At 37.7% G+C, this 134,577-nt stretch overlaps 1 protein-coding gene and 1 pseudogene across 2 annotated transcripts; both read right to left on the reverse strand.

The window, feature by feature from the left end:
• LOC135407389 (ralA-binding protein 1-like) overlaps positions 1-952 on the reverse strand; it is a 3,499-nt pseudogene extending 2,547 nt beyond the window's left edge.
• Positions 953-42,119: 41,167 nt separating this feature from the next.
• KCNN2 (potassium calcium-activated channel subfamily N member 2) lies at positions 42,120-116,403 on the reverse strand. 2 transcript variants are annotated; one of them, XM_064641760.1, is made up of 8 exons: positions 115,223-116,403; positions 114,970-115,065; positions 94,305-94,723; positions 68,754-68,895; positions 55,278-55,388; positions 52,686-52,803; positions 48,080-48,168; positions 42,120-46,342 (listed from the first exon to the last, which is right to left on the reverse strand). In XM_064641760.1, exons 1-8 carry the CDS (start codon positions 116,393-116,395, stop codon positions 46,055-46,057), a joined length of 2,436 nt encoding a protein of 811 aa, XP_064497830.1. In that variant the 5' UTR covers positions 116,396-116,403; the 3' UTR covers positions 42,120-46,054. The 2 variants fall into 2 exon arrangements, with proteins under 2 accessions (XP_064497830.1, XP_064497831.1); XM_064641761.1 differs by having other exon boundaries at positions 48,080-48,149; positions 52,676-52,803.
• Between the last annotated feature and the right edge of the window lie 18,174 nt (positions 116,404-134,577).

Genomic DNA, 134,577 nt, shown 5'->3' on the forward strand with positions numbered 1-134,577 from the left:
TCATGCAGTTGTCATAGGTACTGTTTTAGCAAGCTGGCTACTGTAGTGGACTTGTATTCTTCCAGTTTAGGAGACTCTTCTGTCTTAAGCTGCTTTTAGCTGAACAACTTTTGATTTTTTTCATGAAACTCTGTAGATGCCTTCACATTTCATGCCATACTTCTCTATGAAACCTATACATTATGGAAAACTGCTGGCAGGAGGGTGCCATTATACACCATGGTCCTGTTTACCGCATCAGATGAATGCCAAACACATATCTATAACTTGGAACATCCACTTGAGATATTTCTGTCTTTTGAATTAACTTTTTCTTTTTCTTCTTCTCTGTCCACTGTTTTACGATATCTGTTGCAGTTAAGTCTTTTGACTTCTTTTCTCTATGTTTATCTACCTTATGCTTGTCTTCCTTGTGGTTTTCATCTTTGGGTTTCTCTTTTGTTTCAAAATTATTTTCTTTTTTTTTTTTCAACAGCTGGGTTTCTGAAAGACATTTATTATCTCGCACTGCTTCAACTCTGCAGGACTTTCAGCATCATCACTGGAACTGTCCAGTGAAATCCTTCTATTTTTTTCTTTCTTAAATTTTCCTTTCTTCTTCCCATGCTCCTTTTCATCATTAGATACTATATCTGGAGGGTCATGCAAGGTATCATGAGGTGGTAAAGGCTCACTGATGCAGTACCATCCAGGGAATTTTGAAGGAATGATTTCTTCAGAACTGGGAGCATGAGCAAGACACCCAGTGTGTTCTACTTGATGGTGTTCACTGGGGCTGCCAGTGGGAAGCAGGAAGCACTTGGTCATTCTGGTTCCCTGATATCAAAGTGAAATCTTCTACTACCTGTCAATGACACTGTCAGGGACCTTCCCTCTTGGACAGCAGCTCTGCTTCAGCTTCACAAGCAGGGCCTTGCCTCGCTCTCCGTTCTAGCTCCCTGTTCTGCCTCTGTTGTCAGGCTACAAAGATGGTGAAGGGCCCTGAGGGGAAGCTGTACAACGAGTGGCTAAGATCACCTGGTCTATTCAGCCTGGAGAGGAGGAGGCTGAGGAGAGATTTCACTGCAGTCTTCAACATTCTTAGGAAGGGATGTGAAGGGGCAGGCACTGATCTCTTCCCTCTATTGACCAGTGACAGGACCCAAAGGAATGAATGGCATGAAGCTGTGCTAGGGGAGGTTTAGACATTAGGAAAAAGAGGGTGGTTGGGCACTGGAACAGGCTCCTCAGGGAAGTGGTCACAGCACCAAGCCTGACAGAGTTCAAGAGGCATTTGGATGATACTCTCAAAGACATGGTGTGACTCGGGGTTGGTCCTATGCAGGGCCAGGAGCTGGACTTTGATGATCCTCGTGGGCCCTTCCAACACTGTTTCTGTGATTCTGTGATAATTTCTGCCAATCTCACCTCCTTGTTTTCTCTTTGCTTACAAGGCACCTATCCATACTGAGTGTGATAATCCCACTGAAAGCGTGGATCATACTTTCTAAATGTTCTGTAACAGCTTGAAGCCACCATCAGCTGAAAGGAGCTGAAAGGCAATTTACAATAATTTGGTGTAGCATTACGGAGCAAACCTTCTGTGTGTGCAGCCAGTAGAGACAGGTTCTGGACAGGTCTGACTTCATTCATTTAAAGCATCATATATCCTGCAAAGAAATTTGTGAACACATTAACCATTGTTTCTGGTAAAATTTTTTTCAGATGCATTAAATGTTAGAAATTAACATTTTCCCATCAGCTCTCTAAATTGCCCGCTTCTTCACAAAATACAGATTATGGTTTTACAAAACTATCAATAAAATCAAATTTTTGTTTACACAAATTGTTTGGTTGAATTGGACACTCGGTACTCTGCGTTGCCAAAAAGATGCAGGTTCACTTCTTATACCCAGCCCTCCGAATGAAATATAGGCCTATGCACAAAACAATCATTTAATTTTTACATTCTGAACACCATAGCATTCTTTCCCCCCTCCCTTTTTTTCCCTGTACTATCATTATTTTGCATGGTTAGATAATAACTCAATCTCAAATTTTGAATCTTAAAGTTAACCATCATCTTTTGGTGGAATATTATCATGAATGATAAATACGAAAAACCTATTTTACTTTGAAAATCACTATAAATGTTCATTTATATTTTATATTTGAAATTAAGAGTAAGTAAAGATTGATTTTGAGGGAAAGGAATAGAAAAAGGAACTGCAGAAAGTGGCAAAAACGTTCAAAGCACCTATAATTTAAAACAAAAAGTAGACCAAGACAAGCAATTTTTGTCTAAATCAGGAAGAAAATAGTATTCTGAGATATTTTATATGCCTGTCGGAGAACAGAAGATATGTATTGTGGAATCCTTTTCTCTCGTAAACTTCCTTGAAAAATTATGTATTTCCCATATTTCATCACTGATGTTATATTGACCATAAACACTCCTGCACACCTGGAAAACAAGACACATATTTTTCATTTTAGTCTGCCAATGGGTTCTATTTCCATCAGAGGAAAGCCATCAAAGAACAAATATCTGCTTTCCATCACAATTCTTCAGCAATTCTTTATTCTTCAGCAATCTGACTGCACCTAAATCCTCTCGATATAAAGGAGCTGTTTTGGAGAAATAGGTGGACATTTGCTTTTGGTTATACAACTACTTCAATAGCAGTAAAAATGCCTGCAATTTACAGAGCCAAAGTGAAGATAAAATTTCTGAGATAGGCTTTAAAAAAACCAGGAGTTATACCATAGTCACAGATGTTAGTAGTAAATATTTAATTAGGGAAAAAATATTTTCTGTTCTCTGCCTTTTATTAAATGACTTTAGTCTAACGACAATACCAAGCCAACTCTGAATAAACACTAAAAGAGAAAATTTTTAAAGAATTAAGGAAGATATTAGCAGATTGATACAATTGTTTTCCTGTTATATAGTGCTGCCATTAGTTTGCAAAAGCAGCAGCCTAGATGAACAAGCTGTGCAATATGACTGTGCCCAGAGACTGAAATTGGTCCCCGGAAAAGTTCAAAATGATATGTAGGCCTGCGGCATCCCCAGACAACACCCTCATTACTGAGCAACTAAGCTTAGCCAGCTGTAAGATAAATATAATATTATCTAGTATATCAGACTACCTTTGATATTTTCTTGAGAACTCTATAAAATGTAATTTAAACCTAAGGTTGTGTCACAGTGCTTCACAAATGTGAAATCTGAAACAAAATTTTCTCTGGGAGCTATCGGCATAATGTTGGTTGCTACCAAGTTACTTCACCATTTTGAAGCCTTAAGAGAATTATTGCAAATTTTGTGGAGGCTGGAAGGCAAGCATCTCACAACACAGAACATCCTTTCTAGTAGGAGTCATGACCTCAATAACATTCATAAGAATAGATTTAGACTGGACTAAAGTGTAGATGTTATGACATAAACATTGCTGTCCTTATTTCTATCTCTTTTTCAGGTAATCTCCAAGGTGTAAAATATGGACAATACTTCGGATCAAAAAATATGATAAAGTCTTGCTAAAGAATCCATTATAAAAAAAAGCCAAACTAAAGTCTGGCAGCTAGACATTGATAATGTTTAGGTTGTTAAATGCCAGATTTTTCAGCTTAAACTCATTTCTATTTTTAATGTAATCTAGTGGCTTCATGCTTAATGTAGTTCCACTTCTTTTATAAGTATTATACAAGAATACTGCTAATACTAATAAATATTGCATTTGGCTACAACAATAAATGCATCTCAGTGCACTAATTTACTCTCTATTGGGATATTTCCAATTTGAAGATTCTTACTAACTAATGTTAATGAAATGGCTAGATGGTATCCAGTGCAGAAGAGGCCTTGGCAAAAATGACAGACTGAAGTAGTGTACCCTTCGTCATGTAAGTATGTTGTTAAATTTGAAAACAAAGCTCAAAGAGCTAAGTTAATTATGATATTTGCAAAATTCTGAAGTTCTATGAGCCTCTTGGATTCTTTGCTACGTGGTCACCACACAAAACTCAGCTCTGTTGTTTTTCTTTGTTCGTCATGTTTTTTCCTAATAAGTTGTATGAAATGAATCTGCCTCTAGTTGCTAAACACAAATTTTAGCGATTGCGAAGTGCACAGAATAGTCATCTGTATGAAGATAACATATAATGAGTATGTATGTAGGCATTAATGCATGAGATTTCTCAAAGAATTATGTATAAGTTAGCAATACATTTTTTTGCTATGTATCATTGTGCTGCTAGGGTTTGGGGGTTTTAATTTCTCAGTCCTCTGTCATCCAAATCTGGCACATAAACCCCATAAATGTCACAATAGAACTACACTCAGATCAGCAGAATGGTCTGTGTAAGGTAGGTGTTCTGTGAATCTAAACATTTCCTTCAATAATGTTTTGCTCCTGTATCACCACCTGTAATTTACAGAAGTTCTAGCCTTTCCCAGAGTGGTCTGGGAGTAGCGGTCCCTTACTTTATACTGAATTTTTGGATGCCTTCAGTTGCATTGTTTATGAAGGTACTTCTATCTGTTGAATGAAATGCCTATGGAAATAATATAAGAGTCATGACAAAGACAATATATAAAACACTAATGAGCTAATAGTCATTATTTTTCCAACAGTAAAAAAAGAACAATCTTTAATTTCTAAATACTTTTCATAGCTAAACAGAAGTATCTGCAGAAAGGCTTTGACCTGACAATCCTTGTTCTCATTGTACTTCTGTGAGAACTAGTGTCTGACACATTCAAGAAATGATCGTGCCCTGACATTTGAGTACAGTCTCTGAGCTTCAAGCTACACCTCTGAAATCCTTAATTTTCTTTAAGCGACATCTTAGTTGCATGACTTATCACTACACACATTTTAGAGCTGGTATATATTCTATATATTGTTGTTTAGTTGTGGGATGTATAAGCATTTATATGTAGTTTCTCTACAATATTGCTATCTTTCTTTGGAAAGAGAACACAGAAGTCTCACAGTTTCTCTGTGGGTAAAAGTAGGGCTTTGAAATTTACTGGCTAATGTGCACTGCCTATTTTTGTTAACTAATTGAAATGTATTACAATAAATAAAAAAAATCAGAGAGTCTAGAGATGGAAATTACCTATAATATCAGAAAATACCTTTTGCATCTATATCTGTGAAATACCTGCCTCTGCACAGTTTGTTATCTAGTATTCTAGGGGTTTTTTTCGGTTGGTTGATTGGTTGGTTAGTTTTGTGGGGGATTTTTGGTTTTGTTTTTTTTTGTTTCTGAAGATCTACCATTTTTCTTGGGACCATGTTCCACATGCAAGGTAGTGAATTGTCGTGAGCAATCCTTTGTATGTCTCATATCCATATTCCCTTTTCATCTGAGCTACTATTTTGTAATTGCATTCCTCTATACTGTTCTAATTTCATGTCAATTTTTGCAGGCTAAACAATTCTCAGATAAGTAGATTTGAAGAATAACTGGCAACTTTACCCATGAGATAGTGAAAAAAGCTTATCTTTAAAATTCCTTAGGGCAGAAGTTCTTTTTTCATCTATGGTTTTCAGTGGCAAGTATGGTAGAATCTAATCCAAATCTGAGGTCCTATACAATGATGCAGTGAAAATTAAAAATTATTTAATAATAGTAGCAGTGGGTAAGAACAACTTTCAAAGTGAATAGTTGTGTTACATAAGGTAGAAATTTTCCACCAAAATGTTTTTTTCATTGCTCTGAGGAAGTTTGATCAGAGAATCACAGAATATGTTGAGATGGAAGGGAACCACCAAGGATCATCAAAGCCCAGCTCCTAACCCTGCACAAGACCATCCCCAAGAGTCACACCATGTGCCTGAGAGTATTGTCCAAAGGTTTCTTGAGCTCTGGGAGGCTTGGGGCCATGATCATTTCCCTAGGGAGTCTGTTCCAGCACCCAACTACCCTCTGGGTGAAGAACCTCTTTATAATATCTGACCTAAAACTATCTTGACACAACTTCAGGCCATTCCCTTGGGTCCTGTCACTGGTCACCACAGAGAAGAGATCAGTTCCTGCTCATCCTCTTCCCCTCATGAGGAAGTTGTAGACTGCAATGAGATTTTCCCTCAGTCTCCTCTTCTCCAGGCTGAACACACCAAGTGACCTCAGCTGTTCCTCATGCAGCTTCCCCTCGAGGCCATTCACCTCCTTCATTGCCCTTTGGATGCTCTCTAATAGCTTAATACCTTTCTTAAATTGTGGTGCCCAAAACTGTACACAATATCCAAGGTGAGGCCACCCCAGTGCAGAGCAGGACAATCCCCTCCCTTGACTGGCTGGCGATGCTTTGCCTGATGCCCCCCAGGACACAGTTGTCCCTCCTGGCTGCCAGAGCACTGCTGACTCATGTTCAACTTGCCATCAGCCAGGATTCCCCTGGTCCCTTTCCATGGCACTGCTTTCCAGCCTCTCATTCCCCAGTCTGTACATCCAGGGTTGCTCCATCCCACGTGCAGAGTCCAGCACTTTCCCCTCTTTTACTTTATACGGTTGGTTATTGCCCAGTCCTCTTGATTTGTTGAGGTCTCTCTGCAGGGCTTCCCTACCTTCAAGGGAGTCAACAGCTCCTCCCAGTTCTGTATCGTCCTCAGACTTGCTTATTATCCCTTCCAATTCTGCATCCAAGCCATTTATGAAGGTGTTGAAGAGCACAGGGCCCAAAATAGAGCCCTGTGGAACCCCACTAGTGACAGGTCTCCAGTCTGATGTCACCCCACTCACTATCACCCTCTGTGCTCGACCCGTGAGCCAATTTCTCACCCAGCCCATGATGTGTTTATCCAGCTGTGTGCTGGACAGTTTGTACAGAAGGATCCTGTGAGAGACAGTATTGAAAGCTTTACTGAAATATAAAAAGATTACATCAGATGTAATGATCCCTTGATCATTTAGGTGGGTGACTTTATCATAAAAGGAAATCAGTGAGTGGTACTCAACCTACAGTATGCATAGCAGGATTATAGCAGAGGCTTTGCATGTGTTGGTGTTATTATCCTGAGTGTTCAGCTGCAGTGCACAGAAGCCTACTCAGTGATGTTTGATTGGTGAAGCACAAAAATAGGCATGGAGAGTTACCAAAGTTCTAAATTCTTACTTACAAAACCTGTAACTCAAAGTTAAGAGATATACTTTGACTCAGCAGTGACTCAACTGAATGATTCCTTTGAAGCAATAATGAACACATATATTTAGCATTTATGATACACTTATATTTAAAAAAATGAAAACACAACCATATCTTGTGGATAAATGTTTTGCATTCTATCATTTGTGGATAAGATGAAATATTATTACTATTTGACCTCTCAGAAAAGTTACAGACCGTAATTCTTTTGTAATTGCTCTCGCTATTCACACCCAGAAAAGCATGTAGTTATGCAATAGCAGCCAACTATTCATATTGCAAAGCAGATTTACTGCAAAATTTCTACAGTAGTTGCAGTGTAACTGTGGTTGGATAGAATCAAATCCTAAATTATAAGATAAAACATATGAATAATCCGTCTGTCTATGTATCTTCTTAGGAGCTTATACCATGCGAATTCAAATGATACCTGAGCACTTACAAAAGGTAAAATATCTCAAAGGCAAAATATCACAAAACACCAGTGGAAATGTGCCAGAGGCATCCATAACCAGGAGGACTCAGACTAATTTCAGGCATGATTTCTTAATCATATAAAGAGACCAAAATGAGTCAGGCACGAGAAGCCTCTTCCACAATACTGGCCTAAGAAAAGGCTATCTGGTGCAAGAAAGAGAATCCTCTGACAGTGCTGACCAGCATTGTTCGAGAGGTGACCAGTCTAATGTTCACTCATGTCATCTGATGACCTAGATAATATGACCTGTATAATATGATTTGCTACAATTGTAGCAGCTACAGGCAAAGAGAATTCCTTTCTTTTAAGAGAAGTAAAGTGGTATGTATCTTTGTCAAGTTTTTGCCTTTCATTTAATGGGATTGCAGGTCTGGTTTAGGTACCCTGCACAATGCAAAGGAGATGTTATATCTTCCTTTCAGCTCAGGTCTGGCTTGCTGCAGATACTGCTGCTCTGCCCCTTCTTGGCAGCACAGTCTCCATCCAGGCTGGGAATGCAACTGATGCCAACAGTGGGTTTCGGTGTCCCCTAGAAAGGAAGGCTTAACTTTTGTGATTATACTGGAAGGGCCTGAGGAGAGGAACATCGACCTGTTTTGTGCCAGAAAGAAGTTATTAGGGTCTCTAGGATGAGAAAGAGAGATAGAGAAATAAATGGAAAAAGATGAAAGTCAGATGTCTTGCAGTCACTACATGTAGAATAATTCACTTCCTTCAGGTGAAAAATAGTGATGTGAGACTTAGGGCATCCAAAATCCAATGAACAAGTGAATCAATGAACAAGTGAAGCATTGTAAACCTTATCTCCCTCAAAGAAACTGTCTACATCTGAAAGCTCCGTCCTTTTAACTCCCCTCAACTTAGTTTTTTAAAGCAAATGACCAGTGGTTCTATGAAGAACAGTAGGATATGTCCCCATGACAGAATTATAACCTTTTAAATAAGATTCATTCATGAATACCTTGAAGCCTTTCTCCTTTGGGAACAAATAGGGCAAAATCAGAGTATGATGTCCTGCAGATATTGGCTGTCTAACGGGAACCATTCAGTAACATCACCAAGGACGGTATTGCACAGGCTGCAGGCTCTTTCTCACTTCTCATTCAGACAAGGAGAATGCTACCTGCTCACACTGCAGCGTATCTCTGGCACAGCAGAGAGGAGCACCGTACCTCTCTGCTGCAAGCTATGACTTGGCAGGATACAGGCATACATTAAAGTGCTTCCTCTCATCAAGTGCATACCTCAGGTGAAATTACATTTTTTAATAATATAAAAAGAAAGTCTTTGAAAAGGAAGACTTTGAGAATATCTGGCTCATTCATTATTTCTTCTCCCCCCTCAATGATAAATGAAGGATGCCAGGGCTTTTTCTGCACTAAGTAGTTTTTAATGTTCAGGTGACGTTTAAAGAAAGCTTTTGTTTTTAAGATAGCACTTTTGGACAATCACGTATTTTCTTTAAAACTGAATCTGACTATCATCCACAATATTGGTTTTTAAATTTGCTGAACATACAGTAATAGGAATAATATAAAGATTTTTTTAATTACAATGAATTAGTGGTTAGAGTGTTCTAAAAGCTATTTTAGAAATTAATTCTGAATACAAAATGTGCATTTGCATTTCAGTTTCTGCATGTACAATACAATATTTGAATTTATTTACAGTGTCAGGTCAGTGTTTGTTTTTCAGGAAATTTAGAATATACGTTCTTATCAGCTTCTACATGGACGTTTGTACATTTTGAATACCTATAATATTACCAGAACTACATCACCTGATGTACTCTGCTTTGATAAATAGGTGCCAAGAAATTCTTCCAATTTATCTTACTTCATCTTATCCTATCTTATCTATGTATTTATCTATCAATACCTATATATGGACTCTCTCACTGCTATCTTAATGGCAAGAATATTCTTTGGTAAGAGGGATGATGGTCAAGCACCTATGGATTCTAGTAATTGCTTGCAATCAGAAGAGGCTGAAAAGGCCATTTGAGCTGCATTTGAGTGAAAACAGTGCTGAATATGCTCTAACTAATCACAGAGACTAGACTTTGCTTTGTTTCTTATCCCATACCTGTGAGGCAAAATTGGGGTATATGCAAGGATTAGTCTGTGACATCAATTTTCAGCAATGCATGAATATCTAGAATACTATCAAAGTACAAACACATTTCTGTTCAAGTGAATGGCTAGAAATTATAATTAATGATATTTATTTTACCACTATAAATGAAAAGCACATTTTTACAGTTAGAGATATAGAATTGTTCAATATAGCTGTATCACACTGAAGTCTTCTGTATGAGAAGCTGATGTCATACCATTTTGTTATTTTACTTCTAGGCCTCTACTATGATGTTGGGGGAAGGGGAAAGAAAGATTTTTCCTCCCTTATGGAAATGATGCAAATTTGAGCTTCAGAAGCTTACCTGGGTTATGTCTATTTAAAATAATTCTGAACTGCAGGCAGTTGTGGTTAATGGATCTACTCAATACTACAAGCAACTCGTTAAATATGATTAACCTCCACAGCTGTCAGTTGTCAGTGTCTAAATTAAATACTTCTGAAACATTCATAAAATTTTTGGTTTTTTTTCTCAGGTGTGAAAAAAAAATTTATTCTCAGTCTAAAATAGCTTTATAATGCTGTTCTCTTGATGTGTTGAGTTATTGTTTGCATCCTAAGAAGCAAAATTCTGACAGATGAGAACTTGATTTACAGTCATACCTTTTGAAAATAAAGTAGTAGAGAAAAAGATGCCTTATCCTCCCTTTATTTCAGGTTTAGAAGATTTTAAATACCTAATTTATCAATTTTAATTGTCTGAGTTGGAGGTTATGGTTTACTCCAGGAATAAAAGCATAAATGAAGATTTTTAAAAAAATATATTTTTCTGACCTGGTAGAGAATAGAATAAAGACTTTTTGCTTTTCCTAGCTACTAACCTAGTAGGGTAGATAGGATAATATGTGTTGTAAGGACAGGAGAGGCTTAATGTCTGTCTGCAGAAAAAATTCTTTTAAGAGGACGTTTGACAATTGAGGCTTCTTGAGTTCCCATATCTGTCCTTCAATCTGCTATAAGAAGACTGTGTGACTTAAGCTTAGAAAATTTGGCTTTGATTTGATTTCTTTTCACTAAGAACTCCTAAAGAAATTCTTTTCCTTACATTTATTTCAGTCTAGACATTTCTGAAACTTATGTTTAAATTGCCTACTAACTTATTTTACTCCCTTCTGATTTGTAATAAGAAAACTAAGTATAACTAAACACAGGATGTTATAAAATGAAACTATTCCTTCACTGTTCTTCAACAGTCATGAAACAGAAACGACCATTTGAAGAGAAAATTTGATGAACATGTACTTGATTTGGTTCTTCAACTGTTTAGTTTATTGCTCACTCATGTTCAACTTCATGTCCACCAGGATGCCCAGGTCTTTTACTGGGATTAGTTCTCCTCATGTGCAGGACTTCACACTTCTCCAGTCAGCTAATTTGTCCAGCTTGTTGAGATATCTCTTAATTCTTACTTGCTCTGCTAATGGTTCAGGTCTTGCTTGTGAAGGTCTGTTTGAATTCCTGTTTAGAGTAACTATATCCTGGTAGTTGACTTACTTTTAAAGTCATTTATGTATGCTGCTACATTTTAGTGGATCTTCAAAGGAGAATTAAAAACACAAAAGGACTAAGAGATCACTTTAAATACAGTGAGTTGATATCAAGAGTGTTGAACTTGCTCCAAAAGGAGGAATACAAGCAGTGAAGTGCATGACTGACCAGTGTTTTAAAAATTTTAAAAGCCTACTCTTCCTTCTCTATTCCTTCCCCTGTTCAGCACATATTTAAACTTTTTTTCTTATGTGGGTGTCCATTTGACATCCTGCTAAATTATGTCAAACTGGTATGTGTTAACTACAGAAAGCTTGTGATGTTATTTCTAGTATTTAGAAGTCATACCACTCAATCGTTACAACAATTATCTCGTGTAATCTATATACAGGTTGGAAGTCTGTGGGCTTCTTATCTGAATGCAGAGAATTCCGGATCAGGAACAAACATTGTCCATAGACAATCATCTGAACAACTTGAGGGACTGTGGTTGCAGGCATGACCCTGCGGTCCAAGTGTTCTGTACTGCTGTGCAGTGCCAGCCTGTGCCCCACAGTCTGCTGAGATAAGCTCACCACAAGACACAGAGCACAGCTGGCAGGCTTTCCTTTAAATAATAAGTAACTATGGCTATGTACTAGAAATTGTTCTTAAATGCTGTAAACACAAGATTTTTCAGTTTTCTTTCCAAAAATAGCCATAGATGTGATATAGTCTTACAGGAAGAGAAAATGAAGAACCTATACTGTGAACGCCTGTTAAGTACGAAGATAAGCATTCAGGGCAGATTGCTAAAATGCTCCTGACACAAAGGTTTCCAGCATGGAAGTGGCATAGTTATTTTCTCAGTAGAAAATACCTCAGAAACATAATGCTGAAAGATTACTAATGGCAGCTAGTCTGCTGTGGAAAATGTATGTGAAATATATGTTTTACTACCATGCTTGCAAGACAAGTCCTATTGGCTACCCAGGAGGGTGTCACACACACATTGACTCCTCGGATAACCATCTACCCCTCAGTCTTTTCTTTAAAAATGTTCAGGGCATTGTTCCCGGCTTTAACTGGAGTTTAGTTGACAATACACTATTATATATTTTCTTTCTATAATACAAAACTAAAGCTTCAAATTCACTTATTTACTTCAGGATGTTACATTTTTTAAAAAATTGTTGGCTTCTGGCTGTTTTGTCATGTAACTTAGAATAAAAAATATAATGACAGTTGAATTTTCCTCTAATGACTTCCTCCTGTGATAAGGATTTCCTTGAATTCCCTGGTGACATGAAGCACAACAAACCAGCAACAGGAGACTGGTTATGTAGCAACAGGTTTGCTAAACCTATTCAATTTTTCCAGCTTGTTGAATAGCCTGTGGAGCATACCAAGGACTAGGTCCTTGAAAAAAGACCAAAAGATCCCAGCAACTTCAGGAAAAAACTGTAGAAGTAGGTTATTTTATTACAAAGGTTTTTTTACAAAGTGTATAAGTAGTGCTCTGTGCAACCTAATTTTAAATGCCCAAGCACAGGATCCCACATTCCTGTTTTAGTGCCGTGTGACTCGTGATACGCACATCCCTGCTTTTCACTCTTGTGGTCCAATGCTTCACTGTACAAATAAAAATAACAAACAAGGGAAACTTCCTCCATTCAATCATATGTAGGAGCATGCTAATTTTTACATAGATCACTTTGTTCTAGAAGTCAGCTATAGTTTTACCAGTTTCTCAAAATTAGTAATAGTAACAAGGTGTATCCTGAGGAAGAGGCACAGTAGTGAATGATGCAGGCTGTCGTTTGGGCCATCCTTTCAGAGACGCTGGAGCCTTGGAGCAGCACAGGACTCTGCTCCATCCTGGATCTTGGATTCTGTGCAGTTTCCAGACCTCTTCTGATGTTTCTATATGTGCCTTTCCACAGGTTCTCTACTCCAAGGAGCTGGATGCTAATCTTGGCCCTCAGCTCCAGCCCAGTTCATCCCAGACTTGAGCTCTGCCTTGCTGCTGCCACTGGAGAGGCCCAGTCATTTTGCTGTTCTTGCATTGCAGACAACTGGCATGAAGGTACAGGAAGAAGCAAGTTATTTTGTGGACAACTTCACCATTTCTAGTCAAAAAGGGAAGCAAGAGAAGGAGATGAAAGGTGTTAGCCATATATGGGTGTTTGATACACAGGACTATCTGAATATGAGAAGTAGGATGAAAACTCAAATGCTGAGGAAGATGCTGACAGTAGCTAGATTTGTGAGAAGGAGGAGTCTGCATGAATAAGAAAGGATACGGAGGAGGAGAGAGCAGAAGAATAGATGACTCAGGCCTAAACATGTGACTGAATCTGTGGAACAAGAGGGACAAGGCTTGTGTGTTTCCTCCTTTTTGCCTTTCTCTCTGAGCACCCACTCCTAAAGTCCCCACTGCATCAGCTGCTACAGAAATGACAGTGCAGACCTGAAACCTGGATGCTTCTTAGTATTCCTAACAAAGGAATTGAAGGAAGGGGGTAGAGAAATGTACTTTTTTAGCAGTGTGGCTCCTGCACCCTGCCTCAATATCTATATTATGAGACATACATATTTCTGGGCCAGCAGTTCTTATTTTCTGTTAGGTCATCTTCCCCCAAAGTTCTTTTAAACCTGTGATTTTAGTTTTCTTTCTTAATTACTCATCTTTGCCTCTATTTCCCTACAAGGGAATATCCTAGAAATAAATGTTTTATTTTGCATATGACCATAGTAAAGCTGCTTAGACAGAATTTGCCTCTGTGTAGAAACTGAAACTATACTACTCATTAGTCTTGCATATGCATGCATTGGCAATTTACCTTTGCTGCCATAATAAATCTTTTAGCTGCTTTAGTACCCAGGTTCTCTGACTTTTCAACTTCTTCTTCCTGAATCTTAACAACAAAAGTGTTCTTCTTGTGAATAGCAAGCAAAATAATTTCATGCCTGTACTCCTTTTAAATTGTAACATTTCTTCTTCTTCCCTTCTTTCTTTGGTGTAAGCTTGTTAAGTCTTTCAGAAATAGCTAGAAATAGCATTACTATTTTGAAATTCAGAATTTTCTGATTTTTCCAGCTTTTCCAGATTTGTGATTCAGCTAAATACATTAAAAAATTTATACAAATATATGAACATTTACTTTATTGAGCACGTCTCTAGAACTTCCAGTAGTCTTTATATGGGAATGACTGCCCTACTGATTTTAAAAAGTAAATAAAATGCCTTTATGTCTCATTCTCCTTTGTACTTCTTGTTTCTATGTGGTGAAGACCTCCTAACCCAGTAATTTTTGTGCATTCCTCTTTTCTTAGATGTTTGTATGTTCTCAGAGTTTAATATTCTTTTGATGTAGCAAAAGGTAAGAATCCTGAAGATCTTCAAGGATATTCATGAGCATTTTGTATTGCTTATGGATTTAAGCAAACCCTTAAAAAAATCTCCTCCTACAGTAATATCAACAATTTGATTTTTTTTTTTTTTTTTGTTGCATCAGGGATCTGTTTTACTACAATGTCGTGAGGAAAAGGGAAAGAATCATGCTATGTTCTATGTGAGCACTTTGAACTGCAAGAACAACTTTTTCCTGAGATTTGTGAAATCCATGACACAAAGTGGTGGCATGAATAGGGTGAAAAGAATCATATATGAATAAAAGTATGGCCTTAAAGTAATCAGTTCAACCAGGCAACATACCAGGGCAGAGAAAACCATTTTACATCACATATCAAATATCACACTCCTAAAACAGCATATTTAAAATTAAGTAAAATTTAAGTTAGCCTGTTATTCAACTAGACAATGTCAGGGATAGGATTTTGTTGGTGTATGGGACAGAAGAGAAACCAGGCAAAGAAGAAAGTGACTGGGCATCAGCAGCAGCTTGAGGAACTCTCATTTCCAGCTGGCTGCAGCTTATGGCCAATACGAGTCCTCTCAGGCAAGTGTTCAATGCGAAGGGAAGGACAAGGCCCTGCAAGAACACCTAGGAGCAGTTTGCACAAGTGAAGATCTGAATGAGAGTTGAAGACCCTAAGGGCTACAAGAGTAGGTGCCAGTATACCTATAAAATAAGCAGCATGGTCTGTGGGAAGATCTGGCTCCTTCTGTATGTCCCTTGCACCTTTGAAGATGTGAATGGAAAAAGGAATATATTTTCATTTTGGGTTGGCATGTTTCTGATATGTTCATTTTATTTTTATGGCAAACGTCAAGATGGCATTTCTCAAATCTTCCTACAATCCCTGTATGACTGTTGTGCTATGAGGATGAACTGTGCACTTTCAGCACTTAAATGCTGGGTCCTAAATTTCAGTGTTGTTTCTTACTCTGGGAATTTCTGGTGAGCTTAAAAGAACTTCAGCTCTCATGTGGACAAAACCACTATTTTGGTACAAGACCAAAAAAATGAAAAAGGAAGAATGTCTTTTGCTCTACAGAGTTCTGCATCGTGCATCTAGCTCCTGCCTTCCCAAAGGGAGAGGTAAGAAAGCTAATATGCTTTACTTCATGTTCATTGCAGTATCAAATGCTATTGTATCATAGCCATTTCTCCAAAAATAATGCCTAATAATTTTAATAAATTACTGAATAAACAAAAATAAAATCTGGCTCATAGAACTATTCAAGAGAAGAATTTACCTAATAGAGTTATTATTGTGATAAAAAGATGAATAGAAGTCATAGAGCTGTAACCAATTCTGTACTGAATTCTTTTAAAAAAGCTGCTTAGTATCACATTCTGCAGCCCTTTGCTCTTTCTTCAAACACAGACTAGTCTTGAGGCTGCTGGGTACTCTAGAAGATAAGATCAATGGTAGTGGTGACTTGCTTACCATGGAATGAAGAATATCCCTGTAAAGGATGCTAATAAAACGTTAGAGAACAGCAAAAAAAATGTTTAAGCATTGTGAGTAAATTTCTAGAAGAACTAAATGAACATTTACAACTGAAGAGACCTACTTAATGCTGAATTATGCTGTGGGATTTGTATGGTGCTCATTGTGAGGCTATAGCATTGTAAAAACAAAAGACACTTCAGATATGTGAGACTAATATTTGCTTTCATGGTATCAAGAGTTACAATATGCTAAGGCAAAGGCAAATTCTCATCAGAGAACTGTCACAAATCACTCTGTGTGATGCAGGAGAAATCGAGAAATCTAGTGTCCACTATGAACAAAATTAACTGGGGAGCATGTGTTTTTCTTGTCTCTAGGTGACTGTCAGTGTTCAACTAGAGGGTAAAAAGTTTTAATGCAAAAATATTTGGTTACCTCACCTCCCTAAATAGGAAGAATTAACTTCACAAACTCTACTACTACTGTTGTAAGTAGTGTAAAATCCTAATTTACTGAGAACTTGTAATAAAAAGAAACAACCTCCCCTAAGACTCCTGAAACATAGATTAAAAAGGGCAACAGAAGAACACAGTCTAAAAGCTGAAAATAGCTAAAATAAAACCAGAAACACTGGCTAACTCTGGGGTAGATGACGAGATTGACAAGGCTAGGATATTGTCAAAGCTGAGGATGGTAAGGAAGTTGGCAGGATTATGCCCACATCAGCCCATATACAGACCCACCACATCCCAACAAACAGAGCAGCGTAGGGCTGGAACAGTAATCAGGGTGGCCAAGGGGTATGTGGCCACTAAGCAGCTTCACTGACGAGAAAAGTCCAGGGGCAGCCAGGAAGTCAAGACAACATGTCAGGGATGACAAAGGGTTGCCTGAGCTGACATGCAGCTCCCAAGCCAGGGAGGGAGAGGTGATCAGCAAGTCATCACACAGCTCACTCTTCTTTCTTCCTGGGAAAACACAGCTGTGTTCCCAGCAGTTCCACTCAAGGTTGTACCTTTGCAGAGCTGGCCTTCAATACCGGCAGCTAAACACTTGTGGCAGAAGGGGACAGCATGTGAGACACTGACTTTTAAAACGCCAGGACATGGAGCTGTTGTCGGTTTTCCTCAAGTACAAATAAGACAGTCTCGTGTTAACTAATGTTAATGCAGAAGACCCAAGAGAAAAGAACTGCTATAGTTACAAAACCAAAAGCTGTGGAAAGATATTTAATGAAGATGATGGAATTGTTTATGTCCCAATAGCTTTGCATGTGCTATACATGGAACAGAATTTACTCAGGAATGTAAGGTTGGCTGTCTTATAAACATTTTTTTCTGTTTTCAGCTCCTGCTTCTACAATCATAAAACAGGATCGGCACAGTACCAAGTCACTCTTGGATGAAAATCTGACCTGAAATACACATGGCATGTGATCACACTTCTGTAGAACTTGCCAAATGATGTGGCAAAGAAAACAGAAAAGTCAAAATCTTGTCTTTCTTTTATTAGCCAGCACAAAACTAGGCTGAAGCTTGCTTAAGCAAAACTGATCTTTTTGTGAGAATGTGTTCTCCCCAGAGTGGTTTATACCACGACAGGACTACACTACATGTCTGCAATGTCTTTGGACCCAACACTGTGAGTTCAAGAGCTAAAGGCACTGTGTTTCTTACACTGCTATCCATGGATTCAATGCCACCAGAATCACATCTAGGTCTTCTCACTCAAACCTAATGTTTACACATTAACTTTACCCTGCCTTGAAAGAGATAGTTATTCTTGTGCAAATGTCAAATGTATTTGAAAAGAGGTAGAATTTTTTTCTTTCATGGGATTAGATAGTGGTCTGCCTCTAGTTCACTAGTGTGAATTTGTTGTTAAAGACTGCATTGCTCTCATTCTTCATTTTTATTTTAAAATATTATCTGAATTGTGTAAGATTTCAACACTCTTTGAAACCCTTAATCCAAAAGGATGATGCAGGATGATTTCCTGCTGTAATCCATTAACCTAACACAACCTGTGGTCTCTGCAATGATGACTGCATCTCAGTGTAAAAAATACCTTGTATTTGAGCTATTCTTACATTTTATGTAGGCTGAAAGCAGTGTAGCATGCAATACTAAAGATATCTTTCAGAGGAAAGCTGTGCTCATAATCTAAGTGGCCTTCAAGAACAGCAGAAGCCCAGGTCCAGAGAAAACTTGGTGATGTTCATACCTCAGAAGGTATGGAACAGGAAATATCCTGAAATGCTGAGTTCTTCTATGTAGGCATTTATATTTCAAAGCCTAATTCTGGATATATGCAGTCTAGTATGAGAAAAAGGTTTCGATATCAAGTCACCTCAGTTTTAACATCTGGGAGGGCTATGAGCAATTCTAAACAATTTTTCTGCACAGACTAGAAACTGAAGCGGGAAAAGATCAGTGTTAATTTCTGCAAAGGGTGAATCTGTACCAGACAGCGCATACCAAGAAGCTGTGTATGTAGAGGTGTATGATAAGGACCCAAGACTTGAGGTTGTTTCCTGCTAAGTTCATGAAACTCAGAATGGGGCTCGCTTTTACCAAGTGTTAAGGACAAATGGCCTTTTTGAGGCATAAGCCTGTGCATTTCTGCAAAGAAATCCAAAAAACTGAAATGAATTCTATGAGCATACACAGACTCAGGTCTTTGTGCTCCTCCAGTGGCTTTCTACTACTGACTTGCTGTTGTATTGAATTCAGTGCCCATATGCTATTTCTTCTACCGGTGTCAAGTGTTGAAGTACAGAGGCAGATTTATTCTTGCACAGCCAGGTAATTGGAGGTAAACACAAGTAGAATAAAGCCACCCTTATTTGCTGGTGAGTAGGAAGAAAGTAAGAAGGTCCTTACTGTCAAAGTTATGAAGAAAAATTGCCTTGGTTGAAATATAGGTAAAGTTCCTCAAACAGTAACAGAATTTTGAATGCTTCCTTGTATAATGTGATAATAGGTGTTAACTGCACCTTCCCATTCAGCTGTATGCCTTGCTTGTAACTGCGTGGAGGACTGGAGACAGACAGATCACAAATTATTAAGTGAAAATCATCAGCTAACCATTGTTTTGCCTCCTTTATTGACTGAATCTCTTCAAGCCTTCCTTCTTCCGAGTCTTTCTTATCTTTTTGGTAATGTCAAGAAGAGATGAAACACTCTAGTAGCACAACCAGAAAAGAAAATTAATGTGGAATCACACTGATGCACCTCAGACTTCTGGCACTTTCAGAACTGCATTATCTTTATTCATTCTATCCCACGGCTTTAATAATCAAATGTTCAATTCTCAAAAAATAAATGTTAAGGGCATGAAAAATGTATTTGGTAACTTTTTGAATTAAATAGTGGAGACAAATGGTGCCTGAGTAATTTCCTGTTGCAGGTTTTTTCATGTCCTGGAAAATAAAAAGTCCTCCATTCTTAGTAGTAAAGTTTGCCACTGTATCAGACAATTGCTCTTCTTCCCTTTTTCCCATTCCCTGTCTCCTCAGGAATTTTGTTCCCAAAAGGCAATAATAGCTTCTGATAGAAATTACTAGTAGTATATTATAATTATAAAGGAAAAGAATAGTGAATATTTCAAACAACAAGCAGAAACTATATATATAGCTGTGGAGAAAGGTGCTTTTATGTTGTTTTTTGGTTTTCTTTTTTGTTGGTTATTTTTTTTGTAGTTTGTATCGTTTGCTCTGGTTTGATTTTTCTTTCTGCTGGGGAAGAAGTTTGATCCTGGCAGATTTCAAAGTTAAAGGATATATCTTCAAGGAACAAGACATATATCTACCTTATTTGCAGGTAGGAATCCATTCCTGACAAGCTTACAGCTGCCTGGCTTCTTTTGGCATGTATGCCACAGAGAGTCTGACCAGAAACATAGACTCTCAGTGGTTCTGAGGCTCTGCATAATCAGGGGAAAATGTAGAAAGGTCTGAAAAAAATGTCCCACTGTTTGGGGAGGCAGTAGTTTGTGCTCTGCATTTTAAAGCACAGGTTGAGGAAAGGAAGAGAAGAGCCTTCCTTAAATGCTTGTTCCCTTTACATCTTTTGTGCTATATTCAACTCTATTTGTGTGTTGAATAAACTTGGTCAGTATTTTTAATTCTATATGCTATTTATCCTGCCTTACTCTGCAAGTTCTGTGGCTAATTAAAATGAGAAAAGGCAATGCTTTAATGTAATAGAGGGGTAACATTTGGTTTAGTTCTGCAGCCACTCAACTTTAGATGGCAACAGAGGTTTTCAGAATGGGTTTGGGAAGACTATATAATAACTGTGCTCAGCAATATTAACAAACATGAAAATTTTCTGGCTTTGCTGTCTTGGACATCTGGGTTTTTTTTTTTTTTTTTTTTTGGTGGATCTGATCTTGTGCTTCTTAATTTTCATGAGACTGAAATGTGCAGTCTTGAAATATCCTCATGAGGACTTGGAGACTTTGTCAAGAAGCTAATTTTTCAGCTGCCAAGTTTTGGGACAGGAGCAATGCTGAAGTCACTTGCTCTGTAATGACAACTTAAAAACACCTGGAGAGTAACCCTTGCTTGTCCTGGTAGGTAATCCAATGAAGAAAAATTAATCACTAGTAGGCAGTCTGTGGTCAATGCAGCACGTGTAAGACTTGGTGACAGTGGTGAGGAAAGGCACTTTTTGTTAATTTTTGCAGTAGTGTGGTGGGTGCTTTCCAGAGTAATTTGCTGAGAATGCACATAAGTTGGGACAGAGTAGGGTATGAGAGCAGACAAGATGATTTTGTTAAATGAAAATCAATATGATGGGGTGGAAAAGAACAGAGAGATTATCAAAGAACTGCTTTCAATACCACTGAGTGACTTCTGGATAAGGAGCAGTAGTGGCAGGCCTTACAGTCCAGTGCTGCTGCCAGATGGACTACTGTCTGCATACATCAGTTTTTGAAAATGGAATCTTGCCCAAAACACTGATAAATACTGAAAAAGCTGATATATATGACAGAAGAGCATTGTAACCTGTGTACTATTAAACTAGCGTAATTTTACCAATTACATTGCTAAACATCTCAAACACTTTTCTTTTGGAATGCAAGTATGAGTGGTATGTGGACAAATCAATGCTTAAATATAATACAATATATAATACAATAATACAATACATAAAGAACTGCACTGTCTGAAAATTTAGTATTGTATGATAAAAATATCTATTCCTGAAGGAAATTAGAGTAAAAAAGAAGGTTTAATTTGAAAGATGAAATAGCTCAAAGTAGCTGTATATATATGCGAGCAGCTTGCAGAAATTTGTGTGGTTATGGAATGTCACATTTTTAAAAAGCAAAAAACTACACGCTTGCTATAAAAACCTTTTTGCTGCATAGTTTTCATGCTAAAAAGATACGCAGCAATTTGCTCAAGAAAATCGTATGCAATTGGCAATGTGATATTAGGTATTTGCAAAGATTATGTGGGGATTGTTTAAAGAAACAATTCCCCATATCTAAATACAGCTGTTGGGTGAGAGAAGAGGATTGAAAGTATTTTCTACTCCTCCTGTTCAGTGAGAAATTATTTCTTAGTACCACAAAAACAAGTAAAGATTCTGTGACCCAGACAACATTTGATTTTTTTCTTGTGCTGTATGAAAGTGAACAGCAAAGTAACAAGCGCCTGATAAAAATCAACAGCACTTTGAAAGTGCTCTGTGTTAGCCTGACTCTCCTGCATAGACAATCCTCACAAGCTGAAGAAATGAAAGTCTCTGAATGGGCACTTAATTCACCAGAATGATTGAAACCATTTCTCAGTGAGCATTTTCAGAGATTTCTGACATGTTCTGGAAACAGAACTGAAATGACAATAGTTTGATGCCTAGGGGTTGCAGTGCAGCAGAGCAGAACAAATATGTGAGGAAGGAATATCCCTCCCCAGAAGCAGATATAATTTGAGAATTATACATCCTCCAATACATCCTGATTTCTGTTTTTGTGTACCCTGGGATCCCATGCATACTGCACAGGCTGATTGGCATGCAGTTTTACAGGATGGGTGAGAAGAAAGATCTGCTTTCATGGATTTCCCCACCTTTACCCCCACTTAAACATGAACAAATCCTGGAGGAACCCACCAGGCTGTCCTGATTTCTGACCCTGGCACGCTGCCTTCTTGTTAGCCTTGTGAAAGAAAGTAGTCAAGGGAGGACACAAGAGCAGCTGCTCAGAACATTTCAGGGAGGCCATCCCTGAAAGAAAGTGCAAAATCAACTGCAGAAGGGGTAGCCTAGTGCATCCTCCAGATAAGCTTGTGTTGCTGATACTTGATATGTCTCTGGTTGAAAAGTTGGTGGGTTTTTTTTAAGACAATCTTTGTCAGGGACCAGCTGCTCCACAAGCCCTGAGGGCCAAGGGTGACAGAGAGGCGGGCAGAGAGAAGCGCGTGTCTGCAAGAGGCTCAAGCAATGACCAAGGAGTGAGAGCCTAAGCTTTAATGTATCTCCTGAGCCAAGAGATGACATGAGTCATCACACAGCTCTTTCTCACAGCATAGCTGTTTACAGGGAAGTTTCATCCAAGGTTGTGTGGCTGCACTATGGCAGACCCAACCTTGAACACAGGCAGCTAAACCCTGAGAAGCAGGGTGGAAGATTGCATTCACACAGGGCCCTGACATCCTAAAGCATTTTGAAAAAACTTCCTCTCACTTAATTTTTAAATTTAAATAGCTTCAGGCTCATGGTAATATGATAATTTATGGGTTCTCTTTCAGACTCATCTTTCAACAAATTGTGCTATATATAGGTTATGAACCTGGAAAACATACTGCAAATAGCAACTTATCAAGCAGGCTATTAAAGTTGATTTCTTTCAAATGCTCAGTTAGAAGTAAGCAGAATAAGAATGTGTTATGAAATTATATTCTCAAAGGAGGATTGTAATGCAGAAAGTATTAGAAATGGAAAACCCTTAACCTTGTCTTGGTTGACTGCCTTGATTCCAGTACAACATGCCACCAAATGGAGATCTGTGATTCCCTGTTCCCACTCCTACTGAGTCTGCTCTCCAGTTCCAAAAATGAAAGTGGCAGTCACATAGTCTTCCTCTGAACCCTTCCCTTTCATTCCTCCTTCTGGCACTACTTCTTCTAGCAAAACAAATATCAGAAAGGAATGGAACGGAACAGCTGCAGTAATGGGGGTGGAGGTTTTATGTGGGCATTTGAAAAGAGGCAATGCTTTGCCTTGATCATAATGCTGTGCTATCATGTTAACTCTGTTTGGTATCATGTGAGTTTGAGACATCCACACTGGCAGATATGTGCAATGTTGTGAGAACAGAGTGCGAAAGGCTGTGAATTGTTCAGATGGGACATCTTATACATGGGGAAAACACCTCCTATATTATACTCAAATAATATTGACAGTTCCCAAGAGTGAATTCCCATCTTTCAGTTTCCTCTCTCCTTTTTGACCTGATATAGTACCAAAATGACCAAGAAAGTAGAAAGGTCAGCATATTACACTGACAGCTCTCTGTGTGTAAGGGTGAAATCAGATTTGTTTTAAATTGGTTAAGAAAAAATATCTATCTTCTTTTCCTTTGTCAGTGTGCTACCTCTTATCATTCAATAGTGAATTTTTTAGCTTTGAGTACTGTGATGAACCAAGGCTGGGTACTGACAGACCTGTCTAAATGACATCTTCCTATAAATCCAACCAGGAGCAGATGCAGCCCTCATGTTAGTGAGCCAACTCTTGTCCTGTTATATGGCAAATGACAGGTGTGAGACTGGCAACAGGGCTGCAGACAGCACGCCAGTCTCTTCTCTGAGGAGTGCTGAGGAACTTAGGTTCAACTGAGTGCCCTCTTTCTGGCTGGTGGGATGAGAGGGTTGGGGAGCTTACCACAGATATAGGGAGAGAGCTAAGCACCCTCACTCTGTTTCTTTGCTGCCTCTATCCAAACAAGAGCTGCTGTTTGAGTGGAGAGCTGGAAAAGGGCAGAGGGAGGACTAATACTAGAGTCTTGGGGGCTGTGCAGACCTGCAAGGTTTGTTCATATCCCTTTTAAGTGCCGTGCTTCTTGAACACACTGAATCGAGGTTGGGCCCAAAAGTGCCGGTTTATAGCTAACCCCACTTGTTCAAATATGGCAAAATTTGTGCAACCCTTGTATACACACATGGTATTATTTGGCTGCGCAAAAATTTGTTGTTTGGGCACTAAATGGCTTTATATTCTCTGTGGGCTTTTTTAAAATTGGTTATGCATCTCCACTTGCCCTATATGTGCCAGCAGTTACAGAAGAGAGAAGCTATGTCAGATGAGCTAGTTACTGTTCAGAGTGCAACAGCTGCTCTTGGGTGGCTCTTCCTGGGATCTGGGTGCATTTTGTCCCTGCAGATGTCCCATTAAGAAGTTCTGTGGGCCTTTCCCCAGTTGCCCACTTTAGATTTTGCACATTTTTTTACAGAAGTTAATTTCTTGCCAGTACTAAAAAGCTAATATTATGGTCTATGAGTCAAAAAGCTTCCTATTTGTATTAGTTGCATATCTGGAAACTTCTGTAAAGTAATGTGTGCTGTGATTCTGTGTGAATATGTAGTGGCAGCACACACAAAAAAATGGCTCAGAATTTGGCAATCCTTTGCAATATAGTCGTCTATTTTTCACCTCATTAGGGAAAAGCAACATTTAGACAACTTCTTGATTCTGTCCTCTGTAGCAGAGGGAAGGGAACATAAGGTGGTTTAACTTGCATTGTAAGCAATCCTAGACTTTTAAAAATAGATTAAGTGTTGTCTCCCTGATAGTGAGTTGGCTGCTTCAATCACTTACCAGTGAGAGGGTGGCTATCAGTGCTTGAAAGTCTGGTGCCTTAGCAAGAAATCAAAACAGATAAATAAGCCCTCTGGCCCAGGGAATCTTTAAAAATTCCTCTGACCCTGGTATTGAAAGAATTCTTTCCTGAGGCCGGAAAAAGCTCTCTGTGAGGAGCTTGCAGTTTAAAAGCACTGAAGCTGAACTCCTCAGACACAGCTGCTCATTACAGGTTATTTTGTTTCACAGTCTTCCCTCCAATACAGTTCAAATTTCATGGTAATTTCAATAAGCCCTTACAAACAGCTGCTGCATTTTACCAGAAAAGACTCCTGTATTCTGACACTGCTGAGCTTCCCCTCAGAGTTACTGACAGGATGGCAAATTTAGAAAAAAAAATAATGTGTTTCATCATTATCTCATTTTCAAATTATGATTTTGTGACCAGTCTGAGCTAATTGAACTTCCTATTATGACACCGGTATTGACAGTATTTATAGCAATCTAATTTAAGTTTTCCCTTCCCCAAATGGATATGCTGTTAATACTTAGTTTAAAGAAGTAGTTGCATCTCCAGCCAGGCTGTTTTCTGGTCTAGAAGGCTGTTGTAAGTGGTAGTCAGGCAGCTGGTGGAAGACAGCCTTGTGCTTTCAACAGTAAGTTTGCCCATGATAAACTGCTCTGGAATTTCAGTCTATTGGTAGAAATGAATGTGTGCTACAGGGCTATGAATTTGTAAATTTAAAAAGATTTTTAGGTACTATAATATTTAAATTGCAGTATTCTTTTCATGGGTATGGTCACTCAGGGAAAGTTTTTACACCTCATGATTATGAACATCCCCCTCACTGCCCATATCCACACATCTCCTCCCCAGTCTTTTTAAAAATGAGTTAAGTTTCCTTGGGATAGATGCTGATTTCAGATACCATGTTTGTGTTCTCATATCTTTCATTGTATCCAACACAACTACTTGCCTGTAGGTAAAAGAAAAGATAAAGCAATACTTGGTCAAAAGGATACCCTGTCATAGACTGAAGACAGTTTAGAAACTGGTCACAGTATTAACATCTGCATATTGTTAATGAGCTTTTAATCTTCTTTATGTGACAGCTTGTCTTTTCAACAACCCTTTACCTTCTAGTTGTGACCTTAGTTTCAGAAAAGTAAGTCCTGTTGACATTTGATGACCTCAATCATAAACCAGACTCTTCACAAACCTGTAAAAGATCTTTCAGGTGGTAAAACAAAATAATTCAGATTGTTCAGTATTTTGGTGCAGAAAGACAGACTTTTATTTAAAAAAACCCAACTTTTCAACTCTTCAGTGTTATCTATCCTAAAGCAGCAGTCATGCTATTTCATTCAATCTTCTTGAGTGCTTCCCCATTCTTAAAGGAGAGTGAAATGGCCATTATCAATGGTTTAATGGTTGCCACCAAAATCACAACACTCTTTAGAAATTTTCCACTAACATTCAGCCTTAGTCCTTAGTCCTAGATCTGCGGCTTTTGAGAGAAATGATGCTGAGGGCTGTAGCCAAACCAAAACTTATGGGTTTTGCCTGAGATTCATAGCATGGCCAGAGGTAAAGGATCAAGACATATTGCTCACTCATGAGGTCTGTTATTTAGCTGACTTCCTCGTTGTTGATGTGCAATCTACAGTTTACACAAGTACAAGGCAGTTAACCCATGTGGAAGCCATTTTGATGAGGTAACCCCAGCACCAGAAGCTGTATTGCTCAGCAGGGGTATCCACCGAAGTCCCACATCTGTGGAGAACTGCTGTGTCTTCCTGTGAGGATGCAGATCATGACAGAAACACTGCTATTGTCCAAGACAGCCAAACCCAGTTATATATTTTGTTCATCCCTACCACTCATCCAGTTATTGTTGGGTACACAACTGTGGAAGGCTTAACTCTTCACAGGGACCCTCTACTGTTTAGTGGTACTGGTAAAAAAAAAAGTCTAGTTTCTGCTAGAAGGCAGTCTCCAAAGGAATTCACTGCCAATGTAGCCAGAATTGAATTATTATTCCCGTGTAATCATGGCCAGAAATGTCATCACATAAACAAGTTTAGACTAAGGTAGTTATGCATTTAGGAAGACAGAACTGCGTTCAGTAATAAGTATATCTTTTAAAATTGTGATTTCTGCACCTTTGTAAGAAATACATATTTCTGACCTACACTTCTTGACATGCAATTTTGGAAGTGCAGTGTTTTGGTTTTGCCCTCTTTATTTTTTGTCCCTCCCCATTCACAAAGGTCTCATGCCTGAAAGCACTCTGTTACATTTTTCTTCATTACCTCATATAGGGAGCATAAAGGAAAAGGAAGACCTGGATAAAGATTTTGGTTCATATTTATTTCTTCTGAAGCGGACTGTTTAGAAACTAAAAATAAGCTGCTTTTCATCCTAAATGGGATTTCCCTAAATTTAAAGGAAATTATTGCTTGAATTCGTAACATTTTGAAAGAAACCTGTCTGGGATTCCATATTCTGTACTGGTGCCAGACACTAAAGAGCACAAGCTGAGTGTCTTTGGATATATGTGATACTGAGTGAGGTTGTCTTTGACAGTAATGTATTAGGGGGACGAGAGGCTTCATGAGAAAAAAGCACAGTTGTTCCCTATTTTGTTTGCCATCACGAGACCTTCACATTAATTCCTGGTTGTAGCCAGCCTCGTATCCTGCTCTCCATCTGCCAAGGTAATGCTTCACTTGAGAAGAAGTGCTCCCTTGCTCTTTAAAAGGGAGACTGTAGTTAAGATTTATTTTGCAGTATATTACTTAAATTTGCTTTACAATAGTATAGTCAACATTCTTACTTAATATATTCCTAATATGAACTACCTATTTTCCTTTTAGCATTAGCTTACTCAAGAAAACCAGTTCTGCATCAATTCAAGACCTGATTATTTTTTCTTTTTGTTTTCTCTTACTGTCCACTCAGCCATTTACCTCCAGGATTCACTGAAGTGTCTGGAGGGACAGTTGGTCTTTCCTCTTTCTGCAACTAATTTTGTTAGCAGACAACAGAAACCTCTCATTTCAAGAGATCATGCAGAAGATGTCTGTCTTCTTTATGTGCTGCAGTGCTAAACAACCCTGCCTCTTGCCTTCTGGTTGTCCTGGATTTGCTTTGGAGAAAAAAATAACAAACTACCATTTCCCCTAGCTCTTCCTATTTTATTTTGTAAATCTCTAAAGAATGAGATGGATATAGGGTCTCAAATAACATACAACCAATTTAAGAGAATGGGCACTCAGTATCTGCAACAACAGCAGCAGATGATTCAAATACAGTTCAACTTTAGTTTTTTGGAGAGTGCAGTCAAATATGTTGAAGATGGCTGATCAAACTAGACAATAGTGTTTTCATTTACAGCACAGGCAGCAGTTTCACTTGTTCACAGAACACATAAAATATCTAGTTTAAACAGATAGAATGCTCAAAATTCAGGAGGGTAACTGTTGTTTAGGGATGCAAAGTATTATCCAAATATTACAATATGTGAAGTATCAGGAAATTTCATAGAAGGCAATACATTCTCCAAGCTCTAAAAGTAAGCTACCTATTTATGTACTGGCGTATGAATTTATGTAGAGTCTTTTAAGGCCAACATGAAGAAGTCAATATTTCTCCACAAACTTACATGTAGAAATGTATGACTATTTCACTGTGTACAAAGTCCTGCTAACAGCATGAAAACTTTGAAGTTTATTTATTGTGTTTAGGAAAATCAGGGTGTACCTTATATTCACCAAGAACTTGGTTTCTTTATTGGCATCTCTTTTCTCTGCAATTATTTTTCACATAGCATCATCCTGTCAATTTCTTTTTCTTTCAATCCATGGCACATAAAAGGTAGACAGGTGTTCAGATTTAATGGACTGGGCTCTTTAGTAAAAGCTTTTAAGCAAAAACAGTCCTAAAAAGGAAACTTGATAACTGATATGCCAAAGTAATATTTGCAAGATTTTTATTTCCAGTGAAAAGCTAATGCTAACTGATTTTGGGGAGAAGAATTTTGGTCTGTTTTAGATCTTGCATGTACAAATGCAATGTACAACCTCTGCATTGGAGTAACACCTGATTAGTGTCTTCAGAGCTGTAGACTTACTCTGCAAAGTAGTCATGGACAGGGCTGCCCAGATGTGCACAAAAGGTTGAGAATTAGCAGTAACACCTGTAAATTTTTTCCAGTTGTGTGTGTGGAGTGATGCACATCACAAAGATGAAGACAAAGTTATTGAAGACATTTATTGAATATAATCGTCTAGGAGAGCACTACATGGTGGGCTTTCTTCTCCTATGAAAGCACATGTTTGGGGTATCTGGTAGAGTGTAGATGAGGGAGAAAGGAATGAAAATCTTTGATTTTGTTGTCAGACTAAAGACAACTGCATAAATACCTCTCCTTCATGTTTTCTGTGATTCTGTGATCTTTAGCAGGCATGGGGTGAGGTGTCCTACCATAACAGTGAACATACCAACCTTATAAAACAGAATTTATAGCTAATATTACATTATACTGAGATGAAATCAAAACATCAGTGGTAAATGTGGGTTGACAGCAGAAAGTAGACTTCTTTATCTGTACATGAGAAAATGCTGGTGTGCTTCAGCATTTATTTGGCTTAGAAAACTCTGACCTGAAAAGCTGTATTATAAGCTAGTGAGAGTCTGATGTATTCCAGATCCCATGGACTCCAGCTCCCAAGGAACTGACAGTACTAAGTAGTCCTGTAGTTTATGCATGAAGCATATGTTAGAAGTCAATAGGCAAAAATTCCTTTTTTTATTTCTATACAGGCACCCCCTAGCTGTGTCTGAAAGGTGAAAAGTGCATCATTGCCACAGGTCAGCCAGCAGATTTAAGTAACAAATGTCTGCATAGGAAAGGAACTTTGCAGAGACATCCATTTTAGAATTCTTTGTTGTTGTAAGGAAACCAGATTCTGTTACTCAGGCAGTGATTCACAGTCCTGTCCTACCAACTGTGCAGTAGCTAACTGGTTAGCTAGTTTTAGTAAAGATTAGTATCTTTGTGGATAGTATATGAAGTGTTTTGACCTGGCTTCCTAAAGCAGTGAGGCATGCAGGATTATACAATTAATCAGTCCCTCCTTTCCTCTTAAAAAGTGTTGGCTAATTTCAGAGAAAAATTAATCTTCTAGTACAAAAGTAAAACTAAACATTTTAACAAAACTTCTAGGACCTTAGCAGCAGGACAAAGAGACAATCCATTATTATACCTCTTATGGGAGCACTGTGGCATGGAGAAACCCTTGCAAGAGCTGGATCTTCAGATTTCTTTGGGCAACCAATTTTTGTGGTCCCTCCACTCATGGAGATTCTTATTGGTCAGTCCTCGTGAATTGTGTTGAGGGTTTTCCAACATTACTCTTGTCTAACTGGCAACATTCTTTTAATTAACGTGGACTCCCCTCTTTCCTTTTCCAGCTTCATCTGTTGCTACAAGCACTTTTGTTTTAGACTCTGCTAAATTCTCCAGAAAAGTCTGAAGCTTGTTTGGTCTCTGGTTGCCTTCCCTCAGAGGGAAGTAACTGTACAAGACTGTAAGGATTGAAGTTCTTGGGCAAGAGTTCCAAAGCAAAGAGAGAAATTCCAGAAAGGGACAGAAATTAAAGAACAGAAGAAAACCAGCAAAGATGAAATATTCAGGTAAATTAGTTTTAGAAATACATTTTCTTTCAGCTTAAGTCTTGCAAACAAGTTGTCTACATTCTTAGCTTTTTATTTACCTTTCTTAATTATAGAAAGACAGCAGGCTTCAAATTCTTACGTATTTGGTATCCTTCCAGTTCAGTTGCCATGGCCAAGGATATTACAGTGGCTTTGTAGAGAGACCTCAAACTGTGAAACCAACATAATATGAAAAGTGAAAGGAGAATTCCGTAAACAGGGGTATAAAAATCCAAAGCCTTAGTAGAAGTGTTTAGATTTTTTCACAATAACTTACTAGGGTCAAAGAGGTTACTTTGGACAAAAAATGTCTTGGGCTGAAGACGCTATCTCAATATAGTGCAAAAATGGTACTAATAAAATTGATGCACTGATATATTGGCTCTTTTAAAAAAAAAAAAAAAGAAAAAGGCAGAATCTGTCATGGCAAAATCTTTGGTTATGTGAGAGTTCTGCATTTCCTTGTTTATCCTGTGTGAACCTGACTGCCAAAGCTAGGTGTCAAGGATTTGCAGGCAATCTGTTTGAAAGGTTATGTCTCTGAAATATGATATGCAGATTCCATGTGCTTAGCAAAGAACTGCCAAGAGATTGCTGGCAGAAATACTGGTAACGCAGCAGGTGGCCTACGAGCTTAAGGGTCCAGTCTTGGCTGAGACCTCGAAATTCTGTCATAGGTTCATGTGGCAAATTTGATGGATGAGTTTCTCCCATGCTTTTAAACTTGTATAGACTGAAACTCATTTGTGAGAGAGTGGGGATTGTGTCGCTGTGTTCAGTTACACCATAAACACAAGACAACCCCAATCCTTATTTTATCCTATTGCAAATAAATATCATCCACAGTACTAGTAATAAGGAAAAGAAAACAGACAAAAGTGAAGATGAATTGCATCTGATGGTCACACTTATTAATTCCAGGAGCATGTTGCTTTATTATCCTGCTTTCTGTGTAGTGCTCTGGTAGATGTCAAGTAGTTTGAAGCAGAGCGAATAAGGTAACTGCAAAGATGAACAGATTTGTGCAAACAAATGCGTATTTGTACACCTCAAACAACAACAACAGAAGTACTCTGCTGTTACTGAAGTGAAGGAAAAAACCTGAACAATGTATAAATACCTCCATTAGGTGAAAAAAAGTACCTTAAGGGGAAAAAAGTACTATAAGCCGTACTAAACCGTAAATTAAAAAGCTCTGGGCTTTTGAACAATGACATAACTGACAGAGTAAGGTGGTAACTGTTCTAGGGGGTGAGGAAAATAATGCTAAGCATAGTTGCATCCTGTGATCTGTGGTTTCATTTCCTCACTAACAAAATTTGCTGATTTGAGTAGTATTGCCACTTTCTTCACTTCTCAAAAAAAATGTAATATGTGTCACAACTTATCTATAGCTAAGAGCAAATGAGTTATAATTTTAAGTTTGTATTATGGGTCTGACTATGTCAACAGATGCTAGGAGTCTATAGTGCCCTGCCTTTCTAACTCAGTCTGTCTATAAATAAATACTGCTCCAAAATGGTTTGATTAAATTTGGTGCAGGAAGGGATACATGCTCTCTAGGGGGAAGTTGGCCAAATATGTTTTCAGGGAAATTATTTTTTTCATTGAGGACAAAGTATTTAATTAAAAACTCTTGTTCTCCTTCATGACTTATAAAAAGTGAGATAGACTTCTGCTGAATTGTGAGTATGTGGCTGAAATATGTCCAACACAAGTATAAACTACCATTGTCTGATTTGTAGGAGAATGCTAGTCTTATTTGCACTGCAAAGCAGGGACTGAGCCACATGGTAAATTGTCAGACTTGAAATGGAGTTGCTTTAAGTTGGTGAAGAGCTGATGAGTCTGGTTAAGAAAAAGAAGAGCTGGCTTCTCACTTGTCCTGCACTGGGCTTTGGGAAGACTGAACAACTGAATGATGTTTGGGTGAAATGGAGGCGTCACAGCCCAATGTTGTTTCAGTGAGACATAGAAGAGCACCACGCCTCTGTAGCAGCCAATAGCCACACTCTTCCTTAATCACGCAAAAGAAATCTTGTTGTAAATCTCATCCACTGACGCTGATAAGATCAGGATAAGCACAAAAACCCTCTGATGAAGGTCGGAGAGCCGCCACTGCTGCCTCAGTGGGTGGAGGAGTGCCAGAGTATTTATTTTACCTTTTGCCACTCTGTGATTGTGCAAGTTCTTATTGAGCTCAACCAGGCTGATAATGCTGAGTTGGGTATAATCAGAAATTGAAGCCCAGCAGCACCAGCCCCTCTGATCTCTGAGGACCAGCTAAAACACAAGGGATTTTATTTTCTGCCAAATTTCTATGCCCTTAATGCAACAAGCCAGCATCTCCAGCAACAATCCAATCCTGTGCCCTTACCAGCATACTCTTGAACCACTGTATTTTCCATGAATACATTGGAAAGGCTCCACTTATTTTTGTTTTGTCTTTCTGCCCATACAGAATGAAATGTAGTGTTAGAAGCTGATGTGATGTTGAACTATTTCTCCCATCCTCCAGACCTCTGCAGTTAGATGACTGTGCAGCTTCTGGGAACTCTGTGCCACAAAACAGACAAAGATTTGATTTGCTTTTCCTTAATGGCTGTTATTCACCAGAAGCTGCAATAGTGGGGTACTTCCATTTGGTCCTCCTGGGGAACAAACATGGAGCAAAACAGCTTCATTCCTTTTGAAGACATAACGTGTCATGAACATCTAGTGTGAAAATATGCAAAATTTTTATGGGACTTAAGAAACTGTTAATGCAAACCAAGAAGATGAATTTATATAGTAACAGTGGTGTGTTATCTGTCAACAATGACAGGTGTTTTAGAAAGATCAATATTCAATTTAAATTATTTATTCCTTTAAGTAATAATTCTTTACTGATTTAGATTGAGAGTGTGCATATATGTATATGTATGTGTGTATATATATATAAAATATAAATAGAAGATTGGGTTCACTGTTTTCTTTTAATTTTTACTCGTTTTCTCTCCATTACTGTCAGGGAATGGCTGCATTGTCTTTGTCTATAATACAGTAAGGCCCACAGTTGAACCTACTTATATAGGGTGTTACTTGAGGTTCCAGTATTCTCCTCCAGGCATTACCTGACTTTCTCAGAGCTCAATAACAACCGGTTGAAAATCCACTGGGAGTATTTCTAGTTAGCAAGTGGGCAGCTGCTACTAAATTTAACCCTTTCCAACATGTGGAAATAAGAGAGACCCTCGAGAGAAGAGTAAAGGACGAGTTCAGTTGTAGAGTGCTGACAGTACTTGTGTTAACTAGGCCCTCAGCAGAGCTGAGAGTGGATGCTGTTGTTCAATAAAAACTGGAAGGATTATTTCACAGAAACCAATAAATATACTCAGAGTTGGAAAGCTGTAGCTGCTACAGGTAAAACAGCACTGGGTCTCGCAGCTGACCAAGAGGTGAGATGCAGTATTTTCTCTTTCTGATCCTGTTAAATCATTAGGAGTTTTGCCTATAGCTTGTTGAAATCTGTTTAAAAGACTATAATTAACCTAGACTGATTTTGATTCCAAAATATTTCTGTTGGATTTTTTGTGGTTTTGCTTTAAATGAATAACTTGTAAAATCTTTCCGTAATTCTACCCCTACCACTCTGTGTTACAGGAATACTAGACTTTTTTTTTTTTTTGTTATCTTTGTTATAGAACTGATAAGGAACATCTGAAGTTACATGTACGTAAATTTTCTGTAGTCCAATGAATTTTTAGTTTTCTCATCTGGGAGGAAAAGTTAGGTGGTGAGTAACCAAATCATGACTCCAGATCAGCTGATGTGCCACTGGTACTGGTGCTAGATTTCTATGTGTTTGTCACTGCTTAAAGAAAATACAACTGACAAGTGTGTGGAAGTCCAAAAGAAAGCAGGTCATCAACAGTGCAGCAGGATGTTTAAAAGGACAATCCATATTTTAAGCATGGACTATTTTTTCTTCAAACCACCATACTCATCTCTCACCAGTAATTAAAGGAATATTGAAATAATGCAAATCTGAAAAAAGGGAGAAGCATAACATATCAACTTCTCCCATGTACTTCTTTTAGAGTTTAGTACAGTTGAAAACAATAATGTTGCATAAATATTTCACCAGCAAATCCCATGTGATGCTTTTTAAGTGACTGGTTAATGCCCCAAAAGGTTAGATCTTACAGATTACCTCTAAAATTGTTGAACCTCTTGTAAAAGAAATCACTCGCAGCATTTTACATATCATTAAATTCTTGCAATGTTTTAAGAGAGATGTAAACAGCAATAACAGTGTTGGTTTATCATTTCCCCCTTGTTTTAGTGTATAATCAAGTATTCTTCTAGCATTTTTGTTTGTGTGTCTACTGCAAAAATTCCTGTATTATACCCCTATGTTATGCCTTGGAAGTTGAGAGACCCCATTTAACTGAGGAAAAATGAGGTTTAAAAAATAATTTTAAAAATATTTTGGAACCAGGCCTCTCGAAGACATTTGGGTGCCACTCAACTTGTAGTTTTTATACCTTCTCCCAGGTTAGTCAAGCCATCTAGTGGAATACTCAGACCTTGATTTGGCATTCAAAGTATCTTGGAAAATAACAACAAGAACTAAACCATTGTACAAAGACGGTGCTTTGGGGGACCAAGCTGGAAAGATGGTTGGAAGAAATTGTCCAGATACACAAAGATGAGGAGGTAAACTGGGGAGGTGGGAAAGGATTTAGGTATTTAGCAAGCAGAACTACTCTGGGTGCACCGGGTACATCACTCCACTCCTCACAGCTGAATAGGAGGCTCTTTATATGCCAGTTCATCACTCGTAGGAATACAGGCACTCAAATCCTTCTGTGAGAAACCAGAACTAAAATGGGAGTTAATGTCTTTAGTGTCTTGAGTTTAGTGACTCAGTTGTTCTAACTGTTCTGTCCAAGCAATTTTAACCTTAATCAGACTAACCTTTCCTGTAACCATTACCTAAATAGCATATGATCTAACTTTAACCAGCTTGCTGGGTTTTGCCCATGTGGCATCAAGAGTGTAGTAAAAAACAACTTTAACATTTCTATATGTGGAACATTACATAAAAAAAAACAAAAACCAAAATCACATCCTTTATTGTTAAAGTCAATGCTCCATAGTGGAATTTTTAGCAGCCATCTCTGTGACCTTTTAAGCCAATCTACTTTCCTAGAGCAACAAAAATGTAGAGTATGGCACATTCTCTTTGCTGATTCATGTAAATGCCTCTATTTCTTTACTGTAGGAAGGTTTCACAAAATTTCTAATTACCGTATTGATATCTGGAATTTAGGGACTGGTTTATGTTAATAACATCTTAACTCAATATCTAATACTGTAGTGGAAAAGTGGTTAAAAAACCCTGATGGGCCTGATTCTAAGATGGACCATCTTAGTGTCTCCAAGGGCTGCAGTGCTGTTATGAGAAGCATGAGTGGGCAGGCCAGCAGGATGGCCAGGTTCTGCCAGCTATAGTCAAGAAGCAGCATCATGTGTCCAGGCACCATACAAACACCAGGCAGAAGTTTCTGCTTCGATGATCTGCACGCTGATGGGATACATTTTGGTAGTGTTGATTTGTGGGATATTGCTGTGCTCAGGTATAGTGCTTGGACAGGTAAACAGCAATTTAACTGTATGTTGGCCCAGGTCAGTGTTTATTTTCCTCATAAAGACACAAGTATTGGCAACCTCTTGTGTTGGAAACATTGTAAGTGTTTCTGAATGCCAATGGGGCACTGCAGCTATCATAAGTAAAAGCACCAAAGTTCATAGGGTCACTGGTGAAACTGCCCATCTTCAGTGGTGGATCCCAATTGGATTAGTCTCCAAAGTACAGAATCATTGCACTGTTTGTGGGGGGAAAAAGAAATATTCATTCTTTCTGTTATGGAAGAACTTTTAAAGCAATTATCTTTCTGCTTCCTCTTTTAAAAATGCTATAGGTTCTTTTCTTTTTTTCAACCCCCCTTTCTCTCCCACAAAACTAAGTTAGGGATAGAAAAAGCCTAGGACTACCTTCTTGTGAAGCATTTAACAATGGCATTAGTACTCAAACTGTTCCTGGCACTTGCATCATTGAGCTGTTCTCTATCTTTTTTGCTTTCAAATCCCACCAGAGACAGCTTCGTTTTTTAATAAGGTTACACTTGCATGGGATTGCTTGATGCAAATTTCAGACTACCTCTAACTCACAGAGGTAGGAGCAAAGCATCAAGTTGCCAGGGCTTCTTCCCAGCCAGTAAGACAAGAAAAGGCTGTAGGGAAATATGTACTTACTACTTTCTACAGGGATATAAGCCCAGCTTTCCTGCTTTCTAGGGGAGAGCATACTGGCACCGGAAGAATGAAGCTGATGAATGGGTGGCCATTACAGAACGGTCCAGAAAGGAGTAGGAGAAGAAATCCGCTTGTCAGTGTTTGCTCTAAGTACCTTTATATTTGAATCATTTGAGCATATAGCAAAAATTAGGCAGCTAAACCTTACAGAAATGAAAAATCTTTTTTTCCCATGATTGTCATTGCTACCCTGCTTTGGGGTTAATTTAAATGTTTGCCTCCCCCCTGCCCCAGAAAAAAAAGGAAACGTCTATTTACAGATGCAGGTGATGTACATCCATCCCTGAGGGTTTAGAAAGAAAATCTCAGTGAAGAGTGGTATTTCCAATAGATTACTTCAGATAAATAACTTCATTGTTACCAGAGACTTCTCTTCTGTGGGAGTCACGTTGCAGAAATGACAGGGCTTGAAACATAAATGAATTTATTGCCATCAAGATGTTCTGACAGTCACCTTGCAAAATACTTGGAGGAATAATACATATGCAGCTTCAGGAAAGCTTCTGGCTCTGTTTAAGTGAATTAAACAGAGTAGTGTGAAAATGCTTCTTCATTCATAAGATCAAATCACCACATTCTTTGCTCCTTTGTGCAGCTGCCTTGTACCCAGCCTTACTGCTCAGCCTATTTATCTTGCACTCAGCCTATTTATCATGCACTCAGCTGAACTCAGCCAGAACTGTTCAAACGACTGTGAAACAACTTGTGAAGTGTGAGGTGTGCTATTCTGTAGCTCCTTGGAGGGCAAATAGAATGAGTCATGGCAGGGAAAACTTCATATCCTGAATCATGCATTCAAATGTCACCAGCTAGTATCTTGCTGTTTCATTCACACAAGAGGTGTTTTCTCCACCAACTTAGAAGGTCACAAGAGGCCTCTGCATCTGACAAGGTCTTCTTTACATCCACTAAACAAAGATCAAAGGCGGGGAGAGGGTGTAAACAGCTTGAAAAAAAAGACTTTGCCAATCTGCTTGTCAGTTAGAAAAAGCTTAATATATAAATGTCATGGAAATAAGCTCTTTCTACTGAAAAAAAACAATACTGTTCTTCATATTTCTTCTTTCTCAATCTTTTTAATACAGAGGAAAAAGAAGGTAAATGTTAAACAGCTAAAACAAATATTTTCTATGGTAACAGTCTAGCTACCCATTTTTTTTTGTCTAGTCCTCTTTGAATATTGTATGTTACAGCTGCAGGTCTGCAGGAGAAGGATGACAGGGGAAGTAGATGTTCACAAGGGTGAAGTGTGACAACAAACAGATGCCCTTGTGCTGCTACCAGACACCAGACACTGTTGCATCATCTGCAGGTATGGCCCACTTCTTCTCCATGGCAGATGTGAACATGGCCTCCAAAGGAAAACTCAGTTGTACCCATAGACCACTAATAATAGAGTGTTTGTAGGCTCTGCCTGCTGAGTATCAAACCCTCTCAGTCCTATTTTTATGTCTCTGAAATTCATTGCAAAAATTATTTGGAAAGCCTACCTGCTTCTTGCCCATCTCTCTTCTGATTCCCTTCAACTGAAGAGAGTATCTGAAATTCTGAAAATCCACATATTTCATGCTGCTGTATTACAGCAATTGCTTCAAATTGAAAATAACTGAATTACTAAATACATTTTATGTGCTGGAGAAAACAGGGCAGGAAATACAACCCCAAATATAGAAGTTCTGTAAAAGCAGTCTATTTCTTATGTACCTAAATTCTTACCACTGTGCTTTCGTTAACTGAACAGCTTCCTCTGTGTGTAGATGTAACTCAAAAGTCTGAAAGAGCAGAAACTCTTCCAGCTACTCTTCCATCATCTTCCAAAGCAGCTTGGGAAATCATGGGAAAGCTTCTTCTCTCCAGACCTGACTGGGGTTGATGTACTGAGCTGCCAGCAAAAGGTGTTACAGCACCTGCTGACCAGGTGAAATCAATGGACATAGATGTTTTCTGGCATGGCTGTTGGTGCCAGCTGAGCAGCCTAAAGTCAATGCATTCCTCCAAGGCTACTGAGCCCTGCAGCAGGAAGTGCTTTCAAACAAGTTGAAACCACTGAACTTGTAATGTGTTTGATCCACCATTACTAGACACACTGACTGAATGCTCTGTTGCAAAGGAAGCCAGTGGTTTCCATAGATGGTTTGCTAGCACATTTTAGCCTCAGGACTGTCTTCTGATCTCGTGTGGTAAGAAGAGAATCTGCATATTTTGAGCCACCATCATGCAACACAAGTGAGACTCTGAACTCCAACCAACACAAATTGACCCAACTGACATCCCTCCTTGCACCATTTCCTGCCCCTCCTGCCCCCTTCCGCTCACTTTTAATTTTTTGGAAGTAGATTTAATGTTTAGCCACTTAGAAGACAAGTTCCTAAATCTCATTGCCAAGCCAGAACACCCTTCTTAGTTTATTCTCCTTGAATCCTGATAGCTACTGCTAGTGGAGTGCTGTTGGTTTTGATCTTGAAAGCACATCATTGTCTGAGAGAGGCCTGATAAGTGGCACAGCATTGTTCTGTGCTCACAATGGAGCAGCAGACCTCATGCTTTCTTCACAGTGGTAGCACAGCCTGTCACAAGTGAGGCCTTACCGTGCTCAAGTTGTGATAGGAAAAGCTTTTTTCAGTCTGTAATACCATTTAAGACATAGAAGAATGTCGTGATACAGTGATGTGGGAGGAAGAACAGGGGTTACATGTTGATGTCCTGCTGAGGGGCCACGACCACCTTCAGGTTGGGTCTTGCTACCTGCTCTCTCCAGCTCAGGGCCACCTCGCCTTTCGGATCAGCACTGGCAGCTGTGTACCAGGGGTGCAGAGGCAGTAATGGTCACCAGCCTTCAGGAGCTGCTGGAGGAAAATGCATAAAGTGAAGGGTTGAAGGTGGGCTGGAGCAATGGAGGGAGTAGCATGAACAATCGAGAGGCCTCTTAATCAAAGCACATGCATGTGTGCTAAGTCATGTTTGCAACAATAAAATCTTGGAGCTCTGATTGCTACTACAATCTTATCTAGCATGCCACGCTATTTAAAACTGCAGGATAAGTTTAGGAGTGATTCTAAGATAGACTTCTTGTTCTCCTACACACGTCAGGTGCAAGTGCGTATCACTGGACAGTTCTGACTTCTCCATCAGGAGTCTGGACTCAGTAGCAGAGCACTGCCACACTTCATTTTGTGCAGATTTGTGCTTCCCAGTGCATTGTATATTGAAGTTCTGTAAGTTCCAAACTGCTCCCGAGGTACACTTTTTGTTTGATTGTTGCTTGAGACCACTTGAAACCTCATCTCTTGCAACTTATCTGGAGGGTAGGTGCCTGTCTTTTGAGATAATAATCCAGCACAGTCTCTTTCAGGTTTTCTTCCTATTTCTGTAAGAGTTTGGAGTTCTTTGTTAAAAAAAAGACTTGCTTTATACCTGTGTGATGAGCAGCCCTCATATTTCTCTAATAGTTTGACAGCTTCTCCATATAAGGTGATAGATAGTATTAAACACATACAATGTGTCCCTATTATTCATTGTCAGGAAATATAATTGCACAGTCTCTTACTTTTCATTGATTCGCATGAATTTCAGACCTGGAGTGAGGCTTCACTTAAACCTCTTCTAAGTGCTGACACCTCTAGCTGGACAATTCACCTACTCAAACTTATTACCTTCATTATTGTTGCCAGTGCTACATGGTGTTTAGTCATTTATCTGGACTGGAGATGCTCTTTTGTTCAGAGACTTGCTTTGTTGTAATCCACATAAGAGAACATACATCTCCTCTTTAGATTCAAGCTACTTGGAAATTCAGGTTAGAAAGGCAACAATAGGTCAGAATAGGCACAGTTTTAAAGTAGAACCTTTTAATCTAACTAAATGCTTGCAGCTTGTTTCATGTATAATTGAAAACAGTATAGATTCTCCACAATATTTGAATATACTAATGGGTTTAAGTGAATTTAAAAGAAAGGGAAGTCAGCCTAAAGCTTTTTAAGTTTCATCTGATTGTTAGATTGCAACAGGTTTGAGACTGTGATTTATATTTTTTCTTTCACTGGAGCTGTGTTGCATATCCTCCAGTAAGCAGAAAGGATTTGCAGTCCTCTGTACGAGAATCTTCTTCATGTAAAGGGCTGAATATTATTGATCCAATAGAGCCTCAACTATATCACTGTAATAAAGGGATATAGTACCCAGCAGTATGATGATGCTAATTCTGGGAACTGCCTCCATTTTAGCATGTCTACATACCCTAGTCCAGACTATGCTGCACCTGCTCCATCCATGTGCTGTACTGTCCAGCTGCAAGCAATTCTTGGCAGGGAGTCAAGTGTCTGCATTGGGCTTGGTGCTATGCTTAAGCCATGGGTCTTGAGCAGAGTGACATAAATTAACACAATTCTCCTATTTATTGTGATCATCTTGCACACCAGGCTGCTCTTGAGAGATGGGACTTACTTGCTCAGTGCTGTGCTTACTCACATTATAGTGAGAGAAACCTGTTCTTTCTGGAATGAGTAAAACCCTGTGGTTTCTAGATTAGAGCTGATGTGCAGTGAGGCACTCAGGCAGGTCAGAACCATACCTATGTACACCTGACTGCAAAGTATCTCCTAAGCATCTCTTTTTCTTTATTCTCTCAGTCATGGAAAGATCCTTACAGATACTCCTTAAAAGGTTTAGGGCAAAAAGGCTAATACACATTACAGCTCAGTCTTCTCTGCATTTATGCTAGCAGATATAAGACCAGATTCATAAGCCCTAATTGACAGATGCAGGTTAATTTTATCATGCATATATAAAGTTCCTTATACATAAATTTCCACATAAAAAAATGGTTGGCTCTGAATGTGTGTAAGCCCCATCTCAGGACTGTACTGATATGGCACTGCTCTTCCCAGGCTAGGAGTGGCTAAAATTTGTGTACGTTTCTATCGAAGCCGTTAGATATGCTGATGCAGAGGTGGGTTTCTGAAAATGAGGCACAGCAGTGTTAGCTCTTTCCTACCTTCCCCATTTAAATTTGTTGCTTCTCACCTCTTAATAAGTATTTTGAATGTGGATTAAATAGGCAGAAAGACTTCAAGGACATTAATAATTAACGAAGGGGTATGAACAACAGAAAGTTTGGCAGACGGAGAGAACACACTAATCAGAAAAATCTTCCTTACGTTCATAAAATTTATTAAAATTTTTCATAACTTTTAGTTAGGGGAAAAGAGCTTTCAGACAATTTTCGTTTTTAGTATTGATATGGGTAATAAGTTTTATTCTGAATTTTAGACATATTTAAACCTTTTATTCTTTTATGCTTCGATATGCTTTTAAAGTGTGTGGCATATCAGTTCGAATGTTCACATATGATCTGACATGGAAAGAGTTTTACAATCTGTAAAACAGTATGCCTGTCACCTATTTTTGACCTCTAATGATGACAGTGATTCAGACTCAGTCTGGGGAGCCCTGGTTTTTAAATAGCTCACAAGGAAAGGTATGGACTTCCAGAAGGCATTTAGAGCTCCTAACCTGGATGCTTAACTTTTAGATAGTGAACCTCTCTCCATATCAGATCCTTCCTTACCGAGCAGCAGGAAGAAAAGAAAGGCTGAGTTGCACAAGTCTATCTGGAAAGGTCTGCAGGCTTACAATAGCTAATGATTCGCATTATTAAGAACTGCAGAGCATTTGCAAGCATAATACATATGAATGTGTTATTCTGATCCTGCAAAAACCCTAAATGTAACTAAAAAGCACTGTTTAAATCAATGCACTGAGTTTTAAGCATAGTGAATAGGCCTATTTGTGATCTTGCATTTCAGTCCTTACAAGCAAGGTATCTTTGCTCAGTCTCTGTCAGACTCCAAAGAAACTGATAAATGGAATCAGTGTCTGGAATGCAGTGAAAAGGAGGAGTATAATAGCAACTGAAAGCTGAATTTTCCTATTGGTGAAACTAAGGCAAGAGGTGCATGAAGCTTTACAACTGTAACATGGTAAATATGCCATATGCTTTGAAAAAGAGTCCTTGTCATTTATAAACAATCTTTCAGAGAAAAATCAACATTTAACTATACAGCCGTTTCCAAGATCTGTCATAATGCTATGCTTTCCTTTTAGTGAGCTCATACGCTAACAACAGTAAAGGAGTAGGTTTTGGAAATAAAAAATCAGCAATGGAATTTGTGGTACTACAAAAGTCAAACAAGGAAAGATGAAAAGGAATTTTGTGACAGGAGTAAGAAAATCAAACCAAATTGCTTTGTGCTTTTCATAATAGAAGTTTATATCTGTCTTTTCAGGTACCGGATTCACATGTACCACTTAAGCATTTTCTAAAACCAGGTAGTACAAGAAAAGAATCACCTGTACTGCAAACACAGATAAAATACTTGTAGTGAGTTTTAAGGTAAATTAAGACGTGGAACTGGAGTATTCCATTGCGTCATCACTTCTTGTTTGCTCTAAAAACAAAGACAGAAATCCAAAATAATCTGGCAGGTTGTTACAGAACACCACTGATGCGGATAGTCCTGATGCATCTCACGGGTGCATAAAGCTGTTGCAAGAATTTAGTAAGTTCAGGCTCCTGAGTCCTAGTGTGTAAAAGAAATTGAGAGGTCAAAGATGACAATTGGTCTTTCACAACAGAAATAGCCAGCTCAATACTTATAGCTGGAACTTAATTCAAATTGAAAGACTGACATGAATTTTCAAAGTGGGCCTTTGAAAATTCTTAAAAAAGTTCTTAAAAAATCCTGTTGTGCAATTCAGAGGAGAAAAAAAAATGGGTCCTACAAAAGATGTTGTAAACAATGATAGAGCTAGTTCAAGCTGACAGGACAAATGGGAATGTATTCAAGCTACAGCAAGTGTATTTCACATTCAATGCCAGGAAAAGTATTCTAAATTAAACACACACAAAAAAAGAGAGAAAAAAGAAGACTAAAACTTTAGTATTAAAATTTCAATATTATTAATCACTACTTCTAAACCTGCCAGCAGTGTAAAGCAAGTGGCCACATGACCATTCACAATCTCATCTAGTTAAGGACTGGACGAGAAAAGTATTAGCACTATATAATATCCAACTTTTCTTCTGGAAATGAACTTCATAAAAACAAAAGCAGAACAGCAAATACTATGCATACTGCATGTTATTTCCAGTCACAAAATACCACAGTCTGTAAATAAGGCACACCAAAGACATGCAACTGTCCTGCTCTACGTGGGAAAATACTGCAAAGTCATAATCTTTCTGAAGGACATAACAAGTGTTGGAGAAATTCTTGTCCTTTTCATAAACATTCAATGCCTCTGGATGTCACTTACATTCATCAGTTATACATTTATAGCACCAGAAAAAGGAGATCCTTTAATTTAAACGGACATAAAGTGTTTGCTGTTTTTCAGATTATGTATTTGGTTTGGGAAATTACAGTTGCTGGAGAGAACAGCTCTTCTGTCTTGTCCGGCAAGGCTCTGGCATGACTTCCTGCATTACTTTTGGCATCTCTCCTGCCTGTTCTTACTGACCAGAACTCACAGTGTCTCATAGAGCAATTTGCAATTCCTTCAACGTGCAAGTTAGTTACTTCTAGGTAGACACAGTATTCCTTGGAAACAGTCAGACAAGTCTACTTGTTTAGGTACAGTGTCACCCTTGTCTGTAAATTGGGGGAGGGGCAGACTGGACTAGCATATTTCATAAATAGCAAGTACTAAAAAATATTTCATAAAGTCAAATAATTTCCTAACTAGGAATTGTGAATGCAAGTTGCATACGCTGGGCATTTAAGCTTACCTAGTTTTGCTACTCTGGATATAAACCAGAAGATAAATCAGTCAGAGCCTTTTCACAAGTGCCTACACTATGCTTCGTGGTTAGTTTGTGTTTTAATTTGTTTGTGTTTTTTTTTCCTAATAAAAGTAGGAGACCTTATTTTTTGTTCATGAAAGTAAAGTACTACAGATACCAGAGCGCCATAACTCCCATCTACTGCTGGCTTTTTACAAGAATTTTTGGAAATATTGCTAAAAGTGTTTTGCTAAGCTTGACTGCATAGCAAGAACCATGGGAATTACCCAAATATAATGTATACAGAACACTGTGCTGCTATCACACAATTGTGTATACTGCAAGTCTGTGTCAATAATTCACTCCAGAAACATTAAACACAAAGAAGGGAGTGAAGAAAGTAGCAACCTAACACTTTCAAAACCCAAAGAGCATTATTAGGAGACTTCAGGCTTGAAAGTGATGCTTTTGATCTGGACATACTTACCTGGCATAATTGTGAGACTCTGAATAGATAAGCAGGAATTTTGCCTGTGCTTCTTGCATGCCAGTAGCTTTACAAATAGTCAGTTTAAAAGATCATTGCCACAGGCATTGCTTAAATAATTTTATATACATAAGTATATATGTATAATCTATGTCTGTGTGTGCGTAACAATGCATGGTAAACAAAAGCCCTAAGATTAAAAATCCCCATAGATCACTTCATGATTTATTTTCTAGGATAAATTATATCTTTAATTAATCACTTCAGAAATCGAAGCTGTCAGTGACCTTTTAAAATTACTATACAGATACAGCACACTTTTAGATTAATATTGATTTTTTTCCCCCTCCACTGCAAGCAAAGTTTAGACAATTAGCTTTCATACTAAGAAATAATTATTAAGCTTCACTTTTTTTTTTCCTTAAAAGTTCATAATTAAGCCTTTTGATTGTGAGCTTTTTTTTTTGGTTGTTAAGTCCAAGTAACCAAGCAACTATGTGCAGAAATTAACCTTTTTATTATATTATGTACTTTAGTAGTAAAGCTTGTTTGAAGTGCATAAATAAAAAGTTAGTGAAATTACAGGAAGAACAATCTAATATAGCGATAATAGGTGCATTCACTGTGCATCTGAGAGGAGGAGGGGGAAAAAAGAAGAGTTTTCACTCATTTTGGCCTAAAATGTATTCAGGTTTCCAGGATTCTGACATCAGAACCCAGATAACACTGGCTAGAACCATAGGGCTTTACAATAAAAGCTAAAATATTGACCATATGATGGCAAAAAGTCTTTATTTGCAGTTAACTTATTCTCTTCTAGCTACTCTCTGATGAAGTTGGTGGTGCTGTGGAGGATGATCTCCTTCTTCTTGACAAAGATCGTGATCGTTCAGCACTGTAGGCAACATGCTTATCATAATTTTGTATTTGAGCCTCGAGGAATTCCCTCTGTTGCTGGCTGATTGTCTGGCTAATCAGTCCAGGGAGAGCTTGAATGCTACCAATTAAAGTTTCCAGTTTAGTTTCCAGAGTAACAATTCTCTTCTCAAAATCTTCGCTTCTTTCATTTAAGTCAGAAATCATGTCATACATGATGTTTTGAGTCTGAAAGTAGAAGGATGTAAATAAAAGTAGATTAAACTACAGTAGAATAAACTTTCCACTAAATCTGTTGAGCATAAAAGCAATAAATTTTGAGTAGCATTCTAGATGTCAAAGTCTAAATGCAATAAAGGAAAGACCAAACACTTTTTTGAAAGTCAGGTGCTTGGCAGTGCACCAGGCTAAGCTTTCTGAGCAGTCAGTTATGTAAGCCACCAGCAGACTGATAGCTCCAAAGCTGTGCTTCATCTTTGACTGTTCTTGACTCGGGTTTTAAACACATTCTTCTAAGTAGAACACAAATGTTATTTATTTACTCTCTCCTCAAACTGTGCAGGTTTTCTTGAATTGGCAGCAGGAGTAGCTGAGTGGATTGTTTTTGAAAGGTAGCACAAGGAGTAAAAACTCAATTATATGCTTCTTTTTTCTGCATTCCTCAATCTATCTTCCCTCCAAAAAACACTGTTTGGTTACAGCAAGTATATAGAGTGCATTTTAAAAAGCCATAGTAGTCAGTAAAAACATAATCTGAAATGTATTATTTCACAGAGAGTTGTAGTTGCTTAAAAGTAATGACTGAATTTCTGCCTCATAGACTGAGACTTCAGCTTAATTAAACTAGAATTAAAACTGGATGTAATTCAGTAGTCAAACTGGTTGAAGTTTATAAACCATCCAAAGGGAAGGAAAATTAATTGAATGACTGACTGCCTGAAGTGTAAAGCACTTCACTATCACAGGAGTGTTGATAACCCATTTCTCTGCCTTCTGTTTCAGGATGCTAGTACAACTCTTGAAAGAGAAACAGTCTACAATAAATAGTACCTTAAAAGTCCTTATTAGTTTCCAGAAGCATTAGACTGAATTATATTTTCACAAACTGAATTGTCAGGTGGTTCTGCATAGCAAGAGAGTAATGAAAACTGAGAGTTTAATCTCTGCTTTGATGCACTTTGAGTCAAGGAGGATTTCGATGTAAATGAAAAGGTGTACGAGAAACTCTTAGGAAGAGCTTGTTAATGACTCATATTAAGATCACAGTAACCATTAAATATTGAGCTCTAATGAGAAATCTGAAAAGCTATCAGCTCAGACCTCTAGCTGTCTAGTTATTATTTTATATTAATGACAAATCCCGGCAACGATAAACAAGCAGCCTGCAACTGAATAGCCTCTTTTACCTCAGATCAAATGGTTTAAAAAAATTAATAAAGTCTTATGATGGATTGGCAAAGTAGGCAGCTATTACTCATTATAAAAACTTAAATAAATGCAGGCTTAAACTTATCGAAAGTCACTGCTACCTAAGACAACAGGAATAGAAAAGCTCTAATTCCAGGCTAGGTGGGGGCTATATACCACAGTCGCTCACAGCACAGTCACTATCACCAGATGGCAAATCTCTTTACTACACAGCACTACACTACTACAGCCCACTCACAGTTCAGCATTTACCATGACCACTGCAGTCACTTCAGGAGCTCTTACGATCAGCCTCTCAATTGTGAAGTCTTTTTCAAATGTACAAAAAAATAAATAAATACAGTGTATTCACCATAAATTAACCACAAATAAGATATTTCATTCAGTAGGTGCTATCACAAAACACACACATATTTTCATTTGCTACAAATAACAACCTTGTTAACAATATTTGTATGTAAAATGCATAACATTTTCACTTACAAACTCTTAATTTTGAAAGGATGAGTGTTAAAACAACAGTAACTGCCTACTAACCTTTGCCAGGTCCACCAAAGTGTTGGCTTGATCGTTCAGTTTCCTTTGTTCCATTTTTACACTTCTTAATCTAAAAGGTAGAATTTTAAGTCAGATATTTTTTGTATGTTGCCATGCTAGGATTTCTAAAGAGCATGCACAAACTTACAGGAGCAAATAATTGCACGGACAATGCCTTGACTACTTTGTGTAGAGTCAGAATTGGTCATGTGCCTGCTACAATGAGAAGCATGCTTCTTCAACACCGCAAAAAAGGAAAGAGCAAGGAAATGTGATGTCCTTGAGAATACCATTTGCCATGGTCAAAGTTGAATTCAAAAAAGGAGATAACAGTTTATCCAGACTACATGAAAGAAAGCCAAAACATTCCCCAAAGCCTCAGTATCGTGACAAGTAGATATAGGAAGAAACATAGAACAACTGTTTTTTTCTCATTATTGTTGTAGCAATCAAGAATCTTCCCATGCCTACATGACTAGATACAGGTATTAGCCCTGTTCTGTCGGAAATGGATTGGGTTAGCAGGTGTTTGAACCTGATGGAAATACAGTGATAAGTGAGTTTCTCCTTACTTTAAATAGAACTTCCATCTTACCAGCAGCTAAATAACCAACATACTTGCCAATACATTTGATTTTCTTAGATAATTTGTGAATCTAAATATGATTACATTTTCAATTTACATCAGACTTCCTTTGCAATGCACAATTTAAACTACAACACTGAAAACTATGAAAGAAGCAGCAAGGGTATATTTTTTTCTTTGATGAGTACCCATCTGCATTATTATTAGTTATGCACATTCTTTGAAAGACATCAACACATGACCTTTCTCATGTGTTCCCTGATACAAAGCCCATAGTCTCCAAATTAACTACCACAGGAGTGGTTTGTAGATGTGATTTCCACAAATAAGCAATTTCTGCCTTAAGTACGAGTCATTTGTTCAGCATTTCAGAACAGACAAATACTTGGACTTTCAATGACTTTTCTGGTGGCTGTTCTAAGCAGAAAATACCATTTTTCAAAAACAACATATAATTTTATAAACAATGTGTGATAAGATACCATTTCAGTCAACTAGGATGTCAAAGGCCAACCAAGATAACAATTTCGTTAGCTGTCAAATGGAAGTAAGTTTGGCAGCAGGTGGGTTGCCAATTCATTCTCTGCCCATTTCTCAGTGATGGTATTACTTTGAAAGCTAGTTTAAAGAAAGCTTTATTGAAGATATTCCAAAATTAGAAAGTTTCTGTTCATATCTTTAGTTTACAAGCATTTCCTTTCATATCTAGTCTAACCGCCATGAGAAAATAAGTTGTGGAAAGAGAAATATAATTTAAAAATATATTTTTTAAATAAATGGAAATAACTCTGTTAAGGTAGAAATGAACTGTTCATGTAAAACTGGCATTTCAATGGCTTGTTACTTGGATGTCATATGCTCTTCCTCCCCTGGAAGCTTCTTTCAGAGCACAACATAAATGTAAACTGTAGGAATGGTGCTTTCAGAGGCCATAAAATGGAGTTTTTCTAAAGCAAAATTATGGAGGAGTCTCCAAGGCATGGAATTATATCATTACAGTCTCAGAACAGAATAATTACTCAAAGGTGAGCACAAAAGGATTTGACTGGAGAATGACAACCCCAGTGTTTTGGTGAGCATCTCTCAAATAATTTGCAGAACATGTGTTTTCCGCTTTTCTTAAGATTCATTGACTCATTTGACATTTTAATTTTCAAATTCCAGGAAATCCACTGTTATTGTGGTAATACACGTACCAGTTGACAACAACATGATAATTCTCCATGGTAACAAACCCAACACCTACCACAGGCTGTAAGAACTTATAGGTAATGGCAAGTCTTTAGCTGCAGCAGCCGGATTTAAAGAAAACCATCAGACTTTCACTCTTAAATTCATTACGAGAAAATTTAGATTTGATGAACATCACTTATCACAGAAAAAGATCATGATTCTGGATCGCATTTCCATGGTAGCAATCAGACCACTGAAGTTCACAAATAAAAACTCTATTTTTTGCATGCAGACAGTGGTAAATTCTGCAAATTTAGAAAGGAACAGCTTATACAACTTACTTCCGAGCTCTATTTTCATTTTGTTGAAAAAAAAAAGACAAAACAAAAGAAAACAAAGTGTAAAATATACTAAAACAACCAGATGAGCACAGTGGGCTCGATTCAGCAGGAGGAAAGCCCTAGAGGGTCCTACTTCTTTCAGTCAGCTGTCTGAAGAGTCTAACTCACTTGCATTCATGATGAAGGAACTTGCAATATTTTCAAACCTTCCCATTAATTATCATCTGCAGATTTTCTTATTCATACATTACATAACATGCCTTTTAATGTTACCATTTAGATGATTACACCTTCATGTTATCTAGTGTGCATGAGAAGCAAAAAAGACTCAGACCAGCTGAAGGCATTTTAGAGCTGTGACCATGACTTTGAGACTGTTACCATGATCTGTTCTGCTTTCTTTTATAAAACTGGCCCTGCAGTGTCACTCTTTTTATTTCTGTCTCCAGTAAAATGGTTGGAAAGATGATGGAGAGGGACCAAACAAAACTTAAGAATCCAGATAGAAAGACAGAAAATCATAAGTCAAAATGTTCAGAGATGCAAAGGGATAAAATATTAATTTGCATCCATCTACTCAGCTACATCAGGAAGAAAACAAACTGCTAGAGCAATGTTTTCATCCATGGTGCATCCTTCAGCATATTGAGAAAATTCTCTTTTGTTAATTTGTTCTCTTAAATACAAAAGTTTTGGGGCTAGCATCCAAAGTGCTAAAGGAAAGAGGGAAGTGATTAACACAGCTGTTCAAAGTCTAGCTGTCACAGACAGGAAAAATTACTGCTGCCACCTTCTTCACCCCACCTAACCAATTAATTTTTAAGGGAGGTGCAGAACAACACTTTACATCCTGCAGAGCTCTTGAATGATATATAAAGCTGGAGATCAAGCCTGCTGTGCTTTTTAGATTCTTCTCCGAACATATGTATGCATACACACACAGACACACAGGCAGACACACGTACAGACAAAATAAATAGCCAAGTTAGAATGTTAAGAAATAACCTTTGCAATCAAGGATTCAAGTCCAGCAAAGGATGCACAGGACATGCCATCCTCTCTCCCAGAACCCCTGCCACTCCACTCCGCTTCCTTATAAGCTAAGCAGGATGACCAAACTGGGAAAATATACCTTTTACATCCACATAAAAATGCCTCAACTTTTTTTGCATTTTTATTTCTTGAAGTATTTCCACTATAGCACAGTGGCATCTAATCCTGCAAGTTTGCTAAATATAACAGTAATCAAGGTTTATAGAATACTTCACACTTTAAGCTGAGCTACCCTTTGCTTTAAAAGATTGCTATGAAACAGAGAAAGAAAGAGTTACCCTAAATATACTAATATGAAATGTGTTAACGTGGCCTTTCCTTCCTGTTTTCCCTGCAAGATGACACATAGATGTTCATTTCATGATGGATGCTTGCTTCCACCTCTTCACTAGTTGGCTTAGACACAGACTGATACTTAAAAGTTATCAAACCATGAGTTTGAAATTAAATTTACTTAATTTATCTACATCTCCCTGTATTTCATGGGAACTAATTTCATAGGCTGTACAAATGGCTGTCACAGATGGGGACAACAGAACAGACAAATAGGTCCTGACCATTCCTCAAGAATCCTGGTTCCTGGAGATGGAAGTCTCTTTTTTTTGTTTATCTTTTCCTCCTACGTAGTTCAAGGAAGAGTAATTGAACCATTGTGCAATTCTGATGATTTTGATGTGCTTTATGACAAATATGTACAACAATGTTAGATAAATACTTATAGTCTGGCAATACCATGGTACAGCTTAATCCTACTGGTTTTAGGTCTCAGGCTTGTTTTCACTCCCTCAAGTAGAGGGAAGAACTCATTTCAATAATGCCAGAGGTGCTGAAAGGTCACATGACTGTTGGCATACACTCCCATTTTCTAGAACAGATGACAGGAGTCATAGCTGACATACCAACATCTGATCTCATGCACTGAGAATACATAGTGGAGAGATGGAGAGACAGAACTAAATTCTATTAGGCTGTGCAATGATGCTGGGCTCATGGACTCTCCTCTATCACATAATTCTGGTTTTAAAATACGAAAACACCTACTACAAAGAAAATGGTTTTAATTTTCTTCTGTCTATTGTAGCTTGCATCTTACTACCTGTAACCAAATGAATAACAAAAAAGGATAGTTTTAGTGGCAAAGAATAAAAAAAGTCTTAGATAATTCAAGAAGCATGGGAAACTTCTTAAAAAACATTAACAAGTTTATATGGAGATAAACAGCCAGCATACCTTTTATTCACTGTAGGCAGGTAATATAGTAAAACCTTATCTTTGCCTTATTCTTAACAGAAAAATCAACAATCTTCGACAAAGGGAAGGGAATGGTGGAGGGAGAGAAAAGAGGGGCAGGATGGGACATGGGGACTAAGAGTGACTATGAGGGAAAAGGAAACTAACAGAGAAAACACCTTGACAGGAGAATGAAAGCAAAATAGTACTTACTGATGAATAGCTTGCAAGAATTTGCGTTGATGTTTCCTTACTTTTGCATGGTCTATCTTTTTAACCAGCTTTGTGTTTTTATAAATTAACCATGTTTCCCTGAGTACATTGGCCGCTGCATTTTTCACCTGTTTAATAAAAGAAAAACACCAAGCTGACAAAAGTAGTATTGTGTTATGTTTCCACTTTTCTGTTATAACCTCTTTCTAAAGCTCTTAACATGCTGCCTTAACTGTGGGAAGTAGGTACATCAAGAAGCTGCAGCAGTGAGGGGAGCAAGCAATAACTGGATTAAGGGGACTGCTGAGTGATTGCCTTATTACTTATAGATGTGATATTGGGATCAAATTTTTTTGCATCCCAGAATAATTTTTCCCTCTTCAGAGACTTAGCACTGTTTGGTGTTTATGGCAATATAAATTACAGTGAAGAAATACTAATGCATTATCTGTATGGTAAATAACTGTATTTAATAGGACCATAACATTTCTCTCTTTCTTATTCTGTGGTTAGTACCTCTTAATTCTTTTAGGAATACAATAGTCTTTTAAGCTTCCAGAGCTGTTTAAACAGGTTAGGGGTTTTTTTTGTTTGTTTGTTTGGTTGGTTGGTTTTTTATCTTTATCTCGTTTCTTTTTTATTATTCTCTGAGAAGATGAAAAAATATCTTGTCAATTAATGTGGACAGAGTTATATTTCATAAGTGATTTCTTTTTTTTTTTTTTAAATGTGGCTTTCCATAAAATGTTAAAGGTAAGAGTACCTACATTTCCTTTTTAGGCCCTCCAAAAATTTCAGTAATGCTTGAAAACAACAGACAAATAATTTCAATGAAATGTTGATTAATGGCAGAATGACTAGGTAACTTGCAAAGCAAAAATGTTTTTATTATTCATCTTTATTTTCTCTGTCTCTAGCTTTACATCATTCCAGTCACTGCAGTGTCAGAGCTAAGTCAGCATCTAAGTAAAGGCACTGCAGGAATGTCATGTAATAGCTCTTCCCAGCAAGAGGTCCCCACCTGTAAGTGGGTTCCTGTAAGTGCTGGAGAACCTTGGTCCTCTCTTTAGTGGGAGCACACTCATGTTTTAGAGAGCTCCTCACAATCTCTAACAAGCCCTTGCACTTCCATAAGGTATGGCTGTCTCCAGGCCGTGAAGAAAGCTCTCTAGCACCTGCACAACTACTCGTGACCCAATGCGCCTCTCAGATTTGTTTACTTGGTTTGTTTTCTATGTGCTTCAAGTTTCATGAGTTTGAAGCTACCAAAGCACCACTTGGATAACACATTAGACTGATATTTAGATTTTTATGAAGAACAGTCGAATAAAATAAACTTCAAAAGTCACAAATGAACACCAGACTCAAGATATGGCCAATCTCTACAAAATCTTCTTTTCTTCTGAAAGACATTTTGAGCTCAGCTGCCAGATTACACTAGAAAAATGACTGTTAGGAAGGGACAAATTGTGTTCTGCAGTCTAATATCTGCAGTCTTAACCAACTGTAGTAGGAGTGTAACTCAACAAGATCAGAAGAACACCTCATGTCAGACACCCTTTATATCTATACAACTGCCTTCCCACTCATCCTTAGTCTTTCCCCACTGTCACTGCTAAGAGATCCAGGCTGCTAGCAGTAACCAGCACAGAAATGAGAGAGCCAGCACAACCAGAGCAGTGTGCTGAGAAACAGAGCATGTTAGAAGCATGACACAGCTCTCCACAGCACTGAAGGAGCTGTGCTGAGGAGGCAGCCACCCTCCTCACCTGGAGCAGAACTGTTGTCTCCATCTCAGGCACTGACATCCCTCTGCACCCATCAGTAAGAAGAAACTCTGCTGAGTTACCATTGTGGGTATACTGACCTTTGCCTCCACATTGGCTCTTCTCAATAATGAAGATTAAACACGTTGAGTGGACAGTGCAGTCACTATTCATTTTCTTGTTCTCTCAACACTAACCTGTCTTATTTAAGTAAATAAGGATTCCTACTACCTTTTTTGCTGCATTCTTTTTAATTTAAAATATTTTTATAAATACTAATGATTTCTATTTTTTAAAAAATAATCTCTTCTAAAAATATTATATACAAACATCTTTCAGGGCCCTCTAGTACTATATGCTGCTAAATAAACCTGTGTTGAATGCAAAAAATTAATAGGAAAGATTATCTTCCTCACAAACCCTGAATGTATTGTTTCCTTAGAACATCTCTCATAGCTTGAAATTCTTGGATGTATTGGACATTTCATCTACTTTAGCTAAAAAAAAAGTTATATTCTTCTCATATGCCACACAAAAGGTTTTAGTTTAATATAATAGCCTAGTTTCACTGCACTTAACTGATGGTTACACCAATTATCTTCTAGCTATAAGGAACCTCTAAAGAATATTCAAATCCTCTAAAGTTTCTGAGAACTCAGTTTTCTCTGAGTTGTCCTCAATTCAGAGAAAAACTCAAGGCATTCAATTTCTACTCTTTCAAAATCCCACTCATGAAAAGTTCATCAGGAGAATTGAGCAGGAGACTACTTAAAACAAATGCAGAAATAAATTAATACACATTTCCTTTTCAGTTGTGAATATAAAGTGTGACTTACTCTTTTAGTTAGCTGGGTGTCCATCATGAAATTATGCACATGTTTTTCAGCTTTGGTAAGTTCTAACTTCCTTGCCACCACAGCTACCACCAGTGCAGTGCACCCAGCACCCTGGAAACAATAAAACAAACCCCCAAGGTGTTACTACTGTATTTTGCAGAGTTTTGAGAGCAAGTTTCTCCTTTGCTGTAGAAGTATGGCAGGCATCAGGTGATTCATCTCTGGTAAATACAGTGAACATGCTACAGCTATTTCATTTCAGAGTAATATGAAAAGTCAGTAATTACAGGCTGGTAAACTGTCAAAGCACCAAAATAATTAGGGAGCAACACCATTTGAAAGTTCTACTTTTTTTTTTTTTTTCTGCAGGGGTTGAAAATTTGAACACGTCCCATTTCTAATGCATAAACAAAGGGGGTGATCAAAACAACTTTTAAACCCCAGAATATTAGTAAATAAATGCTGTTCTTAAAAATTTCCTCAAGGTTACAGCAATTGCTAATGAAGAAGTAAGATTAGATTAGTATTTAGCACACATAAACAAAAAGAAAAGTTTTCATAGGATTTTAGGTCCTAAAAATAATATTAAAATTACTATTTAATCACCTTAGTGTGTTTTCCTGCTGTTCTATGAGTCCTTCAGCAATCTTTTCCTATACTATTTCTGCTTATCTTATTACCATTTAAAATAGCACACATACATGAGACCATTTCTTCAAAACTTGGATGGAGAAAATACCATTTTTTTAATTTATGCTGTCTATATGTATGCACATTCATGTATATACATGGACATGCATGTTCCCAACAGGACAATGCCAGTAGGTTCCTGTCCCTTTGAAATGACAGTTGTCTTTATCAGCATCAAAAATTTACTTTTTTTTTTTTTTTGGAGTGGTGAAAAGGAAAGGAAGCTGAAATGAGCCAGGTAGTAAGAAGCAGTGTATATTATACACATCTAGAGGCATAATTTTCTTTCAATTACTTATAAATTCTGCTGCCTGAGTATTTATTTTTTTAAAAACAAATTTTTACAAGTTTATTTTAAAAAGGCATAAAAATCTTATTGAATATATAAGGCTGTGTTTAACCTGCAGATTCAGTCCAATCTAGTTGTCATTGCACTTGTGTTAGTTACAGTTCAATATAAAGCAATCTCTCACTGCACATTGAGGTCTACCACATTTTCATTCACAGAGCTTTCTTCTACTCATTCTGTATTTCTCCCAAAAATCTATTTTCTCTCTGTCTCCCACCTCTATAATTGCCTTACTATCTCCAGAAAATACAGAAGAAATCTCTTAATCTAGCTTCCAAAATACAAAATCCATTAACAAACACATAAAGACTGCAAAATAATTAACTCATTGAAACCCTTATTCACATAGTGTCCTCAAAAAAATGAATCTTGTCTCTCTGTGCACTTACTGAGGCACACAATGAATTTCGTGAAAGCCTCCAATTAATTATTTCTCCATTCCCCTGGTAGATTGTTCCAAGAAATCCATCTGCTCCCTCACAAGCACCTAATCCTCTGCAATTAGTTGTCACCTACCAAGGCTTCTTGCTGCAAGAGCTCTCAGCATTCCCTCAAATGAGTCCCTTGTAATTTTGCTGCATTTCCTGCTTCTCTCCTGTCCTCAATACTAAGCCTTCTAGCTTAGCAGTTCTCTCTCCCTCTCTTCTCCAATCCTGTGTAAATAGAATTTCATGGCAAGTTACTTGAAGTCTTGCTCGCTCCATGAGACAAGTCATAATGGGGCTAAAAGTTCTTTTGCTTCTCCAGTTCCCATTAACAGTTAAAAAGGAAGAAGACAGCCCAAGTGGCTCAAGGCTAAGCACTGCAGGAATCCACTGAGCCTTCTGGGAACAGGACTGGGCAGGACATGCTCTAACATATGCGCTACCTCCCCAGGAAACAGACAGCACTCTTCAGGTCTTCTTCCTGTCACGGGAAATGCTAATGTGCAGAAGACTTCTTTGTGTGCAAATAAATGAATAAATTATCCCATAAAACACCAAGAAAATGAAGATAAAAGCAGATACCTTTTGGTCCAGTATGCCAGGAGAATCAGGGCCAGATGCTGATTTAATGACATAACTGGAGTTCTGCATGCTTACAGCAAGAGCACTAAAATGGCACGGCTTATTAATACAGACCCCACTGGCACAAAACAGCTGTTTATGCAAATTAACTGGGGGAGAGAAATACTAGAGCACCCTTTCCTAGTCCCCCTCAAAAAGGCTAGAGGAATGGCGACCGGCAAAAGGAGTTTGGTTTGAGGTGAAAGTGTTCCAGATTTTGTGATTAACCCTTCTCCTTTTTCAGAGTGACACAGTTGTAAGGGCCCAACGCTGTTAAAAAGAGTAGCTTTATGTCTCGTGAAATATACTGCCTGCAGCAGCACAACACTGTCATGGATAAGCTATGACAACCACCTTTATGGTGTACATGCACTCCTATCTTCCTCATCTCCAGAACAGCTTATTGCGATGGCAAGGTATTCTAGATTCAGGTTAAACCTCTCGGCTTTGTGGTACATGATGGGATCTCAGGATATGCAAATGAGCTCTCTTTGTATTTCTGTAAAAGTAGGAAGTATTATACTATCTGCATGTTTACATTTTGCAGTACCTTGAAGGAAAAAAAATTAATCTCATAACAGGATACAAAATTATGGAAATTCCACTTAAACTACATAATAGTAGTTAATACTTTATGTTACAGTGCTCTTTCATATTATATGCCTCTTCCTCAGGAGCTCAGCATTGTTAAAAATACTAAGACAGTAAGAATGACTCAAAATTGCAGAAACTAAATAAAAGTGATACAGTTACTTTAAAATGGTAGCACTGTAAGAAAAATACTTTCCAAGTTTTTTGAATATCCTGATTCACGTGAAAATCAGTAGTTCAGCTCATACGCTCAGGTTTTTTCTTGTATCCATACTATGTAGTGCACCAGCTAATTATTTATTAAAATTATTTAGTGTAAGTAAAAGCACCATAATAATTATTTCAACTACAAGAAGGATTTTTTAGAGAATAAAATTCCACAAAGTCTTATATCTGATTACTGCATTTTATAATTTCCAACATAATTTCTTTTATCCTGTTTTGAAGTAAATAATACAGTAAATCACTGCATTAAGCTCTTGCTTAACTTTCAGGGGAATTATATATAATATGAAGAAAATAAAAAAGGCAGGAATGCGTATATTTTTGAGTATCAAAGCAGCAATTAAGTCTATTTGAAATTTGCAGTCCTTAGTCAGTCCCCTGTCCACCTCTTGCATGACAGAGTTATTGTAGTGCATTTTGACTTGGTAAGCTGCCTGATTTTAAGGGCACTTAGGACAGAAATTATTCCAATACATGCAATGTAAATAAATTGGTCAAACCAAAGTTAAGGTTTGATTATATTGCTCATTTGCTCCATTTAATGGAAACAGGCAATAAAAGAATTGTCTGTCCATTAATCTGACGACCATCAAGTACTCTATGGTCAAGTGTTTGCCAGCAATCATCAGTTTTAAAAGCTGATGTACCTGAATTTTTCTATTTTTCCGAAATCATGCACAAGCTGAACCAACTTATCTACTAATGCAAGAGAAGCCCTTAAAGATTATTAAAAATAGGCTTCCTAAAAACAACAAGATCAGGACTCCACTGATGAGTTGAGCAATGCTTATTTTCCTATTTGCAAGGATTGGAACATGAAGCACATGAATCTCACCCTGAATGCATAGTATTTCTTGCTTGATGGGAAATGTTGCATATTAGTATACAGGAAAAGCAAGAAGTCTGAAAATAAACATATTATACATCCTCAGTCTTCCAGCTGAGCAAAGCAACAAACTCTGGACTGCACAGTGGCACCATAACTCTGATGGTGACATAAAACTTGCATCTGTGAGCAGTACAATCTTGTAGCATAAAGTTTACAATCATTTAAACAGGACAAAACTCCCCTCGACTGTCAGTCTGTTCAGCTGTTTTCCTTTATAAAAACACTTTGAGGTGTCTGCAAACAATCTGAGGACATTATTTGCATCTTTAAGTCTAAATATGTTGTTCCTGTTCAGGACAAATGATGCCTAAAGTTCAAATGCTCATGCAGGCAAGCAATAGTCTGTGAAAGCCATCCTTCAGTACCCTCTTTAATGCCTATAATGCAAAGCAAGTTTACCTGATAGAAGTGTAAGTAGAAGTATATGTGGACATCTGACTCACATACATACTGAGGTACTTGTTAAACAGTAGTAGGCTAATCATTTTCCTTAAAAAAAATGAATGGAAGGATGGACTAAATTGAGGGGAAAGAAAATGACATCATCAGACATCAGCTTCTTGGTATCAAGTCCATGCTATTTGTAAAGGGAAAGAGAAGAAAGGTGAAATTAATTGTATTTAAGTTATACTTTAAATTTAGCAAAATTTGAACAAAATGCTTAAACATGCTCCTCATAAAAAAGCACAACTATTACTTGGTGTTATCTTTCACTTTACTCTCCAGCATCATGAACTACAACTTTCCCTATCTATCCGTACAGTGTCTCCTCTTGGCACTTAGTTCTGAATTATGCAACTCTCAGTTGTTTTAAAAAAGCAAATTATCTCTTAGATACATCAGAAATTGCTACAATGATTATTTCCTTTGCCTGTCATTTTTACTATGTTACTCTGCACTGTGTTCATCTATTCCCTTCTCTATGGCATCACATACAGAACATTTGCCCTCAGTTGCAATATCTTATGGCTCCTCACGGATTTGAGCTTTAATAAGCTCTTTCAAACAAAGTCCTATTTACTCAGGAAAAGCTCCCTAGAAACATAAACAAATATAATATATAGTTTTCTTTCAAATTCCTGCCCTTCTTTTCTAGGATATTACTTACTACAAGGCCTTGCACAGCCACTGAAGGTACATCAGATTCTGTTATGCCAAGATCACTTATTCTGATTCTACATGAACCCTCCTTGTTCCCCACTCTACCCGCTCTATGGGGATAGTAAACTGTTCAGGAATTTGGACTATGCATTTCTGCTGTCTTTATACAGTACTGGTGAAAAGACAATGCAGAAAGAACTGTGTCTTGCAGAATACACCACCTAAGGAGTCTTTCTGCTGTGCCTTTTGCAATCGGACATGTCTGTCTCATATTGGCCTCATAAGCCACCAGTGTGCCTGTAACAAATGTGGATAGAGCCTTCCTAAATCTTCGTTCACGAAGCCTAGCCATGATGATACAGTACTGGTGTCAGTTGGATCAAGTCTTAAGAGTCCTGAAGTGCTACAAGAACATAAATAACAATAAATAAAGATGGTAGATCTATATTATCAAATTGCAGTGTATACATCATACTAGACCTGACATTGTGGTTTTTTTCTCCTTCAGATCTTGCTGTTGATTGCCAAAATTATGTATCAGTATCAGCTGAGATGCCTTTTGCAGTCCAATCACAGTCCTCTGTTCTCTTCACTCATGCAGCCCACCCTGAGCTTTCTGCTGCTATCAGCAGAATCATCACACCAAAGCTTACTAATGTAGAGCTGCTAAAGAGAATTTTACACTATGGTAAACCACAGTAGACACAGCCACGGCAGACAGAAGGAAAAAGCTGGTATTTCCAAAGTACAGGATGAGAGTGAGGCTACAAAATCTGGATCAAGATCACGCCTTTACTACCACTCACAACTGCCAAGACTGAGGGTACACACTGGTGCAATACAGTGATTGCAGAACTGCAGGGTTCAGACTTAAGCGAAGTCTAGTGTTTACATCTAGCATTTTGGTAAAAGCCCAGTTTTAGTGATAAGCAGAGAGGTGCTTCCAACTGTCCAAAGGTTTATGTAAGACAAATACAGCTTAGCACTGGCTGCATTTTCACTTAGTACCGAAAGCAGCACGTGGTCAGTAGAGAAACCCTGTACTCCTCTAAGTAAATGCCTCTAGCATTTTCACTTGGTTCTTTCTTTGATAAGGTTCCAAAATACCTTTACAAGACAACACTGAATTGAGCCATTTGTGCAAACACCTGAAGGTTATATACATGCCTGAGGGTGCTATTGGTGAGAAGGGAAGCAACACTGTTGTATCAATGACTCAGTTGAAAGTCTCCTGACAGCTTTGTTTTACTGGACTGGAAGCAAAGTGCAGTCTTTAGTGGTGTAGGTGTCAGAAAAATGTCCTGCTATACTTGCCTGTAGCTGAAAGAAGGCAGTTGCCACATTTCTTGCTCACTTCCCTTGGGATCCACTGAGGGACAGAGAAGGTCCGCTTTGCAGACATATGGTTCTGGTGGGAAATTTATCTCTGCACCAGAAAAGGCACAACATTCCTCCTGCTGCTCTGCATAAAATGAAAATCCTGTAAGAATTTAAACGGGTATTTTGTTCGTTTGGATCTCTAAAAGGTGGACATACAGTACCACCAGGGGAGGGGAAAAATAATAATAATAAAAAAATGTTCTTTGAAGTAAAAAAAAGCTCTCCAAAACAAGCAAAGCAAAAGTTGAGGGAGGAATCCATCCACAGGACAGACAGAGTCTAGGGAAATGGTGCTGTATAAATGTGGTTTTGCATGTGTCATTGTTTACTGGGAGAGATGTGTAACCTCCCAAGACTGAAACAAAGTAACATGAGTAATAGGACAACAACTATGCCATCTCAGCCCAAAGGGTGACCTAAAATAGGTTTCCATTATTTATACTTTCAATAGTTCAATAGTTGCCTGGCTACTATTGTCTTCAGCGGTGTTTGTCTGCAACACATCTAGAATTTTATTTCAACGTTTAAACTTCTGATCTGTACAACAGCAGATGACCAGATTCCTTTACTTCTAATTATTACATAAGGTTTTCAGCAATGTTTCAAAAATAAAAATTATGAAGAGCATTAAATGTTATGTATAAATGTGAAATTGATTAAATACTCTCACACACAGTAATGGGTAGTCGCAAGTGGGGGTGAATTACACTTCTGGAGTAATGCACGCTGAGTACTAGGAAAGACATGTGGTTCAGCACAGGACATGATGATTTATAAGATGATGACAATATCTATTCTACAGGGGAACCTATAAATGATAGTAGTGTTAACTCAGAGCAGCCTGACAGTTGAATGTTCCCTGGTGTCTGGGCTTCTGGAAACCCTTCAGTGGTCATAACAGCTAAAAAATTCCTGGAGAACAAAACAGTTTATGCCAGTGTGCAAAAAACCTTTTTGCTGAGCAAGGAGGTGAAGTTTGACTTCCCTAAATGAGCAGGCTCAAGAGCCTACAAGGGATGATGGCTACCAGCAATGTTCTTGTCCAACACCTATGTTGTACACACAAAAGTTTCATAAGACTACATGTAAAAATATATGAAAATTAGTGTATTAAATCTGAAGCTACTGTAGATGAAATTATATTTTTCCAAAACAAAGCAGAAGTCTTGCTGTAAGAGTAATCAGTTCCAGTCACATCAACATAAACAACATGGGACAACTGCTGCTCATTCCAGGCAGGAACTAGCTGCCTTTGAATTTGCTGAAATGCATCCATAGCTAGATCTAAGTGAAACAGTTCCCTTGTCCTCTGACAGCTCAAAAACTTCCCTGCTCTACTGGTATAAATTAAAGACCTTCTGAGGAAGTTTTTTTCCTTTAATTTTTCTAATTCTAAATGAGGGTTAAAACTTTCAGGAGATTTTGTTTACTCAAATGGAGGTAGAGTCTCTGCCATTCTCTCACATTTCAGAATACCGCCCTAATGACCACTACTTTAGGGATCACTTTTTGGAGCTTCTCAACTCAATTTTAATACTTTATTTTTCTTTACTTCAGTTAAAAATTTAATTCCAACAAGCCATGGACATAAAATAATCCCAGGCAACACTTTTCATCACAAAAGTTTCTATTTTTACAATTTCTTGTGCTGGAACAACAATAGTAGAAGAGCTGAAGAATGTCTGAGCAGCCCAACTTTTAAGAGCTTCATCCCTAAGAATTAAAGCATCATTATTTTCTTTTCCATAATAAATTTCTGCTCAACACACTGTCTATGTAGGTTGTAATATGTTAGAAGGAATAAACACAATCTGTTCTAAAGCCTGATGTCACTTATATTTATTACTGAATTAGCAAAACTAACTGAAATTAATTCTAACATATATCTGAGACGTGGAACTGAGATGCTATCAATTTGTAGGAAAAGCTTTTCATATTTTCTGTATTTTCAGGGAAGTAAAAACTGAGCAGTGTTCTAGATTTTTGAAATTCCTCTCACCCACAAAACTATTCACCACATTGCTCTGACTGGAATTGATCACACCTTTTCAGCTTTTAGAGTATAATTCAAAATACATTTCTGTGTTTCACAAACAACTATGTTTTGCCAATTAAACAATGTAAATAAAAGTTTTCATAAAACTGAACACTGTTTTAGGCATTATTATGCAAAATAATTTATGAACTTTTTGTACATTGTCCATAGAAAGTTCTACAAAATAATTAAAGATATTTGATTGCTAAAATCTGATGTTTACCTTCTTTTTCTCTTTTTCAGGACTTATCCCAGAAGACATGCAGACCATGTTAACTATTCAGTTAGAATCTCCTTTTTTCTTTCCCTCTTTTTCTTACAATCTAGTAACTAGTAAATTTCAAAGATGATACAGTTCAGATTTTGCTACTTACAAAAGTCATACAGTTAAAAACTATGCCACTCTAGGTGCCATGTTTCTCTTCTGAATAGTTCTTTGTATTTGTTGGTAAGATCAGGCTGTCTGCAATAAAACTGTACATACAAACACCATAATTTAACCTTAAATGAGGAGCCCCCTATTCTCACAGAAGAAACACCTCATCCTCACCACTTTTTCATGATTCATAGGAAAGAAACTGTTATTGTTTAGAACTAAATACTTTGAATGGACATTAAAACTCACAGCATGAGAACATTTGAAATGAGATCTGATTAATTTTTGATTCAAAATTTAGAACTAATAAAAAGTAGTATCCCTAAATCCAGACTGTGCATATTGACTGCATTACAGCTACTCTAATAAGAATTCTTCATCTACATTAGTGGTATTCAAATCCTGTGGTTAAAAGATGAGAGTTAAAATATTTGCAAGAAAAAAACTCTAATCTTGTCCACCTTTACTGCATAAATTTAAGGACCTTTCCTTATTTATTTGCTTCTTTCATAGGCCTAACAATCTCTTTGAAGTTCATTTCAATAACAGAAGCAATTAAACTGTAATTTCAGCATTAGCAAGGCAGATACTTTGAAATAACAGCTATTTTATTTAAAGCAATCTTCATCAAAACAACTTGTGCACCCTGTGACAGGACAATTGCAGCTCATTCATTTTATTTGTAGCAACACAGGCTTGACCTACAGGTCTGCTTCTAACTGTTTACAGGTGGCTCTGCAGGAAGATTCTGCATCCTAAGCTTTGCATCATAAATTAAATGCGCCATCTCACCACATAATGCTGTATGTATAAAAGGAGAAATGTCCTCTCAAACCTTGCAACAGATCCTTTTATCTGGAATTGGAAGAATGGATTGCCATTATTTTATCTTCCATAACTATAAAAGCTTACAAAGGTCTATAAAAATTGTCCATCTCACAGGCTATAATTATGTATTGTCCCATATCCTCTCACACTTGCCCCCCCTCCCCAATTTCTACTGACCATCTTTAAATTTTTGCTGATTTCATTATACTCCTCATAAAGCAAGGAAAATTTTGCAAAGCACTCCACAGTCCTAACTCCAAAAAGCCATTAAGAAGGTGGAAGTGCTGCCTATACAAGCAGTTGTGCTTAGCAACTGGACAAGCAAAGTGCTCCACCTGTAGCTGAGATGCCCCTGCTGATGAGGATCTGAGAGATCTACTCGGGTGTGCACTGACCACCAGGCACAGTGTCTTCAGTGGGCAGACATAACCCCAATGAGCAGCACAACGTGCAGCCATGGGTTTCACCACTTCCTCTCTATCCTGTTCTGACAACAGCGAGAGCAGTCATATTTCTATCCATCTATCACAGCCTTGCAGACCTACCTAACGTATACAGAGGGCAGAGGACACATGTGCTATTTGATTTATAGTCCAACTGGGCCATTGTCCACTACTGCTGCCTAGTGAAGTCTCATTGGAAAAATACTTATTGGTAATCGAGGTGAGGTATCCAGTTCACTCTCACTCGCTTGTCTGTAAAGCATCTCTGCATTAACCCATCTTTGTATTGTGCTGTGCCAGTATTTTCTTGAAAATTTCACATATTTAATCGCTTTGCAAGATCAGAAAGTAAACTGTTCAATATGACAATACTTTCTCACTATTTGCCTTCTTTGTTCACAGGACTTTTTTCCCCCCCGTTTTTCTAATACATTAATCAGACTTCTTTGCTCTCTTACTCTCAACAGTTCTCAAAGCATTTTTCCTTTTGGTATAATCTGAATATGTGTAAAGATTTTTTACCAGTAGTGCACATTTGTAGAATTCCAAAGATGCCACTTGAACCAGTACCTCAAGAGAGCAGTAGTTACAGCTCCAAAAGCCAGCTCAACTTGGTGCCACCAGCAAACTGCACAAAGTCCACTTCCCAGGCTGGAGTACAAGGCAGAGTTCAGCCCAAGTCCTCCATTTACATTGCACAGAAAGCAATTCCTGAGGCCAAAGTGGGAGGACAGCCAGGGCACCTGGGCTCTTCTTTTCCCAAACAAGGCCTCCATGGGCCATCAGTTCTGAGAAACCAATTTTAACTCTTCAGTGGTCTGTGTAACTTCTCCTGTATTCACGAGTATTTCTATTTATTCTGCCTTCTATCCTTTTTAACAGGAACCTTACCCAAAAGAAAACACTCAATGGTATTTTTTATTGGTTACACTAATCCAACAATGTATTTGCTACTTCAGATCCTAGGGAACTACACTTTTCTTCTTAAAATCACATATACAGTTGCATTTTGCTACGTACATTCAACAGTTACCCTCATGTATCTTTTAATTAGACCATCAATAACTCCTATTGAAATAAAGATCACTAGGTTTGTTCTTTTAGGATCTTATATTTTTCACAACAAACATTAATTAGTTACTGTACAAGTTTCAGAAGAGTAGCTGGTTTTAAAGAATGATATTGAAGACCTATAAGCTTTTTGGTATTGCAGGTTAGGCTGGAAGAGAGTTCATTATTACGTTCACTGTTTCATACTTTGTATCTCTCAGATCCTTTATAAAAACAAAACAAAACAAACAACACCCCCCCCCCCCAGTAATTTTATCATCTGACTTTTTCCTATTGCTCCATAATTTTTTTGTCAAAGATGACATTAATGCAATTAGAGGTGAGGCTTTCAGAATTGTTTTACCTATCATCACATCCTAGCTACTTGGCTCATTTTTTTATTAAGAATGCTATCTGTCTCTGGAGGTATTTATCCCAAACTCATTACCATGAGAGACTGGAGACTTTGTGCATCCAAAGCAGCTGCAGAATTTATGACCACTAAGAAAAAACAATCACAGACACAAAGGTGAGTATCATCCATACATTTTACAGGTCTATCAATTGTGAAAAAGCAATGCCATGTGTGAAAATAGTATAAAAAGTAGTATATATAAATTTGTACTTTAGTTGTTCACGGAAGCAACTGCCAGAAATAATCTGAATCCAAGCAGTGCTATCATAACTGAAATGACAAATCCATTTTATTATTTCCAATTCTGTGTCCTTCATTCACATGTGTATAGAATAAAATTTGCAAAAATATGTACTATGTTTTTCTAATTTTATTTTTACTTTGTTTTCATCATAATAAAATCATAAGCTGATCCACAGATATTTAAAATAACAGTCCAGCTGTTACTATCCATTTGCACTAGCAGAAATGCATTTGTGTGAAACCCATAGATGATTATTACCAATACTATTATTCTCATTGCACTTCTGCAGGGCTTTGAAAGATCCCAGATTTCTGTGTAATACTTGTTCATAATGAAATTCTGCAAAGTCTTGAATAATTTGAGTGGAAAAAAATGATCTTATACCTGCACTTTCAAGTATTTTCTTCTTAATTAACAGTGCCTGGGAAGAAGGAAAGCTTTATAACAGGGTTCTGTCCCCATTCTGCATGTCCCTGTGGCAATATACACTGCTTCTCCATATTTTTCCTAATGAATTTATGAGCACATTTTATTCTCTCTGGCATCAAAATCTAAGAAAGACAAGCAAAGCCAAATACCCCAGAAGATGGCAGATTTGAGCTCAGCCAACGGCCTTTACAAAAGCATTCTGAGTCATTCTGCTTTCAGCCTGTACTTTCCAACTGCAGTGCAAACTGTATTTAAGGAGATATGCATCTGCCACCATTGGCAAAATTTACTGCAAGTCTTTCTCAATAAAGTCAAAGACCTTAAACCAATCAGTTTGTTTTTTTTTTTTTAAAAAGCATTTAAATAAAAATCTTTATAAACATTAAAAAAATGCATTTGTCTATTTTAGTCTCTGGACGTAAAATACACACTTACAGAAAAAAATTTACCAAAACGTCTGTTCAAAAGGGGCAATGATTTGATACCATCTGTGGTCAGCCATAATCCCAATACAAGTGTTTTAACAGAGGTAGATATTGGAACTGCATTAATTACAACAGACAAAATTCAGATGTAAGTATGTATCTTATTGTTATACACAGTGTTACATGACAATCATTCTGCCTCTCTCATTGACAGGGACATTTATACAGAAGTTGATATAAATAAAGGTGGCAGAGTCCTGAAGTTGTTTACTTCTAATTTACTGCAGATACATGCAAATTTCCCAGACATTGTAATACCTTGGCTTACTCCCTGCCTAACTTTGACCAAATGGTGTAATATTGAAAAATTAAACCTTGACATGAAATATTGAGTCTGCATGGCCTAACAACTGCTGAATGATATCAATGGTAGCAAAACCTCTTACGGTGCAAACTGCACAACTTAAATCCACTTAAAGCAATGGAATGCTATGGATAGTATAAGACTTGTAAGAAATAGATTAGAAAACTATGCTCAAGCAAAAGGCTTTAGGAGTTTCACCACCATCATGTTTCTTTGTTTACAAATAACTTAATTTTAAGAAAGGAAAGTCAGACCTGAAGATTCATTATTAGTATTTGTTCAATTACACATGTCCAAAGATGATCAAGATGATATGATACCTTAACATTTAATGAAAGAATCTACTGCGATTTCTGAAGCTATGAATTATGTCAGGGTGGACTTTGTTTCTCAGTATTTCATTATGCAGCTGCTAAATTTTACCTAAAGAAGAAGAAAACTCCATTCCATGACCAGGAATGAAAGACTATGGGAATGGTCTGAGTAAGTGTATATACTCTGCAAGACAGTAAATAAATGTTTCTTTTTGACTACAAAAAGTTTTGGGATTAATTGCAGCAAATGTAATCTCATATGCAATGAATAAATTCACTCACCATGATTCCAGTAAGTAAACAGACTCCTTTCCCACAGTATGTATTAGGTACCATATCCCCATATCCAATGGATAGAAAAGTTATTGAAATCAACCACATTGCCCCAAGGAAGTTGCTAGTAACATCCTGTTGATCGTGGTATCTGAAAAGAAGAAGAAAACAATTTCTTCATCATGAAAACAATTATTAAACTTTCGTGCTGCCAGAAAGAAATTGCATTAACTTGTCATATGATCATTCTTGTATTCTATCTCCTTCTTAAAAGCAGCTCTAAGGAATTAAATAAAACTCAAATGCAATTACATCAGCAGTAAAGAATCAGAAGGTATAAAAATAGAACCAGCAGTAGAGATACTTGTGATGGTTTATAATTCAGGATTTGGTTACTATCATTAAAAAAGCTGAAATCTCCTGTTTTAATAGAATGCCTTCATTGGGAGTACAGGTCCTGCTACTACTCTTCAGTAGCATAAGACACCAGTCTACTACAGTAGCGGTCTGAGGCAAATATAAAAGTGAGAGAAGGCTGTGAGCATAAGCAGACAGCAGTGCACATCTTCATCTCCTTGGCCTAAGTCTATGATCACAAATCTAATCATGAGGTATTACATAAATGCTGTCTTAGACAACCTATGGCCTACCCTCGCCATCTACATGTTCAAGATAAATAGAAAAATATGCTATCATATTTCTCATCATCAAAAGATCTTTACCTTAAATATAGCAAAGCCACCCTTTTGTGTTAGGTCAGCTATTAAGTGAAATTTCATTATGTGCCATTTGTTGTCTTGTTTTCTTTGAAGCGACAAATGAACATATTCCACTACAATATTGAAACTACGTTCAGATTAATAACCTTGTCTTCACATAACATACGTACCTAATAGATTGTGAAGATATAAGGACACATTTTACATCTAAAAACCTGTTGTCACCACTAACTCTGTGGAGGAAAAATGCCTAACGGCCTAAGATAGGTGGAATTTTGCTCCCTGGACAGAGCAGCTTTCCCACAGAGAACCTCTGTGGCAGCCACTGCAGACTCAAGGTTGCAATCACTCCTGCAGCTGCTGAGAAGTCTCAGGTTAATTACATGCTGTTAGATTCCCCAAGGGTATTACTTTACCCAGTTCCTAAATCCATGTCTTACAGTGGGTCACAGAGGGTCATTAACAAATTAGTTCACAAATCCGTAAACAACCCGCTCTCCCCAACTTAAATAATTGCTTGTTTTCCTCCCTTCTGGACCGCAGTCTCTGTGACGGAGCAAGAATGCAGAAGGAGCACACAGGGTCTCTCAAGAAATTCCTTATTCTATCACTTGTAAGATATTCACTATAAATGTCTGCAAAACTCTGCCTTCAAAGTCCCACCTATGCCCTGATAATTACAAATCGTAAGAACTCTTCGAATACCATAGACCACAGCAATCACTCCAAACAAGCCTGTTCCGTATTTCACATGTACTTTTATCTCTCCTGGTATCAGTGTTGTCTCTCACATACTTTATACAAGCTTTTGAAGATTTTTTTGTTCTGCTTCAAACAAAACCTAGAACAATGTTGAAGAAGCCCACATTTGGAGTCCTAAAGATGACAGTGACACAAATAATGACAACCACAACAGCAACAAGACTAGTAAAAAAAATGACAGTAAACTTGATATAGCTTATGATCACAGTACTCTGCACAACAAAAAACAATTGGACATTGTTTTTTTTTCCAGTGTGCATTCAATGTTATGGATTTTAGTCTCCACTTAACAAACTTAGCGAATAATGGCTGTGAAATATATGGATACAGGGAGAAAAACACAGTCATCTCATCCAGAAGGCAAGAAGAAAGCATATGTATCTAATCATGCTACTCCCTACAGAGCATTATGCAAGTGATATGACCCGTAGGGTCTGGATGAGCTTCACAGAAGGGCACTAAAGCCACAAAACATTCTTCTAAGGCTAGCAACTCAGTTAAATAGTAGTAAATGCTCACATAAATATTTATAATTCATTTATTTAATGCCTCTCTTTGGATTTTGAGCCCAGCCATTTTCATACTTCTGATAAAAAACAGGTTTTTCTGTGATGATGAAAATGGATTGCAATGCTTTTGACTTTTTCTACATTTTGTCCAAATAGTTAACATCCTTACAAAATTTCAGCACTACACAGTGATAATTATAGACATCTTAATAAGACTGAAAACATTCAAAGACAGCTCACTGAGTTCCAGAAAAAAATACCAGTTTCACACAAAGAATGCCAAAACATCTCTCTTAAGCCTTGAACAATAAAGGGAAAAGATAACGGAGTCTTTATTCACTTATGATCCTTTACTCATTTCAGAAAACATACAAGCCTACATACACAAAGATTCTTTTTAAATAGGTGACACAGGGTTAAATTTTAAAAGGCACATGAGAAGTTTTTCGAGTTTCATTGGAGACACAGAGACAATTAAGGTTTCCTAGATAAACTGCTTGTTAAAGCCATCTGCATCCATATTAGGTACCACACTTCAAAGACCTGTTCAAATGTTTTCATCTTGTTAGCTTAGGACTGCTGGATTTCCTACTCTGAATATTTCACCTGGTTGTGACTTTAAGGGTCTAGTTCAGCAATTAAATGTTGTATGCTTATTTTAAAAATCATCAGCAATACTTATGAATGACTTTGACTAAGAAACAAAGGATACTTTGTGCCCTCCCTATTGCCTCAACTGCTCAAGCATGACAAAGCGTGTAAATTACCTAATTTGCCTAACTTAATCTTTCAACAAAATCTAAAAACTTTCTCTTACACTGTACAGGGAAAGTTGGAGGGGTGTCTTCTCAAGTTAAAAATCCATAAGCAAAATAGAGACAATCTAAAAGGGTGTCACTCTCCTGAGAATCCCATAATTTCTTTGCCAGATTTACAGGAAGGTATTTTACTTTTGTCTTGTATACTTTTCCAACTTCAGTCATGATTTTTGCATCTCTGTGATTAGAAATTCTGGTGCATGTTTACACCGTTCTGATTTTCATAAGATTACAACTGTGCCAGCATACATTTCCAAGTGCTCTACTATGTCACTAGGCACTACTACCACTTGGGATTTAAGCCTGAATAAGCAAAGACAAGGGAGTCTTCTGCTGCCCTGTGTCCACAGTCAGGTAGAAAATGATTACATCTATATCAAAGCAGGAAAAGTAATTTCTTCAAAAAGTATTAATTACAGCATCTTATTTGTACAGTCATGGAAATGGCTAAAAATTAAAACTGGAGGCATGTAAGTTTGTTTTGAGGAGGGGGAAAGAAATCAATACACTGCCTTTTATTACTTGCTTTCAGTTATCCCATCACTAAAGACTGAACTTCTCAATTTATACAGGGAATAGTAAAATGGAGAGAGTAGAAGTTAAACTTTCCCATGTGTTTCTATAATTGCAGCTCTAATGTATGACACTGAAGTCACCAGAAGACCCAAGAAAAGTAATTCCTACCACTGTATCTTTCACTTCACTATTGAGACTATCCCCAGTAGAGTCAATTGCAGTGGATGCTATCGTGAGGGGAAAAGGCATCCACACAAACAGCTGGAGCAGAGCTGTCTCACTCACTGCCAGTCATCATATGCCACTACATCTCCAAATTCCAGCTGGACTGTGAAAGGCAGCTTGGATGTAATACATTTCAGAATTCACCTGTAGTTTTCCTAAACTATCCATTCGCTCTGTATCTGAGAGTTCTGAGATCTGACAGGAAAGCACTGTACTATGAACAGATTGGAAACCCAAAAGCTCAGGAAGCAAAGAAAAAGAAACAAAGATTTTCTTTCAGTGACAGAAAGCAAATCTGTCACTGAAATGGAAACAAATTCCAAAACAGAAGATTTGATAAAGATTTTTATTTTTATTAAGATTTGGATTTTTAAAACTAGAATCCCTACAATTATATTGATTTAAATATTTAAAGTCCACTATTCTTAGTCAATAAAAACTTGCACCAGAAATACAGTGAGTCACTTGAAGATAGGAGCTAGTTAAAACTGCAGCTATAGACACACAGCCTTACATGACAGCAGAAATAAGGGTCATTTAGAAAACTGATGTATTGCCCCAAAGCAGAAAAACCACTGGCTGAAGTGGTCACACAGGCATAAGAATTATTTATCACACTCCTTTTCTAATAAGAAATATGCTAGCTCAGGTGGTGCTGCAGCTGGACCACACTACTCACCAGGTAATCATCATCCTGTGAAACACCACTATCCAGTTCTCACCAACTAGCATATGTAAGTCCTGACACTACTGTAATTTAAACCAAAAATAGCGGAATGATTATATTTGTGTAAAAATAGCATTGCTTGATTCCTTCTTATGCCAAACTGAGTGGGAGTTTTACAACTCATCTCAGAGAAACATAAATATATTCCTCATCTGACAATACTGCAGTGGCTTTGGTTGTCAAAGAAGTATTTCAGTTTCTGCATCAGACAGTACTCCTTTACTTCTGGTATCACTATTGGTATCATGATTTTCAGTACTGCTTCCCTTCCAGAACCATGTTTGTATGTGATGATGTTTCATTTAATTTGGTAAACATCATTTTTTTAGCTGCACACAATCATCCCACATTCACATCTTGACATCTAAAACACATTCATCTTAAAAAGTGATGAATAAGAATAAATCAAGTACAACATTAAGCTTGACCACTGATGCATCAATTCACACTTAGCATCTTCATTTCAGTTTGTCTTGCCTCCATGGACAGCCTCTGATTACTTTCCATCTTTGTTTTTGCTTTCTTGAACAAGTCAAGGAAAGAACTAAAAAATATTTGAAAAGATGACCCCTTTTGTAGGAAAGAAAATGGCCTGCTTTTACCATAATAATTAAGAAATTCCTGGCCTGTACTGGAATGGCAATCCAGGCTGAGTTTTGTTTTGTCAAACCTTAAAAACTTTTAGACTAGTAACAGCTGGAAACAGGCTCAGTCCATTACACCAGAAGCTTGTGAAGATGCTGTTGAGACACTGATTGATCTAACCAGCTATTAGAGCTCCCCCACAGTATCAGGCCATTCCGTTACTAAGTGCCTCTTTAGTCTTAGTTATATGGCAGGTACTGGCAGCTTTTTAGCTGTTAATACAGTGATGATAACAGACAGGACTTTTTATTTCTTTTTACTTTCTCCTGTTCAAAACAAAAAAAAAAAAAAAAAAAAAAAAAAAAGAAAACCTCAGCAGCACTAGGAAAGAACAGTGGTGCTGACTCCTACTATGATGGCAGAATTTTTGCCTGCCTTGTCAGGTTTAGGATCAGAAGGGCAGCTTGAAGAAATGCACGCTTGTCCCATTCTTTTTATAAAATATCTGTTGATGTCCCCCAAATATTTATGAACATGAGCAAAAATGTTCTTTTCACAAAAACTGCTTCATGAAAGCACAGAACACCACAAAAAATTACTGGATTTCAAACAGATTGACTCACATCAGTAGCAGTTGTGAACCTAATCAAAAGTAATGGATGAGAGTAAGCTCTCTGGATTGCTTCTAACATGGTCAAAAATCTTCATGATTTTTCTGCTACAAGTATTTGCTCGCTGTTTATAGAAAGCTAAAAAAACCCCAAGGAATATGAAGCATCATTACATTATTAGCATAAGTTACTACGTTAGCTAAGATGGATGAAAAAATAATCTAAAAGAAAAGAGGACAGAGAAGAGAGAAATCACACAAAATCAGAAGGGTGAGATGGCATGTTTTAAGAAATGTTATCATTATTCTTGAATATAAATTGTAGTTTAAACATAAGGGGGAAGACAAAATTACTAAAACTCCTAGCTGCTGCCATACCCACCTGTCAGTGCTTTGGGCAATGGGTAACCTACCAGTAGTGAAACAAGGAATTAACTGCCATTTTTTCAAAGGGTGTCAAGCTATTCTTTGTCCTCAACTGGTGGGGGTCTTGCTTTGTCTTCCTGGTGTGTAGAGAGATGATGTTCTGCTAAATCCTTATATCTGTCTGCAGCCATAGTAATGGAAAGATACCCCATCTTCCCAAAAGAAGCCATTCAGCTACAAGCACAAAGTTGCTGAAGCTTCTTAGAAGTACCTTACGTTCTTGGAGTTTTTTTAACTTGCATTCAGCAATAGTTTGAGTGCTAGGGAGAATCTTTGGAATCAATTCTATGAGTATTGGGAAATTTGGAAAGCTTTACATTTGTTACAGACAGCAATCCACTAAGAAGAATAAAGGCAAAGAGAGGAGAATTCAGTATCAATGTACGAAAAAGAAATTCTGTGAATAAAGTGATAACTACTGCTTCAGAAGGTCTTAGACTACATGAAAACATTAATACGTCTTATTGAAATTTTCACACAGTTTGTTTAAGGAGAATTTTTTCTTGCCTCAATTAAGAAATACGACCAGCACTCTCAACCCATCCCACTCTCTTTTGTATATATCCCCCAATACAGGCATATTCTTACTTCCTACTGTGTTCTTTTCATCAGTTTCAAGCTATTTTGTTTCTGCAGTGGCATAACTGAAGTCAAATTGACAACAGTGGGACTAGGAGTTCCGCTGTAGTGTTTTAGGGGTTTTTTGAGTTTGGTTTGGTTTGGTTTTTTGTTTGTTTGTTGTTTTGTTTTGGGGTTTTTTTGTCTGGTGGTTTTTGTTTTTTTTTCATTTCCTCAGATCATCTTTCAAAATGTTCCCATTTAGTATTTGCATGATCATCCATTTCAAAATTCTTACTTTGACTTTGTCTTTATCTCACATTTCAGATTTCAATAAAGCTTTTCTGGAATGAATATTATTAATTATCTCAAGAAGCATCCTAATAAAATTGATAAGCTTATGAAACTCAAAAAACCATAAAACATTATTCTTCTACTCTTCAACATGTAGAAACATAATGAAATGTTTGTTTGGGAATTTAAACTTAACTATAACATATATTTACTTCCAACATGCTTGTTGTGACTCAGTAGAATAATGAATAATGCTAAAGATCTCAGAAAGCTGTACAAAAAGTCCTAAACAATCCTTAACGCCTAAAGACCTGAATAAGCTTTGCCTGGAGCAAGTTTTTTTAAACCTATAATTTGACTGTTTTGAAAACCAACCAGGTTCACTGTGCCTAAACGTGGCTTATTTTAATAAAATGTACACAAGAGAAATGGAACAAAAAGTAAGGCCAGTATGAATATCTTTGTGTCTCTCAGAGATGAAAGCTATGACTAACAGTAGCAGCTGTCATGAAGGTTACATGACTGATTCGTCCCATTTCAAAAATCATATATTAATCACTCTTTGTGCAAAATTTTGCTTAATTTTTAAGTTTTTGGACTAAACCATTTTATTATATTCAGATCATCTTTCAGATAGATCTACCTTCTTCAGGCTATACAGAAGGCTCAGGAATTCAGCTTTTCTCAGGTATTTGTTTACATTTGATAACATGCTGTCAACAATAAAAAGAGTTGTCATGTTTCAAGAGGTTGCCTTTGGATTTTAAAAACTCACCTCTCTAGCCTTTTCCAACTCCTATATACATGTCCAGACTCCATGGTCACACAGCTCAATTCTTCATATAGCTCAAATGTTAAGAGGCAAACTCAGGCTCTAGTGGTTGTTGTTAGCTGCTGGATCAGGAGTACCAATCAGTACCAAAACAGTATGGTCTGGAACAACTTTTATTCACAAACTTTGGCGCACATATTACAATGTGCTCCACAAATTCCATCATATGTGACTTTTTTAGTCTTCACAAAAAAACCCACACTAGTACCTTTTTCAATGCAAAGTGGAACTCTGCTCCAGGTTCATAGTGCTCACAGCACAAAATACATTACTGTCATACCATTTGGGGCCTCATTTTTTGGAAATGAAATATCACATTTTAATTTTTTATAGGTCTCTGACAGACTCCCTGCATGAAGTTAAGATCCTTGTTACAGCCTGTCATTATTTTGGTGGTCTTCACCTTCCGCTCCATACTTCATGGTCTGATTAGCCTGCATGCTCAAAGTTCCAACTAAAAACAAGTGAACTCAAAGTCCTCTATAATGACACACAGGTTTAAAAATAAATCTCTTAAATTAGACATCCAAAAATTGCATAACACCAAAATTCTTCATTTTGCCAAATATAGCCGCATGTCCTGAGGCAGCAAAATAGCCTCTTAAATGCCTCAGCATCCATATGTGAGGCAACAAGGAAAAATTTTTAGTGCACAAGCAATCGATCAGGCTTTCCACACGGCCCAGGATAAAGAGCTGTTAACACCCTTTTTTCTCTTTAGCAGCTTAATGAGAGAGCATTGACCATGGGGAGTAAACTTGCTTTAAGGCTTTTCTCAAGCGCAACAACATTTTCATCTCACCGTTCCACCTGTTAGGATACAGGCTGTCAAAGTATCTCAAAATACATTTCTGAAGCTACTTGAACTCTAAATTAAATTCAAAATGGAGAGAGCATGACTCTAATTCAGTGGAGAGAGATACTGTCTGAAGGGTTTAGGATAGGAGCTGGTAAAGGGAACTTGTCCTTGACAAACACTCTTTTGAGTAAACATTAACTCTGCTTTCAAAGCAAAACTCAACAAGTAATCCAGAAAGGATGGAGACTGCAAACACATTGACTATTACAAATAAAATGAAATATCCAAGACCTGCTCTTTTTTTGGTTCTGTATATCTGTATATCTTCTGCAAAAGAAGTTACTATAAATACACATTTAATATACTATTAAAATAGATGAATATGAAAGAAGGAAACTGAAGTGACATAAGCAAGCTTGAGGGAAAACTATTTTTCAGCACCTTTTAGTCTTATTTAAGATATATAGGTGTGTGTATTTCCTTTCTGCAGCCACTATTTTTTACACAGGCTAATCTTTGAGATTTGTCAATACGATAAGAAGGAATTTTATTTTTAAGGTTTGCTTTAATTTTTCAAAGTATGCAACAGCACTGGTTAAAGCTGTGTTATGATAGAAATATGAATCATTCAAAATCAAAGTATGTCTTAATGAGCTCTACTGTGAATCATTCATTATATTTGCTAGCAAGTAATTCTATCCCCTCTAAAATTTTCACTTATCTTGCATATTGCATTTTGCATATCTGGGGATACCCTGTTACTATTTTATACATAAACTTCCTATGGAAGGAGGAAAGATTTAGGGTTTGTTTTGGTTTGGGTTTTGTTGTTTTTTTTTATTGAAATCATCAGAATCAAATGATATTTAAATAATTTGCTGAAGAAAAACTTCAGAAATAGAAGTTTTAGAAATTAGAAATAGAATTAATCATTATACACTTCAAATGAAGCCCACCTTTTTTTTTTTTCCTGGCATAAACCATCAGAATTAGGTAAAAGTTAGCCTTTTAGTGGGTGGACAAAAAAGGAGGAGGGGAAATTATACAGCAAAGATTATGCTGAATTCTTCAGGAAAACTTTCTGACAAACTGAGCACTCAAGTTATTTTTCTCTTATAGAACTAATTTCATTTATCATCACGGAAATTACTATTTTTAAATATCTTGGTTTTCTACAGCAGAAGCTGATGTACTGCCTTGTACAAAAAGGAACAAAGTACAAGTTCATGGCCATAAAGCCTCCTCTCTTTTTCTATTGATCCAATTTTCATGAGGATATCAACAATTTTACCAACATAAAATGTTCTCTAATGTAATGGACACTAGAAACAGATGCTAAAAATAAAATAAAATAAAAAAAAAAAAAAAAGCCCATGCCAATTTCCTTTCCCTTGGAAATAAAATAACAAAATACCAGATTAATCAAACTGTAAATTCTGCATAAATTGGAGAATAAAGCTGGTTTATATAGCACAGCAGCTTATAAGTAAAGATTTTTAAAAATCTAGACAGAATTTACTAAGTTTGAATCAGAGCAGAAGCCTGCGGTCAGGTCAATCAAAAGATTTCATGGATTGCCTCATATTTGGAGTAGCCTCACAGCCCGTATCATGAACACTGCTGGAGTCATATGCTTAACTTAAATCAGTTAAAGTGAAGTTGTTCCTTGAATATATTTTAATTTCCTTTATTAAAAGGAAAGACTGTTTTTAGAGTTTAACTCCTTTAAATCACACTGCTTGAAACTAGCTAGATTTTACCAAATATTTATAAAGATAATTGCAAACCCAAAGTCTGTGTACTTTTGAGAGTCAGTTGCAAGTTGTACCAAATCTCATTAACTGTTCATTTAGACAGGCAAGCACATAATCAAGGGTCATGCTTAACTAAGGATGTGTAGAATGGGAACATTTGAATTTGGGCCTGCTGTCTGTAACTTGCTATGAAAACTAGATTTAATTTTAACTAATTGCTCTTTTTTCAGACTGTGGAATGGTTCATAAAGGCTGTCAACATAATTAGTACTGAATTGCAACAAGGAGTACAAACAGGAAGAAGAAATGTAAAACAAACTTGAAATCTAATTTACAGTGCTCTCTTGGCCCTAGAACTGAGATGAGTTCACAGATGTGATAAACACAGGGATGTATAATACGCGTAAGCAGATCTAGTTCTAGGAAGAATGCTGCCCTTATGGAGTATTAATCCTCCTCCTTTCACTTATTTGGCACAATAGGCTTTCTGCAGGACTTCACATTTACAACAGAAACTCAGACTAATTGAGGCATTTTTAAGAACTCCAAATGTGACTGGAGAGCTAGAACCAGATACTTTTGAACTTTTCTGGTATCTTAACTGCTTCACCTGTTCTGCTTCATAAACAGTATCTGAAATTACAGTTTGAAAGCATCACAAAAGACACCAAAAAAGGTATATTTGTTTTGGGTATTTTCCCCCTCATTTTAAATGAGTAATGGAAACCAGCTTACAGGTCAAAGACATCTTGTTCTATTAGCAAAAATCCATGACATTAAAGAATAAACAAGTCGGAGATCTCAGCAGAAAATGCTTGGTTTGGAAAAAAAAGAATAAAACTAGACACTGAACTGAAGATGTTTGTCTCATTTTAGAGGAGTACAGGCCACTTTATATGTAAATTATATCTTTGCAGCTACAAAAGTTTCATTATAAAAATTTATAAACAAGTATATGATATATATATATGTGTACATATGTATACACTGAAAAGTTTTCCTCTATTTGTTTGACTACATTTGAGTGTTACCTCTGAGAGAACTCAAGAAATTATGTGACTAAAAGTAAAATTATCTTTCATCTTTAAAAGAAAAAAAACTTGGTTTTCTTTAGATTGTACCCTTTGAGTTTCAGAAACTCAGTCAGGAGTCCCCCAAAAGGAAAGAGGAGAAAGAATTCTAAGTATATGGGTTAAAAATCCCTGGAAAATGAGATATACAGTCTTGGTTTTCCATGCCATCCAGCTTCAGTCAATTTCTCCTTTAGGTTCTGGAGTTATGGCTGAAGAAGTAGGTGTGGAGCTGAGCTACAGCCACACAGACCTCTGCAGGGAATGGCTTATGTTTTTTGAATATCTTTCACAAAAGCATATGAAAGAAAAATGTAAGCAAGCAGAAATAACATTTCCTCTATTTTCACACCTCTCACCTTGTTCCTCAAAGTGAGTGTAGCTAGATTGTATCTCTACCTGTAAAATAATTTGAAACAATATAAAAGCATCAGCACTGTGAACAGAGTTTAATAACACTTTCTGCTCCCTAAGGTCAAGCCATTTTGTTATTCAGAACAGGGACATCACACCAAACAACAGCAGTAAACATAATTCTCTGCATGAAATAGACATAAAGAACTTAAATGACTTTGGTCAAGGTCACAAGAGATCTGTAGGATGGATTCTCTATTTCATGCTCTCTATTTCCAACAAACAGAACATCTTCTATATCACTAAATAATGCAATTTGCCACTAAAATTTGCATTGTTTAATGCTTTTATGACTTTATAAATTATTTGCATATATTTAGCATACTTTTGTTGGTACACTAAAACATTTGCTTCAGTGTTCTATACTATCAAGAATGCTAGTGCCACTTACCTCAATAACAGCAGGGTTAGGGTTGCTCCTACTAAAACTGTGCTAACATTATTCTAGTCTAAATTTTTATTTTCCTTCGAAAAAAATGAAAATGAACTGATAGAAGGTGTAGTAGAGATTACTGTGTCTCCAGCACACACTAGAACACCAGAACACAGCATCTGCTTCTTGGCCTATTATCTGTGCTAGAACTCATTTTCTAAAAATCAAGTGATATCACACTCCTTGACATCAGAAATACAATCACCAAAGGACAACAGTGTCCTGCTGTGGTACACTGATTGCGTCAGCAGGTCTTCTGCCTCCCAGCACACAAAGAATGAGGAAGGCAACACCGATGTGATCTGCTTGCAAGGAGCAAATACCACTCTTAAAGCAGTATTATCAAGAATTACCATGCATAACCTTTGTTAGATGCTTGTGGGCTTGAGAATTAACTAAATGTAACATATAATTTCCCTCTGAAAACCTTGGGAAAAAAGCAACTGTGAAAGACTGCAATTTAACATCAAAGTTTAAACAGTCGGGCTTACATTTTAGAAGCTCATTAGTCTGAAGGTGTATGATGATTTTCTGAAAAGATGAATGACTAAAAACAGAGTTAAAAGGAAAAGATATTTGGGCATGAATACTTGATCTGAAATCTCTGTTCACTTTCAGGCAATGTCGCATCTCTAATTTCAGATTGTGAGAAGCTTTGCCAGTTACATCCATTGCATTCTTTATGAAATAATAAGAGGTCACCTTTAACCTAAGGAATTAGAACATTCACTATCTTCTTTCTGAAATGTAGTGGAAAGATAAACTGTTTTTATCAGAAGGCTATTACTTAATATAAATAATTTGCAAAGTTGTTTCCCACATGTACTATTGCATGCCCAAAAACATGTAGTCCAGCCCCTGGACTGATACTAAGGTCAGAAAGAAAAATATTCCAGACAATTCTCAGGTCAGGGCAATTAATCTAGAGTGTCTACAAACTGGTAAATTTAGGTTATTCAATAACAACAAAGAACATAGTGACTGAAGGACACAGGAAAAAAATTAATGTCATCCCTCTACCCACCAAAAGTAAGACTTAAGCTTGATGGTGCACTTTCCAAACAGCACCTGCCCAGCAGTTGGTGTACCAATGCATTACAAACCCATGTTTAAGTTTCTCCCTCAGATGTACTAGAGCCAACTACTGAATTCAAAACAAAGCTGATGATCCTTCTGACATGACTGATTATTAACCAAAATACCTTCCATGCTCTGCCATACTTTTTGCCAGAGTTAACCAAGGGAGTAGCATCTTCCCTTTAGAATTCATGTCCTTTCATGGCCAGTCTTCATCAACAAAGACTTGGGAAAGGTCATTACCCTTCGAGCCTGTGCAGTGGATTTTTTAGGTGAGACACAGTGTGCGCTGAACTGAGCCCACCCTTCAATCCTGAGGTTCATCTGCCGGGGCCGAGCGAGCTTGGACGGTGGCAGCGAGGTCCTCAGGATGTAGGTTTGTTTAGAGTGACCTTCTCTTAGATGGATGGCCTTATAGGGCTGACGAGCTCCATCTGCCCAGGGAAGTCCCCTGACCGGGAATCGAACCGAGGCTGTGGTAGTGAAAGTGCTGCATCCTAACCACTGGACCACCAGGGGTCCCTAGAATTCATGTCCTATATCTATCCTATACCTACGAGAGAGGTAACAGCAGTAGAAAACAAGTCAGAAAAGGAAAACGTGCTCAGCCAAAATCCTCTTCTCTCCTCAATAAGCATTAAGTTGCAATGAGACTAAGATATTGTTTCTTCCTTCTTCAAAAAAATTCCTCTGTTAAACATCTTTACAGCAGCTAAGGTAACAATGTATTTTGACTATTTGAGGTTTCATTTCATTTAAAAAACATCCAGATCACATGGGACAGCTAAAAGAAAGGAAACCATGGGCAGAAAAGCATTACTGGCTCATAGCTCTTTCTGCAAGCAAAGACAAAGCACTCCTGTTAGGTCTCTCTCCTGTATTTATTAAAAGGATCATAGACTTTAAAGATAATAACTAGGCACTGGTTGAAGTCTTATGAAAAGCAATACTTCCATATCACATAACTGTTAACTCCTTGACAATTTACCCAGTTATTCAATCAGTACCCATTCCAGAACACGGATTTTCATGGCACAAACTAACTAGTTTATAGAGCATGAGATCACCAAGTTACAGTTCAATCATACAGGTTTTGACAGCTGAGTCCCAAACTTTTCAAGATTTTTAGTCACATCTCTGTTTAACTGTTTGCTCTACTGTGCAATGATAGAAGCACATTACTTTGAAACTGTGTCCCTTATGTCTTAGTCTGCCTCTGATCCTATAATGGAACATACAGCCAAAGATACAAGGGTGAAATAAAATCAGAGTTCAGCTACTGTGCTCAAGTAGCAAGATGCAAATGTTTAACCATGTTCCAAAATGGCTATGCATAACCGAGCAGTGCCTTGGGTAATACTCACTAAATTTTGCTTAAACTAAAAAGAACTACTACCCCTCTCCTTGAGAGGTATGGTCTGTAGCTCAAGGACTGGAGGTCATTCCCAATGATGAAAGCTATAAAGCCCTAAAAAAACTCCCAAACCAACCAACCAACCAACCAAAAACCAGAACCACAAAACAAACAAACAAAACCAAAACAAAGCCCACCCAACAACAAAATAGAAGGCCAGTCAGGCTGGTTGGTCTGACTGGGACCGGGGAGGACTTTCCAACCTTCAATTCCTCAGCAGCATGGCAAGAGGTGGCAATGCAGCAATACAAAGGGAGCTGCAGAGGCCAGACCTTCACTGCCAGCTCACTCCTGCATGGCCAGCAAAGTCTCTTTGGTTTCTTAATGGGATGGTGAATGTCCTAATATTTGTTCTAGTAATTCACTAAATTCCAGCTTAGCTTTTGGGTGGTTTACTCACTAGTAAGTAATATCTGTTTTGCACTTTCAAGCTGCACACACCCTGCTTGTAGAGTTCCTTTTGAAGATGCCTGAATTATCTGCCCCAAAAGAGGGATTACAGCATTACAGATAAGGAAATTGAAGCATAAATGCAGGAAGTGAAAACCCTTGAATTGCTGAGATGGGTCTGGAAAAGAGAGACTTTAGTATCCCAATCTTATATACAATCCCAATCTTTGAAAGATTAAATTCATTTATTCAGTCTTACACACAACTCTCAATTCCTAGGTTTTTAAAACCTTTCTGCTTTGACTCCAAGGTTGCCTAAAACTCAAAATATTTTTAATGCAGCCAGTCTAATGAGACAAAACAAATACTATGGAACTACATTTGTATCTACTCAGGTTTATAATTATTAAGAATATTCTTTAGCATTATTATGGCCTGCTTTATTACACTATTGTAACAAAATAAGCACTGGTGAACAATACATCATTGCATTCCTAAGACAGGGACAGACAGTCTTGCAGTTCTGGCATACACACAATATTAATTCCATTCACTTTATATTAAGTGAATAATTTGTTTACACTTCCAGGTAATCACATTTATCATAGAACAGCACATTAACATTAATATTAATAAAAATCTTCTGTTCTACAGCTACAGATTTTATAATTCTGCCATTTCTTGTTTATGTATCACAATATGTTTTATTGCTTCAAAGACAGCATACACTGTTTTTTACTGCTATTTTTCACCTTTTAAGTAGTCTTTTGCAAGTCAAAGTTATCAGTATTTAGTGAATTAATGGATTCAATAAAACTTTTGAAAACAAACAACCCTTCCCCTCAAAAAACCAGCTATGTTATTCACAGTTATTGGCAGATATTCTTCTTCTCTCTTTTTCTTTTCTCTTACACAGAAGTGCACTCAGACAGACATTCTGAGGTGATGATAACATTGATTTTCATGCACATTCATGACAGTAAGAGTGCTGCAGATCTTTTTCTATCATGCACTCCTATTTCCCACTATTGCAAAACCTATTTTCAGAGCTGTATACAATTAGTGACACTTAATTACTGATACTTAAGTTTGTACCCAAAGCTCATCCCAACAACTTGGCATGATTTGCATGATTACACAGGCAGGACACAATCATTTTAGCCCCATTATTGAAGGCCTTTAAGCTAATGCAAGCCCATGGGCTTCCACAGATTCTGCATCAGGTTTCAAACCAGGCTATAGCCCCATGCCACTGCCACCCTCTATCACTGTGTGTGTTCTTATTTAGGTAGCTGCTACTCTGGAACATTTGCAGTAGGTTTTACCTTCATTGCACCTTCCCAGTGATTAGGGATTGGTCTCTTTTGCTGTCAAGCCTGGCAATAGAAGATGCACTTAAGCCTCGTGTCACAAACACCCTATAGGAAAGCACAGTACAGAGACCTCTGTTTCGTGCCAGGCCTTTCCAGCTTAGCCTGATGTAGGACTGCAGCACAGTGCTGTGCACAGTGCCTGCACACACCTAACAGCAGCACAAGGTCACTGATCCTACTAGGCAATGGACTTTAAGGCCCCACCACCAAACTGACATGAACATATCTTCCTCTCTGCAAGTGAGACCTGACAGGCTCTCACCTCAGGCTGCTCCACACGGGCAGTGAGCAGGCAGGGGAAACAAGCCAGCTAGCAGGGCGTGATTCCTGCCTGGGCAGTGTTCTCAGCACGAGCTGTCAGCACGGTCAGCATTGATCAAAACCGAACAGTTCCTCTTGAACTGCTCTAGGCATTCATCTTCATTTGAATGCCACCAACTTTCAGAAGTGTTTAGCTCCTTTTTTTCCTCAATAGAAAGTATTACATTAATTAGTACTGCAATATCATATATGTTAGTGCTATTCTTTGATACCACTGTGCCAAGCAGTGTGCAAACACAGTTCAAAGACAACCCCCAACACAGAAGCTTGCAACTTAAATAATCCAAGACGCTTGTCCAATTCACATTGCACTGATAGCTTGAGTTTTCCATTAATATACTTCAATTCAGTGAACCACTCCTGCGGAAACCCATAGGAATTCTGCCCATGGATTTCATTTACCACAGAACAAGGCTTAAAAAGAAATACTGGATATCAATCAGTTTTAGAGAAAAACTGCAAGTAGATTCACGTTCTATTTTCTAATTGAGGAATGTTCTTGATTGATCAGCCTATAAGTTCTGAACTAGCATAACAACACCGTTTTCAGAAACACAAATGTAGGTGATAATACACACCAACACTTGCACAGTTAAAATACGAAGAAAGTGATGTATCATGGCCCTAACTCCAAAATCATTCTTAGTGAGCACTGCACAACTGAGAACAGTGAGATCCCAGGAACACAGACGCACCCCACTGATAGTGAGGAGGAAAAAGGAGAACAAACATCTTTTAAAAACCTAATGCATTTTTTCTGATTCAGTTGCCCAAATACAAATGTCTAAAACACACTACAAATGTTTGAATGAAGGGTATCCCACTGGGGGAAAATTGAGCAAATGGCTCTGGGAGGCTGAGTTGCCAGCTGGGGTTTAACCAGGACCATCAGTATAAATAAAATGAAAAGGAGTCTGGATTTCAGTCCAGAAATACCATTGAAGTTTTTCCAAAATACTAATATCAGGATATGAGAATTCCTGGGGTTTTGTGCCAAAACAGGGAAGAGCCTTGTCACTTGCAATGAATTTAGAAGGCAAAACGTACTTCATTCTACCACTCTGACACTCTTCCTTTGACTAACAATCTTTTTTTAATATATAAAAGCACTTAAAAAAGAAATACAAATACTAAGGGTGAGTTTCTTGGAACAGAAAAAAAAAGTGATAGACACAACCTTTGGCCTGACTCTTCAGAGACAGCTGCATGTGACAAGCATGCCCCTCTCACAGACTGCTGCAGGGGGTATCATGTCAAGGTAAGACTCCCTAATCCTTGCCATACACATCACTCGAGTTTGGTAGTGCCTATTTCCTGCAGCACTAATTTCTTACATTCAGCAAGACAGATCAAGTCATGCAGACAGAACTGTGCCCTTTTCTACTACCACTAAGACAAAGAAGATGCCATTTCTCACCTCAAGATATCCTCAATAATGCCAAAGAAGGGATATATCCTCAGTAATGCCCTAGTGATGGGACATTCTCCCTCACTGGTCACTGGTCTGCAGCATGATAAAAAGTTAGGGCTCTCTGTAACTGCTGTTAAACTTTGTCACAGATTTAAATATCAAATGGTTCCGTGAGGATTATGGTTTTTTGTACATAGTTGAATTGTACTGTTTGGGATCGTATGAATAAGTAGTTCCAATATAAGGCTTTTTCAGCTCTGCATAAAAAACAGTAACAAATTACCAGATAAAAACAAAAATAACCTATAAATATGTAAAGCTCTATAGGTAGTAAAGATCTGCTGTACTTCCCATATATGTGTTAACTATATGCAAAAGTTGTAAGCATGGGTTGGCCACTAGTGTGATTTCTCTGCAATATTTATTACCAATTTGCTGCAAATCACCTACTTTCTCTAGAATAGCTGCAGTAAAAACTAAAGCTGATTTTGAACCCTTCAAGAAAGAGTTTCGAACTCTTCAAGAAAAAAAACTATCCAAGAAAAAAAACCCAAAATCTGAATGTTTGAGACAACAAGTTAAGCGAGTAAAGATCACAGAAAAGGAAAATAAAGAACATATAAAATATTGAAAAAGCACCTATTTATATTTCCCTCCATAAAACCTCTAATTCCCCTAAACTGTGCCATTCCTCAACACTATCTATATACTGTTATTGACCTTACAGATTTGAATTTCTAGCATAGAATTGTAAATTCCCAATAAAAGCAATTCTTCAATAATTAAGGTCAGAGTTCAGTCAGCATATTGGCTGTTTATTAGCACTGAAGGGATAACCATGGACTGAACTTCTCACTGTGCCCTGCTCATCAGATCAAGAAGCAAAAGAAAATCAATAGTAAAGCTTAAATCCACATTTCAGGGTGCATTTTTCAAACACATTAAACTATTGGAGCAACAAATTATATTTTGAGTGACAAGAAATTGTTTTTTGCTTCAATATGACCTTTTTTGAAGTATTATGGGAAATAGTTCTGACTCATTTTGAAGTAAAATATTCTGAATAGTTTAAAGCGCTGATTAAAATTAGGGAATAAAACTATCTACCACATTTAAAAATACAAGGATCAGAGGATGTAACTTTGGATCCAGTAAAGAAATAATGATTAAAAAAATTCCATAAATTGTTTTCCTATCTGAAGGAATTTGGAATGTGTACAATCATTCTTACTGACCAGAACAAAGATTCTTCCTTGAATTATGTTTTATAGATTGAAGATCAATGAAAAAAAGAAATAATTTTGTCTTTAATAACAGGTAAGTACCCCTCTGTAACTATTTTCATTCTCTTCTGACTTTTCTATTTACAGAAATAGTTCTTACTTTCTTCACCATTCTTGGAACTCTACATGAGCTTTTCCACTTCATTCTGCTCTACAACCGTTGTACATATAATTTCTTTGTAAAAAAAAAGATGGAATTCAACCTAAAAAAAAGTTTTCCTAGTCTAGTTAGATGACCCTGAAAAACAGATATAAAATCTTTTTTTCAGTAAGCAAGGAGATTTTTTTCACTTGTTTTTTAACTTTTTTAATTTTGCACTATTTTCCTTAAAGTTAGGTCTGCTATTTTGGGACTAGAGACCCACCAATCTACCTTGGATTGATACATTTTTGTGAAAGAATGACTATATCCACTGACATTGCACAAGCTATTGCTACTTTCCATATCTATAAGGCTAATTTTAATAACCCAAACACACCTGAAGAGTACATGCTTACTTATACTCCCAAAATTATTTTGCTGAGAATACACAAACAGTATTACTCCAAAGGGAAGTAAAACATGAATTTAAAAGAACAGCAATCAAACTCTACATGCATTAGAATAGGTGCTTGTGCTTCCTCCCTTAAATGTACATAAACTGTTCTGTCTTCAAGCAGCAGCAGAACTTCTGTGACAGACTCCCTTGTTGCCTTCATTGTTGAAAAAAACCAATAGATTTGATGTATATTGAAAACAATTGCAACAAAAATGCAACCTGTTACATCTGGTTTTAGTTATTAATTGCTTTGAGACTTAAATATAAAACAGTAACCTAACATTTACAGTTAATCTACACTGAGTTTGCAAAACCAGGAATGAAAACTAGTAGGCAGAGAACCATTCATTCATGGCACAGGTGCAAGTCAGGATGATGATGGGTCATCATTGCTCACTGTTGTTTTGAATATTTAACAGTTAACTTTTGCCACCACTGGAGAAACCCGACTGCAAGTAGCACATTTAGTTTTAGTGAGCCTAGAGCCAAGTGAAGGTAAAGAACCACGATAAACAGCCAGCACTGTCCACACACAAACACTATTTGATCTGTTGACAGTCATGAGACTGAAAAAAATAAAAATAATATGTCATTGTTTCTGACCTTCTGAGGCTAAAAATAGGTTTAAAATTAAATATCCAGGCTTGGGTTGTTTTTATTTGGTGGTGGTGGGTTTTTTGTTTGTTTGTTTATTTTGGTTTTTGGGTTTTTTTTCAACGAAGAAAAAGAATCTTCACAATAGCACTGCAGAGAATGCTAAAAGCAATTTCCACAGGAGTGTGGCCTTGGGAGTATGTGTGCAGTGTACAATGTCAGATAAGGTCCTCAAGACAAGCAAAGAACTGAAATAAATATTGAGAGAAAATTAGATAGCTAAGAAACAATTTTTCCTGAATGAATTACAACTGAAAGTGTCAGTGTATCCACTTGCTTGTATCAAATGAATTCTTACCATTTGCCTCCCAGTTGTCATGTGTGACCTGCTTACTGGAAACTTTGTGATGGCATCATATTTCCAACAAATGAGATAGATATTTATTTGTAGAAAACGAGGATGAGCAAAAAGCAGAAAAGGATTTCACCTTCACACACTGATGGATTTTTTTTCTGTGTGTTTTTTTTTGTTTGTTTGAGTTTGTTTTTGTTAAAACAAGGAAAGAATACACAGCATAACCTGACAGAAGAAAGAAATGCTGACTAAACAAACCACTCAATCTGAATCGACTTCACTGCCAGAAGTTAGAGAGAGGTGCAAACAGAAACAAAGATGGTGCCAAAAACGTGCCCTCTGCAGAAGAAGAAAATCCAGTTCTGTTTTCAGTTCTGCTGCTGCAAATCCACAGTAACTCTGGGCATGTGATATGAGCTGCCTGGATGTACAACAGTGTAGTGTGGGCACATGTAGTTCATACTGCCTTGATACATGGGCACATTATTGCCATGTATACAGAAAACAAGGTTCTTTCTTCCTTCACACAGGAAAAATAACAGATCAACATGAGCAACTACCTTCCACCTAGAAAAGCAGTACACTTCTCACAGCAGAGACAGTTCTACAGAAGAGTGAAGCAAATTTGTCAGCTTTTTCAATGACATAATGCTATACATATTAACTTTCTTTTTCTTAAGAAATCAAACTTTTCTGTTTTTACTGCTAAAAACAACCGATGACCACACACAGAGCTATTTTCAGCAACAAGATCTGTGTGGGAGACTGCTAAAAGTAAGTTGCTTGCAGGGCTTATAATTCATATATGAAAGTAACATAGTCAAAAATCTATTGAGTTAGATCTAACAAAAAATTTAGATTTTCATTATGAAGCCCATATATGACAGACAACAATATATGGATGCTGGCAATGAGAAGGTAGATATTAAAACCTATGAAATGTAATCTTCCCCTCAAAACAGACATAAAAATTTGAGCAATAAACCAGTAAGAGCTTCTGGCACTGTGTATCCAACACTTCATGCTTTCCCTACCTTTTCTTTAGAGATTTCCTCAGCTAGATCACTCTGCAGCCCTAGCAACCCATTTATACTCAGTTGGCTGTCCACCACCATTATCTGTACCACATTCTGCCCTCATGAATGACCTTATACTGAAGTTCTGGAAAATACCTTGCTCACCAACCCAAACTGTCACTTGCTATAATTAGCATTCTGGGAGCTAACAATACAGACATGAAGGCACTGAGAAAGACACATGCCCTGTCTTAGTTCAGTGTATATCAAGTGATCAGTCAGATGACCATTAAAGCAGTGAAGTCTTTTTTCAGGCAGTCGACTTGCCTGGCTCAACCCATGACCTGTCTCTATAGGGTTGTCTTCAGAGAGATGGATAATGATGCTCTTTCATGTTACCTTCCTCACTGTGAAAATCAGTGCTTCCAAATTTCCCTTCCTATTCCCAGGACAGCCTGCAATAAGAAAAGCCTGACATTCAATAGAAGAACAATCTCAAAATCAGGCTGTCATTTAGCAGCAACAGCTTTTGCTGAGCACACACAACTTCACAGTAAAGGGCACTGCCTACTTCAATTTCCCTCCTCACTGAGAACGTGGAATAGAATGAGAATCTTTCCTATTCAATTGTCACATTTCAATTTTCTATTGAAATTAAAAAATTCCAATATTTTAACCTATTAAATATTATCACCATCATCCTGTCCCAATTTGGATAGTCAGCTAAATGATTTAATACACCAAAGAAATGCTAAAACCACTAGGGTAAACTTTTATGTAAAGCTTCTATACAATAGAAAGTTGCTAAGCTTGGTGATAGAATGATGCAGAGAAACATTTAACACCATCAGATTTCATTAATGTAAATCATCCCTCATCAAACCAAATTCCTAATTTCTGTTAAATGTATCAGAATTCATTATGTTTTCCTATATATTTTCAAGTGGAGCAGCAAATACTCCTTCCAATGATAACATTTATTTTCAGGATAATTTTGTGTACATAAAATAGTCTATTGCAAAAAAAAACCAAAAAACCTCTACTTAAAGCTAAGAAAAAGATCAACTTAAGAGCAGTTGAAAAAAATGTACTTTATTTTTGTAAACTAAACTTTTAACTACTGAGCAAATCAAAGCCACTAAGATCTGGGGAGACATCTTCTAAGGACTATGATCTCTACACAGCACAGAAAGGACTGAGTGGCCATATTTGTCCCTTCTCATGATAAATGGCTATGGTATCTGTCCCCAGCTATGCAAAAAAGAGATGTTTAGTTTCAATTGGCAGAGTGTTAAGAGCATTCCAATGTGTCAGGGTTTCGGGTTTTCCTCTGAAAGCTTTTTTTTTTAAAAGGTACTTCTCTATGGGCCATGGATTTAGCTGGTTTTGATGGACTAACGATTAACTGGTATCCACAGCCAGTATCATTCATTTGGCAAAATGCAAACATTTTTCCCTCAAAGGAAAAATCTGAGTCAAAACATGCAAAATTGGCTGTGCAGCTAGCATGAATGACATAAGTATCTAATTCCCAAGGCGAAAATACATCGCATTTTGTGTTTTTGAAACATAAAATTAATATTTTTTTTTTAAATGTGAAGGAAAATAACCTTGGACTGGACTCCATTCACAGAAGGTAATTATGCTAGGGACATACTAATCTGATGGTCACATCTATATTTAACTTGCTTTTAGTTGTTTTTTTGTTTCAGTTTTAGAGGAGTCTATAGCTATCCAGCCTACCACCCAAACCATTACAGTCACTTCAAGAACAGCAACTGCAAAATAAAATGTGGAAAATCCATTACTAGTTTAGCAGAGAGTTGAAGAAAATTCAGCTTTTTGCAACCCTGAGTTCAGTTTATCTGACCAAATAAATAACCTTCTTCCCAGGATCACAGTGATGCAGAATTTTGTCACTTTCCAAATACAAATAAACACACAAAATCAAAACTTTATGAGAGTGTTGCCTTCACTCTCCCTGACTGGAAAATGGGTGAGGTGGTTTTTGTTTCTTTTATTTTTAGTATTACTTATATACTACACCTTCTTATCCAGCCATCCTTATATAAGAGAAATAAATATGTTTTACAAATGTGTATCAAACAGAAGTTGTTATTTTTCAGTAATTTTCCCTGTGAGAGGCACAAGTTTTATAAGCTTATTTTGAATGCACATGTATTAAAAAGTTAATAACACAATAATTATTTAATGCTGAATAATAAAAACTATCACGACCAGTTACATGTAAAAGTGTGATAGCAATGGATGCTTAAGTTATTCAAAATCACTTAAGAAGTGACAGTCTGGGAAATGCCTGAGTAGACACTCGGGAATTCCTGAGCAGTAATTCTATTGAAAAAACCTGTCAGGAACAGAAGCAAAGAATATGAGACAAAGAGGAGATACTTTGCAGAAGTCAATTACACCTGAAATAAGACCGTGCTTATTAAAACACAGCTACTATAGATTGAGTCAAAATCTAGGGTGCTCCTCTGCTGCACCATGGGGAATGTTTTGAAATTATGTTATTCTTAACATGGGGTTTTCAGAATACTCTTAAATTACTAGACTTGCTGTAATATGATGTAAAGACATTGACATAAAGCATCTACTGTAACAAACTACACTCCACAATTCTGGCAATTTTAACAATAAAACTACAACAACATGATTTCTACACTCGTTTTATAAGATCAGATATTTTTCTTTTTAACAAGTCGAGAAGTAATGCAAGAAGTAATTTACAAAAGTAACAAAAGCAGAACAGTTGGTGTGCAATTTAACTGCTGATTTAAATCAGCTTGCTGTCACAAGTAACTCCCCTAAACTGCTTCTAAAATGGGCAGACACGGAAAGGAACAGGAAAAATAAAACGGACAACAACCAGCAGCAGAAATGCTTTAAATATGTTGATGATCTTCCAGCTTCAGAAAGGAAAATCCATTCCAGGATCCAGGACCTGTCCCAGGCATTAAATCTTCCATAGAGAATCATCCTAATTGTCTTAGAGTTAACTGATCTCATATTCCTAAGCAATTCTATGCAATCAGAAGCTCATTTCTTTTTTTGTTAAAGTTATGTTCGAGAAATTCAATTTCAAGGTGTCAACACTGATAGCCATTTATTCTGCACCTACACTGAAGTCTGTGGAAAGGGGAGGTTGGAAAACTAGATGAAATGAACAGAAGTCTGACTCTCAAATGCACTTTTTCTGATTTTCAGAGGAGGAAAGAAAGAGTTATATTACTGCAAGTGTTCTGCCTGTTCTCCTTTATTGATCTTGCCAACCTCTCAAAAGTATTTTGCAAGTTTTTTTTAACAGCACAATAAAACTCAAATTACACCCCCCGTGTTTTATCCTCACTAGATTTATATTACAAACAAAATAAATGAAAATTGGTATAAATGCAAAATATCAACAACTACTCTTAAATACATTTTATGATATCTTTCCACTGTTTTAAGTTATATCAAAACACTGAAATCAAATTGTAATTCTACAGTAAACAGTGGGTCACAAACCTCTCTGCAGAAGTCCTTCAGACTAAAAGGCAAACCACTCCTGACAATCTCTGTCACAGAATACAAACCACACACCACTCAAAATACGAAGGACTAGAGAGCCCCATTCTAATAAATATTTAGATCCGAAGAATTCAAAACTTAAGAGACAAACCAATAGGGAAAAACAGAAATACAGACAGAAAGAACTAAACAAACAAAACAACCTTACCTTTCACAAGCTCGGACAGTCCATGCAGCAATTATCCATAATGAGATACTAAAAACCAACAGTACAGTTCCTGGACATATTGTCATTAGAGTCTTCATAACAAAACGGGTATTGAAGTTTATCTTATTTAATGCTCCAATGCTTCTAGATGAGGCATCAGTGAAAAGTTTGCTATGCAAAAGCATAACTCTGGCAATAAGATATAGTCTTAAGAACATTGGTATAGATAAAATAATATCCACATCAGCTGTTGTTGTGGATGGAGCGTAAGAAAAGGCGAGCCGGGCTGTCCATGTGAACGTATAATTCCCAGGTATGGGATGTATAGCACACACCAGTATTTCCAAGCAGATAAAGAAAATACGCTCATAAGTCATGGCTATTCTCCAGTCATCTGCTCCATTGTCCACCATGAACAACTGAAATAATAAAATATAAGGTTAACTTTAGTACATCATTAACAAAACTTGTTATAATTCCATTTTAAAACACCATAGTTTTCAGAGCTGCCAATGACCACTAAAAAAGAAAAAAGTACGCCATTTCAGAAAATGACATTACTACATCACTATGAAGAGAAAGATAACTCTGATTAAGACAAAAAGAATTTTTTCAAGACCTATTTTTAAGACTGTACGTGATGCTAAATTTTCATATTTTTTTACTAAGAATTCTTCATATTTTGTTTAATTGTAATTTTTGATAAAATAAAATTCTGGACTAACTAAGCCTTGTTAATTCAAAATCAATTGTTTACTCTAAGTTCATAAAACTGAGACTTATTTAAGTGTTTTCAGAATGGATATCTAAAATACAAATTAAAAATACTTTCAAAGATGCAATGTTAAGCCTGCACAACAGCATTTCCACATTTCAGCCAAGGTGATATTACAGCTTTCATAGAACCATCCAAGCTGTCTTCAAGGCACCAATACTGAATCATGTAAACTGTAAAACTATGTAAGAAAGTACACAAATACTCAAAATGATATCTCATGGTGAAAATACGAAAATTAATGTCTAGCAAATATCAGAGTAGCCCAGGCAGCTGGGTGATGTCCACTAGTAGCTGAAAATTAAATGCACGTGTTGGTTGGTGCATAGTCAAGGCCTTCACCTTGCCATCCACGAATAAAGGTTCTAAAACATTTCACCCTGTTTAGTAAATTATGTTCCTGATGATTTACTAAATAAATAGTTAATCAAACAACACCTGTCACTAATAGAGTGTTGAGATATGTAAGAACTTGCAAATAGGCAACTTTTTAGAGAGGAATATAACCCATATGTAAAAAGAAAATACAATCTCAATGACAGAAAAAGACTTTCTCATCAACTACAGTCTGAATCTAAACAAGGCTGTTCAGCAAATAGTTAATAGGAAATAAAAATACTTTTGCAGGATTTTTAAAATAAGATTATTTAAAAATGATGGGTGAGAAGGCAAAGAACACAATGTGCTCCCTAATGGAAGAAAAGTACTTTCAGCATGCTAAACACTATATACACAGCGGAAAAGACACTCATCTGCACTGCTCTCTGCCCCTTTCCATCTTTCAGGAATTTAAAAATACAAGTCTGATTTCTCTGTATGTGTTTTTTAGTGATCAAAACCACACTCTACATCCTCCTCACTATACGTTTAGTTTGTTTTTCATAAAATTGCTCTACTGAAATTGTTTAGAGTAGTGATAACCTTAAATTAACTTTATCATAGTGGAACTGATACCAAAAGAAATAAAGAAGTTAACCATAGTAAGGAGCACAACAAACCAAAATAAATGTATGTCTTTGTGGACTTGTTTTTTATGTTCTTCCCCTCCATCTTACTACAGTCAGTGTCAGTGACAAGATTTTGGTACTGGGAGTGGCTGCAGGTTTGGTGTCAGCAAAAGGAGGTCAGGGGCTGCTCTGCAACGTACCCATTGTAGGACATAGCTGAGTTCACCATTGAAGCTTGTGGTGCTTCTGTGAAAGCATATTTAAGAAAGGGAAAAAATGCTGCCCAGGCAGTGAGGAGTGAGAACAAAAAGTGTGAGAAACAATGCTGGAAATGCCAAGGTCAGAGAAGAAAGGGAGGAGGTGCTCCAGGTACTGGAACAGAGACTTCCCTGCAGGCTTTGGAGAGGACCATGATGAAGGAGGTATTTCCCTGAAGCCCATGGAGAGGACCACTCCAGAGCAAGGTGGATATTTCCCAAAGGAACTGTCGCCTCACCTGCAGAGAGCCCACACTGCAGAAAATTCTCCTTACAAGAACTAATGCCCATGGAGGATTCATGCTGGGGCAGATTTACCCTGAAGGGCTGCAGACCATGGGGAGGACCCACACTGGACCACACAAAAAGCATGAGGAGAAAGGAGTGGCAAGGAGAAACTGTCACGGACAGATTCCCATTCCCCATAACCCCTGTACTCATGCAGGGGAAGATAAAGGAGTTGGGAATGAAAAAGTTCATCTTGGAGAGAGTGGGGCAGGGCAGCGTGGTTTAGTTTTTGCCATTATTTCTCACCATCTTACTCTACTTTTAAATGTCAATAAATTAATTTCCCCCAAGTTGCGACTGTTTTTCCAGTGCCAGTAATTGGTAAGGGATCTCCCCATTTTTATTTCAATTCACAAACTTTTTCATCTTATTTTCTCTCCTTGTGCTGTTGAGAAGGGAGAGCAAAAGAGTGGCTGGGTGGGGGTCTAGCCAAGGTCAAGCCACCACACTTAAGATACAGTTCCTACCTTCACTGCAATATTATTGAAGACAAAGACACTCAGTGTTGAATTTAAGCTAAAGAAACACATGCAATGTATACAACATAAGCACATATACTTTCTTTCACCTCTGGTCTCTCTGCAAACTTCGCATACCAGATACATGAACTGACACCAGAAGGCCGATTTATGTATGTATGTTTGTCTGCCTTACCAAAACACTGCTGGTTTACACTTAGCAAATGCACTATTTGGTATTAAGGGCCAAACTTTCAAAGTACTGTAAGGCTCCAGTGCATTTGATTCTTGTGATTAGCCCATAAATTCTGTCAGTCAGATCACAGAAGTGCTACATCAGTTACAAAGAGATCAAAGTATTTAGAACACCCAGAATACAGATTGACTGAAAACAGCTTGACTGAAAAAGAGAGATAATATCAAATGTCTCAAATGCTGTGTGGGTTTCCAGAGAAAAGAATAAATTAACAACAGATTTAAATATTTCAATTCTAAGATACATATCAAATACATGTCAAACTGGCAGAGTTAAAAAGTTTCAAAATCTGCTGAAAAAGGCGATGGTCTTTTCTCCTCTTTTTTACTTACCATCTTCACAGATTTAAAGAAGAACTCTATATGCAGAAAGTCAATTCAAGAAAAATGATACCTTCAAGACTGGTTCAGTTTAAAAGACGAGAATAGAAGAATGTTGAGTTAAACACAGACATTAAAATTTGATCTTACAATTTTCACAGAAGAAAATGTTATTTTATGACTCAGTTTTTTAAAAACTTTGAGATGTCATTATGGAATATATACTTGATAACATATTCACCTGTCAGCAGAAGGAAACCCAACATGCTACACAGAAAGAAGTTTCTCTGTAGTGCTCAGTGGAAGAGGTTATGCTTACAGACACAGAAGATCTTTATCAACCACCCTTGACCTTAGCCGAGCCAATTTCTTCTAAGGAAAATAGTATTTTAAAGTGATAATATCTTCAGCTGTCATATAATGTGATTTAGGAGGTGAAAACATGAAAGGCAGAAAATACCAGAAATTACAAAGGACCACAGATCCAGTACAAAAATTTCTATTCCATGAAAATATTAATATTTCAAAATCACATTTATGAGGTAGATTTCCTTACAATTCTTTGCATCTAAGTTCAAACTATGATGGATATCAAACATTCTAGAACATGTATGGGCCTCTAACACACACTCTGAATAAAAATTAAGTTCAGACATAAGAAAATGACACAGAAATTAGTACAGGATTTCATGTCCATTTTATATACTTTCAATTATGCAATCTTCAAAACGCAAGTTTCCCTTTTAATTTGGAAGATACAGAGGTATTTGTGTGTGCCTGTGTCCTTGGCTAGGTACTTCTAGTTTGGAAAGTGAGGAACATAAATGAATGGAAATGAGAAAGGACAGCTGAACAGCACAATTTAAAGGTTATTTACACACAGTCTTAGATGCTTTCAGTTAATCCTGTTATAATAACCATGCATTAATTTCAAGATACTACTCCCCATTTGAATTGAGTACGATGCTAGCAATAAAAAGAGAACATAATAAAAGAATGAGACAACTTTTCCTATACATTTGAGTCCTGCACAGAGAAGGACAAACTCCAGTCAAGGTTAAAGATGTTATGCCAATTTATAGCTTTCAAATTTCGTGTAATTATTCAGTGTTAAAATCTAATTCAAGTACTTCATCAGTGTACTGCAAGGTTCTTCAAATACAGAACTCTCATATCCCTTTACTTAGTCTGCACTCTGTATGAAAAATTCTAAAGTTATTTTCACTTGGAATTATGTAATGTATGCATGTAATGTATGCATGTAATCTATGTGTGCATATATGCATGTAATGTATGCATATTGTACGTAAATATAAGATATAGAATCAATCTTTAACTTCAAATAAACTTGATATTTGTAATCCCACACATTAAAAGCATGAAATAAATATAATATCATAGATATTTATATGGTATGTGTACCCTTCATGTAATACCATAGAAAAAAAAAGAGAAACATATTCAAAGTATACAGATTGAACTCAATGACAAATTAGATCAGATTCCGTGAAGGACAGAAACAAAAGGAGAGAAGTTAATTTTCTAAATCATTAGTAAATAAAAACTTTCATAGCATACTACCACAGGTTGTTAATGAATGCAAAGAACAAGGAAGCTTATCTGTTTTAAAAAAGCCTTTATAGGTAAAACAATAAGTTTGAAAACTGTAGCCTTATCCTGGTCTAATACTGTAGGGATACATTAGTACAGAAGTAAAAAGGAAGCAACAAAGTGATAAAGCAGCATCAGCTGTAGTCCTGGAAGCATTCCTTGGAGAAATGGAACCAGCCTTACTTACAAGCAAATTGTTGCAATTGTTTAATTTAAGAATCAAAATTTAAAATTCTCAAATACTGGAGTCACTTAAAACTTATAAAAGAACTGATGGGACTACAATTTAGAGTAGCAAAATTGGGGCTGCTGACTTACCCAAACTTTTGAGAAGTCATTTTTCTATAGTTTGGAGTGCCCAAAATATCATTTACACAACTAAAAGAAAGCCATTATGGTAGTCAGGGAGGAAGAAGATACTGCTTTTGTCTCCCTACTCCAAATAGCCAAGTCATTGTCCCAAAACACCCCATGAAGTAAAAATTATTTAAAACCATATGGTGATGGGAGATTGATATCTCAGGCCTTTAGCACAGTTGCCTCTAACTAGAGGATGAAAATTACCTTCTTACATCATCAGAAGGCACATAATCCAATGGTCTGCAAATTACCTAAAGGCCTGTGCTTGACCTTGGAGAACCTGCAGGAATTCCTGGCAGCTCCTGTACTCCTCATCCTGAATACAATGCCACAGAGCACAGACATTAGTGGGTTTAATACATATGTAAAGTCATGAGGCATCAAATGTCCTCTACATACAAAATCCAGAAGGCAAACAATATCTTTTTTCACAAAATTACATGAGGGATTAGCTACCTTGTATTTGCCAGAATGTTTCTCACACCTAGAGTTGAAGTCAAACTTTCTAGTAGGTCACTAGAAATTGATCAACAAGAACTTGTGGATATACCTATCTATTGAATGAAATATGCTTAATTCATTCAAATGAGGAAGCTAGACTGCTCTACTACTTATACAGGTACACTAGCATAAAAACACATATACCCCTTCCGACTATAAACATGCCAATTTAAACAGCAGATTGCAAAAGTCTTGTAGTTTCAATACAAAAATTATTATTTTCATAGTATATTTATTTAAATTTGCATCTCTTTGCAAAATTAGTTTTTCAGAATTATTTATATTTTGCTATAAACACTGTGTACCTCAATGCATGTAAAGCAAACTTCATGTTAATGTGTTATGGTGGCTAAAAAGGCTCAAAATACTTGTCTCAAATACTGCATTTAAACAATGCCATCTCAGGAAGGGATATGTAAAAGAGGCCTTCAGAGCATTTATAGTCTTTGTGAACTGTATTTTCAGAAGTGCATTACCAAAACCTTCACATTAAAATACATCTGAACTACACATCTTGGTTACTCTGACAAGTCACACATAACCATTTCGAAAAACAGATATGTTTTAAGCAAAGCTCTTAATAGATTTGTCTGTCTCTGTCCCTCAGAAAATTATAAAAAAAATGGAGACCTTTTAGAAAGAAAAGAATTTATGATCAAATAAACTAACACAGGGTTAAAATCTGCATAAGCCCACACAGTTAAATTCTGCCTACCCATATTTCCCTTCTGGTTTAAACCACATACTGACAGTACTTTTTTCTATAGCTTTTTCTCTCTAAAGGTATTCGGAAGCATCCCTCAATATTCTTAAATGGCACTGGATGGCCAGATTTTCAGCTCTACTCTTCATCTCAAACAACTACATGCTTTGAGCTTACACCCCTGACAAATGTCAAAAGACCATTACAGCACTCAGCAATTGCTGGGATGTACATAATTTCATTTCATATAGGTCTGTCCATGTATATATATGTGCTCCAGGGACATAAAGAAGGTGAGATGCTCCTGAAAATGCCATTAACTTTCTATGCCAGTAATAGTACTAAGAACTGAAATCCAAGGACTAGAAGGGGGGGAAAAGAAAAAGAAAAGACATTCCAACATATCAGGATTTGTTTGCAAATGCTATGGAGAAGAAGAATCTCCTGAGATAATTACGGATTGAACTAGGAAATCGTCACAAGTTTATAAGTATATTAAAAAAAAATCAAAGTAATTAGATAATGAGCTCACTATTACTAATAGAGTTGATTGTAAACAAAATTAATATAAAACCATTTTTTTCACTTTCATTATTAAAAAAGTTTTTCACAAGATGATCTCCTAGTACAATTCAGTTTGGACTCCTGCTTGAATAACCACAGCTGAGCTTCCTCAGATCAGTAATCAACAGAGAGATATTTAGTTACAGGAATTTTTATGAACCTTTAAACAAATCGGAGCTCCATAAATAAAAGTCCACCACTCGGGGTTACTATATTCCTTTGAGATATTCAGCAGAATAACCAGTAAGCAACTCAGTTAAACTGACTGGATCAGGAGTTTCTACTTAGTCAAGTTCTATGAAAGATATTTCTTAATTTTTAAAATACTCTTAATTTAACAGCTATTTCATCATACCAGATCCTACCCACTCCAGTTGCTTAAAATACAACAAGAATAAGCTCCTTAAGTTACCACACGTAGAAGGCTTCCATCCAGCATCAGCAGTTCCCAAACGTTTTGTGCCTGAGATTGACAGTCCAAAATGTTCTCCAGTCAGATACAGAAGCAACATGACTTAATAAAGCTCTGAATGTAACTTAAGTGCAAGAAGAATAACAGAGAAGGAACAAAAAACTGGTGGGAGCGGTGATACACCTGAAGGCTGTGCTGCCATTCTGCAGGACCTTGATAGGCTGGAGAGCTGGGTGGAGAGAAACCTAATGAAATTCAATAAAGGCAAGTGTAGGGTCCTGTACCCATGGAGAAATAACTCCAAGTACCAGTACAGGTTTGGGGCTGACCAACTGGAGAGCAGAGGACATGGGAATCTTGGTGGATGACAAGGTGACCAAGAGGCAGCAGTGTGGCCTTGCAGCTAGAAAGGCCAATGGGATCCTGGGGTGCATTGGGAACAGTGTGGCCAGCAAGTTGAGGGAGGTGACCCTCCTTTTCTGCTCAGCCCTAGTGAGGTCACATCTGAATACTGTGTTCCATTCTGGTCTTCACAGTTCAAGAAATACAAGGAGCTATTGAAGAGGGTCCAGCAGAGACCACAGAGATGATGAGGGGTCTGGTGCATCTCCCTTATGAGGAGAGACTGTGGGAGCTGGGCCTGTTTAGTCTGGAGAAGAGAGGGGATCTCATCAGTACATACCTCAGAGGCGGATGTCAAGAGGATGGTGCCAGAGTCTTTTCAGTGGTGCCTAGTGACAGGATAAGGAGTAACAGCCATAAACTAAAACACAGCAAGCTCCATCTCAACATGAGGAAGAATTACTTTACATTGGGGGTGGTAGAACACTGAAACAAGCTGCCTAGGAGTCTCCCTCTCTGGAGACATTCAAAACCCACCTGAACATGTTCCTGTGTCACATGCTCTAGGTGACCCTGCCTTGGCAGGGGAATCTCCAGAGGTGTCTTCCAAATCTAACTATTCTGTGATTCTCTGATTCTGTGATTTAAGATAATTCTCCTGCATAAACATACAAACTGGGAAAATGGGACTAGTTCACTAAAATAGCATTCATCTTTTTCATACTATTTATTATTCTGTCATTTAAAAGCAGAGTAGAAATAACAAAGAAAATAAAAAGAATATATATGTTACTACATAACAGATATAGTTACTAAAGAATACACTGAGTGATCCAGAGCAACTCACAAGACCACTTCTTACAAAGGACCACGGGATGGAAAAGATACCTAGTTTTCAATATCAGCTTTCCCTATTTCCCCCCGCCCCCCTTTCTCTCCCCACACACCCCTGCAAGAACCTAAGGACTGAGCAAGGTTATTGGGATGTAGCCAGCCCTCAGGAAACATTTCAGCATGTAACCTAACCACACCACAACTTGTCAGAGAGTTCAGCTTCCACCAGCTGCCAACCCACACTACCCTCTGCTTCTGCTGGCCTGCTCTGGCTCACTTTCCCTGCTAAAAGAGTGCACCAGAACATTAACTATTTATTACACCTAAAAGGGAAGGTTGCAAAGAAATAGTAAATGCATTCCTTAGGTCCACTTTCACAGACATAAACAACTGACCACACTGAAAAAACAACCATGCTAATACAATAATCTCTAACAACAGCAAAAAACTCTTCAAAAATTTCTTCTAGTCTTTTAGGTCTGCTTCAACTACTACACTGAACGTGGTAGCATGAGGATGAAAACACTGATTTCAAAATAAGGGATGATTTTAGTTTTGCACTGAAGCAGCAGTTCCAAAACTTCATATATAAAGAATATAGAACATCTGCCTATAAAATAACTGCTATTTTGCAGAACTAATGTTTAGAATGTATTTACTAAGAAACATAGTGGTCTGTGTTATGTTTTTCTCCATTACAAGTACCTCAGAAATAAAGTAATTCTGATACTATATTCTTCCTGCAGAAACAAAATTTGCTGGGGAGAACCATCTACATTCCAATATATTTATACTATTAATTTTAAATAATTATTTTACAATTTTTCCTTTAGGATTTGTTTTTCTTCAGTCAGTACTAAAAATAATTTGTTCTACAGATCACTGCACAAAGAAACACCATCTCCCAAAACAGCTGCCATCTGCCACTGCGAGAAACCTCTCACTCTCTTCAGGGATGCTCAGTTTCATTACTCCTAAGAACACTGGAACCAGATAAAAAGAAGGATATATTTTCTGAAGAATTGGCAATATTTTTGCAAGGAAAACAGAAGTTTAAGGAAGAAACATTGAATGTGAGGCTAGATAAGATGAGTTAGCTCATTCATCCTGCCAAAGGAGTATAACAGTGACTCTAAACTAAGGAACCTGTTTTTAAGGAATGACTGGTACCAAAACATCACATACACAAGAATCTCAGTTTCTCCTTTAGTGTATACTTGTGACATAAATACTTCAAGTATACTTCAGAAATACTTCAGTAAGTTTGATTTTTTTTTTTTAAACTGATTACATTTTTATTTGAATGACAATCGGTGAGTACACACCAGCATCACAGAATTATAAAATCCCTGTAAAGTGTTCTTACTATGTCAGAAACAGTTTAACCAGGAACTTCATTTAAGTATATGTTCATAATAATACATAAATACAAAAATCTAAGTATTTGTTGTCCTAGAGCATGACCATTTAAATAAGGGAAAGTATATTGTGCAGAAGGAAAAGTGGAATAGAGTTAGAAGCACTTGTGTATTTAAAAATTCTGATAAACATAGTCATGCACTAATGCCAGGTGTTTTGAGGCATTCAATCTTATTCAACGTAAATGATTCTACAATTCCTGCAAGAAATGCCTCTGTAATTCATCCTCGCAAGTAAAATTGTGAGGAGGCAGCAACAAAGCAACCATGGATGTAATACCTTTTATTAATGAAGGCCTAAAGTGGGCTTCTGGCTAAACCATATAGCAGATAAAAACTGCTTCAAAGATTAAGTATCTTTAAAAAGGGCAGCTTTCAACATCAGGTTAATAAACATAGGCATGAGTATATTTTCAGGTGTTTACCTGTATTTCTTTATAGGTTAAATATGGTTTTACTTGATCACTACTAATTATGACTGCAGCTGCTTCCTCAGGAAAATAAAAAATCTTAGCATACGTCTTAGCACACAAAGTTCTTTTTGCTGCCCATTAATTATTTGAATATTACAGCTTCATCAAATCTGTTGAGTTTACAGCAGCTATCAGGTAAAAGATGCTCCATCCTCAAAGCTATTGGGTTTTTTAATTTGTCTGAAAACTAGATACATGAAACAAGTTTGCACTGATTGCTGCCAACCCCCTTATCATCCACAATTTAAACATACAATTGCTATTCAAAATGTTTTAGAAAGCTTTATTTTTACAACCCTCACGCTTAGTAGGACAGACCACAGCAGCAAAAATTCTGATGTCCAGCAGTTAACACAGGATGCTATCAGCCACAACACACATAGACAAGTCACTGGTGAAACACAAGAATTATTAATTTTGGATGAGATGACATCTCTGATCACAGGCTGGATATAAAAGAATCTGTCTTTTTTATTTTCCTTCCAAGTGCCAAATGATAAGGGAAAAGAATGGTCTGCTAGCTGACAATTTAGCAACTGCTAAATTGCTCCTTTGCATCCCATTCTGTTGTGGGAGGTAGACAAATGTCTACTCATATATGGCTGCACATAAAGATTGAGAATCAAATATTTTCCTATCTGACAACCAAATCTGAAAGTCAGACTAGCCATGGGTAGTCTTCTATCAATATCTTTTTTACATATTTTGCCATTAAACTGTCTTGAAACTATATTGACACTGAACTGGCAATACATCAGATCCAGCACTTGTCCTATCTTACTGCATAAAGATCTAGTTATTCTAAACTATCATAATGTGAAAATCACAACAGAATGCAAATTACTGGCTTTTACCACGAAGTCTAAACCTGAATGAGGACAAAATAAGCAGGTGAGCTTAGTGTGACGCCACTTACCCTTGATACCCTTCAGATAAGGATTATGCTCTGCAGCAGCTGCCACAGGGCACCTTTACAGCTACACTCTAATTTGGACGAGAACTGCTGTTGTATCAGCCCATTCATTATGCAGAACCCAAGCACAGCTCATGGGTACTATACTACAAAGGAATCTACAATAAAAGGAACTCACTACAATCTGGGTGTAGTAGCTGCATGGCCAAGACTGAATTTTATGGCTACTGGAGAGAGTAGTTCAATGGACAAAGGGAAAATGGGTTAAGAGCATCCTTAGCTTATTCATAAATAAGTGTCTGTTCAAGAGCTTTCAAGTCTTCCTGACAAAATATTTTATTAATAAGGGTGTTGAGGATCAAATTCTTAACATATAATAAGGATGCTCTAAATTGAAATGGTCTAAAAATCCCACTAATTTACATACTCACAAATACAGATCCTTTTCTGAAGCCAAAATACAGCTCAATTGTGTATGACTGGCATAAAAATGGTATTACTATTGTATCAGAAAAGTAAGAACAATTTTGATGAATCCTTTATTAAACTTAGATGTTATCAGTGAATGCTTGGGAATCATTATTTCTAGTAATTTTTATTATTTGTTTAGGCAGGAGATAATTTATTTTATGCTGTCTAGCCACACTTGGACATTCAGTATTTCTCCAGGTTCCCAGACTGAAATCAGAGTTCTATGTATGTGGATTTTCTTGATGCAATGGTGCAGACTGAATCAAAGTTACTATGCTATTTTCAAAGACATGTCTCACTCTCTGGCTGCAACAGATCATATTCTTAAAAGCATAACAACCTTCACAAAACAAGAAATATTAGTCATTACCTAGAATGGATCTCAGTTTTGTTAAATGAATGAACATGAAAAAGTGCTTCATAATATATTAATCTAGTGAAAGTCACTACCATGAGAGGTCATGGGTAGGGTAGGTGTGAATGTCTCTAGACACCTGCCCCTACAGAAGCTGCAGAGCTATGAAAGCTGGAATAAGCAACTTTAGTAGGGATAAAAGGCTTCATAAAGATTTCCAATAGTATCTCATTAGAACACTTTCTGGAGCACTGCATTCATTTTACATTGCAATTTTTGGAACATCCGCTAAAGCAGGCATATAATTCTTGAATGTTATAGGCATAGCTGGATGGCAATTACAGTGTCTTATTTACATGACAAATGACTGATCTGAACATAAGACTAGAAGATAGGCAAGCCTAAGCTTCAAATCTAGTTACAAAGCCATCCCCAAATTACTTCCACAGCATTTGAACTCTTGGTCTCAGCGTTCCCTTTTGTAAAAATATCATTTAAGTGACAGAAAAAATGTGAGGACTTGTCCAGGTAATTCCCTTTGACAATGAAAACTAGAATATAAATATTTGTTGTAGAATCATTTCCTTTTTTCAGGCTATCTTACATCTACCCATCAAACCACAGAACTGATATATAACTGCTTATGGAAGATACACAGCTACATTCTGAAATACTACCAGGAACAATATTTATTGCAGAATACAGATAAGAAAGTTCAGGAAGCTCTTTATCCACAGCTGGCAATAAAATCTATGGATATGAGTTCATATATATTTACTTTTCAATTATTTTTTATTTCAAATATGCTCTTTTACAAGCAGTGGTTTTGCAAGACAAATTATACTTAAGAGTCACATATGTACAATCTTTCAACTCTCTACTTCTGACCTTGATGGCTCCTGCAGCCTTCAGTAACTTCGTGACTGTGTTCAATTAGAATTCAATAAACAGTGTATCCAATAAATAGCTGTTGGTCAGCTACATAACACAGAACCCAGCTCTACCCTATTCATCTGGAAAGCTGCACAATATTAGCACGCACAGAAGTTTAGAAGCTGCCATTTGGACACAAAATGTTTTTGTTTTAATATGTTTCTTTACAGAAAAAAAAAAAAAAAAACAAAACAAAAAACCAAATGCCAGAGCACATTACCCTTAAAAAGACTAAGAGCAGTGACTTTAAAATATAAAGTTATTTGAGGCTTACCCTTTGGCTTTACTTTACATAGAATTAACAGAGATGTTTCCATTTGTCATGAAAAGGTTTAGTATTTCCTCTAAAAGAATCTATTTCCAAAAGATCTGTCAGCCTCCACCAAAATTAAAGATAAAGAAACACCTTAGAAGATGCACACATTGCTTTTCTGAACTCACTTCTCTTCACTCCTTCATGAAGTGTCTAATATTCACACCCTTTAGCATTTAAAATGCCAACGCAAAACAATGTTTATTAAGGACTGTTTTCACACAGATGGAAAAGCACATTTGCACAAACTGTTCAAGAGGAAAAGGTGAATGAATCAAGTTACAAATATGTGACACCCTGCAACTATGAAAATATGTATGATATTAACTGAACAATTCAGTTTGCAAAAGCCTGGGTTCACATAAATCCTTTTAAAGTATAAAATGTTCCTGTTTCACCACTCCATTTACAAAAGAATTATTTCTAAGCTGTAAAGCATGTTCTCATGACAGTCTCTCCTGACCTTTCAACAGATATAAGAAGAAATTTCTTAACGTGGCTTTCATTAAAATAATGGGACAAAGTAATTTTACACAACCTAATCAAAAATACACTGAGACATAGGTATTTCTCATATCATATTTTTTGAATGGAACTTTTTCCATTCATGTTTTTCAATGTAACATAGTTTATGTTATTAAACAAACAAACAAAAAAGCCCATGCACGAAAAAAGGTATATTAAATTCTATTTGTGTGTGTTCTCATGATGTGTAACTTTTCTTTTTTCCATACAACAGAGTTGTGGAAACTTTTTATAGTGACCAATACATCCAGCTTACCTGAAAGCTAATTACAAGATCAATTACAGACTCTTCTTGTACAGACAATTCATATTTTAAAAGGAGCTTCATAGGCTCAGAGGAGTATTTCATCCTCTAGTAAGGGAGTGTAACAACAACACTTTTATCATCAAGGGGGAAAACGATTGATTGAAGTTGCATAGAAGCTTCCACAGAGCATTTTAATTCTCCCAAGTCTTAAGCAGCAGCCATTCCTGTTCTGATCTTTGCTCAAAACATATGAGAAGTATGTCTCAAATCAAACTCAAAGCCCAAGATACTTCATTTAGTAGATCATATACAAACCAGAACCAGAATCAAAAAGCATTAATTTACACTTGTCAGTTTTGGCACACTTTCACTTAAAACTCAGGCAAAACAAAACTGCAGTCAAGTACCTGATAGAATTTTCTAATCTGAAGGCCTCACAGTTGAAAGATCTGGCATGGACAACACTTTCACAGTAAGATGGGCATGCAGAAGGCCTCCAAGATTGTATACAGCAGTATCTTTTGCTTTCCCCTAAGCTACACAATTTATACAAACCCAGAATCTTACCTCTGGTTAGAAATGTTCTCTCTCCTCTAATATGGGCAATAACACACCTTCTCACACTTCATAATGCACTACTATGTCTTGATAAACTCCCAACAGTCTCATTAAAAAATGCTCAGAACCATGCCAGATATGAATAGATAATGCTAGGTATGGCCAGGCCAATCACTTAGTGTAACACCTCCTCCTATGTTCTAATGAAGCCTGTTGGAAATGGAGGCATAATACACATGTAACTTTAATGCCCCTTCTGAGGTTGATCATTATTAAAGGATTTTCCAGCCTGTCTTCCATGCCATGTGCATTAAAGCGCTACATCTCAGAAACACTGGGCAGCTGTAACTTTACCTACATCAACAGGATCTACACATCAAAAATGAACTGAACAGAATTAAAACTAAGCATTTCCACAAAAACATAATTTGACAGATATGGTGTTAATTTGACAAACACGGTGTCCTTGGATTCCTATATGATTTTCTGCTGTTCACGACATACATGAAATGTGAGCCTGATCGGTAGAAGAGAATTTTAGAGTCTGTACATAAAGTTACTGTGTCCTGGATCAACTGCTACGCAATGAGTTTTGCTGTTGCCTGATCCAAGACCAATTAAAATAAATAGAAAAAATAATCACTAATTCTCAAAAGACTTCAGATCAGGATAAACACCACTTAAGGTTTATTTCTTGATTTTCACCAGATCTATAGCCTGTGTGAGCAATCTGTGGTGCTTCACTATACCTAAGCAAATGTAAGTTGGACTTAGCACAAAGTCAACAGATTGCCAGCAAGACAGCTAATAAGATGCAGAATATCCATAACTTCTTATGAAAAGAAACGGTAAGGGAGCTTAACTTTGGTTCATGAGTGCAAAATTTTTACTGCAAAACTTTCCACTGATGCTACTAAGATAATGAAGCTCCTGTAAACAGTGTTTAATACCATCACGCATTATGGGATTATCTGCACAATAAACAGGTCAAGATACGTATTTATTACCATTCTTAGCTGTTACCTGATACTGTCTGTTCCATTTTTCCAAGTTTTCAGGCACAGGGAGAAGAAGACTGATTCTTCAGAAAGACATTTGGGCTCTCAGCTGTGATAACTTTTTATAAAGGTAATGAAGACTGGGAGTGTCCAAACCTATCAGTAGCACGTTTTCCCACCACTTCAGAATCATCTAGGGATTGAAGGTGCTCTCTCCCTGGAGCCCTGGGAGGTTCTGCTGTGAAAGCAATAGCTTAACCTTAACCTTGGAGTTTGCAAGACTTTCCACAGGAATTCTACCTAAGTATGAACTAGCAATACATTTTAGAAGTGGTTAAAAATTTCAACTGACATTAAAAAAAAAATTCTATTGATTTCTATTCACTTCTAACAAATAGCAACAACTATCATGGTTCTGCATGAGTGACAAAATCTGCATTAGGGAGAAGGAAAAGAGGCTCAGATGCTGTCCAAGAAAGTACAGGTTAGCATTACTCAGGTTACTATTACTCAGGACAGGCGGTATGTTTATTTACATAAGGGATACACTAAGCAATCCAGCATTAAAAGATAAGTGTTCCAGATATATTCTTCCACTGACCACCATCTCTCAATAACTATTAGGTGGAATGCTCAGCAAAAGACATTAAAGACCTCCTACTGGCAATCTCGCAGAATTTTGATTTTAATCTTTTGCTCTGAGTAATACAAGAAAGTGCCAGTGGAACTTCAGGGGTGCATAGTTAAAAGCTTTTCTACCTCCAGCAGTACTAGAGACAGGCAAAGAGGTCCATTTTTTAATAAAAGTAGAAAAACTGTAGCTTTACCATGTGAACTACCACCCAAAACTTTCTTAAATTCAATTTTATTTATGGATCTAACAGCATATTGCACTAGAGAACTGTGGAATGGAACAGTAAGTTCTACAGATTTTACAATTTTAATTATGTTATATTCTGCCTCTGCTTTAATTATGCAAAATACTATTAGGTAACAAACTGTTTATGCATGAATTGGATAATTTATACATCAAAAATTATTATGATAATTGGATCATGTTGTCTTTTTAGCTCTTCTGTCCTTCACCTCTTCAAACTCTCAACTGGAGCAACAGTCAGAGAAATACCTGTTCTAGGCTAGGATAATGATTTTTCATTAGGATAATTACATTTTTCCCATTGATCTTTCAAACACAAAGCACTTCCTCTGAAGAACTGAATCAACAACCACACAAGCTTGGAGTGAGAGCAATGCATATTTCATTACCTTTCAGGGGTGATGTTTTTAACAGTATTATAGGCATGACAACAACATAACAAAAAGAGAACACACATTTTGGGGTTGTCACTGTCTTGAATTTCAGCTCTGTTGCTGTTGCTCATTAGGATTTTTTTTCCAGAAGGGGGAAGGATGTGAAGCAAACTTGCTTGTAATTTTTATGCTCTCTTCTGGAAACAGTAAGGTAAGCTATGAATTAGCCCTTGAACCCAACTGGTTTCATCTGACTTCTATTGTATTCTTAACACTAACTTACATTTATTAAATTGTTAGACCTATACAGAATAATTTAGTACACTGCCATCACTGAAAACCTATTTGATAAAAATATTTTAACATTTACGGTATTTTACAAGACTATGCAACATTCCTACAGTTGTCTAAATACTGCAGCTACCACCCTTCTGGAGACTATGGTCTGCCAGATGCAGAGCCCTGTAAGTTGCAGAGAGCCCACAAACAGAACTGTGTAGCGAACAGGTTTTGAAGGAGAGGCAGAAAGGGACGGATGCGCCGCCCGGGCCGGGCGCTCCGCGCGGAGCTGTCCGCGGTGCTGAACAGGCGGTGCGGAAACCGCCGGGATACTGGGAGTGCTCCAGCTCCTACACCGCACGTCAACCGCGGGAAAAGGTGAAGAAGAAAACTCACTTGTCTCACGTCGCCATATCACTGTCGGCTTGGGAAGAATGTTAGCAAGCCTTTATAAACTTCCCTTCCAATGTCTTTAAAAAGCGCAGCAGGTCTGGGACAGGCAAACTCTGGAGTCTGGTTTAACTGACCGGCTCACTGTTTCCAAAGCAAAATGTACAAGCCACGTTGTATCAATGGGAAGACTAAAGCCACCTGCTATGCCGCTATGGGCACTGGCCCATGGACAGCTTTGCAGCATGGTTGTTCGATCTCCCTACCAATAAATCATGATCACAGACTATTGAAAAGAATGAAAAACCTGATTTCCACTCACCAGCATTTTAGGTCACCAGAGGTTTCTCTGTATTCATCGAGCAATCGGTAATAATTATTAAAGTGTCAGCTCTTTGTTTCCTAGCATTTTTTTTTTGCCTCATGCTTTGTAGAAAACTTTACTTATGCTTAGGTTGGTTTGCTTCTACCAGAGTATGAAAGTCACCACACCCACAAGCAAAATACAGCAATCTTCTTCTCTTCTATGGAACAAATTCTCCTCTCTCAATGAATTCCTGCCTATTTATGCTACAAAAAATGTTTAAATATGTTTCAGACAATAATCAGAAGACAATAATCAGAAAGGAATATTTGAACTGGAATGGGACTGACAAATAGCTGGTGCAAATAGTCCTCCTGGACACAACCAACCATCTCTGTGTGGGCTCTATTCTACAAACCTCATTCATTCTACTGCACATAGCAAGGTGCTTACTTGAACTAAAGGCATGCCTGCTTTCAGAAAACAGTCAGTTTTAAAGGTTATTTAACAAACATTACATTATCAGATTTACCCAGTATTTTCTTTTGCCTGGTGAAGATTATATAAGTCACTAAGCCAAAGTATTTTTAAGGTACTTCTTTTTTTCAGGTCTCAAACGTAACATAAATTTTACAACTGTCAGATGGAGGTAGCTTTTGCTCTACATACTCTTCACCTTATTTTTTAAAAGTCAAGTGTATGCAGAAAAACAGAGTATGCGTAAATTCAAAACGGAGCAGACATCTAATAGCTAAGGGAAGTACTATGTGCTTTCCTTCTAACAAGCTCCTCGAAACAGAGAACTTCCTTTCATTTTCAACATGAATGACAGAACCCCTTGAAGCTGCAGCTCACTTCAGGCCCTGTCATGACTACTGCAGTTTTTGGTGTCTCTCATTCTAAAACATGGGGTATTGCTCTTTTACAGGCAGGTATACTTGTGTTCTATACAGTCAGGCAGCACTGAAAACTACATTAATCATGATTAAGTCACATGATTGTGTAGCTCCTTTCATGTAGTTGCATACATGAGGAAGTTCTTTAAAACAGTCAGTTAAAAAAAACAAAGTGGAATGACAACTTTAGTTCTTTATTATTATTTCTTTCTGATCCCTAAGAGATCTAATTCATAAGATAATGAAAATTTGTAACTCTCTATCTGAAAAAAACCAGCAATGAATTGAATCTTGAAGTAACTACTTAGTATACGCTGATGCTTAAAGGGACCTACAACTATTTGGCTATCTTCCATAAAATTTTCAATTTTATGGTTTCTGGAAAATGCATAGACTAATTCAAACGTTTACGGAGGAATTGTTTTCAGCTTTGCTCTTCATGCCTGAAGCACCACTTGTGGGATGATACACCAGAGAAGGCTCCCACACTTCAGCAGTGCTACTTATTTATTTTTATACAGATGAAGAGACCTCTTCATGCGTACTCCTGTAGTTTATAAATATGCTCTCTCTTCAAAACACTTACTTACTGAGTACAATATCATTAAACAGCTTTCAATATCTTTGATATTAATGCAGAGAAACTGGGTTCTGAGCCAGTAAAAGAAGTTTTGCATGTGCAAGGTCTGCACAACAGGATCCGATCTGGCAACATAATACTTCTTTAACATTACCCTAAGTAGGGGACTATGGTACCATTTCACACTGAAATTACAGCATTCATTTGCACAGAAGCAGGGTACTATACAATTCTTAATTTATCCTTTTTTTTTTTTTAACTGATTAGTATTAATCAGGGCAAAAGTCTTCTTTGCCCTTGAAATCTGACATTTCAGTTTTCAGCTCAAGGGATCTCTAATCTGAAAAAGCAAAAGCACTGTAAAAAGCACTGAAAAAGCAAAAGAGAACAAGGTATTTTTCTCTTTAAAACTTTGAAATCTGTCTGTTGCATGTTTCAGTTGAGCTGAAATACCAAATTTTAATGTCTTGGTCAAAAAAAATAAAACTGAAATTAGAATTAAGTCACTTGGACAGAACCTGTGACAGTATTTGTAAGATTTATTTTACAGCTTTAATCATTATGTTCCTCTTACCTTTAGCCCTACCCTTCCTGACACTTTTCTTTGGTCACATTCCTAGAGGCTCTGCATCATTAAATAAAACAAGTCAAACATCAGTCTTCCCCCTCCTCTTAGACCCTCATATCGGCGACAGCGCAGTGAAGATTACATACCTTGCACAGTGAAAACCATTCACCATGCTGTCGAGAGAAAACGCACAGCATGAAATTGAGTCATTGGGAAATAAAAGATTGTTGCTGTACATCTGCTACAGGAGACAGCAGGCATGTCACCTAGAAAGCATGTTATAACCTCAGGGCAAAGTGATCCTATAGTATAACTGCAGGCAACAGTCCCTAGCAGGGAGAACTTCGGAGCAAGCAGAGTTTCCCTGGCTTGTATCCCACTTTATCTTGCCCTGTCTCCAGGGCTGAGGTCCATTCACCAACTTCGGCAGGCATGCAGAGACTACTTATGCTTTCTGAACCAGTAGGACATGCCCAGTACTTACCACCACTGTACTCCCGGACAAACCGTCTCACACCCCCATCTAAACCAGGAACTTTTCCTGATCCACACAAGGAAACCTTACCTGGATTTCCCTTGCATGGTACACGATGATGAGCCCAAGCAGGATAATCGTAGACAGGCTAATAAGGCATTTCAGAGCGAGGGAATACAGCGACTCCTGCAAGAGAAAGACACCGCCGTCCCTCAGAGACCCACGCGCTGGGGCCGGTCCGCCCCACCGCCACCCCGGCCCCGGGGAGGGGACCGGCGGCACCCACCGTCCCACGGTGTCCGCACCGTCGGGCGGTGGGACTCGCTGCCGCCAGGGCTGGTACCTTGGTGTAGGCGCCCCAGGAGAGCTCAGTCTCGATGACCATGACGACGATGCCGAACATGCCGAAGATGAGCGCGTAGTCGCTGAGGCGCTTGCGCTTCTCGAAGAGCGCTCGGCGGTGCCCCAGCTTGTAGCCGATGTTCTGGTTCTTCTTCTTGCTGGACTTGCCTCCGCCGTTGTTGGTGCTGCCCGGGCCGGGGCCGGGGCCGGCGGAGCTGTAGAGCGCCAGGTTGTTGGAGTTGTTGTGCTCGGGCTTGGAGACCACGATCTCCGGGGCGGCGGGGCTGCCGGCGGTGGCGGCGGCAGCGGGGCTGGCGAGCGGCGGCTGCAGCGGCTGCGACTCGGAGTCCAGGTCGTGCAGGTTCCTGCGGGACGAACTGAGGTTGCTGAGGGGCCGCATGACGCCGCCGTTGTACCTGCAGCTGCTCATGGCTATTTCGGTGAAGGGGTTGCTCTCCCGGCGCTGCTGCTGCTGCTGGTGGTGGTGGTGGTGGTGATGATGGTGGTGGTGGTGGTGGGTGCTGCCGCTGCTGACACTGCTGCTGGGGCTGACTGCCTGCTGCTGCTGCAGGCTATGGCACTGGTGGTACTGGGAATACTGGTGAGGCTGCCTGAGAGCGCCGGCATGGCTGGAGGGGGTGAGCTCGTTGACGTTCAGCTGGCTGCCCTGCCGGGAGGACGCGGCGGAGGAGAGCGGCGAGGAGTGCGTCCGGAAGGCGCCGGAGAGGGGCGAGGAGGCGCGGAGCAGCAGGGGCAGGTTATCCCCCGCGGCTGCCGCAGCAGCCCCGTAGTAGGCGCAGTTGTTGCACTGGAGGCATGGACTCTGCTGCTGCTGCTGCTGCTGCTGCTGCTGAGGCTGCTGCTGCTGCTGCTGCTGCTGGAGGAGGCTCTGCTTGTCTTGGCCGTGCTGCTGGCAGTGCGGCGGCGCCGGCGCCGGCGGGCGCTGCTGCTGCTGCTGCTGCTGCTGGTCGGGGCCGAAGCCCGCCGGGAAGTGGCGCGGCGCGTCCATTCCCGGGCCGTTAAAGCCGCAGGAGGACCGGGCGGTGGTGCACCGTGCGCAATGCGTGATGGTCGGCAGGGGAGCGTCCTGCTGCCGCCACGACGGGCCCATCCCGGCTCCCGTAGAATCCAGCCGGCGTGTCCGATTGGTCGGGCGCACCAAAACAACGGGCATCACGTCACCTGCAGGGGCGGGACCGGCCGCGCGTGAGCGGCGCGGGGACCCCCCGCCCGCGGGGATCCCGCTTCCCGCGGGAAAGGGCTGCCCGCGCCCCCCGCCCGCGGGGATCCCGCTTCCCGCAGGTAGGGGCTGCCCGCGTCCCCTGCCCGCTGGGATCCCGTTTCTCGTGGGTAAGGGCTGCCCGCTCCCCCCTCCCACGGGGATCCCGCTTCCCGCGGGTCAGGGCTGCCCGCGCCCCCCTCCTGCGGGGATCCCCCTTCCCCCCCTGCTGCCTCAGCCCGCGCCGGGGCAACACTAGGCTTCCCGGGTTGGGGAGCGCGCTCGCTGCTGGGATCGCCCCCGCCCGTCGGGAAAGGGGCTCCGCGGCGGCTCTCCCCGGCTCCCCGCTTACATCTGCGCCGCCTCCGGAACATGGGCGCCGCGTCGCGCTCCGGAGCTGTCCAGCAGCGGCGCCGCCGCCCTGCAAAACACAGCGTAAGGCTCGCTCCGCTCCCGCCGCCCGAGACCCGCCGCCGCCGGAGCTGGAAGGAGCCGCGGCCCCGGCGGGGAGCGGGAAACCCTTCCCGGCACGTCTTGAGCCTGTCCCAAAGGACACATGGCTTCGGCCGGCTGCTTCTTCTCCCCTCCGCGGGAGAAGGGAAAGCCGCCGCCGGAGTGTCAGCGCCCGGGAGAGGCCGGGGGTGGTTTGGGGTTGTGGAGCCGCTCCGGCGGCTCTGTAGGAGCTCTCCCGTGAAACGGGACCGGGGTCACGGATTGTCTGCGTTGCCCTCCGGCTCCGGTTCCCGGGCATGCAGTGTCGGTGCAGTCCATTTTGCCTCTTCCCCTTCCTTTTCCTCCTAGACTCTCACTGAATAATCCGTTTTTGCAACTCCCTTTGGCAGAGCAATGTCTGCACCAGGTAAAGTCTCTTTCCTGCGTTTATTTAAGGGAAGATTTTTTTAAGGGAAGAATGAGTAGAACGGTAAGCGTGTTACAGCTGTGCCTGTCACCTAGGCGAGATGATAACAGCGTGGTGTTTGGGGGGGGGGGAGTTGTGTGGGTTTTTTGGTTTGTTTTTTTGTTTGTTTTGGTTTTGTTGTTGTTGGTTTTGTTTGTTTCCCCCCACGCACAGTTGGGCAGCACTATCTTTACAGCTTGAAAATTAGCTGCAAAATTTGATAGCATGGAAGGTTTTTCTTACATCTTTAACTTCTCAGTAATGTTCAAGATTAAATCCACTAAGCTTTTCTAAGATCCTTCTAATTTCTGTATCTCCCATGATATTCAATTTCTTTTGAAACCCTTGAGTGACTTGTAGTTTAGAAGTATGAGTGAGGCACTGCCATTAACAAAGTTTTTAACTATACTGTATTATGAAACTTAAATGACTTAATTCCTAATCAAAGTGTACCTTTTAAAGCACGTACACAATCACACCACTCTCACTAATGTAGTAAATATCATGGTTTTACAATATAGATAGATTATTTAGAGACTGACCAAAATTTAAACTTGACTATGTTTACATAGTGTAGGTTATTTTGAAAAAGCACCCATAAAAAGGAGTATTTGTGATACACAACATCATAATGCCTTGTGATAATTCAAAATTTGTCTAATAACAAAGTTTTGAATAAAAATCTACACGCACTTTATTGCATGAATGATAAAACACTTTAATTTTGAAATTGCACTAAAGTGTATTTGGGTGCTCTGATTGCACTCAGTTCCCCACAGCACCGATGACCAAGCAAAAAGGTGCTTTTATTTTTAAGAATGACCATGCTGTTTAATACAGCTTCAGATACTGCACTGTTTGTTTGAAAAAACTCACTATTGTTATTCCATCTCACTGGTTATATTTTGCCTGTGTTTTCAAACACACATGAAGTGCATGGATCTTAGAAAATTAAAATCTCAGAGAACTCGGGCTTTTATCACTCTGTACATTAAAACGATGCTGAAGCATGCTTTCAAAATATCAGTTTTGTGAATTAGTTAAAGATTAGGTAGGCCTAAGTTTCATTTTTCTTTTTCTGTTCATACTCTGTCCTTAATGTTTGCTTAATGATACTTTCCTTTAAGCTTTCTCTTTACCAGAAGGTAAAGTCCTCATGAGCTAGTTTACTGTGGAAAGCTTTTTAAGAAGTTTGTAAATCTCCGTGTTTTATTTAGAAGTCACCAAGGCTCTGTCCTGTAACTTCATCTATTCTGATCATGCAATCTTATATTAGAATTGTGAAGAAGGAAAAAAATATCTTTTTAAAGTATTGGAACACTAAAATATAAGATAACTTAGTTCTATATGAGGAAATCATTGCATTTATTTTTCTCGTTCATATGTAAAAGTCATAAGTGCCAATTTTAATACCTCTACTGCTACTGTCCTGTTTATTTGTAGAAATGCAAGGGCAGTGTTGTTACTAGCTTTTAGATATTCGATCTACTTACTTGTTTGTTTCATTCTGTGAATAAACAAATGAATATTCCCATGTTTAACACAAGAGGTCATACTCATCACACAACTTGTTATAAAACTGATCAACTTGGATTTTACTTGAGTTCCATTGTGCAACCTGGGATATCTCATCACAATTTCAAGGTATAAATTAAGAATTGTTGAGAATTTGCATTTTCAGAGCTAAAGAGGCAAACCTTCCTCTCTGTGATGCTGATTAATGGGACAGAATAGAAAAGTGCTATTTATTCTAACGTCTTCCTTGTAACATATTTTTGAAGTTTCCCTTAAAAAATGAGTGTATTTGTTTTCAGAAATAAAATCTATTCTTCACATGAGCTGATTTGTTACATTCTTTTGCACCACAAATTAATTAGTGTGGCAGCTCAGAACTGCTAAATCATGCTAAACTGGTAACAGTGAACCCCCGTGGAAGAAACATTATCTGGTTGGGGTTGGGAGCTTTGCTTTTATTTCCTATCTTTTCATTGTGTGCTGGATGGAACTGCTCTTACTGATTATTACAGGTCCTGCTTCTGCTCTGCCAGAAAGGTTGGTTTTACACATAAGTGTTTGTGTGTCTACACGCATGTGCACCCACACCTTAATATAAAGTAAGAGAGAGATAGTTACTGCAGATCTCACTTGATTCTTTATGCTCATTGGAGATATTTGAAAAACAGATTTTTTTTTTTGTCTAAACTCTAATTGCAAGAACAAGATAAATACTGTTGAGCAGTATTGAGCAAAACTACCAATAGCAGGACAGGAAACACAACAGGCACAAGAAAAATTGTATTTTTGAGAGTAAAAAAATCACTATGAAATATTTAAAGTGACAGCTATTGGCTAGTCCTTTGAAAAGCTCACATAGCAACACGTAATGGAGATACAACACCTATGGGCTACAATAAAAGATATTAGAAAGCTACTTTTGCTGTTACCCTATTGTCCCTACTAATGCCAGACTCCTGTTAAGGTAACTGAGAATTCTGCACTCATAAAAAGGTAAAAAAATGTAGAAAGATAGTAACAAAAAGGAAAAAAAAGAATAGGGAAAAAATGTCAAAGAAATTCCATTCTCAAAGCATATTCTGCACTAGACCTAGGAGTTTTTAGATAACATTAAAGGAAAAAGCCTTGACCGGTTCAAAAAAAAGCTATTAGGTATACAGCTTAATATATACACAGAAAGATACCATTCAGTTAAAGCAGAGTCACATTAATAAAAGCAGAGGTAACACCAGCAGCAATAGGGTAACATAAGATCATTCAAGGGTATCCATGCAGCAATAAAAATGCATAGTGAGACTACACCAAATGACTGCCGTACAGCTGCCAAGATGCTGGGCATGGAAACTAACCATATGAGCCTCATGTGTAAACTACCTTCTCCGTGCCATCTGACAAGGCTTTTACACACCAGATGCCTCTAACATTCAGCCCAGCAACTTCTGGTGTCGTGTAATTATATACCCTAACTGGAATCCCGCCCCTGCTGGACCTGTGCTCATTTCAAAGATCTTTTGATAATGTTCCACAGTAGTGGGGAAAGGAGAATAAATACCATGACTCCATGCAGATGGTACAGGTACGTGTCAGGAGGAGGCATGCCTTACTGTTTCTACTTTTGATTTTATACAGTTTGACTAATCTGCACTTTCTTCTGCTTCCCCAGAAATATCACCTATGAAAACGCAGGTTCACTCCAATTCAAAACCTTCATCTATTATCTGGGATGTATAGGATACAAAACCTAAGGACACTGGTTTGATGACAGCTGTAAAACAGTAACCAAAGTTTTCAAAAGTGAAGGTGTCTTCATTCATAGAGGTGCAGCTTCAGAAATATCAAGAATTGCCTCATGCATTTCCTTCAGTCAAGGGGCATTAAGGAATGAAGGGTTTCTTTTTTTTTTTTTTTTTTTTTTGCTAAAAAGGGTTTTTATTGTTATTACACATGTTGAAAATCCTGAATGCAGTCCACAAAATACCTGGTAAAACTATTTCTTCACTTAATTCACTTTCCCATCTTTTCTGGAGATTTTTATAGTACTTGAAGGTCACACAGACTTAACGACTTCCTTTCTTGCCTTTGCTTTTTTGTCGTATCAAGGGATACTGCCACCTACAAAGAATTTCTTACTAACTAATTGCATCAATATTAATACTACTCTGACCAGGTGATACAGGTGCTCCACAGGTGACTCGTACATTATGTTTAATCAGACTGCTTTTTATTATTCTCACAAATTGGTGCAGTTTTGTAACAGAACTTTAACTCAGTACAATTACTGAAATGCTAACATCATGCAGCTTTTTCTGTTTCAGCCTATGCAAAAGCACAGAGTGACTTTGAGTGTGTCTGGGATTATCAAGAATGAGAATTTACTTTTAACTTTGCAGAATGCAGTATTTGAAGAACTTTGACTTATTGCATCCAGTGAGACAGTGATTACATTGAAAAAAAAGATTACTTTGCACACCTTGCAAAGTTGGTAGTGCACAGATTGAAGATATTAGCAGTGCTTTTTCTCTCAGTAAAATATGTCATTTGTGATTTATGTAACAATCGATTCTAAATAATTAAATTTCATTTACCCATGTTTTAAAAAATAAGGTATTTTTTTATTGGTACTTTATCATCAGTGCTTCCATTTTATCATGAGAACAGAGTTACTATAGATTTGCACTAGTATTGTTGTATTTGGAAAATTCATTCTTGATTACTTAATAACAAGGTCCCTTACTAGGCAAAATGTGAAAGATAGACTTTGCTTTTATGAGTTGACAAGTATTTGGTGTGTATCATGCTTTCAAATCTTAAATGCTTTGCAGATTTTTCCAGTCAGCAGCCCTCCCAATTGGAAACGTATAAAATGTAAGGTTGGTTGTTTGGTTTGTTTACTGGGAGCTTTTTTATTTGTTTCTGCAGTCCTGAAAGACTCTACAATTTCCACAGCACATTCAAATCTCTTGTCACAGAAGTCTGTTCATTTATTGTTGTCATCATCACACCTAAGGCTTTTGGGATGCATTCATAATGCACACAAATGTCAGTGTATGTTGTGGTCCTGCTTGCAGAAATCACCTCTCTAATTAAAGTCTGGAAAGTTTATGCACTTGCAGAACAAATGGAAGCAGGGAAAATATAAAAACCAATATTCAGTTTTATGTTACCTGCTGTCCCACTTCCTACTCAGTATACACTGAATTGTATTTGTATGGTTATTTTTCTAGTTTATGAGATGGCTGATTGAAGAAACAAGTTTGGGAAGAGGAATGGGGAAGGCACTGAGACTATCTCACTCCTTCCTCTCTAGCTAGGCCTATCTGCAGTACCTTCTTTTCTCCTCTTCCCTTCACATTACCCCTCCTTCTCACTCTTCCCTGCTGCAGAGGAAACAGTATGCTTATGTTATGTGACACCACCTCTGGGTCAGGTGGTAGAAGACAGGGAAGAATTTGTCAAAGTAGGGAGTTACTCAAGCAACCTGTGCTCCAGGTTGCAACTCAGAAACCAAACAACTATTTTAAGTGATTTTCCAGGAAGTGCTGTGAAGTTTTATAAAATTTTCATTCTCTGAAGTATAATTCTTCTCTACTTCATCCTTTATATTTCCATACTACTCGACCAAAAGTTAACTGTGTGTTTGAGGAAAAGACTAGGCAGTTTTAATTATCAAAATTCTTTAAGGAGAAACGGCTTAAGACTTTCCACATAGCCCAAAAAATCTTACCCTATTCAGAAACTTTTCTATATAATTGAAATTCATTCCTACTGGATGGGTAAAAGACATCTCTGCAACCCACTATATGAGATTAATAGCTTTTGCTTTAGCAAAGTGACATCTGAAATATGCATAACACTGTAGACTGCTTTAAACAGTTAGGATAACCAGACTGTTTCTCAACAGAAAAACTACTATAAAAAAAATTATTATTCTCCACATCTTCACACATTCAGAATATATTCTACATTAGAGTAGTCTGATGCAAAAATGGGAAATATATGGACTTTGTTTTTTTTACCCTGACCAGCATTTTAGATTCTTCATATTTTCAGAAGATCAAAACTAAGTTTGAAATTGAAAAGGTCTTCTCACTTTAAATATGAAACCTCTGCTGTAACTGTTATAAAATATGTCCTGAAAGTTCTTTCTCAGATTTAATTCAATAATATCAAAAATTTATGAGTGTTCAAGCTGGTCTGCATAAAACTAGTTTTTCTGTCCCACAAAAGCCTGTCCTCTGGAGAAGAGAACCTCCCACAGGGCATAGTAGGAATATATTTTCCCATTTGTGATCATTACTGCAGAATGATCAAGGCACATAGGTAAGAGATCTTCCTCAGGAAACAGCAATACGGGTGACAGTGTTGAGAGCAACAAGTCATCAAATTGTCATATACTACTTGGCAACGAAAGTTCTTTTCAAGGACAGAATTCCAGTATTCAGCAAGCCATGTTTTCTGAAGGCTGGAGAAGCAACACCTACCTGCACCTCCACCTGCCTGGTTTCTAGGCACTTGATCCCCACTGCAGAGTTCAAGCATGTGGATTACAGGGGTTAGCAACCCAGTGTGTAGAGCTTGAGCTAGTCAGGAGTATGAACTGAGGAAGCCCAACACTTAACCAATGACTCTAGTATTTAGAGTGCTCTCCTTATGGGGTAGGAGCATAATCATTTTCTTTTGAATACCATCAGTCCTTGTGTTCTCCTCTTAAATGTAAGCTAAATGTGTCTGGGTGGGTGTTTATTCTTCATATAAACATAGTAAGGAAGAAAAAGTGATTTTCTTTTCTGCCATCCTCGATGAACTCACACACGTATTCCATCTCAGTGAGCAGATCCTAAAAATAAAGTTGTAATGTAGCTGAGGGAAGGAACAACCAATCCCTCCCCCTGCAACTGCCTACCCATGAAATTTGAGATGATTCATTGGGTCATTCAGAATGAGAGTACACAAGATACCTGAATCTAGCCAAAAATCAGTCATTGTCATCAGAGTAGAAACAGAATACCCTCCTAGGAGGTGCAATGAGGCCCTTTAAGAGACACCTCTCCAAGAGCAGTGTGCAAATATTCACTAAACCCCTGCAAAATCTAGTGCTGTCCCCTTTGGAGGAGACAGAGGAGCCAGTTAGCCATCTACAGACTCTCATGATCAGACTTTACATCTGCTTCAGTGCAGTAACAACATTTGAATGCTCAGGGGAGCACACACTTTGAACCACAGATCCTAAAGCTACTTTCAGAAATACCCTGAAGGCTTGAGGCTCATATAGTATTTGCTAGAAATATCTGACAATCTCTAAGTTTATTCTGACACTCAAGAATTGCTTATACTTTACAATACCCTAACCTAGTCATGCAGATTAGTCTTGCATATTAAATTCAGCATTTCATCTCTCTTGTTATATGTGTAAGAAAAGGAAGTGTCACTACAAGCCAATGTCATCATACTCACCTGTCATTCAGCTTCCACACATCTGTCAGTTTGTATAAGTTTTTGTCCTGCTGCCCTTCACATGCACATGCTACATAACTGATAGGACTGTCATTCCAGGACGTGAAGCTGCTACATGGCTGCTAGTTTAAAATGATCTGAAGTATCTGGATGTGATCTTTACTAACTCTGGAAAGCAACTTCAGCTTTGGCAATTTCTTTTTCAACTTCACAAATATTTTTATTATTTATGCTTTATGAGCATGTTTTGCATAACAGAAAAAGGAAAAAGACTTTATTTTTGATGCAAATATCCACAGCTTTATTTATAATGAAAAAAAATAATGCAATGGCATTAATGAAAAAAAAAAAGCCACATTATAAAAGGTTTGGGTTTGTTTATTCACGAAAATAAATCAACAAAGCCCATTTCTGCTTTCTCAAACAATCAACTATTAATCAGTGCTCCCATTTCACACCCTTTTCATGTTCCCTTCTGTGCATGATGGGATTAGAACAGAAGGTTTTGCCTATCTCCTTCTGAGATTATTAAATTTAATGTTAAACAAAAAAAAAAAAAATCACAGAATGCATTCATGCCCTTGAAGTCTGGCAGCCAAGCCTTGAAGGTGAACACTATCCTTTCTGCTCCTGCACTGATGAATAGCTTTCCATCCAATGCAGAAAAATACCAAAAGTGTGGCAAAAGAATGTCTGTTCAAAACACTTTGTGCTGTCCTGTGGGACTGGATCTCCCAGACAGATCCAGAAGATTAGAAGTTTGCAATGTGCTCGGTGACTTAGTCTAGCAATAGCATTACTGAATAAGGGAGACAATAATGGCACCTACTATGAAATGTTGTATTATGTATTTTCCCTTTATTGCAAAAACTAAACCACTTTTTTTGTTTGTTTGTTTAATGTAATGACATGATATTGACAGTTTCTGGTTTCATCAGACATAAAAAAGAATTTCTAAATCTGTTTTGATATGAACTTAAATTACCTAATCACTCTGTTGAAAAATAAATTATTCACAGTTTTACCCCTGGTAACCTTATTCAACTGTTTCGAGTGTAACGCTGTCATTTCTACAGGCAAGTATTTGCACAGACCAAATGTGTATGCCAGTGAATGTTTGCTCATGTCTTTCTACAAAAGTATCTCTTTGCAGGCGTAAACATATATTTTGTAGACATAGTTCAAATGTTTACTCTTAGAAACTGTCCTAGTGGACAGTGAAAGGTGTAATTGCAGATTCTAGGTCAGGATGATAAATCTGCATCATGTACTGGAAGCATTAATAAAAAGATGTATAATTATAGGTGTCATTTTCTAATGAAATGTGGTGATATACATTTGCAAAACAATGGCTGCTGGATGGTAGGTACAAACTCGGCCGGTGTGTTTGCACCTACATGTGTACTTATGTGACGTCAGGGCTGCAAGCAGATGGGGAAGTTAGGTGCTAAAACAACAGAAGTGGTTGCACACTGGAGGGAAGAGTGTCACTTCTGTTTAAGAGGCGAAGTGTGACCTTGCATGAAAATGCCCACTAGTATGCTCATAAACGATTTGTTTGTAAGCAGCTAAAAGCCACTCAAGTGGATCAGTATTGCTTATTGGTCTCTGATCTGTAATATAAAAGTAACTCATAGCAGCAGAGCTAGAAATGGAAACAAGACAGCAGTCACTGTGAAGGAGTACTGGAACTATGGCAGAAAGGTGGAAAGAATAGTAATGAGGACAAAAAAAAGCTGCAATTCCAAAATAGATGTGACAACAGATGTTTAAAAAAAAATATCTGAGACACAGGAATTGAAAAGTGTAATTACAAGAAAAAGACGAGATGTTTTGGCCAGAAATACAGTATGCATACAAAAGAAATTGTCTATATTTCATGTGTTACCATCACTGAAATTCTTAAAATGCAAGAATACCAGTAACTTAATGCCAGTGATAAATTCTGGGAACAGATTTTCTCCATGTAGAATACAAATACCATTTTGGCCTAAGTCCCGAACAACAAAAAATGTCTTGCTGATGTAAGGTACTTGCTCTTTAAAGAACAGCCCTGCTGGTGAGAAGATCTTGTAATTTTTACAGAGTTGATGTAGGTCCTCAGCACATGGAGGAGATGGCTGACGTGTCATTCCTCTCATGCTCAGATACAGAAGGCAAATAAGGCCTGTAAGCACCAGGACTTCCCCTCCTTGTAATCTGTGGGGAGAAGGCAGTGCCCTGGCTCCAGTTTTAGGCAACTATCCTATCCCTGATGGGAGCTAATAAGAGATTTGATATATGAAGAGTGCTTAGGACTTGGCAATAGATACAGAGATAATCCCTCCACCTTGCGAGTGTTTACAAGGGTAGGAAACTAGGGAATGCGTCCACTCTGACTTTAAATGATGTGGGTAACAGAAGGCTGATAATTGTGGCTGTATCAGTCCAGCCAGGGACCAACTAAGCTCTGCTGCTGGTAGGAGCCCCTTTTCAGTACATTTCCACTATGCAGCAGGCTGACAGGATAGGCAGAGCTTTGGTTGTCTCAGCTGTGCCCTGTAGTAGTTTTGACAGTGATGGCTATGATATAATTGTTGGATCTCTCTTCCAAGGTTTGTTATATGAAACACTAGTTATAAATCTAAATTGATACACCATCTGGCTTCTAATCTCTCTTATTTAAAACTCAGACTTACTAAGACAGTAATTTGCAAAGGTTCACATTTTAGGAAAAAAGAATCCCATTATAAATTTTGAATAATCCCATTTATAGTGTTTCATTTACTTGCTGCTAACTTTTCTGGTAAAAGAAAGAAATCACAGGTCCTGTTTCTTTTGTTCCTGTTGTATTTTATTTTTAAGCACTTTTATTTAAAAAGGACTATTCTTACAACAGTGTGTTTTACAAGAGAAGACCATTCAAAAAAGCTAAGAAATAAGAAGCGCATGTAGTTTTTTCTTTCACAAGTGTTTTCTATGCTTGGCCAATGGAAATTATCCCTTTCTTGGCTACCTTTAGAACTTCCCTTCTTGAAAGAGAATGCCCAGCACAGCATTTGAGTGAAGGCTACTGCAGTGTCTTCAGAGTTACTAAGTTATTCTTGTTATTCTTCATCCTATTACTTTTGTATGCATTTTATTTGTGACAGCGTTCTAAAGCTTTTCACTGAGCTACCTGCAGTGATGTGTAATATTCCTACCTCAGGTGACTTTGTAAAAGAAGATTAAAAATTATTCATTTATTGCTACATTAAAGCAGTAGTTTCCTAAGGTTCCTAGCTTTTATGTCATTTGCTGTCAAGTTTATCTATAAAGTCCAAGCAAAGAACTCTAATTATTAGTAATGATGAGCTCACTCTAACATCCTTTATCCTGTTAAGGCATGTGCAAATATTATGAGCAAGATTAACCCACTTTACTCTTCAGGAGGCTTATGAATGTTCAAGTTTTTCTAAATGTACTTATCACAGAGCAGTGCAGTCAAGAAGACAGATTTGTTTCTTCTATACCTGTGCAGAATATGACTCAGGCACCCAGCAAGTTATGTCAAACACTTGGAAGCAGTGTGACAGATCTTTTGGAACTTTTTGGCTGATACACTTTGCTAAACTGACAATTGGAACAGGTGCTTAGCAATTCTGAAAACTAAGTCAATTACTTTTGTGCTAGCATATTTTGTACTCCTTCCTAATTCTAGAACAAGCTTTTATTTTTCAATACTAGGCAGAAGAAAGGTGCAAGTAATCCAGGTTAAGGAAAATAGTGTCACAGTGCTAGTGCAAGCAAACTCAGGTGATTCCTCTGTCTGTAAAGAGCACTTCTTTTTCTAAAATAATTCAAACAAGATACATTTAATGGAATTATGCTAATTCAGAAAGAAGGAAAATATATGAAAACAGGCATTTAATAATAAAATCAGATGCACTGGAAAAACGGAGAGTACTTTCTCAGTAAAAATTTTATAGGGGACACAAGTAAGACATGTTAGAAGAGAAGAACTTTCAAGGACAAATTTAAAGAACTGCTTAATAATACTGAATTTTTCCAGCTGCTGTAGTACTCTTGTATTTCGGTGTAAAGAGATTGCATGAAGACATTTATTGCATGAACATGCTCACGAATGAAACAAGCAAGGAGATTCAAAGCATAAGACTATGTCTACTTCTTACAGAAAGCAAATCCTTAATTTAGCTTTGTATAGTTGCCTGGCAATATAGCTTTCTAGGAATCTCCAAGAATAGAGCTACTTAATAACAATTTTTTGTATAATTCTAGAAATTTCCATTACTAAAGTTATCCCTTTATGTCTATTTCACTGAAGAGAATCCTGTTCATTTTGACTAACTGAAAGAACATGAAAGAAAGAGATCACTGAGAGGTATAACAACAATAGGCCTTTATCTCTAAATAAGCGGTTAATAATAATGCAGAAACATTAATTGGCTGCTTGCATTTTTTCCCTACAGCTCCTGCATGTAGGAATAACATTTATTGCAATATTATTTCCAGTCCATCATGGATGTAAATATCCCCTTTTTACAATAATCTAAGTAAAATTATTTTCTTAGTCAAGGGGAATATCAGCATTTTTATACCTTCTGTTAAAATGTCCTTTTACGGTTTTTTATTTTTCTCTGAATCCCTCCATTCTCTGAATATCTCAAGAGTGAAGTTTTTAAGGGGTGATTTTTGGCCACTTAATTGCATGTCTCCAGTCAGTTTTTTCTAGTGATCCAATTGAGCACTAACTGCATGACCAAACTGGGATGAAGATGTAATAATAATCCTGATACCTGAGAAATTTTTAAGGGTCAGTGAACCACACAGTACCATTGGCAAAAGAAGAAACTATTAGAAGAGAATTCAGACTAGGATTAGTTTACAATCTTATCTTTGTAACAGTATTTTCTTAATTTTACAAATTAATTTGAAAAGGTGCTCACTTATACTAAGCAAGTATTATGTATCCTACATCACCCTTCTCCCTCCAAGATTTCCCTGTAGCTTGAGTAGCTTGCATATTGTAAGTTCCTGCTTTCAGAAAATTTTCTAGTAGATGAATTTCTTGATTGGGGTTTACATTGTCTTTCCCCTGAGGATATCTTTACAATAATTTCATAAAAATTATGAACTCTATTACACTAGAACATAAATGATATATACTTGAAATTGTTAACCAGTGAAACTGCTCACAACTGAATACCCACCACTCTGATACCGCAGAGCATATCAACCTCTGTAACAAGAACTATAGGCTCAAAAGCTGTGCCCCACATCAGCAGTAGTTGTAAATGCTGTATTTCTCAGCATTATAACAGTTCTTGGGTATCTAGCCACTAATATAATCCAGAACCTTTACCTGCCAATTACAACTTGAAACTTTACCTAATGCATTGGAAGAGTTAGTCATCTTAGCTGTGAAACTGAGAAGCAATGTGAACCTGATATAGCCAGCAGGAAACTGCCATCTGAGGGGCAATGGCACTTCATGAAAGTAAAATGCTACCATACAGTACCCAGGATAGAGCCTAGATCCAAATTGTTTCCTGAGGCACAGTATTCATCACCACTCCCTGCAAAAATGGAGAGGAGGAAGAAGAAGGACAAAGAGGATGCAGTGATGCCTGTGCCATGTTTTATCCACTCAGCCCATGCCAAGTCGCAGAACAAATAGGGTCATCTTCCTCTGAGTGATAAGCTTTAATGTGCATCTCTTAGCTCAATGCTTTAGCTACTAACCTGGAGGGTTTTCTGAAATAAAAGTCTTAATAGAATGAACTTTAAACACTCATTAGTACAGGGTCTGGAATTCAGATTTCCAAGTCCCAGATGACTTCCTCAGCCATTAGTCTGCAGAGCTTTGCAATGGCTATTTAATTATTCTCTTCAACAGTAAGAATAATTGAAAAAACCTTTCCCTATATTCTAGCAATTAGAGTCCTGCTCTGTGGGATTTAAAATTTTATCATGCAGATCTGTAGCACGGTCTCTCACAGGCTAGGGGACCCTTCTAGGTCTTAAGATTATTTAATAAGTGAATTTGTGGGAACAGGTAGCAACACTTCTGTTTTGAAAAGAGCAGTGAGGGAAGGAGAGAAAATACATAATGTGTTGCAAAAATGTCCAATGAAGGTGGCCATGATGGTGAGAGAGGGGTAGAAAAAATATTTAAGATCACTTCTGGGCAGACATAGATATGAGCTGGGTGCTTAGCTGATCATTACATGTAAGATACTGGGTATCCCCAAAACCAAGTGACTTGAGAATATGGCTAATGAAAGTGAAAGCATCTTTATAATCAAGTAGCAGATGTGATGGAGAGTCTCAAAGCCTTGAGTCCTGATCTTACATCTTTCACCAAGTCCCCCATAAAGAAGAGATCCAGATGGACAATTTGAATACATACTCTATATTGATTTTGCAGTAAAAGAGGATATGGGAAAAAGAAATAAAGGAGAGAACATCTGCCAATATTTATATATGCATTTCAAGATGAAATAGTTCAATTGCTAACCGAGGAATACATAGCCTATTGCTTAAGACTACATCAATATCAGACAGCTGGCAAATGGCCTATATGGTACAAAGGTTCCTGGGAAGATAAGTGACACTACAGACTAGTAAAAGCTGACATTAGGACTGCAAAACTGAGTTAGAACTATAATAAAAGATAGAATTAATGCACACTTGGGTTTATTTGATTCTGGGAAAGAACCAGGTTTTTTTCTTCCCCTTTAGGAGGGGCCCTATCTAAAAATAAAATGGATTTCTTTGAAGAAGTCAATACAATGGTGTTAGCAATGGTCATTTAATACACTTGGAGCTTCAGAATGTAGAAATGTACAAGACCCTGAAATAAAGTTGGTTTTGCAGTAAATAATCAATACTGGGTTTTAGCCAACCATGTAATTTTTTTAAGCATTAAAATAGACATTTTTGTGGCAAAAGCATAGAAGTAAAATTTACTAAATCATTTACTGAGGCAAAATAGCAAGTAATTTCATCAAGGCATTTCAAACCCATTGATTCTAACAGTGAGTTGTTTTTTTCCCTGTGCCTATACACTTCCAGATTATTTTTGTAAGTAGTAAGAGGATACATAGCACCCTTAACAATCTTACTGCTGTTCAGTCAAGGCCGTACTCTAAATAAATAAAACAAGGGAAAATGGTAGCTAAATATAAACAAACTTTGCAAGAAAATACAGCATATTTTTATTTTGCCTGTTGTGAGGTTGTGAGGCATGTGGCAGGAATACCCCTGCTAGATGGCTAGTTGACCTTTCGGTGGGCAAAGAAGAGACTCCCCCAACAAACAATCTGGAGAACTAAATACTTAAAAAGCTTTTTTTTTTTCTGACTTTGGAGGCCAAATATTCACATGACTGAGTGAGCTGGATAATCAGAGCAATTAGATTTCAAAGTGAAACATAAATAGGTTTTTATCAAAAGTGACAGTTTCATCAAGCATGATACACAGAAAAGTTTCTCCTTGTCTTTAGTACAGTGTAATTTTAATTCCTTTTCCTGTCACTCTGTGTGTCTATAGTAGCTTGAGTTTTATACATAAGCATATGTAATTGCAGAGTGCCTTAATTAAAAAACAATACAGTGGAGGTGGAGGGAGTAGGGTCCTTGAGTCACTTTTTAATTGACAGCCGGTCAGTTATTTTCATGCAACATTTTTCTTCAATTTACAAAAAGTGCATAACATTCTTTCATCATGAGTAGAAAAAAAAAGTTTCAGATTTTAGGATTTAATTACTATTCCATTGCACTCTATCTCTGTTCTTCATTTAACTGAATTTAGGAAGGAGTTTTAGCTGACAATATAGATTTCAGTTATATGAAAGGAGAAGATATAGAAGGATTATTGAAAAGGAGGAAAAAAGGAACAGTGTTGAGAAATGCTGATCTTATAAAAAGAGAAATACCTCTGTAGTGGAGATACTCAGTTAATGAAAGACAAGTCAAATCCTCTTTGTATATTAGTTTCTCCTTTGAATTCTTTTTCATCTAACAGGAGCAGCATTAGAAATCTACATAAAAATAGTTGTGCTTACCTTGTAGCTGTGGAAATGTAAGAATAATAAAGGGGAACTCTAGAAACTGAACTTCAGTACTTGCAGCTGGACTATTTATATCAATCTGTAAATATATAGGACATTGTTTTGTACTCCCTTTGTTTTATTGTACTCCCTCACGTGGCTAAGCCAAAGAGAAAAAAAAATCTATTTTAGATTTATTACAGCTTTTGCAGCATGCAGTATTGTGAAAAAGACATCTTTCTACTTCAAAACTGCTTCCCACAATATTTGTACTTTGCAGATGAGTTACAAAATCTTTGATTTTAAGTTGGGGGAGAGTAACTGAAAACTACTGAGGCATCAGAGAACTGAATAATTCTTCTAGATCTCTTCTTCATAAATTGAATTGAAATCTGGATAACAGAGTATGGTAGGGGTTTTTATCCCATCATATGTATATGCATACTTTTTCTTCATTTGCTTAGTTCATCAGTATGCTTCTTCATAAGTGCCTTGCTGAAGAACCTAATTTTTCTGTATCTTTTAAAGCAGTTACTATTTTTTTTTAGAAATGTCTTTAAAATTTGGCTGTCTTCATTCTTGACACATATACTTGCTACTTTAAAAAGACTCTTGAGCTTCAGAAGGCACTGAGAATCCAGTCTCAAGAATCATGCCTTGAAAAGCAGTGGTTCCAAAGTCATTGCAGGCTTGCAAAAGTCTTGGGCTTATTAACTGCCCTATGCAACTGCAGCAGATGCAAGGAGAAATATCAGTCCCTCTATAACATTCCTATCAGAATTGTCTTTAGCCTCTCTGTTACATTTAGCATGCTACACCATGATGCCACGCTGGTGTCACAGTTCTAAGCATTGTAAAAACATAACTTTCAGGTAAGTGAACCAGCCTTAACCATTTAGGGTCCTGGTGCAGATCCTGTTTTCCAAACAGGATACAGAAGAACTAGCTAACAGCTAAACAGAAGTGTAAAAAATATACATTATGTGTCCTGCTCCCCAGGTTAGTAAGCAAAGGTGAGCATCTGTCTCCAGTTCAGAGCCTGAAACCTCTCCTGAACACACACCAGTATAGAAGCCAGCCAGAAACAGGAACAGCATCTACATCTACATCATAATCTTGGGATTAGAAATTCATCTCCTACCTTTTGGAAACCTTTCCAAACTAATATTTTACTGTCTGTATTTCTCTCCTGCCAAAGCACTGAACAGAGTCTTTGAGAAAGAAAAAGATAACATGACTATACAGCTATGCAGGATTCAGTGAGACAGGGATTCTTGCTGTCCAAGACTCTGATACTTGTCCTATAACATCCAGAGCATCACCTCCATCTTCTCTTCCAGCTGTGCATTGAAGAAAGCAATGTCTGTGATTATATTTCATGAAAACTCCAGATCTGTAGAATTTGCACAATGTGTGTTGTGTAAAAGCCTAGTAGACCTCTGCCTCAAAGAGGCTGATGTAGTAACATCTAATTTCTGTGTCTAAGTGACCCTGAGATTAGTTCAGTTGGTTAAAGCGTAGTGCTAATAATGCAGGGTTGTGTGTTTGATCTCTTATGGGCCATTCACTTAAGAGCTGGACCTGTTGATCTTTGTGGGTCCCTTCCAGCTCAGAATATTCTGTGGTTATGTATTGGCTGCTCAGCAAAGACAAGACCAATATTTTCTAGTGCAGGAAACCTGTAGAGGCAAAAGCTAAAGTGATTGTGGGTTAGGGCCTGTAGATTAGCACTGAACAGATCCCAGATGAAAGTCAGTGTTTGGGAATACTTATGTTTTCTTGATGGCAAAATATCATGGACAAGGAGAAGAGGGGGTGTCTATATATCCTATATATCACCACTGCAGGGGCCCCCTGGTGGTCTAGTGGTTAGGATGCGGCGCTCTCACCGCCACAGCCTGGGTTGGATTCCCAGTCAGGGAACTCCTCCAAGCAGATGGAGCTTGTCAGCCCTGTAAGGCCATCCATCTAAGAGAAGGTCACTCTAAACAAACCTACGTCCTGAGGACCTCGCTGCCACTGTCCGAGCTCGCTCGGCCCTGGCAGATGAACCTCAGGATTAAAGGGTGGGCTCAGTTCAGCGCACACTGTGTCTCACCTAAAAAATCCACTGCGCAGGCTGGAAGGGTAATGACCTTTCCCAAATCTTCGTTCGTGAAGACTGGCCATGATGATGATCAACACTGCAACAAAGTACAGCTGCAATCTTGTGCTTCCTTTTGTTACCATTTTGCTCTAGTG

Source organism: Pseudopipra pipra, chromosome Z, assembly GCF_036250125.1.
Source record: "Pseudopipra pipra isolate bDixPip1 chromosome Z, bDixPip1.hap1, whole genome shotgun sequence".
Classification (NCBI taxonomy): domain Eukaryota; kingdom Metazoa; phylum Chordata; class Aves; order Passeriformes; family Pipridae; genus Pseudopipra; species Pseudopipra pipra.

What these genes read in the sequence shown, in the direction of transcription:
- KCNN2 (XM_064641760.1), bottom strand. Translation starts at nt 116,395, where the DNA reads ATGCCCGTTGTTTTGGTGCGCCCGACCAATCGGACACGCCGGCTGGAT. An exon ending in CCTGGGGCGCCTACACCAAG is followed by an intron (nt 115,066 to 115,222) that starts GTACCAGCCCTG and finishes TTTCTCTTGCAG; the next exon opens with GAGTCGCTGTATTCCCTCGC. An exon ending in CTTTGGTGGACCTGGCAAAG is followed by an intron (nt 46,343 to 48,079) that starts GTTAGTAGGCAG and finishes TTCTACTTTCAG; the next exon opens with ACTCAAAACATCATGTATGA.